This window comes from Perca fluviatilis, chromosome 13 (assembly GCF_010015445.1).
Source record: "Perca fluviatilis chromosome 13, GENO_Pfluv_1.0, whole genome shotgun sequence".
NCBI classification, from domain to species: Eukaryota; Metazoa; Chordata; class Actinopteri; order Perciformes; family Percidae; genus Perca; species Perca fluviatilis.
The window spans coordinates 38264924-38391982 of NC_053124.1; the positions used below are offsets into that span (position 1 = coordinate 38264924).

Consider the following 127059-nt stretch of genomic DNA (forward strand, 5'->3'; position numbering starts at 1 on the left):
TCCCTCCTGACTGCTCCACAGTTCCTCCTGTTCCTCTTTAATGTGTGGGGGGGGCTCTGGCTCCTGCTGGTCCACACTGGAGCTACACTCCTGCTGCTCAGGGGGAACCTCTTCTTTAACCACCAACAGCTGTTCAACATCTGCAGGAAACAGAATCAAATACAGACAACTGTTTAGTCACTACTTGGAGCTAACTATTTCAACTGTTTAGTCAGTACTTTAAGCTACTATTTCAACTGTATACTCTGGATGGTATTGCCCTGGCCTCCACAGCACTACTGGCAGAAATCTAGGAGTTATTTTTGATTCAACTGGAGGAAAAACTCCCTCTCAGAAAGAAACCTGGGACAGACCCAGGCTCTTGGTAAGCAGTGTCTGACGGGACAGACCCAGGCTCTGTCAGACACCTCCTACCAAGAGCCTGGGTCTGTCCCAGGTTTCTTACTGAGAGGGAGGTTTTCCTCACCACTGTCACACTGGATGCTTGCTCTTGAGGGAATTACTGGAATTGTTGAGTCTTTGTAAATTATAGAGTGTGGTCTAGAACTACTCTATCTGTAAAGTGTCTCGAGATAACTCTTGTTATGATTTGATAATATAAATAAAATTGAATTGAACTTAATGAATGCAAATGAAGAAGTATTTAGGCCTCATTGGTTCATTTTCTTTATAAAGGTGACCGGTTTGAGCAGATTTGGACGGCTGTCTAAGATTGCCAAACTGTTTTCAGTTCTTCCCGACTCCAATGCAGATGCAGAGAGAGTGTCACTACCCGATGTGAGTCGAGTGCAGATGTGAGTTACACATGCGTCACCTTGCGACAATGACGCGGCAAAGGCTGTTACTGGAATGGCGATTTGAGCTAACGTTAGCCATCAAACAATAATAGATGGCTACAACAGTTTTGAAATTATTTCCATCTTCTGTCATCCATTATGACGGTGAAGATGGCTGGCATCGAGCCACAGTGCTTCCAGTGGGAGCCCCCCCGCCCACCCCTGTCATCAAGGCATCAAAATGTGCAACAAACACAATACAATACACGTTTCATAAGCTGAAATGTGTTCTCTTGTGTACACAAACAAACAAACACACACACACACACACACACACACACACACACACACACACACACACACACACACACACACACACCTTTCCCTTAATACTCAAATATGTCCATTCGTTCCACAATGTCCCACCACCCTAACTGCACCCTTCTACCATTTCTTCTCCACACATTCAAGATGCAAAAATATTTGTTTCCTCTAACTGTTTGGAGCGAGAAGATGCGGTTACGTGTTATTTTAATGCTGCCTGCATCATTTTTTTGGGTTGCAGCAGCCAGGTGATACACAAGCAAAGCCTAAATAGACATAATGAGCACAAAGCTCTAACCTACACACACACACACACACACACACACACACACACACACACACACACACACACACACACACACACACACACACACTCCAAGCTTTTGATAAAACTTGAGAACCCTTCCTACAGCATTTCTTAAATGCAGTTTAGTTACCGTAAAGCTGAGAATAGAGCCGCTCTGCTGCGCAGATGTCAGTATAAACAGAGAGAGAACAGAGAGAGAGGAAGAAGTAAAGGGACCAAACCTGTAACCGAAGCTGAGGCTTTTATATTCAATAAGAACCTTTGTTTATCTAGAAAACAGCCCCGAAATCACCATCACCAAACACACCAGACTCCATGTAAATAATCAGGACTTTTAGCGTGTATAGAGCCAGCATATCTCCACATGTAAATCAGTGAATTAAGGGTTAATGTCAACCAAACCAGAGTGATGATTGTTGGAACAAGAAGGCTTTTGGTAGTTTTATTTAGTTTCTATCCACTTTGAATGCAGTGTGTTTTACGATGATAAAAGTCATGATTATTTACATGGAGTCTGGTGGGTTTGGCGAAGGCCTGTTAAAGAGCGAAGATTACAATAGATCTTATGAACAAATGCTTATTTCCATTCGTCCTATCGTCATATCGTTGCTGAGAGAAGAGATCCCAGGAAGGAGAGAAAGATCAACTGAAGGTTTAATGACCAAACCTGCTCTGTGTAGCCGAAGCTGAGGGTTGTAAACAGCGTCCAGTAGCTCCCGTTGTCGCTCGTTCTCCTCTTTTGAACGACAAAGTTCCTCCTCGTACTCTGCTATCGTTCTTTCAAACAGCCCAAATATCTCTTCAGCAGCCGCAGTTAGTCGCTGCTCCACCAACGCTCTCAGCATCTGGACTTTACACATTTTACCTCTTTCTCTACACAACAAAGACACTCTGCTAACTACACCTCCTTTGGAACGCCATCTTCTTCAAAGTGTGAAGTTAGCCGCAGTGAAGACTACAGCTTCCGGTGCAGATTAGTTGCTGAGCTTCAAAATAAAAGTCCGGAAGTGTTCCAGTTGCTGAGCTTCAAATTAAAAGTCCAGAAGATTGCAAGATAGATAGAAGATAGATAAATTATTAAAATACTTTCTTTGAAGAAAGACAAATATTTTATTGCATTTTCACAGCTCTGAGAAAACTTTTAAATATTATGGTAGTTAGTTTCCCTATTCCTTTAAAGGGTCTTTTTTTATTATCTGGACTCTATTTACCCAAATGTACAAATATTGTTGTTCCCATCATTACAGGTTGAAAAAAAACCAGAAGTTATTATTTATGTTTCAAACAGAAGATGAAAGTCTCGGAGTGTGAATCTAATCAGTCCCTCCAGGATTTTGCGGCCTTTTTTTTAGATTGTTGCGGCCCAAAATGCCTGATTTTGCGGGAGCTTTTGTAAAAAAAGTTCGATAAAAGTTGCGATGTCTTTTGCATGTTTGTTGCAATTAAGTTGCGAGAGACAGTGAAAGTTGCAAAAAAAGTTGCAATTTTTGTTGCATAGTTACTTAAAAATAAAAAATTAAACTTGTTTTGGGGAGAATAAAACTACTCTGGGCTGAGATTTACTAGTAACCAAAAAGGTTCCGGATGCTGCAAATGTTTGTATAACATGAAAATGGCCGGTGGATGTAAGAGGAAAAAGAATAATTTATTGAATAAATCAAACTTGATAAAATTAATCAAAATAAATATGTGTCAGTGGCGTGTTGATCTTTACATTGTTAGTTCATTTCCTATCCTGGCCTGGGACTCACATTCATATGGTTTGATAAAGACTTTAACTTATTATTGCACTTACAATAACGAGCGTAGCCGTCCTGAATTTAGGTCCTCCTCAGGGTATATACAGAAATCCTGGAGATAAATTCAGTACCTTTTAATACCATTTTTAATACCTTCGCAATATTTTTTAAAACCAAAACGCCATTGAGTTGCAGGTTCATACGGCAACAAGTTTTCTAACATTAAACAGCGTTTGAGATTTATAAAAATACACCCTCTAGGCCAATAAAACAAGGCTGGCTAACAGTGGTCTTTGGAATCGGCTTTGGCCGCGACTCTGGAAGACCTGGAGTTAATCTTTTCTTTGAGAAAAGAACAAAGAACGGCATTGAAGTCATTCTTAAAAAAGGAAGATGTGTTTGGAGTTTTGCCGACCCGATACGGCAAAAGTTTAATCTATCGACTAGCTCCGCTATCTTCTTCGTTGCTCTGCCTGGTTGTAGTGTGCAGAGGGAATTTGAAAGACAACCGTTTATCCCGCCCCTCAGATTGAGCTCTGCCAATGGTGTGGTCCCAGACCCTACACCTTGATGTGGGCTTGTCAGACTAAAATAGGCTATCAACCGATGCGGGATAGGATATAATATCACACAAACTTTACAAGATCAACTTAAATAGATATAATAAAACAAATGGACAACTCATAGTTTGCAAAAAAATTATTAAAAAAATAAATACCTCGTAAAATGGCGATTAATACCTTTAAATATCTTTTAATGGCCTTAACATTTACTAATTTCATTTACTACATTTTAATACTTTTTAAAACCCAGCAGACACCCTGCCTCCAGTACGTCTCATCTCCGGTTTTTCCTGCATCCACAGTGTGTGTGTCTGTTGTGTCGTGTTGTGTTGTGTTGGTGTGTGTTGGTGTGTGTTGGTGTGTTGTGTGTGTGTGTGTGTCTGTGTTGTGTGTGTGTGTGTGTCTGTGTTGTGTGTGTGTGCGCGTCAGTTGCGAGGGGAACTGAGAAGCAGCCCCGCCCACTGCAGAGAACCGACAGGATTGAAACAGCAGCAGCTTTCAGCGACTTAAGAGTACAAAATCATCACAGCGTACAATGATGTTAAAATGTGTACAGGTTGGCAGGACGGACTGAAATGTCTTTCGATGTACGTGTAGTTGGTAAAAACTAAACATAAACAAGGAAATGATTTTGGCGACGTACGTGTGTTACGTCAACCTGTTCTCACTCCTGCTTGGTCAGTGGCTCTCAGCGTCACATACTGACGTAAAGTCTGGCACGTGGGACTGCTGGGATTGGTTGAAGTCACGGGAAACTCCGGTTATTGGTCAACATTTGCGGAAAAGTTGTGGTGATTGGTCAAAATTGCGAGTCGCACCAAATTCACAGTGATTGGTTGAATTGGCGCGATCACTCAGGAGAAGTCAGAGAGGAGGTTGAAAAGATGGGATTTTTTTTATTTACCCCAAATAAGGCCAATTCAGCATGAATAATAATACAAAAAATAACAAAATTAAAGCCCCAAGAGCTATAGCATATAAATCCTCGCTGTATTAAATATGTGGAAAAGAAAGCTACAGGATTACTGTGGGGTATTTGTTTAATGACTAGGTAAACAGATGATTTGACATTTAACAGTGTGATAATTAACAGAATATATTGACACACTAAACACATATATATAGGCAATCTTTGCACTCAGTCTTTGTGAAATGAAATAGGTAGCGTATTGCCCCATCACACACTAATATTTCATCTGCAAAGTTAAACCAAGCCATTTTGGAGTGTTTTTTGCTCCTATCACATTATTACTGTGAGCTCATGTTTCACTATATCTGCAAGTTCTGCATCTCAAATTAACAAGCACAACCAAAGCCAGATGTATGAATAAAATGTCTTTTCAGCAGTATAACAAAGTTATAATGGCATAAACATAAGAAAAAAGGAAAAACTTAAGAATTTATTTAAAAATAGAAACAAAAATTGAATCAGATAATAACCCATTTTCCTAAAAGTGTGTGTGTGTGTGTGTGTGTGTGTGTGTGTGTGTGTGTGTGTGTGTATGTATGTATGTATGTATGTATGTATATATATATATATATATATGAACACATGTACATATTCAACATTTTCAGTTTCTGTATATTCAATACAGAAACTGAAAATATTCTTATAGAAATATGTCCATTATCCTCCGATTTGTCAATTGTAACCTGCTCGAAGATTTTGGTTCAGCATTTTCAGCAGGTAATACATTTTGATTACTGTTATTAATTTATTATCGTGTGCACAGTAATCACAAAGAAGCAGTCGTTGGCGGTTAAGAAACAGAAACATTCCTTCCATGTAGTTACTGTTATTCCGGGCTGATGTAATCCTATCAATAAGTTTTTAAAAAGCCACGATAAATAAAATACAAATTCCAATCAGCACTGTCATCAGTTTCAGGATCAGAAGAGTCTCCAGTCTGGTCTTCAGTCTCTGGTTGTAAAAGTGGATGTGAGTTCCTGGCTGGTTCTGGTCCTCCACAGTCCATCAGCTTCTGTTTCCATGTGTTCAGTTCGTCTCTGATGAAGCTGCGAGGACTGAGCTTCCTCTTCATCATCTTCACTCTTCACAGGGACAGGAGTGAATGGGAACTTGGTGATATCAGCCTCCTCCAGCCCTTGAAGCTGCTCTCCCTCCTGACTGCTCCACAGTTCCTCCTGTTCCTCTTTAATGTGTGGGGGGGGCTCTTGCTCCTCCTGGTCCACATTGGAGCTACACTCCTGCTGCTCAGGGGGAACCTCTTCTTTAACCACCAACAGATTTCAACACTCACACTGGGCAGCTATATATTTTCTCTCCCATATGAGTTCTTATGTGTTTCTATACATTTTCTTTCTGTGTAAAAGATTTCTTACAGATTGAGCTGAGGTTTTTCCTATGTATGAGTTAACATGTGTTTCTTAAGAATTGACTTGAGGCCAAATCTTTTATCACAAACTGAGCAGCTGAAAGGTTTGTCTCCTGTATGAGTTATCATGTGGGTCTTCAGATTATAATCATTTCCAAATCTTGTATCACAAAGTGAGCAGCTAAAAGGTTTTTCTCCTGTGTGAGTTATCATGTGTCTCTTCAGATGTTCCTTCTGGCCAAATCGTTTATCACACTCAGAGCAGCTGAAAGGTTTCTCTCCTGTGTGGATTCTCATGTGTATCTTAGAATTTCCCTTTAAATCAAATGGTTGGATGAATGCTTTCTTACAATGTAAATCATGTATCAGAGAGTTTAAAGCTGACTGAGGTTCTCTGGTCTCCTTCCAATCAGCACTGACAGTCTCAGGTTCAGAAGAGTCTCCAGTCTGGTCTTCAGTCTCTGGTTGTAAAAGTGGATGTGAGTTCCTGGGTGGTTCTGGTCCTCCACAGTCCTCTCCATCAGCTTCTGTTTCCATGTGTTGAGTTTGTCTCTGATGAAGCTGTGAGGACTGAGCTTCCTCTTCATCATCTTCACTCTTCACAGGGACAGGAGTGAATGGGAACTTGGTGATATCAGCCTCCTCCAGCCCTTGAAGCTGCTCTCCCTCCTGACTGCTCCACAGTTCCTCCTGTTCCTCTTTAATGTGTGGGGGGGGCTCTGGCTCCTGCTGGTCCACACTGGAGCTACACTCCTGCTGCTCAGGGGGAACCTCTTCTTTAACCACCAACAGCTGCTCAACATCTGCAGGAAACAGAATCAAATACAGACAACTGTTTAGTCAGTACTTTTAGCTAACTAGGGAGTCATCCCCCTGCTAGCTGTATTAGCGCTGTTGACCGTGTTAGCACGTTTAGCCACGTTAGATAGACACTGCCTCCCAGGCTCTATCATCTCCCCGGTTGCCATATCTTTATGGATGTATTACCTATTAGATCATCATAGACTAAAATGCTATCATTGCGGACTGGAGCATATGTAGGCATCACGCAGGTTAGAGCTGCCAATCTACCGACGACAGTCGACACCTTCCTGTAATAACATCTTACTGTTTAGTCAGTACTTTTAGATAACTGTTTCAACTGTTTAGTCAATCCTTTTAGCTACTATTTTAACTGTTTATACAGTACTTTTAGCAGCTAAAAGTGAGTTACTGGATGGTTCCGGTCCTCCACAGTCCTCTCCATCAGCTTCCATTTTCATGTGTTAAGTTTGTCTATGATGAAGCTGTGAGGACTGAGCTTTCTCTTCATCATCTTCATTCTTCACAGGGACAGGAGTGAATGGGAACTTGGTGATATCAGCCTCCTCCAGCCCTTGAAGCTGCTCTCCCTCCTGACTGCTCCACAGTTCCTCCTGTTCCTCTTTAATGTGTGGGGGGGGCTCTGGCTCCTGCTGGTCCACACTGGAGCTACACTCCTGCTGCTCAGGGGGAACCTCTTCTTTAACCACCAACAGCTGATTAACATCTGCAGGAAACAAAATCCAATACAGACAACTGTTTAGACAGTACTTTAGCTACTATTTCAACTGTTTAGTCAGTACTTTTAGATATATCAAATGTTTAGAAAATACTATTAGCAGCTGAATGTTTTCTTACATCTTGAATCATGTTTCAGAGAGTTTAAAGCTGAAAGTTGTTCTCTGGTCTCTTTCCAATCAGCACTGTAACCAGTCTCAGGATCAGAAGAGTCTCCATTCTGGTCTTCAGTCTCTGGTTGTAAAAGTGGATGTGAGTTCCTGGCTGGTTCTGGTACTCCACAGTCCTCTCCATCAGCTTCTGTGTTTATATGTAAAACACATTTATGTTTTTCTCCTGTGTGGATTATCATGTGTTTCTGTAAATCTCCACTCTGTGTATACGATTTCTTACAAACTGAGCAGCTAAAAGGCTTTTGTCCTGTGTGAGTTATCATGTGTTTCTTCAGGGTTCCACTTTCAGTGAAAGTTTTACCACACTCAGAGCAGCTAAATGGCTTCTCTCCTGTGTGGATTCTCATGTGTTTTTGTAAATTTCCACTCTGTGTAAAATCTTTCTTACAAACTGAGCAGCTAAAAGGTTTCTCTCCTGTATGAGTTCTCATGTGTGTCTTCAGAGTTGCCTTGAAGCCAAATCTTCTCCCACACTCAGAGCAGCTGAATGTTTTCTTACGTCTTGAATCATGTTTCAGAGAGTTTAAATCTGACTGAGGTTCTCTGGTCTCCTTCCAATCAGCACTGTCATCATTCTCAGGTTCAGAAGAGTCTCCAGTCTGCTCTTCAGTCTCTGGTTGTAAAAATGGATATGAGTTCCTTGCTGGTTCTGGTGCTTCACAGTCTTCTACATCAGCTCCTGTGTTTATATGACCAACACATTTATGTTTTTTGACATCAGAACTCCAGCCAAATCTTTTATCACAAACACTGCAGCTGAATTTTTTCTCTCCTGCGTGGACTACGGCCATGTGTGACCGTAAACTTCCACTCTGTGTAAAAGATTTCTTACAGACTGAGCAGCTGAAAGGTTTTTCTCTTGTGTGGACTCTCATGTGTTTATATAAATCTCCTCTCCGTTTAAAAGATTTTTTACAGACTGAGCAGCTAAAAGGTTTTTCTCCTGTGTGAGTTCTCATGTGTGACTGTAAACTTCCTCTCTGTGTAAAAGATTTTTTACAGACTAAGCAGTTAAAAGGTTTCTCTCCTGTGTGAATTCTGACATGTCTCTTCAGGTTTCCTTTTTCAGTAAAAGCTTTACCACACTCATAGCAGCTAAAAGGTTTTTCTCCTGTGTGAGTTATCATGTGATCTTCCAGATTAGACTTGCTGCCAAATTTCCCCTGACACTCAGAGCAGCTGAAAGGTTTTTCTACTGTGTGGACTGCCATGTGTTTCTGTAAATCTGCACTCTGTGTATAAGATTTATTACAAACAGAGCAGCTAAAAGGCTTCTCTACTGTGTGGATTCTTAGGTGTATTTGTAAATGTCCACTCTGTGTAAAAGACTTATTACAAACCGAGCAGCTAAAAGGCTTCTCTCCTGTGTGGATTCTCATGTGTTTTTTAAGAGTTGACTTGTGGGCAAATCTTTGCTTACAAAATGAGCAGCTATAAGGTTTTTCTCCTGTGTGAGTTATCATGTGATCTTCCAAATTTGACTTGCGGCAAAATTTCCTCTGACACTCAGAGCAGCTGAAAGGCTTCTCTCCTGTGTGAGTTATCATGTGTCTCTTCAGGAGTGGCTTACGATCAAAACTCCTCCCACACTCAGAGCAGCTGAATGATTTCTTACATCTTGAATCATGTTTCAGAGAGTTTAAAGCTGACTGAGGTTCTCTGGTCTCCTTCCAATCAGCACTGTCATCAGTCTCAGGATCAGAAGAGCCTCCAGTCTGGTCTTCAGTCTCTGGTTGTAAAAGTGGATGTGGATACAAGTTCCTGGCTGGTTCTGGTCCTCCATAGTCCTCTCCATCAGCTTCTGTTTCCATGTGTTGAGTTTGTCTCTGATGAAGCTGTGAGGACTGAGCTTCCTCTTCATCATCTTCACTCTTCACAGGGACAGGAGTGAATGGGAACTTGGTGATATCAGCCTCCTCCAGCCCTTGAAGCTGCTCTCCCTCTTGACTGCTCCACAGTTCCTCCTGTTCCTCTTTAATGTGTGGGGGGGGCTCTGGGTCCTGCTGGTCCACACTGGAGCTACACTCCTGCTGCTCAGGGGGAACCTCTTCTTTAACCACCAACAGCTGCTGCACATCTGGAGGAAACAGAATCAAATACAGACAACAGTTAAGTCAATACTACGTAACTATTTCAACCATTTAGTCTGTACTTTTAGCCAACTACTTAAACTGTTTAGACAGTACTTTGAGCTAACTATTTCAACTGTTTAGTCCCAATTGTATTTGTATAGTACATTTCAATGTGCTTTACATAAAACATTAAAACACAGAAATTAAGAAAGTTAATACAAAATTAAAAATAGTTAATACAAAATTAAAAGCAATTCATACAAAATTAAAAACAGTTAGTCAAAAACAGATTAAATACAGGAATAAAATTCCCAAAATAGTGCAGTGCAAAGAATTAAACAAAGGCCGTATCGAAAAGAAAGGTCTTCAGTCTTGATTTAAAAGAGCTGAGCGTAGGTGACGATCTACAGTTTACTGGAAGTTTGTTCCAGATACGTGGTGCATAGAAACTGAACGCTGCTTCCCCCTTTTTTGTTCGGATTCTTGGGATGGCAAGCAAACGTATCCCTGATGATCTTAGAGGCCTATGTGGTTCATAGTCAACAAGTAGATCCAAAAGGTAATTTGGCCCTACACCATTTAGCGACTTATAAACCAGCAGAAGAATTTTGAAATCTATTCTTTGGGGCATAGGAAGCCAGTGTAGAGACTTAGAGACATAATTGGAGTGATGTGATCCGCTTTCCTTGTGTTAGTGAGGACTCGAGCAGCTGCGTTCTGAATCAGCTGCAGCTGCCTCATTGATTTTTTTAGGGAGACCTGTAAGGACACCGTTAAAAATAAAGTCGTGGACACGCTTTTCGAAATCCTGTTGACACACAAGTCCTTTTACCCTTGATATATTTTTAAGGTGGTAAAAGGCTGACTTTGCTTTTGTCTTAATGTGGCTGCTAAAATTCAGGTCAGAGTCCATAAGTACACAAAGATTTCTGGCTTTTTTCTGTTGTTTTTAACATTATTGTTTGAAGCTGGGCACTGGTTCTTAATCATTCCTCTTTTGCTCAAAAAATGATCACCTGAGTTTTTCCTTCATTCAGTTTAAGAAAGTTGTGGCACATCCAATCATTAGTTTGTTCAATGTACCTAGCCAGTTTTTGTATTGACTGTAGTCTCCAGGCGACAGCGTTATGTAGATTTGTGTGTCATCAGCATAACTATGCTAACTTATGTTATTGATTTTCATTATCTGGGCCAGTGGAAGCATATAGATATTAAACAGAAGAGGCCCCAGGACAGAGCCTTGGGGAACTCCACACGTCATGTCTTTGTGCTCAGAAACATAATTACCTATGGACACAAAGTAGTTCCTATTTTTAAAATAGGATTGGAACCACTTTAGTACCGAGCCAGAGAGGCCAACCCAGTTTTCTAATCAATCCAAAAGTATGTTGTGGTCAACCGTATCGAATGCAGCACTGAGATTGAGTAATACTAGGACTGTAGTTTTACCACCATCTGTGTTCAAGTGGATTTCATTAAAAACTTTGACAATAGCTGTCTCTGTGTTGTGGTGAGGTCGAAATCCCGATTGGAAGGCATCAACAATATTGTTTAGGAATAGAAAAAGGTTGAGTTGTTGAAAAAACGCTTTTCAATAATTTTGCTTAAAGGGGTGACAGAATGCAAAAACGATTTTACCCTGTCATAGTTGAATAATGACAGTTCGGTGGGTAAATAGGACATACATAGAAGCTCAAAATCCCATTGACACCCCTTTACTATGAAAATCTCATATTTTGAAACTGCCGCTGAAAATGGGCAAATCTCAACAAAGCTAGTTGCTTAAGTAAGCATCTCAAAAACCGGAACCTTTGTCAGCCCGTGGGTGTATTCAGAGAACGGTCACGCCCCAACACTTACATAGGCTACACAACTGACCTGAGATCAGGTAGTCTTCTGAATCTAGGTCGCACAGATCTCTGCTATTCCATTACAAAATTCACTACTGAAACTTTTTTATGTGAGAAATCAACTATGTAAAGCTCAAATATGGGCCGTTTTACAAAAATGTATGTCTAATTGCAAATTTTGTCCGACTGTGTGTCGGAGTTCAGCGGTGGTGCTGCCTGGGTTGCTGCCTCGCCACCTGGCCTGCCTTCCTTCCTTCCTTCACAGACCCCGGCCTGCTGTGAGCTCAATTGAGCTCCGTTACGGCTGGCAACCCACAGCACTTCATATCCCCGCAAAGTCAGTTTTTTGCTAATGGACTACTACCAAACACCGCTGCTCTGAAAGAGCTCCAGGGCCTGCAGTTCCCCTCTTCCTAATGCCAGGTGTGTGTGAGTGAGAGCGCGGTCAGCGAGCTTGTTACACCAGCAAGCTGTTACCACAGGTTCCAGTTAATCTTATAATGTGTGTAATTATAATGTGTTGAGTTATTTAAACAAACGATTGGTGAATGAACGCCGCTTGTCCGTGAGTCTCATTGACAGAGCCTGCTGCTGGATGTAGCTCTATCAATGAGAGCTAGCTAGCCTCCTCTTAGAATTCCTCTGAAATTCACAAATATTCATTAACTTGAAATCGGACACCATTGTTAGCTTTATTAGACATTTCGTTAGATGTTGTATAAGTGGCGTGACGAAATTCGAACTGTAAATATACTCGAATTACACCGAAAATGAAGCTAACTATCCGTGATTTGTGGCCACATACAGCTATGATTGAAGGGACAGTCGCAGCTGACGAAACCCCTAGCTAATCTTCACAAATATTCATTAACTTGAAATCGGACACCGTTGTTAGCTATATAAGACATTTAGTTAGATGTTGTATAAGTGGCGTGACATGTGTGTAACATGTGGTAAGAGATTGCTGGAGTAACAAGCTCGCTGACCGCGCTCTCACTCTCACACACAGGCCATTTAGTTAGCAGGAAGAGGGGAGTTGCAGGCCCTGGAGCTCTGTCAGGGCTGCCAGCCGTAACGGAGCTCAATCGAGCTCACAGCAGGCCGGGGTCTGGGAAGGAAGGCAGGCCGGGCGGCGAGGCAGCAGCACCGCCACTGAACTCCAACACACAGTCTTACCAAATTTGCAATTAGCCATCAATTTTCGTAAAACGGCCCATATTTAAGCTTTATATAGTTGATTTCTCGAATAAAAAAGTCGCAGAAGTGAATTTGGTAAGGAAACATTGCAGTGTCTGGAATATGAGATTCTGTCGCGTCTCTAATGTGTGTGTATTGGGGATTCGCTTAACCAATCAGCGCACATCTCTAATGTGTGTGTATGGCGATTCGCTCAACCAATCAGCCTGCAGCTCATCTAAATATTCATGAGCATACCATATTCGGAAGAAAAGCTCTTGTTACAAATAGGGCCAAAAACACAGGGATGCGTAAGGGCCAATAAAATATCAACCAGGCCATTTTCAGCCCAACCAATGTTACATACCCCATTAGGAGACCATAAGGAACAGTGTGAAATACCCTATATAATCATTCTATCACCCCTTTAAAAATGGAAGGTTCGATATTGGCCTATAGTTGTCCATTAGTGACGTATCTAGATTGTTCTTTTTTAAGAGTGGCTTGATGACTGCTGTTTTTAGGGCCTGTGGGAAGATACCCGAGAAAAGAGACGTGTTTAGAATCTGTAGAAGATCAGAAGCCAAACAATCTGAAAGATTTTTGAAGAAGTCCGTCGGTAGAAAATCGAGGCAACAGGAGGAGAATGTTTTCTTACATCTTGAATCATGTTTCAGAGAGTTTAAAGCTGACTGAGGTTCTCTGGTCTCCTTCCAATCAGCACAGTCATCAGTCTCAGGATCAGAAGAGTCTCCAGTCTGGTCTTCAGTCTCTGGTTGTAAACGTGGATCAGAGTTCCTGACTAGTTCTGGTCCTCCACAGTCCTCTCCATCAGCTTCTGTTTCCATGTGTTGAGTTTGTCTTTGATGAAGCGGTGAGGACTGAGCTTCCTCTTCATTATCTTCACTCTTCACAGGGACAGGAGTGAATAGGAACTTGGTGATATCAGCCTCCTCCAGCCCTTGAAGCTGCTCTCCCTCCTGACTGCTCCACAGTTCCTCCTGTTCCTCTTTAATGTGTGGGGGGGCCTCTGGCTCCTGCTGGTCCACACTGGAGCTACACTCCTGCTGCTCAGGGGGAACCTCTTCTTTAACCACCGACAGCTGCTCAACATCTGCAGGAAACAAAATCAAATCAGCTACAGACAACTGTTTAGTCAGTACTTGTAGCTAACTATTTCAACTGTTAAGTCATCCCGCTACTAGAGTTTCCGCTAGATAAAAATGGTGCCGGTCATGTTACCTGTAAGGTTTTCATTTTACTGGACAAAATGGGAAAAGTTCAGGTCAAATATTTTCCACGTTTGTTGCGATTAATTACAATTGATAGGCAGGCTATATAACAAATAATATCATCAAGGGATGTAGATTCATAGTAATTTTATTGAAATATAGGCTACTTGCTACAGACAGGGCAAAATAATTAAATCAATGCACATTGTATAAGAAAATAAGCCTATTTTATATTTACAAGGCAGAGGAAAGAAAACAATACAAACTACAGTACAAACAAACTGGCTCATAAAATTATCAAGTGCTGACTTGAATCACAATAATTGTAAGCAAGTGTCTTTCTGCAACTCGCAATGTGTATAATAAGCCCTTGCCTGATGCCGCTAGGCCACATGACAAATTTGTTCTAGCGGAAACTGTGCTAGCAGGACTACTCCCTAGTTAGCTAAAAGTTTGACGCTGCTGCTCTGTTTAGATGCTGTTCTGCTTCTCTCGGCTGGCACACTGGAGACGGGTTTTATGCATGCTAACTTGGCCAGTTTGACCCACTCTGGATAGATTTCATCATAATCCCAATAAGCACCTCGCAGGCTGTCAAGCCAGGCGCCTGGGTAGATCACCTGGTAGAGCAGGCACCCATATATAGAGGTTTACACCTTCACAGCCCCGCTGTTAGCTAGCTGGAGATCTCTCAGGAGACTTACAGAGAAGAGGTGTTTATTTCCCGATTGCTAAAAATAAAAACACACATAATCATCATAAGATTAACTGGAACCTGTGGTTGTAAGCCTTTTCGGAGTTATAAAGCGTCACAAGAGTTTGCGGGCGTAAGGTAACAAGCTCCTTGGCCGGACTGAGAAAAACACACACACACACACACACACACACACACACACACACACACACACACACACACACACACACACACACACACACACACACACACACACACACACACACACACACACACACACACACACACACACACACACACACACACACACACAGGGCAGAGAGATACCCATCTCTCTTCGACAGTCCGGTAAATAAATTATAACATAACATGTAATATTTAAGTTTATAATGAATGTCTGTAAGAAATTAAGTTTCTTAAATTCTCCACATCTTATCAAGTAAACAAACAAAAACTGCAAAGCTCAAAAAGTTATATTTTTCCTTTGAACTGGTGGTGAGTTATTTCTTTCCCAGTGCTTTAAGAGTTTGTTCAAAGGCCCAGCCTGGCCTAAAATACTGCAGAATAAAGCCATTCAACTGGTTCATACTGCGTACTACTGATGAACAAATGCAGTCGAACGCATACTACATAATGCAGTCGTATGCAGTATGCAATCGTCAGCGATTTCGTAAGCGGCCACAGAGAACGGGGGGATGACGTGCAGGGGCCACGACGCTGAAGTTAGCTTCCGATTCAGCAGGAAACATAACTTCCATTGCTGAATGACTGATCCTCCATTTTTTTAACCTCTGTCTGTAATGAAAGCGTGTTAGTCATTAAGGTAAATTATTAATTATGTCTAAACCACACTTTTAGATTTGTGAAAGCTTTATTGTCTTTATGAGAAGGCAATACATTTCACAGTTTTTTTTCATATGTAGACCACATTAGACCAGGTCCACATCCAAAACCACTACACTAGACTTGTCAGATCTGGACTAGAATATCCCAGAGAGGCCAAAGATTCTTAAAGTGCCCATATCATGAAAAAAAAAAAAATCACTTTTTCTGGGATTTGGGGTGTTGTATTTTGTGTCTCTGGTGCTTCCACATGCATACAAACTTAAAAAAAAAAAAAACATCCATGCTGTTTTGAGTGAGATCCGGTTTCTGAATGTGTCCTGCCTTTAGTCTCCATGTAAGCTGGTCAAAATCTGCACAGCTTTCTACGTCACTAGCCAAAACGAGCTGGCTAACCGTAACCGTTAGCGTGCTACCTCGTTCTCAATAGCAAAGCACTGCTACAACACACACAAGTTCACCATAATCTCCAGAAGAACTACTTCCATGTGCTCCCTGGTTTAGAAGAAGTCTCCCAGCTGATCCTGCCTTGGAACTGACTGAAGTTGGAGAAACAGGCTTTCTTTTACTGTCTCTAGAGTTAGCTAGCTGACATGATCTACATCTGAACTACTGAGCATGTGTGAGTGCAATCAAAGACAGTACAGAAGAAGAAGAAGAAAAGAGGTCTCACTCTGTAGCTAAAACAGAAACCAGGTGAAAAGAGGATGTGCAGCAGTGAGAGAGAGCTGTGCAGTACAACAACAATATGGTGTTTTTAGATAATTAAACCATGTAAACCTATTCTGGTACAACCTTAAAATACAGTTATGAACCTGAAAATGAGTATAATATGGGCGCTTTAAAAACACAGTTTCAGATTTGTGAAAACTTTATTCTATTTGTGAAAATGCGATAAAGGAAGATTTCACTTATTCTAATGTGTCTGATGTGGTCTATATGAAAAAATAAATATACATGAAAAAAAGAAACTTTTTCCTGTGACTTTATTCTCTCCTGACAGGAGGGTGTCTCTAGTTTCTAGAAACTGTTATCTTCACAAAACACACACCCACACCCCCCACCCACACACCCACACACACACGACCTTGTGGTGCAACTTCCTCGTCTGTTCTGGCGGCTTTAACTGCCTTTCCTGTGTTCCTGCTTATCTGTGCGGTACACAATGCACTCTTGCGCCATAAAAGGCTTAAACTACTGTTAACGGCTCAAGCTGAACCTTCTATGAGTCAGTGACATTTCCTTGAACCACTTCCTCAATGACTGCACACAGCTTCTTTTGCAGCGTGCACAAATATAACTAACTGCTGATATTCTACAGTCTATATATGACAAAGAACAGGGAGATCCCCCTTTATTGCATTTTCACAAATAAAAATCAAGCTTTCATTAATCTGAAACTGTGTTTTTAAGAATCTTTAGCCTCTACCACTCTGAACTCACACATGTACTGACTTCACTTCAGTCTTACCCCCAACCCCTCTACCTATCTACTGTGCAATATTTAATATTTATTACTTTTGATAATTCTGTGCAATTTCATTAGCCTACTGTACAATATTATTATTGCACACTGGGTATCACACTGTATACAAACCATATTTATCTTTCTATTTATGTACGTATATAGCCTCTCAGAACTGTGCACCTTACCCCCTTTCCTTTGCACTACTTATTTTATTCCATGTTGTTACATTTCTCTTATGTACATGTTGACACTGCACATGTGTATAATGACAATAAAAGGCATTCTATTCTATTTGGGATAATCTAGTCTAGATTTGACAAGTTTAGGTATAGTGGTTTTGGATCTGGACCTGGTCTAATGTGGTCTACATATGTAAAAAACTGTGAAATCTGCCTTTATTTCATTAACATAAAGACAAAAAAGCTTTCACAAATCTAAAAGTGTGGCTTAGACATAATTAATAATTTACCTTAACGACTAACACGCTTTCAATACAGACAGAGATTTAAAAAAAGAGAGGATCAGTGTTTCATACTGCATACTACTGATGAACATATGCAGTAGGTACTACATTCATATACTACTGATGAACATGTGCAGTAGGTACTACATTCATATACTACTGATGAACATGTGCAGTAGCTGCTATATACTGCATACTACTGATGAACATGTGCAGTAAGTACTACATACTACTGATGAACATGTGCAGTAGGTACTACATATTGCGTACTACTGATGAACATGTGCAGTAAGTACTACATACTACTGATGAACATGTGAAGTAGGTACTACATACTGCATACTACTGATGAACATATGCAGTAGGTATTACATACTGCATACTACTGATGAACATGTGCAGTAGGTACTACATATTGCGTACTACTGATGAACATGTGCAGTAGGTACTACATACTGCATACTAATGATGAACATGAGCAGTAGGTACTACATACTGCATACTACTGATGAACATATGCAGTAGATACTACATACTGCAGTATGCAATAGTCAGCGATTTCAAAAATGCCGTGCAGCTAAGGGCCTTGGGTTGAACCGAGTAACTGCTGTACTGCTGCAGAGAAGCAGTCGAGGCTTTGAAGCGTCGACAGGCTGAACAAACATGCTGTCAGTTTAACCAGAGAGAGAGGAAGAAGTAAAGGGACCAAACCTGCTCTGTGTAGCCGAAGCTGAGGGTTGTAAACAGCGTCCAGTAGCTCCCGTTGTCGCTCGTTCTCCTCTTTTGAACGACAAAGTTCCTCCTCGTACTCTGCTATCGTTCTTTCAAACAGCCCAAATATCTCTTCAGCAGCCGCAGTTAGTCGCTGCTCCACCAACGCTCTCAGCATCTGGACTTTACACATTTTACCTCTTTCTCTACACAGCAAAGACACTCTGCTAACACTCCTTTCTGCTAGACGCCATATTGTTCAAAGTGTGAAGTTAGCCGCAGTGAAGACTACAGCTTCCGGTGCAGATTAGTTGCTGAGCTTCAAAATAAAAGTCCGGAAGTGTTCCAGGCTTCTTTAGATCCAAACTCAAAACCTACTTGTTTAGAATGGCTTTAACGTAGTAGTGGTGGGACAATTTCCCCCTTTCTATGTAACCTTTTCTGCTTTGACTGTTTTATTCTTTTTATTGTATGATATGTTGTTTTATTCTTGGTTCCTGATATAAAGCACTTCGGATACCTGCTGGATGCTGTAAAGTGCTATATTAATAAATGTTGATTGATTGTTGATTTAGAAAAACACAGCAAGATAAATTATTAAAATGCACATCTGAAGAAAGACAATTTTCAGAGCTCTGAGAAAACTATTACTGTACTTACACACCACCGCTGACTTGAGCTTCTAAAGATACCGGAAGTCATTCATTTTCAATGGAAGCTGGCTTCTCTCAGCTGCAAGGAGTGTCAAATCGGTCAGCGTCGCGTTTTGCGCGTCAATCAGAAAGTTGAACTTTGGTCAACTTTATGGTAATGAGCTATGACGCGGTTCAGCGGCAAGCAGCGGCAAACGCCAGCAACCAATTGGAATATAGACGTCCTTCGTGCTGGCTGATTCTGGGGAAACATACCATGTAAACTTTGGTTCCTACCAAAACATTAGTTCCGTGAAAATGGATGAAAAGCTCATAATCACCGTTGCTGGGTTCCCTATCATTTATGATATGACGTTGTTTGCGTATAGGGACTGTAATGGGAAAAATTACATTTAAGCATAATTCCTTATATTTTTATGTTTTATTTTTACTTTAATTCTCTCACAAATGCTGAAAGAGTCTATCTCATTTCATGTAGATTTTGATTCTAACTTTGTGAGACATCCAGTCTGGAACATTATGTGAGCACTGTTAGCCTGAACCGATAAAGGTACAAGGTCGCCCTAAAACTATCTCTAGTGTTCCCATGCCAGTTAAGATGTAACTGGGGGGTGAAAGTCATACAGGGAGGAGGAGGTGAGATGGCTCCGAGATTGCCTGTCAAAATTGTAGCGTCATAATAATCCAAGTGCATGTGTGCTGTCACTCTGAAGATGCATATAAGCCTGGTGTTCTTGTTCACTCATTTGAGAAACTGACTCCACACTGGGCTGCGGCCTTTTGTGAAATCATGTTGCTCCTATTTGCAAATATATCTTTTAATAAAATACAAAAACCCAACTTGGTTCTAGTCTCAGACTGTCTTATTTGTTTAATTTTACTAAAACTCTGAAAACTCTCCCCTTGCTGCAAAGGAAACTTCCACTACAGGACCAGTTAACGTTACCTGCCATCCCATGGTCTCTAAATAGTCTGCTCACGGTGAAGTCCTGCACGGATCAACAGCTGGTGGCTGCTCGCTCTGCCTGCATTCTGCTGCAGTTCAGCGGCTAACGAGCGAGCTAACTGCTAACAGACACCGCTGCGACCAACAAACAATACAAATTCTGTCCTTATATATGTAATTTATAAAAGGTTTCTAGTGTCAGTTCTCGGAGTGTTGTTTTGTTTTTGTTGTTTGTCTGAAGGTGAAGTTAATGTTCATGTTTTTATTTGACAGTTTATTGTCATATGAAATTTGACTAATCTGTCAACTACTTTTAACCTACCTTTGTTTTCCACTTCACCTCCTTCTTTTACATTTCAGACAGCAATCCAGTTTAGCATTTCAGCTTCCAGCATTCACATGCATTTTCTGCAGGAAATCCATTTACTATTTTCACTTACTTTCACGCAGCCGAATTAACTGGATTCCAGTTACATGAAAGTTTATTTTAGAATCTCTCTAAGCAGAACAGAAACTGTTCTCAAAATATGGAGACATTTTTCTCAACTCCAATCCATTATCCTCAGATTTGTCAATTGGAACCTGCTATAAGATTTTTGCTTCAGCAGTCACACTCATTTTCAGAAGGTTATGCATTTTCACAAACTTTCTATCTACACAAACTCCGTCAGAAACACTGTTGGCTCTCCATCAAAACAGTCACTTCATTCAGACAAGCTGTATCTCATGTCGCTTAAATTGCGTCCTCGACTGATCCACTTGCCTCCCTACTCTCCTCTTAGGCCTGGGAGACGTGAAGAAATCATGGGAGGAGAGAGGCAAAGGGAGAAAGAAGCGTGACATGAATACTTCAGCTGTTTGGGAGGAGTTAGCGACTCCTTCAGCTGCACGGCTTCCAGGAAGGCTGCTCTCTGTATCCTCGCCTATAGCTCTTCAATGATCCCTCCTCGCTCCTTGATTCTCCCTCTTCGATGCTCGCTCCTCAGGGCAGAAATAACGTTAGCCAACATATTCATTAAAAAAACTCACGATTGTAATTTCAGCATTCAAATAGTATTGTTTCTTTTACTATTCAAATTATATTCGACTTTCAGTATCCGTTCCAACAGCCCTAATAGAAAGGCCATTAGACTGTTTGGTCATTTGATGGGTACACAACAAAATGGCGATTGATGTTAGTTGTTGACTGGGAAGAGAAGTTCTCGGAGGGAATGAGGAAGAACAGACTACTAAACAACAGCCTTGTACCTGTAAAACATTTAAATGCTGATGGAAAAAGGAGACAAAAGCTTGGAAAAAGACGGTAGAAAGAAGGAAGTAAGGCAAGAATAGGTCGAAAATAGTAACAAATACTTCGAAAAAAACAGCAGAAAGAAGGAAGGCCACACTAGGGCGACAAAAGTGACAAGAACTTTGAAAAAAGCAGTCAAATTTCAAACTTGGTCACAAAAAGTTTGAAAAAAGAGACCAAAACTTCGAAAAAAAAGACAGTAGAAAAAAGTAAGGAAGAAAGGCAAGAATAGGCCAAAAAAAGACAGTAGAAGTAACTACAGCCTTGTAACTGAAAAACATTTAGCAAAAACTCTTACATACCCCCTGCAGTCCTCCGTGGTACCCCTAGGGGTACATGTAACCCCTGCAGTCCTCCAAAGTACCCCTAGGAGGACACGTACACTGCAGTCCTCCAGAGTACCCCTAGGGGGACACGTACACTGCAGTCCTCCAGAGTACCCCTAGGGGGACACGTACCCCCTGCAGTCCTCCAGAGTACCCCTAGGAGGACACGTACCCCCTGCAGTCCTCCAAAAGTACCCCTAGGGGGACACATAATCCTATTTGAGAAACACAGATTTAAAGGATCTTTACTTTTACATCTTCAATTACAATTATCAAAATGTTTTCAATCTGTCATTTTTCAATATGCAACCACACAACTCTACAGCAGAAAACACTTCTAAAATCAATCAATGGATCAAGTTACTATACCATTGTTTCCTTAATGAAATAATGTGTCCATGTATTCATTCTGTTACTGATATTTTAACTAGATATGTGATTCTAGCAGTATTACAGCTGTAACATTATTTATTTAAATGTTGTTTAAGTCTAAGGTATTTTAATGTGTTACCTCTCAGTTGAAGGTTAACCCTTGTGTTGTCCTCCTTCTGTTTGGTCTGTAAAGTATAAATTATCACCCCATTCTGTGTTACATCTTCTTAGCCAACTTCATTCCAACCTATTACCACTAGTGTTACACTTATTTCTGGAATTGATGGTCAATAAACCTCATTTATATTAACTGATACCTACTTTCTGAGTTAAATAAAAGCACACATTATGAATTATTTTTACTAACAATTAAAATCAGAGGATGTGGAGTGGATCACAGACTGGTATATGTCAACATTTAGTCAGGAAACTGTTTTGAAACCATTTTAATTTATTTTCAAATGCTATAAAGTTGAATAAAACCCCCACAATTCAAAGAGAGTAATGGTCCAATCCTTCATTTACATGCAAAAAGCGTTGGATGGAACCATTCATGTTATTTTTTAGGCAGTTTGGTTTTACACATACTGTACAATAGAGACAAAAATATAGGCACATATCAACATAATATACAAATATACAAATATACAAATAAGACATAATATAAAGACACATGGAGTGGTCTGTAAAGTGCAAAAGGTAATAGTCCAAAGTAGCGTGAAAGATGCGTATCTTGCACACTTTTAAGTAACCTATATTTCTGAAACAGAAACTTTGGTCAAATTTGACCCGAGGACAACAGGAGGGTTAAAGTGATGGTTCGGAGTAATTTACCCTAGGGTCCTTTGCACCATGACCTTGAGCCAAACACCCCCCCAGAAGCTTTTTTCACCTGGGTCTAACATTGGGCGAGTTAGCGTAGAGTAGCGTTAGCTGCTGAGTAGCTTAGCGCGGGGCTAATGGACCCACGTTTGTATCTCTTAAATGACCCCACTAATAATGCCCGAAATGATACCAAAGGTCTACACTAGTATATATAGGTTATGCACTCATAAAACGATGGATTGGAAAGTTTGTAAGTACACCATGGGTTTATGAACACTTGCCTGCTCTCTTCAGCTCTCTGTTGCTGCTGCTGCCTGCAGTTAGACGAGTGCTTAGGGCCGTCTATAAATTACTACACCGAAAAGAGATACAACAAAAATATGTATTAATTTAATGATTAAATAAGGTAATGTCTCCAAACTTACCTCAATTATTACTTGTCTCCTGCTAGTTATATTACAGCACTTACTTTAAAAAATAAGTTAAATTAAAAAATATTTTTGTTGCATCTCTTTTCGGTGTAGTAATTTATAGACGGCCCTAAGCACTCGTCTTACAGCAGCAACAACAGCAGAGAGCAGAAGCCAGCAGGCAAGTGTTATTTACATAAACTTCTGGTGTACTTACAAACTTTACAATCCATCGTTTTATGAGAGCATAACCTATATATACTAGTGTAGACCTTTATGACGTATCGTTAATATTAGGGGGTCATTTAAGAGATACAAACGTGGGTCCATTAGCCCCGCTTAAGCTATTCAGCGGCTAACGCTACTCTACGCTAACTCGCCCAATGTTAGACCCAGGTGAAAAAAGCTTCTGGGGGGGTGTTTGGCTCGAGGTCGTGGTGCAAAGGACCCTAGGGTGAAATTACTCCGAACCATCACTTTAAGAGGCAGTTACAGTAAACATAGAGCTTTTATTGTGAAAAGCGGAAGTGGATAAAGTGTAGTATTGCCTGTGTTGTGGTTGAATAAAGTGAGACGTGCAGTGCCGTCTCTGTTCCGGCATTGGAGACCCGTGTTTCTTTATTTTATAGTCAAACCTGAGTCTAGGCAACAGAAGAAACCCTCGGTTACATTAGTAAACAAACATCTGACCGGAAGTTGTTGGTACGACCCGTAATACCGTCCGTCCCCCGAACTAACGTTAACTGTTTGTGTGTCACGTCGTGGTGAGGACGGCGGAGTAAAAGGCGCTAGTGTTTAGAAGAAAGAAAGGTCCCAAACTGCTGGATGTCGTTTTAAAAGCTGAAACGAAGCTACACAGAGCAGGTTAGTTGTTCAAACGCGTTTAATGTAGAAGAGAGTCGGTGCTAAAGATATGGTTAGCCGCAGCTAGCTCCTGCTAAGCTAACGTGTTGTTGTTGTATATCCTGAAACAGGACGGGGAGAAGAGGAGCAGAGTCGCGAGGAACTTTAACATGAGCCACGGTCGTAACTGCAGTGTTCCAGGCTGTACAGGGGATGGAGACACCTCTCATAGTCTCCCCAAGGAACCAGACACTCGACGGGCATGGCTGATGTTTCTCTATAAGAAGATCCCTGTCAAGTTCGACTCTCAGTTATTCATTTGCTCGAAGCATTTCACCAAAGACAGCTTTGAAAACCTTGGACAGTTTAAAGCAGGATATGCTAAGCTGCTGTTCCTGAAAAGAGGGACTGTTCCGACCGTGTGGTCGTCACCACCGCAAGCTGTAAGTATGTTTTTGTCGCTAGCAGTTATTAGCAATGCTAACGTACGTTGCAGTCTAAGAAATAAAATAATTGATATCTCAAATATCCTATCAGAAGGCAACATACAGGTCTTAGCAATAACAGAGCTGCTCCTTGCATCTGGAATTCCCTCCCTGAACATCTGAGAAAACCCCAGTCTGTGGACACCTTTAAAAAAGAGCTTAAAACTGTTTTGTTCAGGCAGGCGTTCTTAAGTTGTCCTTAGGCTTTGCAGATATTATTATTATTATTTTTTTTTTTTTGCACTACACTGCTCTTTTAGCTATTTTTATGCGTATTTTATATATGTATTTTTGTTTTTATTGTAATGAGTTTTAATGTGGTTTCTGTAGCACTTTGAGATTCTTTTATGAAAAGTGCTTTACAAATAAAATGTATTATTATTTATTATTAGAGACTCATCTGGATTTTTCGTTTAAAGATGCTCAAATAAGCATTCAAGGATATATATATATATATATATATATATATATAGGAAAGACAGAAATGCAAATGGGGGTGGGGTGGCTATCTATGTCCAAAATCATATTCCTGTGAAAGTAAGGATAGACTTAATGTCAGCAGAAATGGAAGCATTATGGCTTCGAGCTCATATCCCCCATTTGAAGCCTTTATTAGTGGGCTGCTGTCATAGACCACCTAATGCAAATTCTGATTATCTAGATAAATTGTGTGATATGATAGATACAGTATGTGAGCATGCTAATTAAATATATCTCCTTGGAGATTTAAATATTGATTGGAAGTCTTTACATTGTCCAATTAAGAATAAGATTCAAACTATCACAGATGCATGTGGATTAACAAAAGTGATAACTAAACCAACACGAGTATGTTTAAAAATGGATGGATCCAAAACAGCAACTTATATAGATCATATATATGTATTCTAACCAAGCAGAACAATGCAGCAAAGGTATAGTATGTCTTTGCCAATTGGATGTAGTGATCACAACCTAGTGGCTGTAGTAAGGAAAACAAAGGTCCCAAAAGCCGGACCAGAAATTATTATTAAGAGAGCATATAAACACTTCAATGGGAACCATTTTATAGAAGATGTTCGAAATATTTGCTGGGATAGTGTGTTGAGGCAGGATGATCAAGATGACGCTGTTGAGGCTTTTAATAAGTTGTTTGTAGAGATGGTGGATAAGCATGTACCTGTGAAAAAGAGAACTGTTAGAAATGTGAGATCGTTTTGGATTGATGAAGAATTGAAGGATTGTATGGCACAGAGAGATCAAGCAAAGAAAATGGCAAATAACTCCAATTATGAATCGGATTGGCAAGTTTACCGCAAGCTAAGAAATTAGGTAACTAAGTTAAATTTAAAAAAAAAATGAAAAAGATGTATTATGAAATTTCTTGAATCAGAAGGACTATTTCTTACCAAGCCTGTGTATATTGCTAATCACCTCAACTATTTTAACAACAAAGTGCAAAAACTTAAGGAGAAAATGTGCCAAACAACTTACATACAACCATATACCTTGATTAGAGATCAAATTATGATAGGAAAACAATGTACTTTTGAATTTACTAAAGTTGATGTGAGATATGTGGAAAAGTTGCTTCTTATTTGTAAAGACAAACCATCTGGTGTGGATAATATGAATATAAAACTTTTGAAATTGGTGGCAAACTTGATTGCCATTCCAGTTAGCCATGTGTTGAATATGAGTTTTGGAAAAAAAATCTTTCCAGCAACATGGAAAACTGCTAAAATAATTCCTTTACCGAAGAATGAAACTGTACCATTTAGTGGCCCAAACAGTCGACCTATTAGCCTGCTGCTGGCTTTAAGTAAGATCATGGAGAAAATTGCTTATGAACAAATACAATGTTATTTTTCAGTAAATGATTTATATACAGATTATCAACATCTGTACAAAGTTGGATATTCAACAGGTACAGCTCTCACTCAAATGTCAGATGACTGGCACAGAGAGATAGAAAATGAGAAGTTAGTAGGGGCTGTGCTGTTGGATTGCACTGCGGCTTTTGATATCATTGATCACAATTTGTTATTAAAAAAATAAAACATGGTTTCGATTCAAGTGCAATACTTTGGCTAGAAAGCTATTTAGCAAACAGGACACAGACTGTGTACTTGCAATTTTTATTTTAATCTTGATCGTTATACCTATGTGAGATTAACATAAAAATTGCCCGGAGTTCTCCTTTTAATGGGAGTTTTTCAGAGGTAAAATCAGTAAGCTGTGGAATTCCACAAGGAAGCTGTTTGGGGCCATTACTCTATTCTATATTTACCAATGAATTACCTTTAACCTTAAGAGAATACAAAAATGTATGCTGAAGACTCAATATACAGTACGTGTCAGCATCTACAGCTGAAAGGCTTACTAGTGTCTTGAAGGAGGAATTGCAGTCAGCATTGGAATGGGTAACAAATAATCAATTAGTTCTTAATGTATCTAAAACCACAAGCATTGTATTTGGAACAAAAAAAGCAGTTGTTTAGTGAACCTAAATTACATTTATGTGTTGAAGGTAAGGCAGTTGAACAGGTACAAAGGACCAAGCTTCTTGGGGTTATAGTAGATAGTAAATTATCCTGGTCTCAACACATTGATGGGGTAGTGAAAAAAATGGGTAGAGGTCTCTCAGTTATAAGGAGATGTTCAAATTTTCTCAATAAAAAGGTAATGGGAAACGTCATTAAAACGATTGTCCTATCCCATTTGGACTACTGTTCAGGGGTTTGGTCAGGTGCTGCCATATCAACTCTATAGATTTGCAAAATTGCTCAGAATAAGGCTGCACACTGTTTACTAAGGTGCCCACTCAGATCTCAGAAGCGTTGATGCAATGGATGGCTGCTGATCCTGGTTAAGTGTAAGGAACAGATTGACTGCCTCGTTGCTCAACTTTACCAGAAATATTTTAGTGACTAAACAGCCAAGGGTGTTGTATCAGCAACTTGGTCTTAGTTCTGATAAACATGACTACAGCCCTAGGCATGCTACGGAGGGTAAATTCACATTACCTAAAGTAATACTTAATATAAACTGTAATATATAGAGCCATGATTAATTGGAATACAATGCCTAGTCATGTAATTCAAGAAAATAGAAAATCTCAATTCAAAGTATTACTTAAAGAACATCTCCTAGCTGTACTGGATAATACTTAATGAACGCTGTTAGTATCATTGAGGGTTCTCTGTGTGCATTTGCTTGGTCATATTATTAGTGAACAATGTTATAATCTCATGTCTACGGTTTGTGAATAATTTAAACTAGGTCCTGTGTTGTGTTGAATGTTGTTATGTCTTGTTATTATTTTCATTGTTTTTCTTTCAGTGATGTATTGAATGTTGTTTTTTGGTGGTTGTTTTTAATGTAATGATGCACGTCAATGTATAGCTGCACAAGTTGTGGGTGGACTCCAGGAAGAATAGCTGTGGCTACGGCCCCAGCTAATGGAGATCCTAATAAATCAAATCAAATCAAATCCTAGCTGTATCTAGCATAGGTAGAACGGGTGATGATTGACTTTATTGGCAATGGGGCTAACGTTATTTCATTTTCCTGACTGTTTTCATACGAATAAATAACCTGTGTTGTCATGTAAATCTACAGTTCACGATGCATGTTTGTCCAGATCTTTGTCAGGTTATTTTTGTTTCTGAAGCTGAGTAGAATCACGATAGTTTTGGTTGCTTAGCTGTAACGTTACGTAAGTCGATCCCATTTGCTTCGACAACAGAAGTGGAAACAACTAACATTATAATTTCTATTACTTTTCAAATGTAGTTGCAGTAGTAGTTTTCTTTTTAATATGAATCGATTTTGAATCGGTAGAGATTGAATCATGAATCGATTTTTTTGCACACCCCTAATAACTAGTCAATCTGTTGAACACAGTGTTGTGTGGATACAATAGATTTATTTGCACATTTTTTATTTCAGAGTACATCACAAGAACGACACAGGAAACACGCAGCATGCCAAACAGATGCTCCAAGTGTGGCATCTCGCGGGACACAACTGTCTTATATGACACTGAGACCTCACCTACGAAGCAAAGGTAACCCTTCTAATTCTTCTTACAAAACCGTCTTGACTGTTTTAATTCTGCACATCTTTCTGTTACTGTAGTCCTATTTACTATTTCATTATTTCATCCATGCGTGGCTCAGCGGATCCGTGCGCACTGTCCCCTGCCGTGGAAACGCTGGCCTCACTAACCTCTCCTCTTCTGGGTCGGGTCTCCCTCGCGCTGGACTCAGTTTCACTGAGCGTACTAACACTTACTATAACATCATCATCAATCAATATCAATAAATAAATTGCATTACATCAGTGAGTTCAAACTGCTTATTGTGTGTAATTTGGACTGACACTGAGATGCATGTTGTTCTGTAACTGGTGTGGCGCTGCCACTATTGATTTCCACTTTGACATTAGACACTTTTTTGAGTGAAAGAGACGTTATATTTAGCATATATTGTCACAGGTAACAAGCTAACCAAAGTGTTGTGCTAATGCTGGGAAAAGGCACATTGTATCTTAATAATTGTATCCATATGATGTATGACTTAGGTTAATATTTCACCAGGTCTGAGGGCTAGAGGGATGTGTTAAGTAGACCGCATAAAGTTATCCTACAACTGATTTTGATGCTGTACTGTATGGATGGTAGCTACAGGACATGATCTGAATTCATAAGATTTAACAATACAGTGTTAGGGACAGATCAGATGGCCAGAGACTGGAGACTCGACCTGGACTTCAAAAAACTGACTATCTCTGTTACGACTGGGTAGCATTTAGCAGAGCAGTGTTATCCAAGTATGTTTACCATAATGACTGGGTACTTTTATCAGTTATGTGAGTCATTTGCAACAAATTAACAAACTATTTATAGTATGAATAGAAGAATTCATCTGTATTATCACTGATTGGTCTGATAATTGCATTACCTTTTGTGTGGGAGGCTGGTGAACATTATTTGGTCAAAAGGTATGAATGGGTTTATATACAAAAGATCTGACTGAATAGTAAATTGTGTGTTGAAGATGCCTTTTCATTTACTATTGTATCACAGCAGTACATTGTCCTTAGGCACTAAGCAATCCATAAGACACCCCACTAAAATAGTCCCCCCTCCCCCTTTTGAAGGCATACAGGCAACAGTGCTGTGCCAGAGTGGGGCAGTAGGAACAACGGCTCCGCCAGTCTCTGGGCCATTATCTTCATCTCCTTTGAAGGGTCTGAGGCCAGCAAAGAGACCTCGCCTTGAATGTGAGGAGGAGGAGGAGCTGGAGGAGGTTTCCTATGCAGGCACTGATCCTCAGTCAGTTACAACAGAGACAGAATCATCTCAGCTTTCGTAAGTAAAGTTACAACTCTCCCAATGCAGCAGTGTTATTTACATACAGTACATTGTGACTGTTGTCAGATTGTGCAGTTGATTTTTGACTGAGATGGACAATGTTGTTTTTTCTTTATTATCTCTTGTAGTACATCACCAGTGTCCTCGTATGATGCAAAATACATAGTTTTTGAGCAATGCCTCCTCAGCCTGTTCGAGACCTGCCCTGTGTGCACAAGGGTCTGTAAATGTGTCACACGCAGAAGAGGGTCCTTCCTAGCTGTTGACCAACTATGCCCTCACTGCCAGTTCTTCAGACAGTGGAAGAGTCAGCCAGTTATTGGGAGCACACCTGTGGGCAACCTTCAGCGGTCTGCTGCCATTTACTTTTGTGGAGTTTCTTTTTCGAAGCTGAAAAAGGTACCGTGATCATTGTCCCCTGCAGAATGTGTTTGTCTAACCTTCACTTCACAACTAATTTACTTTTAATTCTTGTATAGATGTTTGAGGCAATGCAGCTGATAACACGTACTTATGCTGCCTTCAGAAGACATGCCAGGACATACCTGGAACCGTCTATAATCCACAGCGGACCGAACGGCAAACCCAAAAGCTTAAAATCCCTCAGTGAGGCAAACAGTGTCGTTCTTCGGGGGTGATATGCGAGCAGACTCACCAGGTACCAGGTTTTTCTTTCTGTTTGAATGTGTATGCATTATACCATAGATTTCAGGTGAGGTGTTATTGCTATTGACTAAACCCGTAAAATCTGTTCCATTCTAGGACATTCTGCAAAGTATGGGAGCTACACAATGATGGATGTGCAGACCAATGAAATCGCAGACATACAGCTGGTGCAGGTATTTGAAATCATTAGGACTAACGCAATAGATCACATGCATATGCAGTAGTACTGACAACAGTGTCATTAGAACCCCTTACGAGCCTTATCTGTCTTATCAATGTTATACATACAGTATGTGGTCAAAATGGTCAGAATAATGTGTCTACATAATCCCCAGTTTTGATACAGAATGGAAAAAGGTTAATGGATACCTATTGTATGTGTGTCTCTCTTTCTACACAGAGCAGCGAGGTGGGGGGGAACTCATACATGGAGGAGGAGGGTCTAATAAGAACTTTAGACCTCCTACATGGAAGTGGTGTGAAGTTGGACTGTATTCTCACCGATCGTCACCCTCAGTTCCCAAAGTCCCTGAGAGAACCTAAAATCACCAACCCCTACGACGTATGGCATGTAGCAAAAGGTAATGTGACCTTTTATTTATATACTGTTAAATACATTATAAAGTCATTGATTACTGAACACACTGGTTGCTCCTCTACATCAGGTTCTTCCTCTGATTCAGGCTCAAACATATACAGTATCAACACCTAATGTCTCCATGGTATCTCCACCTTGGACGTTTTAGTGACTGCTGTCGGTCATGTTGCGTCTCGCTCGTTGTAAACCAACCAATCAGCGCACAGCTCATCTAAATATTCATGAGCATACCATATAAGGGAGAAAACCTCTCATTTAATTCTAGGGCTATTTCACATTACCCTATTCAGAGACCTTAAGGAACAGTGTGAAATACCCTCTAGTATCATTCTATCACCCCTTTAACATGACGTCAGAGAGGAAGCTGTCAGCGGACCAGGGGACAGGTGGGACACGTTTAAATCTTAAATATATAGAAATATATACAAGCTGTTTCATGGCTGGTAAAAGTTAATATTTCACTGATACAATGTTTGTCTTTTGCAACAAAACTGAAAATCTTTGAGCAACAAAACTGAACGGATGTTGTGTCAAAAAACTGCCAGAAAAATATTGACAAAAGTTGAAAAAGAGACAAAAACGGCAAAATAAGTGACAAAAACTGTATGTGTGTGAGGCTGTGTTAGGCTGAGGGAAATTAGTTTTGGACTTGGCCCGTTCCGTATACAAAGACAATAGAAAATACAGAAAATAAGCATCTCTCAACACATACTCTTATGCAACACAAAACATGCTCTCATGTTGATATCTCTGAGATAAAGCAGCACATTGGTGACTTAGGCTCGTCAGTCCAGCCGAGCCTCAGGAGCTGAGCTGTTGTTTTTGAGTGAGTTGGAGATGATCATTCATGCTTTCATTTCCTCTCATTTAGATTACTGTAAGAGTCTTTTTACCTGTTTGAGAAAGAAGGAGCTTCGCCGTCTCCAGGCTGTTCAGAACTCTGCTGCACGGCTTTTAACTCCCATTAACAAAAGAGCACACATCGCGCCTGTTTTAGTAGCACTTCACTGGTTACCAGTCCAGTATACAATTCACTTTAAAATCCTGGTCCTTACGTTTAGAGCCCTGCACGGTCAAGTTCCTCCCTCCATCTCTGACTTGATCCAGCTTCATACTGCCACCCGTAGTCTGAGGTCGTTAGGTCAGAGGCTCAGTTTACTTCAATCATTTCAAGCAGTGGCTCCTAGGCTGTAGAATGACAGTGCCTCCCTCCCTACGTTGTGTAAATTCTGTTGACTCTTTTAAAAAGCAATTGAAGACTCAGCTATTCAAGCAGGCTTTTAGTTAGTCGAGGGCTTTTATGGTTGTTTGTTTTGTTTCCTATTTGTATTTAAATGTTTTTGTATTTTAATTTGTTGTTACATTTTATTGTGAAGCACTTTGCGATTTTTATCTGTGAAAGTTGCTATAGGGATAAGCTTTACTTACTTACTTATATACATTAGACAGGTACCTATATAGTAATACTCTCATATACATTAGACAGGTCCCTTTATAGTAATGCTCTCATATACATTAGACAGGTACCTATATAATAATACTCTCATATACATTAGACAGGTCCCTTTATAGTAATGCTCTCATATATATTAGACAGGTCCCTATATAGTAATGCTCTCATATACTTTAGACAGGTCCCTATATAATAATACTCTCATATACATTAGACAGGTACCTATATAATAATACTCTCATATACATTAGACAGGTACCTATATAGTAATACTCTCATATACATTAGACAGGTCCCTATATAGTAATACTCTCATATACATTAGACAGGTCCCTATATAGTAATACTTATATACATTAACAGTACCTATATAATAATATTATAATTAATTTATATCTCATATACATTAGACAGGTCCCTATATAGTAATGCTCTCATATATATTTAGACAGGTCCCTATATAATAATACTCTCATATACATTAGACAGGTACCTATATAATAATACTCTCATATACATTAGACAGGTACCTATATAGTAATACTCTCATATACATTAGACAGGTCTCTATATAGTAATACTCTCATATACATTAGACAGGTCCCTATATAGTAATACTCTCATATACATTAGACAGGTACCTATATAATAATACTCTCATATACATTAGACAGGTCCCTATAAGGTAATACTCTCATATACATTAGACAGGTCCCTATAAGGTAATACTCTCATATACATTAGACAGGTCCCTATAAGGTAATACTCTCATATACATTAGACAGGTCCCTATAAGGTAATACTCTCATATACATTAGACAGGTCCCTATAAGGTAATACTCTCATATACATTAGACGGGTCCCTATATAGTAAGCACATTAACTCCTTTCATTGGCAGTTTTTAATTGAACAACCCTGTACGTAGTGCACAAAATGACACAATGCACTGACCAATAGCCTACATATTGCACAACCCCAATAGCCTACGTATTGCACAAATGATTTCCACATAACCTATGCAGTACACAATGCTCCTGTTCCTTTGGCTTGCTGATTTCTGGTTCTCTGTTGACTGGGGCCGGCGCCTGCTTGGGGAAGGAGTGGGCTTAGTTTACCCAAACGTGCATCTTGCCCACAATCAAAAGTTTAGAAAATGTATTCAGCCAATGGAAAAAAATGGCACAGAAAATACAAGTAGCGTTTCTAACTTGTGATTGGGTGGCCACCCCATCTTCTGGGTGTGTTTAGGCCATAGAGCTCAACAGTGTGGTTTTGGAAGTAAAAACTCTGTTTATTTTCTCCAAAAGGGTTTAGATCATCAGCCATAATGTCTTCTCCCTCCGAGGTAGGCTGACCCCGAGCTACGTGGTTGTGAAACGAAAGTTTCTGCTCCGGTAGAAGTTTTATAAATCTGTATGAAATCAACCTGGTTTTAAGAAAAACATGTTTTATCCACAATCTTATGGAGAAAAACTACACTACCCACGATCCTGATTGGTCCAACACGCTGTTACCATAGAAGCGTTTAACGTACCCACAAAACTGCGAATGTCTAGAGCGAGCTTCTACCATTGAAGTCTCTGATAGTTTCTGTAATCAGTCTTGTACCTTTTGCCTTTTTTGCTGTTTTCAAAATGTTTATTTGTGCCGTATTAAATGTGTTATGCTCACTATTCATCTCGTAGCTGGTTGGCTCGTTTCCAGACTTAAAATTCTTTATATCAGCAGTTTTCGAAAGGTCCTTGAAACAATTGAACGGGGAAAAACACTCCAGGAACCAGAGCCGTTGTGAGCTCTGAAGCAGACCCGTCTGTTGCTTTGTGTCCACTGTCTCTGTCTTCCACCTCCGATGTGGAGCAGGATACAACCGCTTCCCTAAACTTTGACTTAGCCAGATACCCAAACGGGCATCTCTCCGTCTGTAGACGGTCTAGATAAGATACTGCCACATGATCAGAGCAACAACGTAAGCCTAATGCACGCTGAAGCGCCATGAATAGCCGCGAAGCACCGTGAGGCAGAGCTGTTTTCATTTAGACGCCCATGTTCTCCAATCTGTCCGGTCATACCGGCTGCAATCAGACGCAGAGCGGCCGCGCCGCACGCTGCAGCAATCGTTTCAGCGTCCCCTTCACTTCTTCTGCGAATTTGTCAAGCCAGGCAAGTAACCCCATACAGGAAGGCCACACTGCAGCCGGATACAAAAATGAGTAAGAGTGGGGTTTTATTTAATTTTTTTATTTTTAACCTTTATTTATACTCAAAGGGCATTGAGGTTTCCCTCATTCTCAATGATGACGAGTTTACATCAAGAGTCGTACACAAAAAACGGTTGCGATGACAAATAAACATGAGCAAAGCTAAAACCTGTTGCAATTTTAAAGAGCGGAGATTAAAAACCACATGTAGCAGATAGGAGAACGTCTAACTTCAGAGTTTGTTACAGAGCGTTCCGTGTTCAAGGGGCATTGAAGAAAAAGGCAGTTTTACTAGGGGTGGGAATCACCAGAGGTCTCACGATACAATAACACGATACTTACGTCACGATAGGATATTATTGCGATTTCAAACATATTGCAGTATTCTGCGATATATTGCAATTCATTCGGGGACTGCAGATGGAAACTAGCATTAGCTAACTCTGGTACAAAACATCTTTTTGTAAGATTAATGTATTTTGTACATACATGACAAATAAACTAATTGAATAAATAAATAAAAAAATTTACTTTTTTCCAACTTCAAATGATGATCAAATGATGTCCCCAAAAGGAAACTTTGTAAACATGTTTTATCTAAAAAAGTACTTTTCTCTGTTTGTTCATCTCACTTCAATTGTATTGCTGCAAAATCAGATTGTCAAGCGGACAAACTGACCAACACATATATAATGATAGATCGATACTTGGCGTCTGTGTATCGATACAGTATTGCCACAGAAAATATTGCGATACTATGCTGCATCGATTTTTTTTCCCCCCACCCCTAAGTTTTACCAAGATCCACGCGCAAGGAACCCTAACCGGCAACTTCCACTGCATGCGGAACGTCTGCGGAACGTTGACTGAGTCATTATGTTTCCATTAAAGTCAATGTGTGTATTTCCACTAGGGGTGGTACGGTTCACAAAACCCACGGTTCGGTTCGTATCACGGTTTTAGGGTCACGGTTTTCGGTTCTGTACGGTTCTTGTTATTTTTTTCTTTTAATCTTTAACACTCCAGAATATACTTCAGCATATGATATAAAGCTAAAATTAGCATATTGAATGCATGTTGCACAAAACATGCACACAGTGGCAGTTCTATATATTGTTTTATTTCATCATAGGTACCATGAAATCCAAAATGTTCCCACACACCAGACTATAAACGACGCTGGCCCATCCTCCAGCTCTGGGCAGCCTCTCTCCCACTGGACATTTCTGCAGGTGATGTGACCTGCAGCGGCGGCACCCCACTCATAGACAGTATATATAGACACTCCACTTGAGGAGCGGTCGGCTCGGCGTCTCTCAAAATCTGACGAAAATCTTTTAAACTGACCTTTGTCGATCTGAAATGAAGACAGATTCAGCAACTGCACGGCCTATTTCTCGCTTAAAATGTTTTCAGAAACCCGTTTCGGTGAACTATTTCAGTACAATATGAGATCGTATTCTGAACGAGCCGCCATGACAGTCTGTTTTGAAATTCGGGACCAGCCAGACCCATGTGACGCGATCGTCCAAACAGCTGCCATGGGTTGCGTTTGTCACGCCCATCCCGCTCGTCATTTCCAGTAAGTGCACTACGGCAGTAAGTGGTTAGTGGGTGGACTGACGAACCGTGCGGCACGCACACGCTCCGAACCGAGACTAGCGAACCGAGACTAGCGAACCGAGCGGTTCGGGTGTTTTTTCATGAACCGTACCACCCCTAATTTCCACAAAACTTCTGCGTCCGACTCCGTCCCAGTTCCGTCAGTCCGCAGCCCTCCGGAGCAGATGCGCAGAGCTTCTATTTTTGACGGACGACAGAGAGCTCTGCAGCAATTCAGCGTATAAGTATATAAGTAAGATAGTGCGGGACAGGAAGTCGAGCACAGAAACAAAATAAATATCCGGTTAATTTTCAAAATAAAATACACCGTGCTCACGGCGGATCATTTTTCCCTGCACTACACCTTGAAAACACGGCACAGAGCTGTTTCCCCTCTGCTCCTCTGGATGGAAACTGGTGGTGGTTTTGTGGTTCTATTCTACGTGAATTCACGAGAACTTGTGGGTCCTCGTGACTACAGCTGTCAGTCATGGCCGCAGCCGTTCCGCAACTAATCCGGACCTGGTGGGTATTGACGGACGGCCGTTACGCATGCTGTGGAAATCCACGGTGAGAGTGAGCCAATTGTTGGATCCATTTTGATATAAACCGAGATTCCAATGGAGGAGATATAGAGAGGAAGATTACCACTAATGGCTTTAAAAACAAACCAGTGCCAGTGGTAACTGCGCCTCAAGCAAAGAGAGGACCAGCCAACCTTACTATAGAGAACGTAGTGGTGTGTATGATAACTATCACCGCGAGTTAAGGACTAGTTTAAGGTCAGAGACCTGATCCGTTCCACCGGTACGATCCGTTCTGCACATGCACAAGATGTTGACGTATGCGCAGATGATAATACTGCTTTACGACCTGCCCGATCTGTTCCACGCTAGCCTCCACTGGGAAGCTAACATTAGTTTAGCTAACAGCTAGCCTCCACCGGGAAGCTAACGTTAGTTTAGCTAACCGCTAGCTGACGGCTAGATTCAGTCCAACTTAATGGGAAAAGCAGGCTACAGCTAAATTAAGACTTTACAGTAATGAAGACAAGTATCGACTGATTGTATTTTAAATGAGCACAAGTAAAGTAGAGCTGACGTAACAGCTGTTATATATGTTAACGTTTATTTTTTAAGTTTTATTTTGAGGGTCTTTTAAAGTTATTACATGTCTCAGCTAGCGGTTAGCCGAATTAGCTGTTAGCTAAACTAACATTAGCTTCGCTGTGGAGGCTGTCGACCGGAAGCGTGGAACAGATCGGACAGTGTCGTAGATCCTCGTACAACAGCGCATGTGCGAACATCTTGCACATGCGCAGAACAGATCTGTCAGGCGGTACGGATTAGGTACTGACAGTGTCCTGTAATAAGTTAAAGGAAAGCTTTCAGTGGCGCTTAGGTGCACATGACGTCCTATGCTCATTTGCATATTAGTGACATCATCATGCAAATATTTGCATGCAATTTAGTGGTTTAGTGGTAGTCAGTTGCAGCGAGGGACAGATTACTAAAGCAAAATTTGGAGGAAGCAGCATGTCACTAAAATGAGAATAGCTGGTCCACCTTAAAGCCAGTCCACCTTAAGTTAGTGAGCCTGTGTTGAAGTGGCGCTAACCCGATCACCAGCAGCTAGCAGGCAAGATACGGGAACTTGGCTCGGGTCTTTAGGAGTTTTAGCATTGATTAACCGACAGAAACTGTAAACAGACTGTGCTGCTAAGTTCACAGTTATAACTTTACTGCTACTTCATACTCATCAACAAAAACCTCTCTCTCTCCAACGCGCACTCGTAAACGCGACGGTTGGAGCAGCCGCTGTGTGCGCATCATGCATAGTTTTAAGTGTGTGTGTGTGTGTTAAGGGTGTCACAATACCAAAAATTCAGTAGTCTGTGCCAATACCAGTGAAATCACACGATTCTCTATGCCGATTTCGATACCACAGTAAAAAAAAAAAAAGGATTTTCTAAGATTTCATGTACTTGAACTTGAAACATCAAGTTCTTTAAACATATTCGAAAAATGTCTTAAGACATATACAATATGTGCAATAGAGCATAGAACAACATAATGAAGTGCAATTAATGGTCATAGTGCAACAATTAGTGTTCCCTGACACATTCCAGACTTCCAGGCGTCTTTTCTAAAGGTACTGTGACCAGAGATGTTACTAACCACAGGTAAATATTGGAGATGTATTTGAAAGATGGAGACAGCTTAGAGCACAAAAAGAGCAGAGTTGGTTAATTTCCTCCTGAACTGGTAGCTAAGCATTAGCTTCAGGCTAATTTATCACGGCTACAAACATTGTGTACTCTGAATTATACATTGAATTATATAGCTAGAGAACCCAAGTTGGGTACTTGCAAAAAACCATTGAGACACAGCCAGTAAAGTAGTGGTGTCAACAATAATCGATTCGGCGATGCATCGCAATGCGGGGCATGCACAATTCAGCATCGATGTGGCAAAGTGCCATAATCGATTATGTCACTGTTTATTTTCTGGCCTTGAGTGGAAAACAAAGTTGTGAAATTACTTCTGTATCAAATATACATGAGAGTGATATTACACACATAGCAGCCAATAAAATCTGTTGTTCCATATCCTCTCAAGGATCACTGTCCCATTGACGGGACACTGCGTCGCTGTAACCTCGATAAAACTGTGCTGAAATAAAGTGAAATCATTTGAAGTAAACCATCTGTTGACTAGCATGTACGTTAGTAGTTATTGTCTGGGTCATGACGACCTAGGTGTACTTAAGAATAGGAAGAAGAGAGTACTGTTAGAAGTAAAAATATCACCAGTTCAGATCCATGAAGACGTCCAGGAGAGCCTCCTGACGCAGCTCGGGTGACGTTCCCGGAGGGAATGAGGAGGAACAGTTAGACCCTGCCACAACGGGTCAGCAGACCTCTAATGTTAGACTCAGCAGCAGTGGGTCAGCGGACCGCTAACATTAGACCCTAACAAGGCTTAAAACTTTTCATGGATCACTGTACCGTGAACGGCACACTTTGTGGCTGTGGTGTCACTGTAACGTCGCTGTAACCTCCACTCATTAGCGTTTTTATAACTTTAAAGCATTAAATCTTCAAAATATACAGCCATGCGACACACCAATTGAAAGCTTAGCCTCTAATGATTAATTTAAGCATACAAAGCATAAGATGATTTATAGCAGTTACACAACTGTTACAAAGTAACAGAAAATAAACAATTCAGCCGTAATCTGAGCAGCTGTCGCGAGTGCATCCATACCTGTTTTCATTGTCCTTTCAGCAACAAAGTGGTATTTTGCCCAAAACTTTTTCTGGCCGAATCACAAGGGAAAAACGCGAAACAGTTTTCCATTTCCGCACTTGTTATCGCCGCTAGCTTCTCTGCCCAGCTTGCTACATGCTCGTGGGCGTCATCGTATTCCCTAGCTTCTAAGGTTTCCATAGACTCCTCATCTGAGCCAATCCGTTCAGGTTTGCCTCGGATATGCCCAATGAAAGAGGACAAGCCGATGACAACGTGTCAGGGACCACGTTGAGACGATCGACATTTGCTCGGACTAGTTAGATTTAAATGCTACCAGACCCGTCTATCTTTTTAGCCAATGAGCATACAATTCAATTCATATGCAATATGATGCTGACATTTTAACCCTGTGTTTGCAGGAGCGCAGAATATCACAGCCTATGGAATTTGTAATGACTTATTTCTGTATATTTATGTATATAGTTATTTCAAGTATGTGTGTGATTGATGTGGGTGTGTTTGTGTATTTGAGAAGTGTTTTATTATGTACTTTATTGGCTTTTTTCATTGCACTTTTCAAATTGAAATAAGAAAAAAAAACAAAAATTTTTTTAAAAAAAAAAAAAAAAAAAAAATATTTTTTTTTTTTTTTGCATCTTTCTATAATAACCTGAGACAGAAAAAAAAAAAAAAAAAAAAAAAAAAAAAATTAAAAAAAAGTTTTGTTGCTATGGCATGGGTGTATCTGTATATCACCAGATGTGTTTACAGTATTTTATTTTAATCATTTTACAGATGTATGACTTGGACAGAAATAAAAGACCTCCATTCTAGCCTCTGTGTCAGTAAGATCTAGAATCACCCTGACACTTGTAACAAAAATTTCCAATGATGTCAGGCACACCTGTAGGACGTTTAGACCAAAAAGCATGACATTTCAGCCAAATCTTAACAGGATATCTGACTGCTTGTATTGCCTCATGACTGATGAAAAATTTGCCTTGTTGTGTGCAGTAGAATTTTGATGCATCGCAATGCATCGTAGAATCGAATCGTTACCTGGTGAATCGTAATCAAATCAAATTGTGAGGGCAGAGCCAATGCACACCCCTACAGTAAACTGATCCCGACTGGTCCTGGCTAACGCCGCCATGCTAACCCTGCTAACTGCTAGCTAATGTTACCGGAGAACGAGGAAAGCGGCCACGTTTTTTACAATGTGTAGCCTGTTCAGCGGCTGTAGCCGACAACAGTGAGTTATTTGGACCCAAGAGAGGGGGGCTGTAAATCAGAAAGAGATGACCGTGAGTTTGCAGTGAACATGCCGGTTTTTAGGTTGGGTAAAATCTATCTACGTTGACTCTTGTTCACATTTTTTCGAAAGATCTCTCCATGGACCGGAAGTAGAGGGCGTGACTTCGGCCACTTGTTCGTGACCTCCTACATCTGAATGTATTGTCTGGAACACTCTGAAGCGTATACTGCTTGTTCCGGAAGAGGCCACAGCACGTGTGTGTGTGTGTGTGTGTGTGTGTGTGTGTGTGTGTGTGTGTGTGTGTGTGTGTGTGTGTGTGTGTGTGTGTGTGTGACACTGTGTCTGAGTACGTGAACTATCATGCGGCACCTGTGTGCCGAAGACAACAAGTGGATGCCCGTCCCGTGCGTCGGTTCCCTGGATGTACAATAATATCTGCTCATTGTCCAAATGCTCTCCCGTTTGTTTTTATGGCGTAGGCGGTGCACAAAAACAGTTAGGCGCTGCGCCTAAGCTGTATAATAGCAGGGAAAACCCTGCATTTAGCTAATAAGCATTCAGCCCACCTATTTCTTTTACCTGCCCACCCTAATATAGCAGGCTAGAACCGGCCCTGGTGTTGAATCTACTCCGAAGCAGCAATGCAAAATGTGTGAATGCAGCCTAAAGCAGCCTTTAGAAACTGTGGGCTTCGTCTTAGAGCTGCACTTCCTTCGGAAGAACAACAGAAGCTTCTTAACCCTTTAGGCGCCGGGTTTTATTTTTAAAAATACTAGGTTTTGACACCTAAATTTCAGAAGGCTCTGGCTTGAAAATGGTTTGAGATAGAGACAAAGTGTAAATGAAACAAATATTCAGAATGACCTAACATTTATGTAGGGAGTAAATTTTGATATTTTGAAAGAGAGTTCAATTTATTTCATGAGATTTACCCCCCTCCATCCATTTGTTATGTTGTCCACATATCAAAAAAAAAAAAAAAAAAAAAAAAAAAACAACAAACAAAAAAAAAAAAAAAAAAAACACCAAAAAAAAACTCATATAAGTTGTTTAGGTTTTTTTGGGGGTTTTTGGACAGGGGAGGGGCTCACGGCAGCACCTGCTGCTCATTGAGCCCAGTAATTGTAGAGTGAACCGTGCTTTCACGAGTCTCCAAACACCACAAAAGTTTCCAATAACACCAGAAAAAGTCGCTAGTCGCTTTTGACAAAAAAAGTCAAGTTTGGATGGGATTTCGTCGGACATTTTGCATTGAAGCATGACGTATTTCTGAGCTAAGGTCTAAGTAGTGGAGTGGTGTGTGTCTCCTCTTTGCTCTGACGGCAGGCTGGGGTGCTGCACGAGGCTACTGAGAGACTGACCGCTTGTGAGGGCTTTTGGACGGGGGAGGAGCTCACGGCAGCACCTGCACAGTAATTGTAGAGAGAAACGTGCTTTCACGAGTCTCCAAACACCTCAAAAGTCTCCAATAACCCCAGAAAAAGTCGCCAGTCGCTTTTGACAAAAAAGTCAGGTTTGGATCGGAACGTTTTGCATTGAAGCATGATGTATTTCTGAGCTAAAGTCTAAGTACAGGATGTCTGCCAACTAGTGGAGGGGAGTATGAATGACATATGACACTCTATTCAGAGAAAACAGCTGTTTGATTCAGTACCGTGTCATGTCGCAATTTTGCGACTTTGGCGCTTAAAAGGTTAACTACTAACAAAAACTCAGATATATTTAGTCTATAGTCACTGAAAACAAACAAAATCAATATATCCTTAAATTTATATAAGCTTAAATTTTTATATATATAAATAAGTCTTCTTAAAATTGTTGCTGAATAATTTTAAGTGTTGGATATTGCCACGTTTAATGGAATTGTAGGTGTTAAATTGTACAAATATTCACACTGTGTTTCAGCTTTACCTCAAGATGTTCTGGAAGTGATTGTTGGTGAAGAGGAGCAGCAGGAGTGTAGCTCCAGTGTAGACCAGCAGGAGCCAGAGCCCCCCACACACATTAAAGAAGAACAGGAGGAACTGTGGAGCAGTCAGGAGGGAGAGCATCTTCAAGGGCTGGAGGAGGCTGATATCACCAAGTTCACATTCACTCCTGTTCCTGTGAAGAGTGAAGATGATGACGAGGAAGGTCAGTCCTCACAGCTTCATCAAAGACAAACTCAACAGATGGAAACGGAAGGTAATTGTGACAGGTTTGAGAAGTCATGTGGGTGTGTGTTGATGTGATCCCACAGCAAACATTAACGCTTATAGAAAAATAATCAGTGCAACTTTCTTCTGTTATCTGACCCAGTGGAAGCATGTAGATGTTAAACAGAAGAGGCCCCAGAATGGAGCCTTGCGGAACTCCGCATTTCATATTTGTCTGCACAGATGTTTATCTATAGACACAATATAGTCCCTGTTATTTAAGTAGGTTTCAAACCAGACCAGGAAATTAAATAAGAATAAGATAAGCCTCAGGTATAATTGTCAGTCTTTACAGCACTCGAGCTGAAAGTTAGAATGCAGAAAAATGAAATACGAGTTTTTTTACCACTTAAAGAGATTTGAAAAGAGACTCTGTACTGTTGACGCTGTATCTCTCTGTCTGTGTTAACGTCTCTCTCTCTGTGTTTCCCTGTTTCTTGCAGAACTTGAACAGCTGTCTGTGGTTAAAGAAGAGATCCCCCCTGAGCAGCAGGAGTGTAGCTCCAGTGTGGACCAGCAGGAGCCAGAGCCCCCCCCACACATTAAAGAGGAACAGGAGGAACTGTGGAGCAGTCAGGAGGGAGAGCAGCTTCAAGGGCTGGAGGAGGCTGATATCACCAAGTTCCCATTCACTCCTGTCCCTGTGAAGAGTGAAGATGATGAAGAGGAAGCTCAGTCCTCACAGCTTCATCAAAGACAAACTCGACACATGGAAACAAAAGCTGATGGAGAGGACTGTGGAAGACCAGAACCAGCCAGGAACTCACATCCACTTTTACAACCAGAGACTGAAGACCAGACTGGAGACTCTTCTGAACCTGAGACTGATGACAGTGCTGATTGGAAGGAGACCAGAGAACCTCAGTCAGCTTTAAACTCTCTGAAACATGATTCAAGATGTAAGAAACCATTCAGCTGCTCTGAATGTGGGAGAAGATTTTCCACCAAGACACACCTGAAGAGACACATGAGAACTCACACAGGAGAAAAACCTTTCAGCTGCTCTGAGTGTGGTAGAGCTTTCTCTGAAAATGGAACCCTGAAGAGACACATGTTGAGTCACACAGGTGAAAAACCTTTCAGCTGCTCAGTCTGTAAGAAATATTTTACACGTAGTGGAAGTTTAAACAAACACATGAGAATACACACAGGAGAAAAACCTTTCAGCTGCTCAGTCTGTAAGAAATCTTTTACACAGAGTGGAGATTTACGGACACACATGAAAACTCACACCGGTGAAAAACCTTTCAGCTGCTCAGTCTGTAAGAAATCCCCCCCACCCCCCACCTCTCCCCCACACCTACCCACCCTCACCAAAAAAAAACCTTTTAACTTCTTATTTTTTTGATTTTTACAGCGAGAGGAGGTTTATGGTCACACATGACAGTCCACACAGGAGAGAAAAGATTCAGCTGCAGTGTTTGTAAAAAAAGATTTGCCTGGCGTTCTCTTGTCAAAACACATAAATGTGTTGGTCCGATGGAAACAGAAGCTGATGGAGAGGACTGTGGAGGATCAGAAAGCTATCTTTAGTTTAACCAAGGGAGATGTGATGGAGGTAGCATAGGGAAGTTAGCCTAGCAAGGTGTTTCCTTTCAGGGAGATGAGTTTTCTCTTTAGAGCAAAGCTGAGATGGACATATTATGATCTGTATGAAACTATAAAAACTCACTTGTGCATTGCTATGCTCCAAGGTAATATGACCAGTGACACCAAAATGATTAAGGTCTTTTGACATGTATAGTGTCTCCTATGCCACTAATTAGGCCATGGTAAAGCTAATACAGTAAAGAAATATAATTGTTTGATTTGACTGGTGTGGTACACCAGGACATGCTGAGTACCCTCCAGGATGAAATAAAGATCATTTGAAGTACCCCATCTGTTGACTAGCATGTGCATTAGTAGTTATTGTCTTGGTCACAATGACCTAGGTGTACTTAAGAAAAGGAAGATGAGAGGACTGTTAGAAGTAAAAATATCACCAGTTCAGGTCCATCTAAAGATGTAACATGAGGTAACTGTGAATGTGTCCAACTGACACTGCCGCCCGAAACGCTGTATAAGAAGAGAGTCATATGAAACTTAGATTCAGTTGTCTATTGGACTGACTATCACCGGTGGTCAGTTGATGTGTCTGAGGCAGCTTGGTTTGTTTGATAAAATGTAACAAATAAATCTGCATGGAGTGAATATCAACAGTCTCTGGAGTCATCATGGTGTCCTCGCATAGAAATAAAATGGATAGAAAGGCCATTGGACTGTTTGCCGTGGTCATTTGGTGGGTACACAACAAAATGGTGATTGTTGTTAGTTGTCCAGTGACAATATGTGGGGCTGTAAACTACCTGCCATAAATCATTCTGTGACTACACAGGAAAAATTTAACATAAGCAACGCCACTAATAAAAACGACCTAAAAATAGCGTTCTTTTCACTATTAGTCTCGTTTGCTGTTACAGCTCATTTAAGATCATATTATGAAAAATGACAGTTACAGAAACACTAAAAAGTTACTTATAGTCACTTTAATTACCTACTGCACCACTTTGTGCTCAACAGCACAGTTGCATTATTTCACCACAAGAGGGCCCTAATATGTCAGTCAACAGCCTTTCCAACAGTTTTTGACTGACCAACCAGTATTTCTTTATAACAATCACAATCCAGGTGATAAGATACAGTTCCGCAACATTTTTCTGTTTCCTGCAGCTGTTGGTGGTTAAAGAAGACGTTCCCCCCGAGCAGCAGGAGTGTAGCTCCAGTGTGGACCAGCAGGAGCCAGAGCCCCCCCACACACATTAAAGAGGAACAGGAGGAACTGTGGAGCAGTCAGGAGGGAGAGCAGCTTCAAGGGCTGGAGGAGGCTGATATCATCAAGTTCCCATTCACTCCTGTCCCTGTAAAGAGTGAAGATGATGAAGAGGAAGCTCAGTCCTCACAGCTTCATCAGAGACAAACTCAACACATGGAAACAAACTGATGGAGAGGACTGTGGAGGACCAGAACCAGCCAGGAACTCACATCCACATCCACTTTTACAACCAGAGACTGAAGACCAGACTGGAGACTCTTCTGATCCTGAGACTGATGATAGTGCTGATTGGAAGGAGACCAGAGAACCTCAGTCAGCTTTAAACTCTCTGAAACATGATTTAAGATGTAAGAAAACATTCAGCTGCTCTGAGTGTGGGAACAGATTTGCCACCAAGCCACACCTGAAGAGACACATGAGAACTCACACAGGAGAAAAACCTTTCAGCTGCTCTTAGTGTGATAAAGCTTTCGCTGAAAGTGGAACCCTGAAGAGACACATGAGTCACACAGGAGAAAAACCTTTCAGCTGCTCAATCTGTAAGAAATCTTTTACAGAGAGAGGAAGTTTACGGTCACACATGGTAGTCCACACAGGAGAGAAAAGATTCAGCTGCAGTGTTTGTAACAAAAGATTTGCCTGGCGTTCTCATGTCGAAAGACATAAATGTGTTGGTCCAGTGGTGTCGCTGTAATCTCCACTCATTAGCGTTTTTATAACTTTAAAGCATTAAATCTTCAAAAGATACAGCCATGCAACCCACCAATTGAAAGCTCTCATGATTCAATTAAGCCCACACACAAAGCATAAGATGATTTATAGCAGTTACACAACTGTTACAAAGTAACAGAAAATAAAACAATTCAGCCGTAAACTGCACAGCTGGTGTCTAGAGTCGAGAGTGCATGCATATCTTTTTTCCTTGTCCTTTCAGCCAAAAAGGGGTATTTTGCCCAAAACTTGTTTTTCATAAATCCCCAAGTGTCCAAGGAAATGTAATATCCAAGCCGTTGTATCCAAAACGATCTGTTCACCTCACAATGTTGAAGTTTCTGGCCGAATCACAACGGAGAAACGCGAAACAGTTTTTGATTTCTGCACTTCTATCGTCGCTCGCGTCTCTCCCCAAGTTTCTACATGCTCATTGTGGGCGTCACTGTACTCTCTAGGGCCTAAGGTTTCCATAGATACCTGGTATGAGCCAATCCGTCCAGGTTTGCCTGTGATATCCCCAATGGAAGCAGAGGATGCCTCTGACACCATGTCAGGCCCACGTGCAGACGATCGACATTTGCTCAGACCATTTACCGGGGATTTCCACTGGATGTGTAACGGCTGCGGACCGGCTCCGCTGCGTGTCTGCTGCGTGCTCCGCCGTCCGTCAATACCCACCGGGTCCGGATTTGTTGCGGAACGGCTGCGGCCGTGACTGACAGCTGTAGTCACGAGGACCCACAAGTTCTCGCGAATTCAGGTAGAACAGAACCACAAAACCAACAACAGTTAGTTTCCATCCAGAGGACTAGAGGGGAAACGACTCTGAGCTGTGTTTTCAAGGTGTAGTTCAGGGAAATATGATCCGCCGTGATATTTATTTTGTTTCTGTGCTCGACTTCCTGTCCCGCACTGTCTGCCGTGTGCTGAATTGCTGCGGAGCTCTCCGTCGTCCGTCAAAAATAGAAGCTCTGCGTATCTGCTGCGGACTGACGGAACTGGGACGGAGTCGGGACGCAGACGTTCCGCAGTCTGTGGAAATACACAGATTGACTTTAATGGAAACCTAATGACTCCGTCGACGTTCCGGAGACGTTCCGCATCCAGCGGAAATTGCCGGTTAGATTTAAATGCTACAAGACCCGTCTACCTTTTTAGCGAATGAGCAGACAATTCGATTGATACCCAATTTGACCCTGTCAGTAAGGCCTAGAATCACCCTGACACTTGTAACAAAAAATTTAGAGTCAGGCACATCCCAGAGTGTCTGTGTGAGTGTGTATATGGGAGCTGTACCACTTTTAATTTGGGTATGACGACCAAAAAGCATGAATTTTCAAGCATTTCTTAAGAGTACAAGGCAGATGTGATGGAGGTATCATAGGGAAGTTAGCCTAGCAAGGTGTTTCCTGTCAGAGAGCGGAGGAGTTTTCTCTTTGAAGCAAAGCTGAGATGGACATATTATGATCTGTATAAAACTATAAAAACTCACTTGTGCATTGCTATGTTCCAAGGTAATATGATCAGTGACACCAAAATGTGTAGTGTCTCATATGCCACTAATTAGGCCATGGTAAAGCTAATAAAGTAAAGAAATATAATCGTTTGATATCACCGGTGTGGTACACCAGGACATGCTGAGTACACTCCAGGATGAAATAAAGTGAAATTATTTGAAGTAAACCATCTGTTGACTAGCATGTACGTTAGTAGTTATTGTCTGGGTCACAACGACCTAGGTATACCTAAGAAAAGGAAGATGAGAGTACTGTTAGAAGTAAAAATATCACCAGTTCAGATCCATCTAAAGATGTAACGAACATAAGGTAAATGACACCGCCCAAAACGCTTACAAGAAGAGAGTCATATGAAACTTAGATTCAGTTGTCTATTGGACTGACTATCGCCGGTGGTCAGTTGATGCTCGGTTTGAATGTTAAAATGTAACAAATAAATCAGCATGGAGTGAATATCAACAGTCTCTGGAGTCTTCATGGTGTCCTCGCATAGAAATAAAATGGATAGAAAGGTTTGCCATGGTCATTTGATGGGTACACAACAAAATGGTGATTGTTGTTAGTTTTCCAGTGACCATATGTGGGGCTGTAAACTGTGTCGAAGCTCGCTGGGAGGAGAGCCTCCTGACGCAGCTCGGGTGACGTTCCCGGAGGGAATGAGGAGGAACAGTTAGACCCAGTGACAACGGGGCAGCAGACCGCTAATATTAGACCCAGCGGCAGTGGGTCAGCAGACCGCTAACATTAGAAGCTGTACAGGGATCCACCTCCCCTACACTTTGGCCGGGATCGTCTTGGCTTGCCTATGCTCAGCATTATCGAGTGCACATCCTCTTCTACCTGTGAAGATTCAGTTATCACATCTGTGAATATGTGCTTGTTAAATGCCCGCTCTGTGGCGAACAAGGCGCATGTTCTGAATGACCTGTTTGTAAGTCAAAACTTTTTATTTCTGACAGAAAACTGGCAATGTAATTCAGAGTTTATTCATCTAAATGAGCTGTGTTCTGTTGACTGCTCGTTTATCGGATCCCCGCGTCTGTCTGGCCGCGGTGGAGGACTTGCCATAGTATGGAGAAATCTATCCTTGTCAGCTGGTGAGCGTGGAAACTTTCTCCTCTTTTGAACTGCAAATCACTAGATTTGGTCAGATAAAGCTGTTCTATTGCATTCTTATTTATCGCCCCCCTTGTCCTGCTGGGCAGTTTTTGTCTGAGTTCACAGACTTTATGTCATCTGTTATTAAATTTGAAAAGTTATTAATAGTTGGGGATTTAAACCTGCACACTGATTGACTCACACAATCTAAAGCAGCATGTTCACGGGCCCACACATGCTGGTGGTCATACATTAGACCTTGTTTTCATACTAGGTCTGGAGGTTAATTCTATATGCTGTGAGGACATGTTGATTAGTGACCACAAGTGTATCTTTTTTAATCTCTCAACCATTGCTGATCCCCCCTGCCGGAAACGTTTGACATGTCGCCGCATTATTACTCTAACAACTGTTGAGCAATTTATCTCCTGGTTTGGCTGTGATTTTAATTCTATGGGTAATAATGATGTTGAGCTCTTAATGCAATCTTTTAATGACCTCTGCTCTCCTGTGTTGGACGAAGTGGCTCCTTTAAAGTTAAAATCTAAGCCTATTTGTAACGCCTCGCCTTGGATGACGGACGATGTGCGTTGTCTAAGGAGGAGGTGCCGTAGGACTGAACGCCTGTGGAAATCCACTGGGCTTGAAGTACACCGTATGCATCTTAAGGAGCTTATGCAGGATTTTAATAATTTAGTTAAGAATTCCAGGTCGGCCTATTTTTCTAATTTAATCTCTTCTTCCAAGAGAAACCCCAAGGTTTTATTTGCTACTATAAATAATATTGTCTCTCCTCCTGCCATTGTGACAACAATATGCTCGCAAGATGACAGTAATAGGCTGCTATCATTTTTTATTGATAAGGTAGAGTCTATTAGATCAAATATTCAGCCTAGGCCACACCTTCAAGTAGACTGCCTTTCTTCACCTAGGGCTATTACCATTGAATCTTTCCAACCAATCAGCCTCCAGGAGTTGCTAAACCTGACCAAGAAAATGAAAATGTCCTTTTGTCAACTGGATATAATGCCACCCTCATTATTTTCAAAAGTACTTCCTGCCATTGGCCTTAGTATAGTCGCTATGGTCAACTCCTCATTGGCCACAGGCTGTGTCCTGTCCTATTTTAAACATGCCACTATCCAACATATATTAAAGAAGCCTAATTTGGACCCAACAGTGTTAAAAAACTATCGCCCCATTTCAAAGCTGCCATTGTTGTCCAAAATTCTCGAAAAGGCTGTGGCTAATCAACTTACAGCTGTTTTAGAGAATTTGGAGATATATGAAAAATTTCAGTCAGGCTATAGGAAGGGACATTCCACTGAGACGGCCGTGGTGAGAGTCCATAATGACCTTCAGATGGCCTCAGATGTAGGTCTATGCTCACTGTTAGCACTTTTAGACCTCAGTTCTGCCTTCGATACAGTCGACCACCATATCATGATTAGGAGATTACATGAATGGGTGGGCATATCAGGTGTGGCCTTGGACTGGTTTGCATCCTATCTCTCAGATAGAACTTTTGATGTCTCTATTGAGGATTGCCATTCTGCATCATCTCCCCTGTCTTGTGGTGTTCCACAGGGTTCAGTGTTGGGCCCAATATTATTCATTTTATATATGTTGCCTCTAGGCCAGATTATTCGCAATTTTAACATTTCTTATCATTTCTATGCAGATGACATACAGCTCCATTTTACTTTTAGGCAAAATGATACAGCCAAGCTTACTAGATTGCATAGACGCCATAAACAACTGGATGGCTGAAAGCTTTTTGCAGCTGAACCCAGATAAGACTGAGGTTTTAATCATAGCGCCAGACAGTGCTATTCTTCTGATCAAGCAGAACATTGGGCCTTTGTCATCTGCGATCCGGCCCAGTCAAAGGAACCTTGGGGTGACATTTGACAAATCCCTATCTTTTGTAACTCACATCAAATCATTGACCAAATCCAGTTTTTTTCACTTACGCAATATTAGCAAATTAAGGGCTGTGGTCTCTCAGTTAGAACTGGAGATGCTCATCCATGCCTTCATTTCCTCCCGTATTGACTATTGCAATTCACTTTTCTCCTCACTCAATAAATCTGTCCTTCACCACCTGCAATCCATTCAAAACACTGCTGCTAGGCTTCTTACTAGATCAAACAGGCGCACCCATATCACCCCTTTACTCTACTCCCTTCACTGGCTTCCTGTAACCTACAGGATCCAATTCAAAATTCTCACCATAACCTATAGGGCTCTACATGGTCAGACCCCTGATTATCTTGCCAACATAATTCACTTACACACCCCTTCCCAGTCTCTCAGGTCTGTCAATCAAAATCTGCTATCCACGCCACACACTCGTCTGAAGACATGTGGGGATAGAGCCTTTGAGGCTATGGCACCCAGACTCTGGAACGCTCTACCTACCAGCATTAGGTTTGCTGAGAATGTGGACTGTTTTAAGGGACAAGTGAAGACTCACTTGTTCAGGCTAGCTTTTGGGTAGCCTATTTCTTTTATTTATTTGATAATTGTTTCTGTTGTATTTTGTATTTTATTCTATTGACTATTTTTACCATGTTTTTATTGTCTATGCACGTTGTAAAGCACTTTGTGACCTTGTCTGTGAAAAGCGCTGTATAAATAAAATGTACTTACTTACTTACCCAGCAGCAGTGGGTCAGCAGACCACTAACATTAGACCCAGCGGCAGTGGGTCATAAGACCGCTAACGTTAGAAACATTTAGCGTCCATGTAAAGTCTAAAGATACTATTACACAGGCTCTGTATTCTGCAGACCACTCTACCTCTGTCTCCTTTTAAAGACTATACCCCAACATAGGGTCTACTGCACAGCCAACTCCAGACTATACCCCAACATAGGGTCTACTGCACAGCCAACTCCAGACTATATCCCAACATAGGGCCTACTGCACAGCCAACTCCAAAAAGCAGCGATGATAAAAGTAGACATATCTAAATATCTGTGTGAATGCGTGAATGTAAACTAAAATGTAGTGCAGCCAATGTAAATTATACATTATTAGTAATACATGCATAATCAAAATGTCTGTTAAAACAAGCTTGACGCACCAGGATCAGTTTTCTAGATTAGTTTCTAGTTTATTTTAAAACAACCACAAGTAGATTCAATGTTCATGAACCGCATAACAGCCAAAAAAAGGCCACAAAGTAACTGACTATGCAAATATCTTTCTTTTTCGACAGTATGTGACAAATTCTAAAAAGTTACAGACTATTAGTTTCTTTATAATAGGCATACATAAATCACAATCATACTAGGCTAAATATAGGCAGCCATCTGGGCCTGTACGGTGGCAGGAAAAAGACGCAGAGATGTAAGACGTTTTGATGATTTTGGTACACCAAATGTAGATTTGCGCTCTGGAGTTCAGCTGATAAACTCTGCCATGAGACCCTGAATATCCAGATCATCCAAAATGAGACTCTTCACCGGAGACAAAGTACCGGCGCGCTGTAACAGCTCAGCGGGCTCTCTCTGTCACTTTCTGGACGTTTTCTGTGTTTTCTGTGCAGCGGGGCTGCTGCTGTCTCTGCAGCTGTCTCTGCAGACTGAAATATGAGACCTGCTGTCTCGTCTCCACTTTATGTGTATGTGGTTTGCTCAACCAATCAGCGTGCAGCTCATCTAAATATTCATGAGCATACCATATTTGGAAGAAAAGCTCTCATTCCAAATAGGGCCAAAACACAGGGATGCATTAGGGCCCATAGAATGGCATTCGGGCCATTTTCAGCCCAACCAATGTTACATAGCCTATTAGGAGACCTTAAGGAACAGTGTGAAATACCCTATATAATCATTCTATCACCCCTTTAAAACCGGTTATTACTGTCATATTCACCCTGTCAGGTCTCGGTGCTGCTGATTCGCATGACTCCATGAACAGAAGCATTGTGTGGAAGCGTCGCTGTACGTTAAGAAACTTAGAAAGTCGCTGTGGTCTCCGCACACGCTTCATATATGGTCCTACCCACAGAGAGCTACATGTGAGCGGGCAGATCAAGATTCAAAATGCTTTATTATTCCCGCGACGGGGAAATATACCCCAAAACTGGAAGTGCAATAACAATATGTATATATTGCCTCCTCATCATGTTTATTTATCTTGATTGTTATATTTTACTATTTAAATATTATATTTCTGTTTGTCTGTGATTGATTTAACTGTCATTATTGAGAGGTGCTAAACAATGACAATAAAGATCTATTCTATTCTAAGTGAACGTGAACACAGATTTTGATCCTTTTGCCCGTAGTCATCAAAGGAAATATTGGAGCCGTTCTTCAACAAGCCACATACCTCCAGAACATTCTGACACTAAAATAAATTATTCAAATATAACTTTTCATCCATCCATATGACGTTCACTACACGTACTACAAACGAGGCCACACCCCTTTAGGAGACAGGAAGTGTGCACCGTTTCATACCATTGGCCCTGCTTGAAATAGGCTATCTTTAGTTTAGAGGATCTTTGCTTTTACATCTTTAATAACAATTATCAAAGTCTTGTCAATCAGTTGTTTCTCAATATGCAACCCCACAACTCTATAGCAGAAAACACAGTCAAAATCAATCAATGGATCAAGTTACTATTCCATCATTTCCTTAATGAAATAATGTGTTCATGTATCCATTCTCTTACTGATGGATAACCCCGACCACCCTCTCCACCCCCCACTGGTCCAACAGAGGAGCACCTTCTCTAAGAGGCTCCGACAGCTTCGATGTCGCACGGACCGCTCCGAGAAATCATTCCTGCTCCAGGCAATCAAAGTTTTTAACACTTCATCACTGAGTGTGAGATAAGACTCATGGACATCACAACTGCACTAATTGCACCTTGCACAATAGGTTTATCTACAGCTTATCAATACTATTTAAACAGTTGTAAATTTTTGTTCTCAACTTGTATATATTTAAAATGATTTGTTCTTGTATTCTATCCTATTATTATTTCATAGATAGATAGAGATACTTTATTACTTTTTGTATCCTATTATTTCATGTATATTCTGTATGTAATATTCTGTATGTATATTCTGTATGTATGCTGCATGTCTGATATTTTGCTGCTGCAACACTGGAATTTCCCGTTTTTTGGGGATCAATAAAAATCATTCTATCTATATATCTATTTATCTATTTTAACTAGATATCTGATTCTAGCAGTGTTACAGCTGTAACATTATTTATTTAAATGTTGTTTAAGTGTAAGGTATTTTAATGTGTTACCTCTCAGTTGAAGGTTAACCCTTGTGTTGTCCTCCTTCTGTTTGGTCTGTAAAGTATAAATTATCACCCCATTCTGTGTTACATCTTCTTAGCCAACTTCATTCCAACCTATTACCACTAGTGGTACACTTATTTCTGGAATTCATGGTCAATAAACCTCATTAATATTAACTTATACCTACTTTCTGAGTTAAAAAAAAAAGCACAATTTATGAATTATTTTGACTAACAATTAAAATCAGAGGATGTGGAGTGGATCCCAGACTGGTATATGTCAACGTTTAGTCAGGAAACTGTTTTGAAACCATTTCAATTTCTTTTCAAAGTCTATAAAGTTGAATAAAACCTCCACAATTCAATGAGAGTAATGATCCAATCCTTCATTTTACTTACAAAAAGCGTTGTATGGAACCATCCATGTTATTTTTGGTTTGGTTTTACACATTCTGTACAATAGAGACAACAATATACATATAGGCACATAGCAACATAATATACAAATATACAAATAATATCAAAACAAGTACACATGGAGTGGGATGTAAAGTGCAAAAGGTAATAGTGCAAAGTAGTGTGCAAGATGCACACTAACTAAGTAACCTATATTTCTGAAACAGAAACTTTGAAAATGGTTCAAATTTGACCCGAGGACAACAGGAGGGTTAAGAGGATAAATCATAGAGCTTTTATTGTGAAAAGCGGAAGTGGATAAGTAGTATTGCCTGTGTTGTGGTTGAATAAAGTGAGACGTGCAGTGCCGTCTCTGTTCCGGCATTGGAGACCCGTGTTTCTTTATTTTATAGTCAAACCTGAGTCTAGGCAACAGAAGAAACCCTCGGTTACATTAGTAAACAAACACAAAGAATTTCTAATATAGGAAGAAGTTCCCTCGTTACTTCCGGCTTCTGAACTGGTTGCAGTTCCACCAGAGTTCCATATAGGGGGCGCTCACAGGCCAGTGCAGAATGAATGGGACTCTATGGAGCTATACCCCTCAAAACCCACTTTTCTCAGGATATAATTTTTTGTCTAGTAATTTGAATGTTGCATTTGAAAGGGGAGGCAAATAAAATACACACTGCTGGGTGTTAGATTTTTTTAAAGTCGTTTTTTTTTGTTCTAAAAAGCCTTTTAAAATGTTAATGACGTCATACACATATACGGCCAGAGATACTGCTTTACGGCAAGCTCTGAGTCGCTTCCTTTTTTTCTCTCGAGGCATCAACAACACAGCTGATAGGTTAGTCTCTCTGTTAATACAACACAGCTGATAGGTTAGTCTCTCTGTTAATACAACACAGCTGATAGGTTAGACTCTCCCTGTTAATACCATTGGTTAATACATGTGCTAGAAAGAAGTTTGCTAATGTTTTAAAGACCACGCCGAAATATTCACTCTGACATTCAGGCTCTGCTTCAGATGCCGTCAAGCGGGATCTCTGATCGTAATCACTCCTTCACTGACCAATCAGCATTCATTAGCAGAATGCTAGCGTGTTATGGGCTACAACGACTCAACCTGTAAGAAATCAAAAGGACATAAGTACTCGTTCATTCAACTTTCGACCTATAATCCATGTTGAACTTGCAAAAACTACAATCAAATCTGAGGTTTCTCAACGACAATCAGGCGAAAGAGACTTTGTCTCTTTCGCCTGATTGTCGTTGAGAACAAGTCCCATTCATTTAGCCGTCTAGCTCCATAGAGTCCCATTCATTTAGCTGTCTAGCTCCATAGAGTCCCATTCATTTAGCATCTAGCTCCATAGAGTCCCATTCATTTAGCATCTAGCTCCATAGAGTCCCATTCATTTAGCATCTAGCTCCATAGAGTCCCATTCATTTAGCCGTCTAGCTCCATAGAGTCCCATTCATTTAGCCGTCTAGCTCCATAGAGTCCCATTCATTTAGCATCTAGCTCCATAGAGTCCCATTCATTTAGCATCTAGCTCCATAGAGTCCCATTCATTTAGCCGTCTAGCTCCATAGAGTCCCATTCATTTAGCTGTCTAGCTCCATAGAGTCCCATTCATTTAGCCGTCTAGCTCCATAGAGTCCCATTCATTTAGCCGTCTAGCTCCATAGACTCCCATTCATTTAGCCGTCTAGCTCCATAGACTCCCATTCATTTAGCATCTGGCTCCATAGAGTCCCATTCATTTAGCACTGGACCGCGATCACCCCCAGTGGAACTCTGGTGGAACTGCAACCAAATTTGGTACAATGGGTCTGAATAGGGAGTGGAACGGCCATAGATATAGAACTAACGGCTTTCCGTAGACCGGCTTTGACAAACATCTGACCGGAAGTTGTTGGTACGACACGTAATACCGTCCGTCCCCGGAACTAACGTTAACTGTTTGTGTGTCACGTCGTGGTGAGGACGGCGGAGTAAAACGCGCCGGTGTTTAGTTTCTTAAGAAGAAAGAAAGGTCACAAACTGCTGGATGTGGTTTTAAAAGCTACACGAAGCTACTCAGAGCAGGTTGGTTTTCTTTCTCCGACCGGAAACGCGTTTAATGTAGAAGAGAGTCGGTGCTAAAGATAAGGTTTGCAGCTAGCTCCTGCTAAGCTAACGTGTTGTTGTATTTCCTGCGCGCTGCTCCACGGGAATCACAAAGAAGAAAGTTTGGAAGTTTTTCAAGGATACTAAACAATGAGCCACGGTCGTAACTGCAGTGTTCCAGGCTGTACAGGGGATGGAGACTCTCATAGTCTCCCCAAGGAACCAGACACTCGACGGGCATGGCTGATGTTTCTCTATAAGAAGATCCCTGTCAAGTTCGACTCTCAGTTATTCATTTGCTCGAAGCATTTCACCAAAGACAGCTTTGAAAACCTTGGACAGTTTAAAGCAGGATATGCTAAGCTGCTGTTCCTGAAAAGAGGGACTGTTCCGACCGTGTGGTCGTCACCACCGCAAACTGTAAGTATGGTTTATGTCGCTAGCGCTTATTAGCAATGCTAACGTATCCTAGCTGTATCTAGCATAGGTAGAACATGTGATGACTGACTTTATTGGCAATGGGGCTAACGTTATTTCATTTTCCTGACTGTGTTTCATTCGAATAAATAACCTTGTCAAATAACCTGTGTTGGTCAAGTTACTTGGAAATAGTAATTAGTTACTGATTACTTCTCCAAGAAAGTAATCCAGTTACTTTACTGATTACTTATTTTCAAAAGTAATTAGTTACTGTACTAGTTACTTTACTAAGTTACTTTTCAAAAACATGCTTCGGAACGATTCAGAGTCAACAGTGGAAATTGGCAGCATGTCCTCGACAACATAGCCAGCGGCGAGCTGCTTCAGTTCAGCGGCACTAAGTCCTGTCGTCGCTTTGAGTCTGTTGCACCCGTTTAGCAGGAGGGGGGGGGGCCCTCGGAGGTTCGCCCGGTAGAGCTGGATGTAGCCGCAGCGGTCATGCCAGTTGGGGGTTCAGGTTTTTTTTTCCAGTTAGCTCCACATCCCTGTGCCGGCTTGCTAGGTGCTCGCTCTGATTTGAAGTGGAATTTTTCGCTGTAGATAAAAGTTTTCTTCCCACGCAGAGTGTACAGCGGACGCTGATGTTTCTGTCACCTTTAACCGAGTCAAACTCAAAGTACTGTCGGTACTTCCGAGCATTAAACGCTGCATGGTCCTGCTCTGTCCCGCGCCCCATGTTGTCTCTTGTTCAACACTACACATGTCGGTGTTTACCGCTGACGTCGCGGCGCTCGTACGTCATCGTCACTCACGACACAGTCTCACGAAACAAAATCACGGTTAAGTTAACGCAGTAACGCAGCCTGCTTACGGGGAAGTAACAGTAATCTAATTACTGTTTTTGCAATTGTAATCCCTTACTTTACTCGTTACTTGAAAAAGTAATCGGATTACAGTAACAGATTACGTTACTGCCCATCAGTGGTTGTCATGTAAATCTACAGTTCACATGCATGTTTCTTTGTCAGTGTTTTTTTCTTCTTTTTCAGCAAGATAGCTAACTGAAGCTGAGTAGAATCATACGTGCCCCATATTTTGCCGTCAATACTGCCGACGTTGTCTTTGCTGTAATCAGATCAGTATATATTTATGTTTAACATGGTATTTCATCTTATTAATGGGAAACATCCATGTGTCCAGACAAGGCTAGCAGCAGCACGTTTGTGGTGTGTAAAGACATAGAAAACGCCACGCAGCTGACAAGCAACAGCGTTCCCAAGTTTTATGTGAACTTACATGAGGTTTATTATTTTCGAGTCAATTGATTTCACCTACCAATCATATGAGAGGAACGCGGCTCTAACTAACGCTGGGCCTGGTCCCCGATTTCTGGCGTTTGACTATTTTAGAAAATTAAATACATTAAAAAGTCCACATGGCATTTGTTTTGATGCGCTGAATAGAGGACGAGAGGAAAAGGGTGGAGACAGGAAGCCGTTCAGCACTTGGTGCCTCAAACTGAGGGAGCCGGGGGCTTCAGCAGCGCATGTTGAAGGAAGAGACCGTACGGCAGCAGCGGTAAGACAGGGCGTGCTAGTCATTAGATGCTAGTCACAAAGCCTCGGTCCGTGTACTCTGTCATACGAGTACGTTACCGGCAACGACCGCTACCGTTAAGACTGTTCCTTTACTGACCGACCGTGATACAAACAATATGTGTGTGCACGTTCATAGCAGAACATGATTTGTCATTAATGATGGCCACTGTGTAAAAGCTATCTGAAGCCCAAACTACCTTAACAAAGCTGTCTGTCTGGACTCAACATGGCAGGTATTTAAACATAACGGTCTTGTCCCAGAGTCTAGACGTCTAGCTATATGAAAAGATAAACAATGCAACATATTTAATAAATGTAAATAAAACAGCTAATATCAACATGGACAAAATCATGAATGTACTAATTAGCTTTTTTGATGATGACCTGGCCAAAGTAACAACACATCTAGAAAGTTTAGTTTTCACAATGATTCATTGTAGGATTATTATGTTATTGCAATATGTAAATCTACATTGACTCTTAATTTAACATATGGTTGGAAGACGTAAAAATGTATCGAACTTTTTAGTTTTGAAAAATTATGTTTATTATTGTGTAATGTCAGAAGGACTTTAAATGTTTTGCCAGTCAAATTCACTTTAATGAGTTAAAAAAAAAAGTTTCAGGATTCTTTTTCACTTTAAGCCCTGCGTGTCTGACGCAGCGTAACGTTAGCCTACCGTTAGCCACAGTAGTAACTGGATAAAACACAGCTAAATGCTGACAGCTAAACGGTGTAGTGTGACTGTATTTCACCTGCGGGACGTCAAACAGTCTGCTGCTAAAGCTATGAGCTAAAAGACTAGGGCTGGGTATCGTTCAGAATCTTTCGATCCGGTGCCAATTTCGATACCTCAGTTTCGATACCGATTCCTAACGATACTTTTTTCGATACCATATGTTTTAAAATCCATTTCAACATCAACAAAAATACATTAAACACAAAGCTTTTATTTCCACCTTAATTGTGAATCAAAACAGTTATCAAAATTAAAAAAAATCTGGTAAAACTGCTCACTCAGAGTAACATTAATAAAAGTGACAGCCTGTCAGTCAGTCATCAGGGCAGAGAAACCACCGTTGTGGCTGCTTGTAAGAGGAAGTGGAACGTCAACAGCACCGCCACCGCTTTCGGCTCGCCATCAATATCATATCGCAGCAAACGCTGTCTCCATGAAGTTTTAAAAAACTGTTACCACACTAGAAACCAACCGTGACTCTCTGTGACTTCAACAAGACTGCAGACAGTTTCGCTTGGGTTTGTTTTTTGGTGTGTTTTTGTGTGTGTGTGTGTGTGTGTGTGTGTGTGTGTGTGTGTGTGTGTGTGTGTGTGTGTGTGTGTGTGTGTGTGTGTGTGTGTGTGTGTGTGTGTGTGTGTGTCGGTCGGTCGGAGCTCCGCTCTGTGTCAGTATGCAGAGAGGACAGATAAGCTTGCGCTTACACGCTAAGATGCTTTTGGAACCGAAATTTGGCACCGAAAGATAAAGAATTTTTCGATACTCATAGGATTGGAATATTTTTTTCGATACCATAAAAGTATCGACGTTCGGTACCCAGCCCTATAAAAGACCCAAACTAGCACTGGTCACTGCTGTTGTCGGAGAAACAACACAGCCGGGACAAAACGTTGCGTTTACTGGTAAACTGGTAAACATGGTGACCGGCTTATGATGACCGACTGCTACCTGTTGTGGAGTTTTCCTCCCGTTACTCTGTCCTCTGTGACTGTCTACATCTAGAAACTAAGCTGCGCGGTGCAGGGAACAGCTCTGATTGGCTCATGGAGACATGTGATCAGACAGTGGTTTATGGAGCGCTAGATTGGCTTTTCAACAACTCTGATAAGGAGCGTTTTATGAACGGAATGACGCATTTTAAATATCGCTCGATCACGCAAATTTGATCGTGGGAAGCCAAAATCGTGATCGTGATTAAAATTCAATTAATTGTGCAGTCCTAATTCACATTTCTACTAATTTCCACTGTATTACTAATAAATACTTTGATAATAGATGCAGAAATGACTGTTTCAAATTCAGTGTCACTTTTGAAGATGCAACATATAAGGTAAACTGACAGCCCCATCGCTGTCATGACAGTAAAAAAAAAAAATATATATATATTTATTTATTTTGTTTATTATTGTATTTGTATATTTTTTAGCCTGTTGTATTTTCATCATGACCGTTTTTAATTGCTCTTTAATGTTTCATGTAAAGCACTTTGAATTGCCTTGTTGCTGAAAGCTGCTGTAGAAATCAAGTTGCCTTGCCTTAGAACATCAGCCTGTCAGTCAGTCATCAGGGCACAGAAACCACTCCTTGTGCCTGCTGCTCGTCTCCGAGGAAGTGTAACGTCAACAGCACCGCGACTGCTTTCGCCTCGCCATTAATATCATATTGCAGCAAATGCTGTCTGCGTGAAGTTATGAAAAACTGTAACCACACTTGAAACAACATTATCGGCATTTTCGTGACTCACCGTGACTTCAACAAAACTGCAGAGCCGACGTAGTTTGTGTCGTCTGCAGCTCTGCGTGTGTGTGTTTGTGTCGGAGCTCTCTGTCAATTTTCAGAGAGGACAGATAAGCTTGTACCGAAATTTCAACGTTTAACTTGTAAAAAAAAATTTGCTGGTCGCACATGTGCGACTGGATGTAAAATTCAGTCGCACACTCGCAAATTTTGGTCGCAAAATGCGACCATTTGGTCACAGTCTGGAGCCCTGCTTATCATTGCACTTACAATAACGAGCGTAGCTGTCAGGTCCTCCTGTACATCTCATCTCCGTTTTTTCCTGCATCCACCATGTTTGTGTGTGCGCGCGTCAGTCGCGGGGAGAACTGAGCAGCCCCGCCCGCTGCAGAGACCCGACAGGATTTAAACTGCAGCCGCTTCAGCGACTTTAGAGTGAAAAAACGTTACAGCGTACACTGATGTTAAAATGTTTACAGGACGGCCTGAAATGTTTTGCATGGTCTTTTGCTGGACGTTTTGTTGGTAACTTGTCCACACCTCTTCTTTTCACACTGTCTGAGGTCTAGGGCTGCTCCCTCTTAGTCGATTAGTCGACTAATCGGTCATTTTGGTCCTCTTAGATTTCTTCAGTCAATTAGTCATGTTTTATGCTTTTTTCATGCTGAATGACTTATTTCCAAGAAACGTACGAGCACGTCTCTGGTAAACACAAGAATTAAAGTGGTGCCTTAACATGACTCTTTGTGGAGAAACTAAGATTTACAGATCTGTCGATTAAATCAACTAATCCATTAGTCGATATGATTGAATGAGTGTTAGTTGACTAAGAATTTCTTCAATCGCACACAGCCCTACGGTGGTCACATACGGGCACCTGGCGGGCACGAGGCTACATTGTGCATGCGCCGAACCGTGCGGCACACACACGCTCCGAACCGAGACTAGCGGACCGAACGGTTCAGATGTTATTTCATGAACCGTACCACCCCTAATATCTACTGATCTGATTACAGCAAAGACAATGTCGGCAGTATTGACGGCAAAATAGGCTCCAGAATATTTCCTTCTGTATTGACAGGTGACACATTAGAAAATAAATTTTTATTTATTTTTTATTACATTTATATATCTGCATTTATATCAAAACCTCGAGACTTTCAAACATCAACATGTCATTTATTAATATGTATTCGTGTCTAAACGACATATAAACATCTTTTCCTATTCTATGTTGCCTGGAAATGCTTCCAACACGCTAACAGGCACGCATTTTCGACGCAGGCAGTGTGTAAGCTCTAACCTGTTAACATGGGAGCCGAAATATAAACGGCCACGCCACGCAGCTAACACGCTCACGTGACGCATCCGGCCTAAGGTAACGTAACCCCATTTGTTCAGGTCCTATCTCCTGAACAATCCCCTAACCCTAACGTTTTAGGGTTTTAACCCTAACTTTAACCACTCGAGGTGAATTAACCACTCGAGGTGAATTAACCACTCGAGGTGAATTAACCACTCGAGGTGAATTAACCACTCGAGGTGAATTAACCACTCGAGGTGAATTAACCACTCGAGGTGAAATGCCTAACCCCAACCAATCAAGCTGCTTCGTAGGGCGGGTCTTGGCGTGGCCATTCGTGAGTGGGATTCGTAATTTTGCTTCCGGGATCAATTACTCTATAGCGAAATGATATTAAATCACAAATGACACATCTTTCCTACCGTAGTAGGCTTAACAACGAGCTACAAACTCATCTTCTTCAAAACGAGCCGTCCTCCAACCTGGAGAAATAACAGTGGTCTCTACGAGCTGCCGGCGGCGCTTAGGGACTAAAACACCATCACAAAAATATTTATTAATTTAATGATTAAATAAGGTAGTGTCTCCAAAACGTTTTTTTTTTTTAAAGTAAGTGCTGTAGTACAAATAGCAGGAGACAAGTTATAATTGAGGTAAGTAATATCAATATATCAAAAATATAATTTCGCTATAGTGATTGATCCGGGAAGTTTGAATCTGTGAATATCTTTCTAACTTTACAGATCTTTATTCTGTGCGCACGGTTTAGTTTTTTCTCTCAGCTGACCCCAGGGGGGCTCCGTAGAATCAAGATCGTTTGGTTGTTAAGCTGTAACGTTACAAGTCGACCCCATTGGCTTCGACAACAGAAGTGGAAACAACTAACAACTAGGGCTGTCAAACAATTAATTTGTTTTTAATCGCGATTAATCGCTGAATTTCTATAGTTAATTGTGATTAATCACATGTTTTATCACATGATTAAATTTGTAGTATTTTGCATTTCAGAACTGTTTTTAAGTACATATTATTCTTACCAGTGTATCTTGATTGGGAATCAAATGAATGCAAAGAAAGTGACTTTATGAACTTGACTTTAAGATTTGTATTTGTTTATTATTTAACCCTTGTGTTGTCCTTCGGGTCCCAGTGACCCGAAGGACAACACAAGGATTATGTACTTCCCTTTACAAGAAACAGGGTTTAGAGAGCAATTCTCAACAAAGTAAAGTAAGTAAGTAAAGTTTATTTCTAGAACACATTTAAACACAGTTTAAGCTGACCAAAATGCTGTACAAACAAGAACTAAGGTGCTGTATTAACCCTTGTTTAGAGAGCAATTCTCAACAAAGTAAAGGGAAGTACATAATCCTTGTGTTGTCCTTTGGGTCACTGGGACCCGAAGGACAACACAAGGGTTATTTACTGTAAACAAAAGAAAAATGTGTGAATCTGTCATTATTGCACAATTCCTCCAAGTACCTAACTAAAAAAACTAAAAATCTCTATCCTTACCAGAGTCAATATCGTGTTTAGTAACTTCTAAATAATTCTGACTACTCCCTGACGTCCAGTGATCACCGGTTCATGAGACAGCGTCTGCAGCAGTTCCAGTGTGGCTGCTTTCTCCGTGGAGTTCAGGCTGGGTGTGGGTGGGGCTGCTGGGCCCCTCGACGGCAATGAGACGGGTCAGAACATGCCAACCGTAGTACGTCTTTAAGACCCGAGTCTTCTACGATGCTGACAGGTCCCATTTTGCAAGAGATGTAGTAATTATTTTGGATTTGGTTTCATCCACAGGTCGGTGAGTAGCACTCTCTCCAAAACAGTGCTTTGCCTGAGCCCACTAGCATCAGCCTGAGTCCCGTTAACTGGACTATGCTTAGATCGTAGGTGGTAGCTCCAGCTTGACGTGCTTCGTGATATTTTAATTCGGCTTTACACAATGTGCATGTGGCTTTCGACTTGTCTACGAGCCATCTGGGAGTTTTGGAAAATAAAAAGCTCCATTCAGAATCGTGTTGCTGCTGCATTTCTCCATCATGCTGCAGCCTGCAGCAGGAGGATGTGTTAGGAGGAAGTATGGCAGCTTGATAAGTAAAGGTGCAGCAAAGGGTCAAAATAGTAGCCTGTTAGGCATGATGCGAAGCCGAGTGAAGTGTAAAATAAATTAATAAATGGCGGCATGCAATTAATGCCATTCCAAAAAAAAAAAAAGTATGCTGACAGCACTACTAACAACGTTATCATTTCAAATGATAACTAGTCAATCTGTTGAAAACAGTGTTGTGTAGATACAATAGATTTATTTGCACGTTTTGTTTTTTAATTTCAGAGTACATCACAAGAACGACACAGGAAACACGCAGCATGCCAAACAGATGCTCCAAGCGTGGCTTCTCGTGGGACACAACTGTCTTATATGACACTGAGACCTCACCTACGAAGCAAAGGTAACCCTTCTAATTCTTCTTACAAAACCAGACCTCTCATGGTGTTTGTGTTCTCCAAACATGTGTAGCATTATGACTGGGTAGCATTTAGCAGAGCAGTGTTATCCAAGTATGTTTACCATGATGACTGGGTACTTTATTATTGTGAGCCATTCACAACAAATTAACAAACTATTTATAGTATGAATAGAACTATTCATCTGTATTATCACTGATTGGTCTGATAATTGCATTACCTTTTGTGGGGGAGGCTGGTGAACATTATTTGGTCAATAGTAGGGATGGGCATCGTTTGGATATTAACGATTCTGATTCCGATTCTTTGAGTGGTGGAGTTGAAACGGGTCACATGCTTATTTCACAAATAAGAGGAAAGTTTTATTTTGATTCAAAGGTGGGTTGCAGTTTGACGGGGCTTTTTCAATGTAAAATAAAGCCACACTAGAGCGCTGCTTACTGAGCTCCACGGCTGCAACACAACAAGCGCCTGGCTGCTACAGAAACCCAAACTTGCGCATGTTAAATTTGGAACCCATGATCAGATTTGAAACCAAATCCTCCAAACAATTCCGATGGAATCGTAATTTTTGAAACTATTCCAAGTAGGAATCGGTTCTCGATGCCCAACCCTAGTCAATAGGTATGAATGGGTTTATAACAAAAGATCTGACTGAATAGTAAATTGTGTGTTGAAGATGCATTTTCATTTACTTGTGCTATTGTATCACAGCAGTACATTGTCCTTAGGCACTAAGCAATCCATAAGACACCCCACTAAAATAGTCCCTCCCCCTCCCCCCCTCCCCTTTTAGGCATACAGGCAACGTGCTGTGCGGCCAGAGTGGGGCGGTCAGGAACCAACGGCTCCGCCAGTCTCTGGGCCATTATCTTCATCTCCTTTGAAGGGTCTGAGGCCAGCAAAGAGACCTGGGCTTGAATGTGAGGAGGAGGAGGAGCTGGAGGAGGTTTCCCTGCAGGCGCTGATCCTCAGTCAGTTACAACGGAGACAGAAATCATCTCAGCTTTTGTAAGTAAAGTTACAACTCTCCCAATGCAGCAGTGTTATTTACATACAGTACATTGTGACTGTTGTCAGATTGTGCAGTTGATTTTTGACTGAGATGGACAATGTTGTTTTTTCTTTATTATCTCTTGTAGTACATCACCAGTGTCCTCGTATGATGCAAAATACATAGTTTTTGAGCAATGCCTCCTCAGCCTGTTCGAGACCTGCCCTGTGTGCATAAGGGTCTGTAAGGTCCTGCCACGCAGAAGAGGGTCCTTCCTAGCTGTTGACCAGCTATGCCCTCACTGCCAGTTCTTCAGACAGTGGAAGAGTCAGCCAGTTATTGGGAGCACACCTGTGGGCAACCTTCAGCGGTCTGCTGCCATTTACTTTTGTGGAGTTTCTTTTTCGAAGCTGAAAAAGGTACCGTGATCATTGTCCCCTGCAGAATGTGTTTGTCTAACCTTCACTTCACAACTAATTCACTTTTAATTCTTGTATAGATGTTTGAGGCAATGCAGCTGATAACACGTACTTATGCTGCCTTCAGAAGACATGCCAGGACATACCTGGAACCGTCTATAATCCACAGCCGGACCGAACGGCAAACCCAAAAGCTTAAAATCCTCAGTGAGGCAAACAGTGTCGTTCTCGGGGGTGATATGCGAGCAGACTCACCAGGTACCAGGTTTTTCTTTCTGTTTGAATGTGTATGCATTATACCATAGATTTCAGGTGAGGTGTTATTGCTATTGACTAAACCCGTAAAATCTGTTCCATTCTAGGACATTCTGCAAAGTATGGGAGCTACACAATGATGGATGTGCAGACCAATGAAATCGCAGACATACAGCTGGTGCAGGTATTTGAAATCATTAGGACTAACGCAATAGATCACATGCATATGCAGTAGTACTGACAACAGTGTCATTAGAACCCCTTACGAGCCTTATCTGTCTTATCAATGTTATACATACAGTATGGTCAAAATGGTCAGAAAAATTTGTATACATAATCCCCAGTTTTGATACAGAATGGAAAAAGGTTAATGGATACCTATTGTATGTGTGTCTCTCTTTCTACACAGAGCAGCGAGGTGGGGGGGAGCTACATGGAGAAGGAGGGTCTAATAAGAACTTTAGACTTCCTACATGGAAGTGGTGTGAAGTTGGACTGTATTCTCACCGATCGTCACCCTCAGTTCCCAAAGTCCCTGAGAGAACCTAAAATCACCAACCCCTACGACGTATGGCATGTAGCAAAAGGTAATGTGACCTTTTATTTATATATTGTTAAATACATTATAAAGTCATTGTTTACTGAACACACTAGTTGCTCCTCTACATCAGATTCTTCCTCTGATTCAGGCTCAAACATATTCAATTCAATTGTATTTATAGTATCAAATCATAAGAAGAGTTATATTGAGACACTTTATATATATATATATATATATATATATATATATATATATATATATTTTTTTGATTAACTGACTTTACAAACATCAAATCATAAAAAAGTCTCCACGTGGGCTTCAGTTCTGTATTTTGCAGCTCAGGTTTAGAAGTTTTTTATAGTAACCTAGAATTTATCCTCTGATGTTCCTGTTTACATGCAGCCGTGTAAAACAGGATGTTTTTTTTAAGTTTCCCAGCGGTGGAGGACGTGTTGGAGCGTGTGAACACAGCCCTGGTGGAGATGCACGTTCTGAATGTGTTGTATAAGTCTCAGTGTTTCCTTTTTGATTTTTTTTTAGCAGTGGAGGCAGATCTGTCCGAACAGCAGGCCTAATACCATATCATTGGGAACATTTACTTAATTTATACCTAGTCCTAGGTCAGGGGTCATGAGGGCCAGAATACAATCAGCATCATCATCAAGAATGAAGAGGTGAACATAAAGATTGCGTCATTCACATGCATATTAAGTAGCCACGTTGGTTTGTTTTGGTCTTATAATACATCCATAAATGCTCAAGCAGAGGATTGTTAGTTTAGCCAGCAGTTAAGTTTACAATAATTTGTCCAAATTTCAAGATTTGAGGCAAACTAAGATAAACAATTAGACTACAAACTGACAGCTTTCGTTTTAGCTTGTTTGTCAAAATTCGCTATTCAGAGTAGAGAAGAGCTGTGTTTGTGTGAACAGCGCGGTGGACGAGAGTGGACTGCGCCCAGACAGATCAGATGAAATATATTGCTTGCATCCTACATGTGTAAGCCTGTAGACAGGTGAGTGGGTATTGATACGTTTTATTGTAGCCTACTTACAGTAACGAGCGTAGCGGTATCTTTCCCAGTCAAGTGCATGTGCTGCGTGTTGTAACACATCTCTGCTGTGTGTGTGTGTGCGTGCGCAGCCCGGGCATCGCTGTTCACAATCCCGTCTATCTTCCAAAATGTAACGCTTGTATCCAAACAAATTGTCCTTGAAGCTGCAGGCCATCCAATTATAACGACCTCATCCACATTGTTGAAATCATTTAGATATTGAGCCGTTACATTGAAAATATTTTAGACAGGAGCCTATGATTTACTGTAGCCAGCCTAACAACACACTACCTGAACGCCTTTTTCTAGTCTTCAGGCAAAAAGTCACGTCGTGAGATCTAACAGTTAGCTAGCTAGCCTGTTAATGTTTTTTGTAATGTTAGCCTTAGTTATTTATTTCTTACCTTGATTTTAGTGTCTGCATTTCAAAGCCATCTCCTGTGGTGACTTTTTTGGTGGAGCTGGTCGTTTAATAGTCGACTGGGAAGAAAGCGAACGTTTTGACAATAAACTCCATCAACACAACAGTATGTGGAGTTAAACTGGACGGGCCCAATAACCTCTGAATAGTTCTACTTGTTGTTAAACTGGACGGGTCCAATAACCTCTGAATAGTTCTACTTGTTGTTAAACTGGACGGGCCCAATAACCTCTGAATAGTTCTACTTGTTGTTAAACTGGACGGGTCCAGGAACCTCTGAATAGTTCTACTTGTTGTTAAACTGGACGGGCCCAATAACCTCTGAATAGTTCTACTGGTTGTTAAACTGGACGGGCCCAATAACCTCTCAATAGTTCTACTGGTTGTTAAACTGGACGGGCCCAATAACCTCTGAATAGTTCTACTTGTTGTTAAACTGGACGGGCCCAATAACCTCTGAATAGTTCTACTTGTTGTTAAACTGGACGGGTCCAGGAACCTCTGAATAGTTCTACTTGTTGTTAAACTGGACGGGTCCAATAACCTCTGAATAGTTCTACTTGTTGTTAAACTGTGACCGGGTCCAATAACCTCTGAATAGTTCTACTTGTTGTTAAACTGGGCCGGACCCAGTAACCTCTCAATAGTTCTACTGGTTGTTGAAACTGGGCCGGGCCCAATAACCTCTGAATAGTTCTACTTGTTGTTAAACTGGACGGGTCCAGGAACCTCTGAATAGTTCTACTTGTTGTTAAACTGGACGGGCCCAATAACCTCTGAATAGTTCTACTGGTTGTTAAACTGGACGGGCCCAATAACCTCTCAATAGTTCTACTTGTTAAACTGGACGGGCCCAATAACCTCTGAATAGTTCTACTTGTTGTTAAACTGGACGGGTCCAATAACCTCTGAATAGTTCTACTTGTTGTTAAACTGGACGGGTCCAATAACCTCTGAATAGTTCTACTTGTTGTTAAACTGGACGGGTCCAGGAACCTCTGAATAGTTCTACTTGTTGTTAAACTGGACGGGCCCAATAACCTCTGAATAGTTCTACTGGTTGTTAAACTGGACGGGCCCAATAACCTCTCAATAGTTCTACTTGTTAAACTGGACGGGTCCAATAACCTCTGAATAGTTCTACTTGTTGTTAAACTGGACGGGTCCAGGAACCTCTGAATAGTTCTACTTGTTGTTAAACTGGACGGGTCCAGGAACCTCTGAATAGTTCTACTTGTTGTTAACTGGACGAGGCCCTACCTCGAATAGTTCTACTTGTTGTTAAACTGGACGGGTCCAGTAACCTCTGAATAGTTCTACTTGTTGTTAAACTGGACGGGTCCAATAACCTCTGAATAGTTCTACTTGTTGTTAAACTGGACGGGGTCCAATAACCTCTGAATAGTTCTACTTGTTGTTAAACTGGCCGGGTCCAGGAACCTCTGAATAGTTCTACTTGTTGTTAAACTGGACGGGCCCAATAACCTCTGAATAGTTCTACTGGTTGTTAAACTGGACGGGCCCAATAACCTCTGAATAGTTCTACTTGTTAAACTGGACGGGTCCAATAACCTCTGAATAGTTCTACTGGTTGTTAAGCTGGACGGGCCCAATAACCTCTGAATAGTTCTACTTGTTAAACTGGACGGGCCCAATAACCTCTGAATAGTTCTACTTGTTGTTAAACTGGACGGGCCCAATAACCTCTGAATAGTTCTACTTGTTAAACTGGACGGGTCCAATAACCTCTGAATAGTTCTACTGGTTGTTAAACTGGACGGGCCCAATAACCTCTGAATAGTTCTACTTGTTGTTAAACTGGACGGGCCCAATAACCTCTGAATAGTTCTACTTGTTAAACTGGACGGGTCCAATAACCTCTGAATAGTTCTACTGGTTGTTAAGCTGGACGGGCCCAATAACCTCTGAATAGTTCTACTTGTTAAACTGGACGGGCCCAATAACCTCTGAATAGTTCTACTTGTTGTTAAACTGGACGGGCCCAATAACCTCTCAATAGTTCTACTTGTTAAACTGGACGGGTCCAATAACCTCTGAATAGTTGTACTGGTTGTTAAACTGGACGGGCCCAATAACCTCTGAATAGTTCTACTGGTTGTTAAACTGGATGGGCCCAATAACCTCTCAATAGTTCTACTTGTTAAACTGGACGGGCCCAATAACCTCTCAATAGTTCTACTTGTTAAACTGGACGGGTCCAATAACTTCTGAATAGTTCTACTGGTTGTTAAACTGGACGGGCCCAATAACCTCTGAATAGTTCTACTTGTTAAACTGGACGGGTCCAATAACCTCTGAATAGTTCTACTGGTTGTTAAACTGGACGGGTCCAATAACCTCTGAATAGTTCTACTTGTACTATAATAGTACTACTAATTGCAATGTGAGCGGCAGCCAACAGGGGGTGCATTATGTCGGCAGGATCATTTAAAAGACAAGCGCAACTATTGTGCGTCTGCCCTATTTCTGATAGCGTGGCGGAAGAAATTTTTCCGTGGCGGGCCGCCACTATAAAATCAACATAGAGGAAACACTGCATCTCCAAAGAATGCTTCTAAATCCTGAATATTACCGACGTATCACGCACATCTTAACCCTTGTGTTGTCTTCCCTTCCACCATGAACTTGTTGTCCATCCAGGTAAAAGTGAAATTTAATTTCTAGTGTTTTCTTGAGCATTTATGACTCTTTTTCTTTTCTTTTTTTTTTTATGCCTTTGACACTTTTTAAACGTTTTGCTTTAAATTCATGGTCAATAAACCTAATTTAAATGACATTATACCTAGTTTTTGAGTTAAATAGGCAGAAATTATGAATTATTTTGACTAATAGTTAAGATCAAAGGATGTTGAGTGAATCACAGACTGGTTTATGTCAAACAGTATCATATCAGTTTGATATCAAACTGGTTAGAACATTTTTACACCAGCCCAAACCTAGCATGAAACTGAGCAGAGCCTCTACCTCTCTAAATGGGGCAGCGAGTTATCTTACCTTCCAGCTCGGAGCTTTTCTCAGACGGACCGGCACAGCTTTTACAGCCGGAGCACAGTGGAGGCATGAGGTATTTTAGGGGTATCATTAAGATTTATATTAATAAATGTCTGTCTGTGTTTCAGATTTACCTCCAGACGTTCTGGAAGTGATTATTGGTGAAGAGGAGCAGCAGGAGTTGGTGGTTAAAGAAGAGGTTCCTCCTGAGCAGCAGGAGTGTAGCTCCAGTGTGGACCAGCAGGAGCCAGAGCCCCCCCAACACATTAAAGAGGAACAGGAGGAACTGTGGAGCAGTCAGGAGGGAGAGCAGCTTCAAGGGCTGGAGGAGGCTGATATCATCAAGTTCCCATTCACTCCTGTCCCTGTGAAGAGTGAAGATGATGAAGAGGAAGCTCAGTCCTCACAGCTTCATCAGAGACAAACTCAAGACATGGAAACAGAAGGTAATTGTGACGTTTTGAAGGAGAGCGGAGAACCTCTGTCAGGTTTGATAAGTCATGTTACTCTGTGTTGATTTGATCACACAGCAAACGTTAACGCTTATAGACAAATAATCAGTGCAACTTCTGTTATCTGAGCCAGTGGAAGCATGTAGATGTTAAACAGAAGAGGCACTCCGCATTTCATATTTGTCCGCTGTAGGAAAAAAAGCGACCGATTCTACTCTGGCTCAGAAGGCCAGAGTCTTTTAAGAACCACCGGTCACTTTCCCCTTTACTTATTGTGTTCGTTGAAAGGCAGACCAAGAAATGAATACTCAGGATTCGTTCAGTTAAACTATAACAATCTTTAGTAAAATGATATTGCAAACAGATCTTTCATATGCATATGGATCAGCCGCTCCTTCGAGACTTTCTCTCCCTAACCACCAACAAAGTCTTTCCGGGTCTGACCCCGGACCTTCCTTTTCCCTTTTCTTTTATTCATCTTCAGGTTCCTCCTTCCGCCATTGCGTGTGGGCTGCCACTTGGTTGGATATCACTCAGACTTTCTGTCTCCGAGAAGATAGAGCAGTTGCGCGCTAGAGATTGTCTGTTCCTTTAAGAGATTTTATTAGGTGCATTCTGTTCCAATTGTTTATTAAACAAATGAGGAGCACTTTTGCTCCACTAAATTTGAACCCGTCTTATCTTACACATGCCAGACAGGAGGAGACAGCGAAGCCATCCCAGGCTACAGGACATTCTTATTCTGAACCCAATATATTTCTACACCGCTCAGATGTTTATCTATAGACCCAAAGTAGTCCCTGTTCTTTAAGGTCAGGTTTGGATTCAAACCAGACCAGAAAATTAAATAAGAATTAAAAAACGTGTTGGGCTGAAAATTAGAATGCAGAAACGTAAAGAGATTTGAAAAGAGACTGTACTGTTGATGCTGTCTCTCTGTGTCTGTGTTAACGTCTCTCTCTGTGGGTTTCCCTGTTTCCTGCAGATGTTGAGCAGCTGTTGGTGGTTAAAGAAGAGGTTCCCCCTGAGCAGCAGGAGTGTAGCTCCAGTGTAGACCAGCAGGAGCCAGAGCCCCTCCCACACATTAAAGAGGAACAGGAGGAACTGTGGAGCAGTCAGGAGGGAGAGCAGCTTCAAGGGCTGGAGGAGGCTGATATCATCAAGTTCCCATTCACTCCTGTCCCTGTGAAGAGTGAAGATGATGATGAGGAAGCTCAGTCCTCACAGCTTCATCAGAGACAAACTCAACACATGGAAACAGAAGCTTATGGAGAGGACTGTGGTGGACCGGAACCAGCCAGAAACTCACATCCACTTTTACAACCAAAGACTGAAGACCAGAATGGAGACTCTACTGAACCTGAGACTGATGACACTGCTGATTGGAAGAAGACCAGAGAAGCTCAGTCAGATTTAAACTCTCTGAAACATGATTCAACGTGTAAGAAAACATTCAGCTGCTTTGAGTGTGGTAAAAGATTTGATCGCAAGTCAAATCTCAAGAAACACATGAGAATCCACACAGGAGAAAAGCATTTCAGCTGCTCTCAGTGTGATAAAACTTTCACCGAAAGTGGAAAACTGAAGAACCACATAAGAATACATACAGGAGAAAAACCTTTCAGCTGCTCTGAGTGTGGTAGATCTTTCACTGAACGTGGACACCTGAACAGACACATGAGAATCCACACAGGAGAAAAACCTTTCAGTTGCTCAGTTTGTAAGAATTTTTTTACACAGAGTGGAAATGTATCCACTCTGTGTATAAACATCTTGAAACATGATTCAAGATGTAAGAAAAGATTCAGCTGCTCTGAATGTGGGAACAGATTTGCCACCAAGCCACACCTGAAGAGACACATGAGAACTCACACAGGAGAAAAACCTTTCAGCTGCTCTGAGTGTGATAAAGCTTTCGCTGAAAGTGGAACCCTGAAGAGACACATGATGAGTCACACAGGAGAAAAACCTTTCAGCTGCTCTGAGTGTGGTAGAGCTTTCTCTGAAAGTGGAACCCTGAAGAGACACATGATGAGTCACACAGGTGAAAAACCTTTCAGCTGCTCAGTCTGTAACAAATCTTTTACAGATAGAGGAAGTTTACGGTCACACATGGCAGTCCACACAGGAGAGAAAAGATTCAGCTGCAGTGTTTGTAACAAAAGATTTGCCTGGCGTTCTCGTGTCAAAGCACATAAATGTGTTGGTCAGATGGAGACAAAAGCTGATGGAGAGGAGTGTGGAGCATCAGAAAGCTATCTTTAGTTTAAACAAGGGAGATGTGATGGAGGTAGCATAGGGAAGTTAGCCTAGCAAGGTGTTTCCTGTCAGGGAGAGGAGGAGTTTTCTCTTTGGAGCAAAGCTGAGATGGACATATTATGATCTGTATGAAACCATAAAAACTCACTTGTGCATTGCTATGTTCCAAGATAATATGATCAGTGACACCAAAATGATTACGGTCTTTTGACACGTATAGTGTCTCCTATGCCACTAATTAGGCCATGGTAAAGCTAACGAAGTAAAGAAATATAATGGTTTGATATCACCGGTGTGGTACACCAGGACATGCTGAGTACCCTCCAGGATGAAATAAAGTGAAATCATTTGAAGTAAACCATCTGTTGACTAGCATGTACGTTAGTAGTTATTGTCTGGGTCACAACGACCTAGGTGTACTTAAGAAAAGGAAGATGAGAGGACTGTTAGAAGTAAAGATATCACCAGTTCAGGTCCATCTAAAGATGTAACATGAGGTAACTGTGGGCGTGAATGTGTCCAACTGACACCGCCCAAAACGCTGTATAAGAAGAGAGTCATATGAAACTTAGATTCAGTTGTCTATTCGACTGACTATTGCCGGTGGTCAGTTGATGTGTCTGAGGAAGCTCGGTTTGTTTGTTAAAATGTAACAAATAAATCTGCATGGAGTGAATATCAACAGTCTCTGGAGTCATCATGGTGTCCTCGCATAGAAATAAAATGGATAGAAAGGCTATTGGACTGTTTGCCATGGTCATTTGATGGGTACACAACAAAATGGTGATTGTTAGTTGTCCAGTGACAATATGTGGGGCTGTAAACTACCTGCCATAAATCATTCTGTGACATCGCGGGAAAAATTTAACCTAAGCAACGCCACTAATAAAAACTACCTAAAAATAGCGTTCTTTTCACTGTTAGTCTCGTTTGCTGTTACAGCTCATTTAAGATCATATTATGAAAAATGACAGTTACAGAAACACTAAAAAGTTACTTATAGTCACTTTAATTACCTACTGCGCCACTTTGTGCTCAACAGCACAGTTGCATTATTTCACCACAAGAGGGCCCTAATATGTCAGTCAACAGCCTTTCCAACAGTTTTTGACTGACCAACCAGTATTTCTTTATAACAATCACAATCCAGGTGATAAGATACAGTTCCGCAACATTTTTCTGTTTCCTGCAGATGTTGAGCAGCTGTTGGTGGTTAAAGAAGAGGTTCCCCCTGAGCAGCAGGAGTGTAGCTCCAGTGTGGACCAGCAGGAGCCAGAGCCCCCCCCCCACACATTAAAGAGGAACAGGAGGAACTGTGGAGCAGTCAGGAGGGAGAGCAGCTTCAAGGGCTGGAGGAGGCTGATATCACCAAGTTCCCATTCACTCCTGTCCCTGTGAAGAGTGAAGATGATGAAGAGGAAGCTCAGTCCTCACAGCTTCATCAGAGACAAACTCAACACATGGAAACAGAAGCTGATGGAGAGGACTGTGGTGGACCAGAACCAGCCAGGAACTCACATCCACTTTTACAACCAGAGACTGAAGACCAGACTGGAGACTCTTCTGATCCTGAGACTGATGACAGTGCTGATTGGAAGGAGACCAGAGAACCTCAGTCAGCTTTAAACTCTCTGAAACATGATTCAAGATGTAAGAAAATATTCAGCTGCTCTGAATGTGGGAACAGATTTGCCACCAAGCCACACCTGAAGAGACACATGAGAACTCACACAGGAGAAAAACCTTTCAGCTGCTCTGAGTGTGATAAAGCTTTCGCTGAAAGTGGAACCCTGAAGAGACACATGATGAGTCACACAGGAGAAAAACCTTTCAGCTGCTCAATCTGTAAGAAATCTTTTACAGCGAGAGGAAGTTTACGGTCACACATGGCAGTCCACACAGGAGAGAAAAGATTCAGCTGCAGTGTTTGTAACAAAAGATTTGCCTGGCGTTCTCATGTCAAAAGACATAAATGTGTTGATCCGATGGAAACAGAAGCTGATGGAGAGGACTGTGGAGGACCAGAAAGCTATCTTTAGTTTAAAACTTTTCATGGATCACTGTACCGTGGACGGCACACTTTTTGGCTGTGGTGTCACTGTAATGTCGCTGTAACCTCCACTCATTAGCGTTTTTATAACTTTAAAGCATTAAATCTTCAAAATATACAGCCATGCGACACACCAATTGAAAGCTTAGCCTCTCATGATTCAATTAAGCCCACACAGAAAGCATAAGATGATTTATAGCAGTTACACAACTGTTACAAAGTAAGGCCGGTTACACACTGCAAGCGTCTCGCGAGCGTGGCGTTTCTGTTGCGTCTCACCCGGTGTCAGCTGCGTGGATGTTTCTGTGTCCTACACACCAGAAGCGTGTCTGACGCGGCGCTGCTCCTGCTGCTAGGTACAGGGAGGGCTGATCTCGGGACATAGCGCCGACAGATTCAAACTCTTAGAAATGGGTAAGTGGGTTGTCTGTGTAGCTGTAAAGAGCCTATACAGCCTATCTGATGTTGGACCGTCACTCACACTACGTTGTTATCGTAGCCTATCCTACCCTTTATATATCGTAGCCTATCCTACCCTTTATATATCGTAGCCTATCCTACCCTTCATATATCGTAGCCTATCCTACCCTTTATATATCGTAGCCTACTGATTTGACATTTGACAACGTCGGCAGTATTGACTGCAAAATATGTTACAGAATATTTCGTTCTCTATGACCGATGCAACATTTGAAAATATTGTCTCTGAAATTTTTTATTACATTTATATCTACATTGATGTCAAACATCAAGATGTCATTTATTAATGCATTCGTGTCTAAATGACATATAAACATATTTTCCTATTCTATTTTGCCTGGAAACGCTTCCAACACGCTCGCGTCTAACGTGAAAAATAGGCGTCGGTTCTATTTCTAGCAGGCACGCGTCTCATGCCGGTATGTAAGCTCTAACCTGTTGGGAGCTGAAATATAAACGGACACGCCACGCGGCTGACACGCTTGCGCGACCCGTGGAGTGTGTAACCGGCCTAACAGAAAATAAAACAATTCAGCTGTAAACTGCCCAGCTGGTGTCTACAGTCGAGAGGGCATGCATACCCTTTTTCCTTGTCCTTTCAGCCAAAAAGGGGTATTTTGCCCAAAACTTGTTTTTCATAAATCCCCAAGAGTCCAAGGAAATGTAATATCCAAGCCGTTATATCCAAAACGATCTGTTCGCCTCACAATGTTGAAGTTTCTGGCCGAATCACAACGGAAAAAACGCAAAACAGTTTTTCATTTCCACATTTCTATCACCGCTCACTTCTCTCCCCAGGTTTCTACATCCTCGATGTGGGCGTCACTGTACTCTCTAGGGCCTAAGGTTTCCATAGATACCTGGTATGAGCGAATCCGTCCAGGTTTGCCTGTGATATCCCCAATGGAAAGCGAGGATGCCTCTGACACCATGTCAGGCCCACGTGCAGACGATCGACATTTGCTCAGACCAGTTAGATATAAATGCTACAAGACCCGTCTACCTTTTTAGCGAATGAGCAGACAATTCGATTGATACCCAATTTGACCCTGTCAGTAAGGCCTCAGAATCACCCTGACACTTGTAACAAAAAATTGAGGGCTAGATTTACTAACACTAGCGCAGTTTGCGCTGCGTCCGTTTATGTGAGTTCGGTAATAGCACACGCTATGCTTCCACAGTTTGCGTAGTATTTATCAACCCTGACACCCATCAGGCAATCAGCGTCTTTCTCCGCCCACCATACCGTAAATTGCGCTGTAGCAAAGCGGTACTTGTGCTATGATACGGCTGGGTGCAGACTGAGATATTCCCACTGCTGATGCTATGACTGTTTGAAATGATCCTGATGCCAATATTTGTAATGTAGCGAGGAGTTTAACAACTGCTGGAATGGGATGTGAACGCTGAGTGGGAGATTCAATTTCATCTTTGATTTCTTCCAGTAACTCTAATATTGCATGGCTGCTTGGTCTGTAACGCTAAATGATGTTGTGTTCACTGACAAAGTGTGATTCTTGTGTTTAAAAATATTTTCAGCCTCGCCTATGTCTTCGTCTTGCTCAAATTACTGGTGCCATTTCACCAGCGGCATAAAGGTCTACGAGGAAACTCGACTGCGGCTGGTTTAGACCTGCTTTTAAGAGGCGGAGAATTTCCCCGCAGAATAGAGGCGCGCTCTTACTGACAGTCTTTGTAAATACCACGAATTATATAATTAGGGGCGCACTGGCTTATCCTCCCACCTTTTTGGGAGGAACTCCCACTTTCCCCACGACCCTCCCACGAACGCATATTGAAAGCGCAACTTGTCTCTTCTCGCTCATGTGGCAGACAATCTGCCATTTTACCCAAGTGCGCCCTGTTTGTAAATAGCCCGCATCGGTTACGTCCGTCTTTGCGACCAATTAACGCCTGGAAACAGGCGCAAACGGCTTGATAAATCTAGCCCTGAGTGTTTCCTTTCCAATGATGTCAGGCACACCCCAGAGTGTCAAAGTATATGGGAGCTGTACCACTTTTAATTTGGGTATGACAACCAAAAAGCATGAAATTTCAAGCGTTTCTTAAGAGTACAAGGCAGATGTGATGGAGGTAGCATAGGGAAGTTAGCCTAGCAAGGTGTTTCCTGTCAGAGAGCGGAGGAGTTTTCTCTTTGAAGCAAAGCTGAGATGGACATATTATGATCTGTATAAAACTATAAAAACTCACTTGTGCATTGCTATGTTCCAAGGTAATATGATGCGTGATACCAAAATGTGTATTGTCTCCTATGCCACTAATTAGGCCATGGTAAAGCTAATAAACTAAAGAAATATAATGGTTTAATATGACCGGTGTAGTACACAAAGACATGCTGAGTACCCTCCAGGATGAAATAAAGTGAAATCATTTGAAGTACACCATGCGTTGACTAGCATGTACATTAGTAGTTATTGGCTGGGTCACGACGACCTAGGTGTACCTAAGAATAGGAAGAAGAGAGTACTGTTAGAAGTAAAGATATCACCAGTTCAGATCCATGAAGACATCCAGGAGAGCCAGGAGAGCCTCCTGACGCAGCTCAGGTGACGTTGCCGGAGGGAATAAGGAGGAACAGTTAGACCCAGCGCCAACGGGTCAGCAGACCTATAATTTTAGACCCATTGGCAGTGGGTCAGCAGACCGCTAACATTAGACCCAGCAGCAGTGGGTTGCTGCATCGTGACTGGAGAAGGAATCTTGCGCACCCGCCCAAGAAGCGTGGTAAACGGAGGAGGCGAGGGACTAGAGCGGGCCTCCAGGTTAAACATCGCCGCTTATGGAAACATCACCATGCTGGAAACTGGATGGACTGTCTGCTCTTGGATCGTAACCTTATATCTCTCTACCAACCAGGCGTTGCCTGGTCACGGAGCCCCGCCAGATCATCCTACCTGCGGGCAGTGTTTCCGGATGCGCCCGGTGGATTGCTGAACAGGGATCCACCTCCCCTACACTTTGGCCGGGATCGTCTTGGCTTGCCTACGCTCAGCATTATCGAGTGCACATCCTCTTCTACCTGTGAAGATTCAGTTATCACATCTGTGAATATGTGCTTGTTAAATGCCCGCTCTGTGGCGAACAAGGCGTATGTTCTGAATGACCTGTTTGTAAGTCAAAACTTGGACGTTTTATTTCTGACAGAAAACTGGCAACGTAATTCGGAGTTTATTCATCTAAAGGAGCTGTGTCCTGTTGACTGCTCGTTTATCGGATCCCCGCGTCTGTCTGGCTGCGGTGGAGGACTTGCCATAGTATGGAGAAATATCTATCCCTTTCAGCTGGTGAGCGTGGAAACCTTCTCCTCTTTTGAATTGCAAATCACTAGAGTTGGTCGGATATTTATCGCCCCCCTGGTCCTGCTGGGCAGTTTTTATCGGAGTTCGCAGACTTTATGTCATCTGTTATTAAATTTGAAAAGTTATTAATGGTTGGGGATTTTAACCTGCACGCTGATGTTGCCGATAATCATGCTGCAAAAGATTTTCTTAGTATTACTGACTCACACAATCTAAAGCAGCATGTTTACGGGCACACATGCTGGTGGTCATACATTAGACCTTGTTTTCATACTAGGTCTGGAGGTTAATTCTATATGCTGTGAGGATATGTTTATTAGTGACCACAAGTGTATCTTTTTTTAATCTCTCTACCATTGCTGATCCCCCCCTGCCGGAAACGTTTGACATGTCGGTGCATCATTACTCAAACAACTGTTGAGCAGTTTATCTCCTGGTTTGGCTGTGATTTTAATTCTATGGGTAATAATGATGTTGAGCTCTTAATGCAATCTTTTAATGACCTCTGCTCTATTGTGTTGGATGAAGTGGCTCCTTTAAAGTTTAAATCTAAGCCCATCTGTAACTCCTCGCCTTGGATGACGGACGATGTGCGTTGTCTAAGGAGGAGGTGCCGTAGGACTGAACGCCTGTCGAAATCCACTGGGCTTGAAGTACACCGTATGTATCTTAAGGAGCTCATGCAGGATTTTAATAATTTAGTTAAGAATTCCAGGTCGGCCTATTTTTCTAATTTAATCTCTTCTTCCAAGAGAAACCCCAAGGTTTTATTTGCTACTATAAATAATATTGTCTCTCCTCCTGCCATTGTGACAACAATATGCTCGCAAGATGACAGTAATAGGCTGCTGTCATTTTTTATTGATAAGGTAGAGTCTATTAGATCAAATATTCAGCCTGGGCCACACCTTCAAGTAGACTGCCTTTCTTCACCTAGGCCTATTACCATTGAATCTTTCCAACCAATCAGCCTCCAGGAGTTGCTAAACCTGACCAAGAAAATGAAAATGTCCTTTTGTCAACTGGATATAATGCCACCCTCATTATTTTCAAAAGCACTTCCTGCCATTGGCCTTAGTATAGTGGCTATTGTCAACTCCTCATTGGCCACAGGTTGTGCCCAGTCCTATTTTAAACATGCCACTATCCAACCTATATTAAAGAAGCCTAATTTGGACCCAACAGTGTTAAAAAACTATCGCCCCATTTCAAAGCTGCCATTGTTGTCCAAAATTCTCGAAAAGGCTGTGGCTAATCAACTTACAGCTGTTTTAGAGAATTTGGAGATATATGACAAATTTCAGTCAGGCTATAGGAAGGGACATTCCACTGAGACGGCCCTGGTGAGAGTCCATAATGACCTTGAGATGGCCTCAGATGTAGGTCTATGCTCACTGTTAGTACTTTTAGACCTCAGTTCTGCCTTCGATACAGTCGACCACCATATCATGATTAAGAGATTACATGAATGGGTGGGCATATCAGGTGTGGCCTTGGACTGGTTTGCATCCTATCTCTCAGATAGAACTTTTGATGTCTCTATTGGGGATTGCCATTCTGCATCATCTCCCCTGTGTTAACCTTTCCTGATTGCTTCTTTTCCCGACCGTAGTCAGGAAACCAGGGGAGACTCGTTACCTCCAGGGCCGACGTTACAAGGTAAATAACGTCGGGGTTAAAATCCCGTTACTGGTGAGCGAAAGAATGAGCTTGGCTTTTAGTCTGGAGTTTTATTTTGAACTCATACACTGTGTACAAAACTCAGCTAACTTATTTAACCAACTCTGCTCCGGTCGCATTTCTCGTCTGCCTTCTTCCTCTCTCTTTTTTTTCACACATGCACGGAGCTCTCTTAAAGGAGCCGCAGCACCATTTTACAACACTACCCCCACTCTGGATGGATATTACAACTTAATTCCACTCCAGTAAAATAACAACTTTCTGTAACAGGTATACAGCCCTCGTTTGCAATAAGTCCACCTCAGAGGGTCAGTATAGGCCTAATCAGTATTTCACAGTCCATTACTACGGGGCAATAGTCACTGGTGGCGTTTCTCAATGGACAGAGGCAATCCTTCTTGCGGCGTAAGCATGTTGTGGTAGGGCATGCATATTACACAAGTCACAAGGTAACCTAAATAATATAGGCGACCGAAGCATCTAAATAATAAAAAAAATAACTGGATGGACCCAATAACTCCAAGGGTTTTTTTTTTAGCATGAACACATGTAAAAAAAAACAACTGTTAGCTACAAACAATATAAACATTTCACCCTCTTAAAACTTTTTTTTAAACTGAAAAGTTATCCTGACTTTTGAATTGTCCATGAGTCCAATGAACTTAGTGAGACACCCACTCTCCAAACCTGGCTGGGGGTCTTTGTTGACGACTTGGCCTTTGAGAACGACGAACCTGTTGAGGTGGTTCCATTCCGCCACCCCCACTATCCTGAGGGTCCTCAGCGGAATGACGGGTGGGGGACAGTGGGGTTACCGCAGCCTGTGTGTCCCCTGCTTGGTTCAGGATGCTACAAGAAGTCTCCTCCACGTTCGTCCTGGAGAACAGTCCGACGAGGTCTGGGTCTGCAGTATCTGTGTCCAAGGCTGGGGGTGACACCTCCACAGGTGTCCAGCCTTGAGCAAGCTCCTTTGCCCAAGAGTTGTCCAGTGAGTCACGGCTGCAATAAGGTTTCAACTGGTCATGATGAACCACTTTCGCTTTGGTCTTTGGCCCTTTTTGAATGCGATAGACTAGGTCATCCAGCTGCCCTAGGATGAAGAATGGCCCCTCATATGATGGGAGGAACTTCCTGACTTTATTTTTTACTTTCCTTGTACCCTTGATGAGATACCACACAGTATCTCCGACTTGATATTGCGTGCGGCAACAGTTCTTGTCATACTGTCTCTTTGCACGTTCCGCAGACTCGCCGAGCGCATCCCTGGCGATCTGATGTGCCAGCTCCAACCGTTCACGCAGGTGCTGGACATACTCGGGGGCCGTAGGGACAGTGTCAGAGTCAGGGGGCAGGCCGGTTACCAGGTCCACCGGTTCGCTGACTTCCCTGCCGAACATCATGTAGTTGGGGCTGAGACCAGTAGCACTGTGCCTTGTTGCTCTGTAGGCCATGACTGCATAAGGAATCATGAGGTCCCAGTCCCAGTGACAGCGCTCAGCTGTTGTGGCGAGGATCTTCTGCAAGGTGGAATTGAACCGTTCCACCTGGCCATCAGACTGTGGTAGGAACGGTGTAGTACATGTCTTTTCAACGCCAAACAGTGTGCACATTTTCTGGAATACTTGGGATTCGAAATTCCGACCTTGGTCGCTGTGCAATGTCTGCGGTGCTCCATAACGGCACACCCACTCCGAGGCAAGTACTCCAGCTACACTTTCGGCCTTATCATTTGGCAGGGGAAACGCCTCTACCCATTTTGTGAAGTAATCCTGTATCACAAGCACATAGCTGTTGTGACGCTCTGTCTCATTCAGTGGCCCCATAATATCCAAATCGACCCGCTCCATGGGGGCTCCTACCCTGATGGTTCCCATAGGGGCCTGCGGTGTCTTGCGGGGTCTGGCTTTGGACGCAGAGCTGGTGCAGGTCCGACACCAGAGAGTGACATCCTCCCTCATCCGGTACCAGTAGAATCGAGTTTGAAGCCGTGCTACGGTACGCTCAACACCAAAATGTCCACCAATTGGTCCATCATGCATCTGCCTCATGACATCAGGTTGGAAGACACGTGGTAGCACAATTTGTGGATAAAACTGGGTGTCATCCAGACAATAGAACCGCCTGACAAGGATTCCATTTTGGATGTAGAGCCGCCTCCACTGGCTCCAATATGTCTTTGTGGCTGGACTGCATGGTGAGACTGCAACCCATGTGGGCCGCTCTCCACCAGCCTCCATCCAAGCCCTGATAGGTGCAATGTCAGAATCAGCTTCCTGTGCCTGCTGCAGCTCCTCCGGGGACCAACCACAGAAAAATGCAGCCTCACTGGTCTTAGCCACATTAATCTTCTCTTTGGGTTTGAAATTTACCCCCACTGGACTCTCCATTGTCGGGGCTAACGAACTTACTACCCCACTGGACTCTCCATTGTCCGGGCTAACGAGGCCCTCTACCCCCACTGGACTCTGACTCGCCTGGCTGATGACAGAGTCCAACTCACATTGCACCGCTTGGTGGCAGACAGTCTTTGGATAAAGGGGGGGCCCTGGCAGCTTACATGGGCAGGATTGGCGACACGGCTGCCTGGAGAGGCTGTCGGCGTTGTTGTGCAAGCGGCCTGGACGATGGATGATCTCAAAGTCGTATTCACCCAGTCTCTCCAACCATCTGGCAAGCTGACCTTCAGGCTCCTTCATCTTTGTCAGCCAACGGAGACTGCTATGGTCCGTACGCACCGTAAAAGGACGCCCCAGGAGGTACTGTCGAAAATGTGATGTGAACTCCACTACGGCTAACAGTTCGCGCCTTGTGGTACAGTAGTTCTGTTCAGTTTTGGACAATTTGCGGCTCCCGTACGCCAGCACACGTTCCCTGCCCTGCTGAGCTTGGGACAGGACAGCACCAATGCCAACGTCACTTGCATCAGTGTCCAGTATCATGTGTCCCTGGTCTAAAGGATAGCCCAGAACTGGCGCGGTGGTTAGCAGATGCTTGAGTCTGTCAAATGCCTCTTGACACTCCGTCGTCCACTGGAACCGAGCATATTTCTTGGTCAGGGCGTGGAGGGGCTCAGCTACCGTGGCAAAATCCTTCACGAATCGTCGGTAGTATGATGCCAGGCCGATGAATTGACGGACCTCCTGGACTGATGTGGGTGTAGGCCACTCCTGAACCTTCTGTACTTTGGTGGGGTCTGTGACCACCCCCTGTTCTGAAACTATGTGACCCAGATAGGCCACTTCACGGCGGAAGAGGCAGCATTTTGCCGGCTTCAACTTCAGGTTGGCTTGCTGCAACCTTTCAAAAACTTGGTCAAGACGCTGAAGCATCTCCGACACATCCCGACCCAGTACAATTATGTCGTCCAAGTACACAAGGCACGTCTCCCACTGCAGGCCAGCCAACACATGGTCCATCAGCCGTTGGAATGTAGCTGGAGCGTTACATAATCCAAACGGCATGACATTCCATTCAAACAGTCCGTTCCTGGTGCAGAATGCAGCTGCTCGGCGGGCTCGGGGGGTCAGATCAACTTGCCAGTATCCAGAGGCAAGGTCCAGCGTACTGAACCATTTGGCAGTGGAGAGGGTGTCCAGTGTGTCCTGGATACGGGGCAGCGGATAAGCATCCTTTATTGTGCAGTCGTTAAGTGCTCTGTAGTCCACACAGAGACGGTAAGTTCCATCCTTTTTACGCACCATCACGATGGGTGAAGCCCAGCTGCTGTTGCTACAACGGGCCCACCCAGCTTCCAGGCTCTGCTCCACTTGTTGGTCAGCATCCTGCTGCTTTTCCCATGCCATTCGACGTGGTGGCTGCTTGACAGCAGCTCCTGGCCGTGTCATGATGTCATGCTGCACCAGGCTTGTGCGGCCAAGATCGCTAGGTCCAGTTGAGAATACACCGCTGTAGGTGCACAGCAGCTGGGCTAGCTGGAGCCGCTCCTCTCGGTCGAGCTCTGCTGCACTCTGGTTGTAGAGCTCGTGCAGGTGCTGGAGAACAGTAGGGTGCTCTGACTGCCTGGCCTTGGCTGTGATGTTGGCCGGCTAAAGGGCTTCTGCAGGTTGAAGAAAACCCGCAATAACTCCCCGTTTTATGGTTACAGCTGTATTCCCAGGATTACAGCATCACTTCCCCTTGTAGGTGTTCTTTAATATGGGTGTTACCTCTTATAACATACTCCAATCCAGCCTCGACCACCACAGTCCGGGCGACTCTCACCGCGTGCGTCCTTGGTCTGCTCATGGCGTGGAAATATGGCACCTCTTCCCCAAACAGTACGATGCGGCTATTTCCAAAATCAAGGCGTGCTTGGGCCTGAACGAGGAATGGATGGCCGAGGAGGGCCTCTTCACCAGCAATGTCAGCCACCAGGAAAAGCACGCTCACCTGTCGGTTGTTGATCTGGACGGGAATGTACGCCTCCCCAATGACAGGAACATCACCAGGCCCAACCCCCAGCAGCGTCTTTACAGTCGATGGCTGAAGTGATGGTCGAGCATTTGAGTGGATGGCGTTATAATGGTGCAGGGGCAAAACACTCCTCCGCGCCCCACTATCCAGAACAGCACAGATCTCCAGTTCCTGAATTGTCAGATGAATGCTCATTTCCTGACTATGCGCTTTAACGTGGAGCACAGTGGGATCTGGGCTCTCATGGGAGGCTGCTGGAGGCTGACCTCTGGTGGTCCTCCTTGGTGAAGGGCAATTACTCTTCATGTGACCGATGCCTGAGCAGTTGTGACAGCGAATTTCTTCCCATTTAATGTCCTTATAGTTTTTACGCGGGGCTGGTGTGCGTTGAAATCCACAGTGTGCGTTGTTGTTAGTCACAACGGCACCTGTCCCCCCATGTTCAGCTCCTTCCCTGACCATAGCAGTGCGTGGTTTCTGCTCTACCAGGCTGTGTAGCCCTGAATGCATGAGGCTGGTGACATGTGATGCTGCTCGCCTGGTGGTCTCATAGAGACGGGAAATGTCGTAAGCTTGAGCTAGTGTGTGGGGCCGCTTCTCTAACAACTTCTGCACAATCTCTCTATCCCCTATTGCATGAGTGAAAATTTCAACACCGATGGCATCCTGCTCTTTCTCGGTCCTGTCGCTGTAAGCCACTGACACTTTGCCGTATATGTCATCTCGTAACTCATGGAGAGCCTCGTCTGGCATGCGAACGCGCTGTCTCAGTTCAATAGCCACTGCAGCAGCATGCTCTGAAGAGGGGCCATAAGCAGTTTCGACTTCCTCCACCAGGCGGCTGTAGTCCCACTGATGTGACCGTGGATTCCTGTGGACGATTGCCCCTGCTGCACCAACCAGGCAAAACTTTAATTGGATTCTTTTCAGTCCAGTTATTTGCCTTGGCACAGCTCTCAAATCGGTGTAGGAACTCCTTCCACGGTGTGGTGCCATCATACTGGCCAGGACGCAGAGTGGGGACTCTTTCTCTGTAATCGTAGTCATCCTCACTCTCAGATGAAGGCTGACGTGTAGGATGGGGCCGACAAACACGTGATTTACGCTGTTTCACCGTTGGGGAGAGGGGGCCAATCCGTATTCCTGGATTATCATTTTGCTGCAATGTATCACCAGGGTCAATGTCTTTGAGTGCATTACAGCCAGGTGTGTGCCACTGTGAGCCTGAAAGGTTTGGGGGATGACAGGAGACAGGAGTGCTATGAATGAACCTCCCTGGGTGAGCAGAGCCAAAGGGGTTTGTACTGGGCATTGCAACAGTGGCTGCTAATGGCACTGCCGGCTGCCTACAAACTTCATCCGTATGCCGCGATGTGAGCATGGGTCTCTGCAGCGCCGTCTGTCCCACAGTCTCTTAACACATCATTTTTGAATGGATTAGTGTCTGATAACTTCAATGGCTGAATGGGGAAATAGCTTATTTCACTTGCATTCTGTGTTAATGTATCAGTCTCTTCCTCAAGAAAGAATGGGTTATTTTGTCTTCTATTTTTGGTTGAATATTCGGTTTTTATTTCCACTTCATCCACGGCAGTCAGTGACATGGAAGGGTTGGAGTGGCTGGTCATTTCCCTGAACATGTGTTTACTTTCAGCCGCAAGACGCTGACTGGAGGCTGCCATCTTGGCTATCTTCTCATCAGTGTAAGAGAAGCAGGCACGGTTATGCTAACTCCTCCGGTTTATCTCACCGGTTATTTTCAGTGTATGCTCACTACTGCTGCTCTTGTTGTACTTTTATCAGTCCCTTCGTGGTCGCCAGTGTTAACCTTTCCTGATTGCTTCTTTTCCCGACCGTAGTCAGGAAACCAGGGGAGACTCGTTACCTCCAGGGCCGACGTTACAAGGTAAATAACGTCGGGGTTAAAATCCCGTTACTGGTGAGCGAAAGAATGAGCTTGGCTTTTAGTCTGGAGTTTTATTTTGAACTCATACACTGTGTACAAAACTCAGCTAACTTATTTAACCAACTCTGCTCCGGTCGCATTTCTCGTCTGCCTTCTTCCTCTCTCTTTTTTTTCACACATGCACGGAGCTCTCTTAAAGGAGCCGCAGCACCATTTTACAACACCTGTCTTGTGGTGTTCCACAGGGTTCAGTGTTGGGCCCAATATTATTCATTTTATATATGTTGCCTCTAGGCCAGATTAATCGCAATTTTAACATTTCTTATCATTTTTATGCAGATGACATACAGCTCGATTTTACTTTTAGGCAAAATGATACAGCCAAGCTTACTAGGCTCCTAGATTGCATAGACGCCATAAACAACTGGATGGCTGAAAGCTTTTTGCAGCTGAAACCAGATAAGACCTAGGTTTTAATCATAGCACCAGACAGTGCTATTCTTCTGATCAAGCAGAACATTGGGCCTTTGTCATCTGTGGTCCGGCCCAGTCAAAGGAACCATTGAAATTCACATCAAATCATTGACCAAATCCTGTTTTTTTCACTTACGCAATATTAGCAAATTAAGGGCTGTGGTCTCTCAGTTAGAACTCGAGATGCATCCATGCCTTCATTTCCTCCTGTATTGACCATAGCAATTCACTTTTCTCCTCACTCAATAAATCTGTCCTTCACCGCCTGCAATCCATTCAAAATGCTGCTGCTAGGCTTCTTACTAGATCAAACAGGCGCACACATATCACCCCTTTACTCCCTTCATCCCAGTGTTGTAATGTAACGGAGTACAAATACTTCGTTACTGTACTTACGTAGAAATTTCACGTATCTGTACTTCGCTATTTAAATTTATGTCAACTTTCACTTTTACTCCACTACATTTCCTAGATAAAATGTATACTTTTACTCCGTTATATTTCCACTAAGCATCTTCGTCACTCGTTACTAAAAAATAAAATTCGAAGAAATGTGTGCGACTGCAATAAGGGAGGTTTGGCGAATCACTGCTGCTCCTGCATTCCGCACGCCGCGCGCTCTATTTCAGCGCTTGTTTGTTGCTAAAGGAGGAGGACGCACAACTGGAACCGCCATGGAAGCACGAGCACCTACTGGAGGACCTCCCGTTACCGTAGACGACCACCCCGACGATAGCGGTGAACAGGGTAGTGGTGAAGATAACGTCATACACCCTTGGCAATATTTGCAAGAAATGTTTCTGTACATTGATGTCAGCTCTAAAAATATGCTGTTTGTTCTTTGAACTTAAGAGAATTGTGCCTGAAAAGTCCTAGAAAAGAATGTGATTTTGATTTGATGAGTGAGATTAAGAAGATATGGGAACCCTGAATATGCTTTATGCTTTACTATAAGAAAGCTACAATAAAGTTCACAATAAAAGTTCTAACCGCTTGCTTTTAAAAAAAATATATATATCAGATACTTTAAGACTTTTACTTAAGTAATATTCTAAAAGGTAACTTTCTCATCTACCAAAGTTTTTCTAGTACTTTATACAACACTGCTCCCTTCACTGGCTTCCTGTAACCTACAGGATCCAATTGAAAATTCTCACCATAACCTATAGGGCTCTACATGGTCAGGCCCCAGATTATCTTGCCAACATAATTCACTTACACACCCCTTTCCAGTCTCTCAGGTCTGTCAATCAAAATCTGCTATCCACGCCACACACTCGTCTGAAGTTCTGACGCTCTACCTACCAGCATTAGGTTTGCTGAGAATGTGGACTGTTTTAAGGGACAAGTGAAGACTTGTTCACTTGTTCAGGCTAGCTTTTGGGTAACCTATGTCTTTTATTTATTTGATAATTGTTTCTGTTGTATTTTGTATTTTATTCTACTGACTATTTTTACCACAGGCTCTGTATTCTGCAGACCACTCTACCTCTGTCTCCTTTTAAAAACTCACTCGCCCCTCCTCTCCATGAAGTACAGCTGAGCTGACGGTGCATACAAACTATATCCCAACATAGGGTCTACTGCACAGCCAACTCCAGACTATACCCCAACATAGGGTCTACTACACAGCCAACTCCAAAAACCACCGATGATAAAAGTAGACATATCTAAATATCTGTGTGAATGCGTGCATATAAACTAAAATATAGTGCAGCCAATGTAAATTATACATTATTAGCAATACATAATAATAATCTGTTAAAACAAGCTTGACGCACCAGGATCGGTTTTCTAGATGACAATGTATGTTTATTTTAAAACGACCACAAGTAGATTAAATGTTCATAAACCGCATAACAGCCAAAAAAAAATTCCACAAAGTAACTGACTATGCAAAATCTTTCTTTTCCGACAGTATGTGACAAATTCTAAGTTACAGACTATTTGTTTCTTTATAATAGGCATACATAAATCACAATCATACTAGGCTAAATATAGGCAGCCATCTGGGCCTGCACGGCGGCAGGAAAAAGACACAGAGATGTAAGACACCGTGTCTCTACCTTACGATGGTTTTGGTACACCAAACGTAGATTTGCGCTCTGGAGTTCAGCTTATAAACTCTGCCGCGAGACCCTGAATATCAAGATTATCCAAAATGAGACGCTTCACCGGAGACAAAGTACCGGCGCGCTGTAACAGCTCAGCGGGCTCTCTCTGTCACTTTCTGGACGTTTTCTGTGTTGGACACTGTGTGGAAACTGGGGGGCTCGGTGGATAAACGCACTTGTTTTGGGAGAATAACTGAGGCTCCGTGGGGCTCCATGGAGCTACGCAGGACTCCGCTGGCAAGTAGTCCAGTAATTCAGAAACTGTGACTTTCTCCTGGGTATGGAGCACAGCAGGGCTGCTGCTGTCTCGTCAGACTATGTGGAGCTCCTGAAGTCCGACACGTCCTTACCAAATTTGCAAATAGCCATCAATTTTTGTAAATCGGCTCATATTTGAGCTTTACATAGTTGATTTCTCTCATAAAAAAGTCTCAAGTGAATTTAGTAATGAAATAGCAGATGAACAATGTATAACATTGTAGTGTCTGAAATATGAGACCTGCTGTCTCATCTCCACCGTTTGTGTATGTGGTTCGCTCAACCAATCAGCGTGCAGCTCATGTTAAATATTCATGAGCATACCATATTTGGAAGATATAATATAGGGCCAAAACACAGGGATGCATTAGGGGCCATAGAATAGCATTCGGGCCATTTTCAGCCCAACCAATGTTACATACCCTACTAGTAGACCTTAAGGAACAGTGTGAAATACCCTATATAATCATTCTATCACCCCTTTAAGACCAGTTATTACTGCCATATTCACCCCGTCAGGTCTCGGTGCTGCTGATTCGCATGACTCCATGAACAGAAGCATTGTGTGGAAGCGTCGCTGTATGTTATGAAACTTAGAAAGTTGCTGTGATCCCCGCGCACGCTTCATATATGGTCCTACCCACAGAGAGCTACATGTGAGCGGGCAGATCAAGATTCAAAATGCTTTATTATTCCCACAACGGGGAAATTCACACTGTTCCTGCATCAAGGGATAGGGGGAAAAGTGCAATATACTCTAAAGATAAACAAACAATAAATAAATATATGTAAAAAGAATAAATAGTAAAATGTATTTTACAGTATTGATTCAATAAGCACTTTAAACGTAAATCTTTGTAATTTCTGTACTGTATTTATGGTCTTTTTGTATTGTATTTATGCTCTATCTTTTTATTGCCATTAAGGCAGGTATGAGCACTGAAATTTCTATGGATGAAATAAACTTGACTTGACTTGTCATCGCAGTTTTAAAGCTTCACCACCAGGGGAGTGCTGTAGCACCTGCATCGCCACCACCACTTCCCACGCCTATGGGTCCCCTCTATAAAGACTTATGTGCAATAAACCCCAAAACTGGAAGTGCAATAACAATATGTATATATTGCCACCTCATCGTGTTTATTTATCTTGACTGTTATATTTTACTATTTAAATTTTATATTTCTGTTAGTCTGTGATTTAACTGTCATTATTGAAAGGTGCTAAACTTTGTTTCATTGTTGAAAACAATGACAATAAAGATCTATTCTATTCTAAGTGAACGTGAACACAGATTTTGATCCTTTTGCCCGTAGTCATCAAAGTAAATATTGGAGCCATTCTTCAACAAGCCACATATCTCCATAACATTCTGACACTAAAATAAATCATTCAAATATAACTTTTAAGGACCCTTTAGGACAGGAAGCGTGCACCGTTTCATACCATTGGCGCTGCTTGAAATAGGCTATCTTTAGTCAAGAGGATCTTTGCTTTTACATCTTTAATTACAATTATCAAAGTGTTGTCGATCTGTCGTTTCTCAATATGCAACCACACAACTCTATAGCAGAAAACACAGTCAAAATCAATCAATGGATCAATTTACTATTTCATCATTTCCTTAATGAAATAATTAGTTTATGTATTCATTCTGTTACTGATGGATAACCCCGCACAATAGGTTTTATCTACAGCTTTATCAATACTAGTTAAACAGCTGTACATTTTTATTCTCAACTTGTATATATTTTAAATCATTTGTTCTTGTATTCTATGCTATTATTATTTCATCGATAGATAGATAGAGATACTTTTTTTTAAGATAATTTTTGGGGCATTTTAGGCCTTAAATTCAACAGGGCAGAGAGAAGGAGAAGGGGAATGACATGCAACAAAGAGCCGCAGGTCAGAGTTGAACCCGCGGCCGCTGCATCGAGGAGTAAACCTCTATAAACGTGCGCCTGCTCTACCAACTGAGCTAACCCTGCCACAGAGATTCTTTATTAGTTTTGTTATCCTATAATTTTATATATATTCTGTATGTGTGCTGTCTGTCTGATATTTTGCTGCTGCAACACTGGAATTTCCCTTTTTTTTTGGGATCAATCAAAATCCATCTATCTATCTATGTATCTATCTCTCTATCCATCTATTTTAACTAGATATCTGATTCTAGCAGTGTTACAGCTGTAACATTATTTATTTAAATGTTGTTTAAGTGTAAGGTATTTTGATGTGTTACCTCTCAGTTGAAGGTTAACCCTTGTGTTGTCCTCCTTCTGTTTGGTCTGTAAAGTATAAATTATCACCCCATTCTGTGTTACATCTTCTTAGCCAACTTCATTCCAACCAATTACCACTAGTGTTAATAGGTAGTCGTTGTGTCGTAGTAGTCATTTTTTTCAAATGCTATGAAATTGAATAAAACAACAACAATTCAATTAAAGTAATCATTAATTTTACCTGCGATGCATGGTGCATCTGTGTTATTTTTGAGCAATTTGGTTGTAAGAAACCCATATTTCTGATATAAAAAAACGTTTGACTCAAATTTGACCTAAGGACAAAACAATGAATGAATTATTTTGACTAACAATTAAAATCAGAGGATGTGGAGTGGCTCACAGACTGGTATACAGTATGTCAAGGTTTAGTCAGGAAACTGTTTTGAAACCATTTCAATTTCTTTTCAAAGTCTATAAAGTTGAATAAAACCCCCAAAATTCAATGAGAGTATTGATCCAGTCCTTCATTTTACTTGCAAAAAAGCGTTGGATGGAACCATTCATGTTATTTTTGAGGCAATTTTACACATACTGTACAAAAGAGAAAACAATGTACATATAGGCAGATATCAACATAATATACAAAAATACAAACATACAAATAAGACACAATATCAAGACACATGGAGTAGGAAGTAAAGTGCAAAAGGTAATAGTGCAAAGTGGTGTGCAAGATGCATCTTGCACACTAGATTTTATTGTGAAAAGCGGAAGTGGATAAAGTGTAGTATTGCCTGTGTAGTGGTTGAATAAAGTGAGACGTGCAGTGCCGTCTCTGTTCCGGCATTGGACGCCCGTGTTTCTTTATTTTATAGTCAAACCTGAGTCTAGGCAACAGAAGAAACCCTCGGTTACATTAGTAAACAAACATCTGACCGGAAGTTGTTGGTACGACCCGTAATACCGTCCGTCCCCCGAACTAACGTTAACTGTTTGTTTGTCACATCGTTGTGAGGACGGCGGAGTAAAAGGCGCTAGTGTTTAGTTTCTTAAGAAGAAAGAAAGGTCCCAACTTGCTGTATGTGGTTTTAAAAGCTACACGGAGCAGGTTGGTTTTCTTTCTCCGACCGGAAACGCGTTTAATGTCGCAGGGAGTCTGTGCTAAAGCTAAGGTTAGCCGCAGCTAGCTCCTGCTAAGCTAACGTGTTGTTGTTGTTATTGTATTTTCCTGAAACAGGACGGGGAAACGAAGCTATTAGTTGATAGTTTGAACCCGGTGGCTGTACCTTATGTGGCTCTGGTCTCTACCTTTGTCACGGCCCAAAATGTACATTACAGACCAGCTCACACAGGACGAGGTGGCCTAGGTCTCACACACTAGTGTAGCTGCGCGCTGCTCTGTGTACTTCCACGGGAATCACATAGAAGAAAGTTTGGAAGTTTTTCAAGGATACTAAACAATGAGCCACGGTCGTAAATGCAGTGTTCCAGGCTGTACAGGGGATGGAGACACCTCTCATAGTCTCCCCAAGGAACCAGACACTCGACGGGCATGGCTGATGTTTCTCTATAAGAAGATCCCTGTCAAGTTCGACACTAAATTATTAATTTGCTCGAAGCATTTCACCAAAGACAGCTTTGAAAACCTTGGACAGTTTAAAGCAGGATATGCTAAGCTGCTGTTGCTGAAAAAAGGGACTGTTCCGACCGTGTGCTCGTCACAACCACAAGCTGTAAGTATGGTTTTGTCGCTAGCAGTTATTAGCAATGCTAACATATCCTAGCATAGGTAGAACATGTGATGATTGACTTTATTGGCAATGGGGCTAACGTTATTTCATTTTCCTGACTGTGTTTTCATACGAAAAAATAACCTGTGATGTCATGTAAATCTACGATTCACATGCATGTTTGTCCAGATCTTTGTCAGTTTTTTTTTTTTTTTTTTTAGCAAGATAGCTAGCTGTAGCCCCCCCTGGGGTCAGCTGAGAAAGCAAAAAAAACTAAACTGTGTGCACAGAATAAAAGTCCTTTCCCTTGTTTTTATAAACATGAGCAAAGTTAAAGTTGGGCTCCCATGGTAACAGGTTCGAGCTTACACACTTCCTGCTTGACACGCACGTCTCAGGTGGAAACGCCTGCCTGCTAGAAATAGAACCGCCTCCTATTTTTCACGCAACACGCCAGCGTGTTGGAAGCGTTTCCAGGCAAAATAGAATAGGAAAAGATCTTTTTATGTCGTTTAGACACAAATGCATATTAATAAATGACATGTTGTTGTTTGAAAGTCTTGAGGTTTTGATATAAATGCAGATATAAATGTAATATTAAAAATGTATTTTCTAATATGTGACCGGTCAATCCAGAAGGAAATATTCTGGAGCCTATTTTGCCGTCAATACTGCCGACGTTGTCTTTGCTGTAATCAAATCAGTATATATTTATGTTTAACATGATATTTCATAGAGGTCGACCGATAGTGGATTTTGCCGATAACCAATTAATCGACCGATAGTATTTAGAATTGATACTGGATAAAAACAAACATGACACTCCAAGTAAAACAGTGCTGAACTTTATTATAAAAATAAAAAAAAATGCATTGAACCATGAAAACATGCTAAATGAAATAAATATATAAATAAATATTGAAGTCAATAAAAGACATTCATTCAAACTGAAACAAAAAGTAATAAATAACAAATAAAAACAGTTAAACTGTCGGTTTAGAACGGTAACAGACGATCTCTGACCTGGAGGGATCTATCTTTCCCACTATATACTCTCTGTTCTCGCTTGGATGCCCATATAAGGCGTAATGTGTGACGGACCTGCCTTCCCATTGGTTGAAAACATAAACAAAGGCATCATGGGAGATTCCCTTGTCGGTAGCACCTACTGTCTATGGGTAGCACGGAGTTAGCGGCAGAAATGACCGAAAACGTGATGAATTATGGACATCAAGTGGATAAATCTTGGATGTAACAGTTTGGATTTAATGCTCAACAACCCCGAAAAAAGGCACAAGTTCCAGGCTGGATAGAAAATCACCCGTAAAGGCTAGAAAGACACCAAAGACACCTCCGTGACGGCTAACTCGTTAGCTTTTAGCTGCAGCAATCAGTAAGTCTCTACGTTTAACTGTTATTAAATCATCTAAATATGAATCAGAGGTGCCGTTTGGGATTGTGGGCGATCCATTTGGGCCGGACTCATCTCAGCCTCGAAAGCAAACAAACATACTGTTGTGCTGTTCTTTCTCTACTAATGCAGCATCTATTCAACAAATTAATAACTTTATAATGATATGACAAAATGTACTGTATACATACCTTTTTGCTGTCGATGCTTTAAACGCGCATCTGATGTCAGCCTTCTCCGCACAGCATGCTCTCCGTGCAGCGCGCAGTAACACGTGTCGAAAATAAACAACACGAGGCATCAGTGATGGTTTTTATTTTGCCTCTAGAGGCCGCTATTGTAATGTATGATGCCAGCAGACCCTGTACAGCTCTCTGTACTGTGTAACGAATGACAGCCGCTCCAGCAACGGACTCAACCAGAAAAAACTATCGGTATGGAATTTTTGCCGATAACGATAGTTCCACCAATCAACTATCGGTGCCGATTAATCGGCAAAACCGATGAATCGGTCGACCTCTAGTATTTCATCTTATTAATGGGAAACCTCCATGTGTCCAGACAAGGCTAGCAGCAGCAGCGCCGTGTCAGACACCTTTCTGGTGGGGAAAGACATAGAAAACACCACGCAACTGTCAAGCAACAGCGGCGTGCGGCCATTTTTTTTTTGGGAACTTACATGCAGTTTATTATTTTCGAGTTAATTGATTTGACCTACCAATCATATGAGAGGAACGCAGCTCTAACGCTGGGCCTGGTCCCCGATTTCTGGCGTTTGACTATTTTAGAAAAATAAATAAATTAAAAAGTCCACATAGCATTTGTTTTGATGCGCTGGATTTAACCAATCATCAAACTTCCACCTACCAATGAAACTAGTTCTAGCCAATCAGATGCAAAGTAGGGCGGGTCTTTGCTGAAATGTCAGAGTGCGGTGCCGGTGTGGATCCGTGGTAACGCGGCAAAAAAAAAATTGAGGCAAAGTTTATCAAACTTGGAGCATGTAGATACAGCTTTAGTTGAGAAAGGAGTTAAAACAAATGGCGCTGGGCATGAATAGAGGAAAAGGGTGGAGACAGGAAGCCGTTCAGCACTTGGTGTCTCAAACTGAGGGATCCTGGTGCTTGCTTCTGCAGCGCATGTTGAAGGAAGAGACCGTACGGCAGCAGCGGTAAGACAGGGCGTGCTAGTCATTAGATGCTAGTCACAAAGCTTTGGTCGTGTACTCTGTCATACGAGTACGTTACCGGCAACGACCGCTACCGTTAAGACTGTTCCTTTACTGACCGACCGAGATACAAACAATATGTGTGTGCACGTTCATAGCAGAACATGATTTGTCATTACTGATGGCCACTGTGTAAAAGCTATCTGAAGCCCAAACTACCTTAACAAAGCTGTCTGTCTGGACTCAGCATGGCAGGTATTTAAACATAACGGTCTTGTCCCAGAGTCTAGACGTCTAGCTATATGAAAAGATAAACAATGCGACGTTTTTAATAAATGTAAATAAAACAGCTAATATCAACATGGACAAAATCATGAATGTACTAATTAGCTTTTTTGATGATGACCTGGCCAAAGTAACAACACATCTAGAAAGTTTAGTTTTCACAATGATTCATTGTAGGATTATTATGTTATTGCAATATGTAAATCTACATTGACTCTTAATTTAACATATGGTTGGAAGAAGAAAAAATTTATCGAACTTTTTGGCAAAAAAAGGAGAATGTGTATCGCCATCTACAGGAACTTATGGGCCTTTTAGCACATGAAAAATGTTACAGAATATCAATTGAAATAACTTGCATTTATCAAACTGCCAACTTCAGTGTAGCTCTTACAAAAATGTGTCCTTTAAAATAAAAGAGAGGAACTCTCAAAGCTCCGTCTTTTGAATAAGTCAGAAAACGTTAAACATAAAAACAGTTTACATTGGGCGCCCAGATAGCTCAGCTGGTAGAGCGGGCGCCCATGTATAGAGGCTTACTCCTCGACGCAGCGGGCCTGGGTTCGACTCCGACCTGCGGCCCTTTGCTGCATGTCATTCCCCCCCCTCTCTCCCCTTTCACGTCTTCAGCTGTCCTGTCAATTAAAGGCCTAAAATCCCCCAAAAAATAATCAAAAAAAAAACAACTTTACATTGTTGGTTAATTTCCTATCCTGGGCTGGGACACACATTCATACGGTTTGATAAAGTACTTATTGGACTTATTATTGCACTTACAATAACGAGCGTAGTTGTGCGTGCGTGCGTGCGTGCGAGTCGCGTGGAGAACTGAGCAGCCCCCGCCCGCTGCAGAGACCCGACAGGATTTAAACTGCAGCGACTTTAGAGTGAAAAAAACGTTACAGCGTACACTGATGTTAAAATGTATACAAGGTGGCAGAACGAAAAAATAATCGCAGATTAATCGTAAAAAATAATCATTTGGGACAGCCCTTAAATGTCTACAGGTTGGCAGGACGGCCTGAAATGTTTTGCATGGTCTTTTGCTGGACGTTTTGTTGGTAACTTGTCCACACCTCTTCTTTCGCGCGAAAGGGAAACGCTCTGTCTGAGGTCACCTACGGGCACCTGGCGGGCACGAGGCCACATTGTGCATGCGTCGAACCGTGCGGCACACACACGCTCCGAACCGAGACAAGCGGACCGAACGGTTCAGATGTTTTTTCATGAACCGTACCACCCCTAATATATATACTGATCTGATTACAGCAAAGACAATAGGCTCCAGAATATTTCCTTCTGTATTGACAGGTGACACATTAGAAAATAATTTTTTTTTATTTATTTTTTATTACATTTATATATCTGCATTGATATCAAAACCTCGAGACTTTCAAACATCATCATGTAATTTATTAATATGTATTCGTGTCTAAACGACATATAAACATCTTTTCCTATTCTATGTTGCCTGGAAACGCTTCCAACACGCTGGCGTGTCGCGTGAAAAATAGGCGTCGGTTCTATTTCTAACAGGCACGCATTTTCGGCGCGGCTCAACGCAGGCAGTGTGTAAGCTCTAACCTGTTAACATGGGAGCCGAAATATAAACCGACACGCCACGCAGCTAACACGCTCGCGCGACGCATCCGGCCTAAGGTAACGTAACCCCATTTGTTCAGGTCCTATCTCCTGAACAATCCCCTAACCCTAACCTTAACCAATCAAGCTGCTTCGTAGGGCGGGTCTGGGCGTGGCCATAGTGGGATTCCTAATTTTTCTTCCAAGATCAATTACTCTATAGCGAAATGATATTAAATCACAACTACTGTAGTAGGGTTAACAACGAGCTACAAACTCATCTTCTTCAAAACGAGCCGTCCTCCAACCTGGAGAAATAACAGTGGTCTCTACGAGCTGCTGGCAGCGCTTAGGGACTACAACACCATCACAAAAATATTTATTAATTTAATGATTAAATAAGGTAGTGTCTCCAAAACGTTTTTTTTTTTAAAGTAAGTGCTGTAGTACAACTAGCAGGAGACAAGTTATAATTGAGGTAAGTAATATCAATATATCAAAAGTATAATTTCGCTACAGAGTCATTGATCCCGGAAGTTTGAATCTGTGAATATCTTTCTAACTTTGCTCACGTTTATTTTGATTATGAATCCGTGCATACAGTTTATAAAACCGAGGGAACAGATCTTTATTCTGTGCGCACGGTTTAGTTTTTTCTCTCAGCTGACCCCAGGGGGGCTCCGTAGAATCAAGATCGTTTGGTTGCTAAGCTGTAACGTTACATAGGTCGACCCCGTTTGCTTCGACAACAGCAGTGGAAACAACTTAACGACTAGGGCTGTCAAACAATTAATTTGTTTTTAATCGCGATTAATCGCTGAATTTCTATAGTTAATTGCGATTAATCACATGTTTTATAACATTATTGAAATTGTATTATTTTGCATTTCACAACAGTTTTTAAGTCCATATTAACAATGGAAAGCAGTTGTTACCAGTGTATCTTGATTGGAATCAGATGAATGCAAAGAAAGTGACTTTATGAACTTGACTTTAAGATTTGTAATTTTTGTATTATTTATTTATTTACTGTAAACAAAAGAAAAATGTGTGAATCTGTCATTATTGCACAATTCCTCCAAGTACCTAACTAAAAAAACAAAAAATCTCTATCCTTACCAGAATCAATATCGTGTTTAGTAACTTCTAAATAATTCTGACTACTCCCTGACGTCCAGTGATCACCGGTTCATGAGACAGCGTCTGCAGCAGTTCCAGTGTGGCTGCTTTCTCCGTGGAGTTCAGGCTGGGGGGGGGGGGGGGGGGCGGGGGGCCCCGCCGCGGCAATGTGGGGGGGGGGGGGGGGGGGGGGGAAAGATCGGGTCAGAACATGCCAACCGTAGTACGTCTTTAAGACCCGAGTCTTCTACGATGCTGACAGGTCTGCAGTTAGTTGCCACCCATTTTGCAAGAGCTGTAGTAATTATTTTGGATTTGGTTTCATCCACAGGTCGGTGAGTAGCACTCTCTCCAAAACAGTGCTTTGCCTGAGCCCACTAGCATCAGCCTGAGTCCCGTTAACTGGACTATGCTTAGATCGTAGGTGGTAGCTCCAGCTTGACGTGCTTCGGTGATATTTTAATTCGGCTTTACACAATGTGCACGTGGCTTTCGACTTGTCTACGAGCCGTCTGGGAGTTTTGGAAAATAAAAAGCAGAATCGTGTTGCTGCTGCATTTATTTGCACGTTTTGTTTTTTAATTTCAGAGTACATCACAAGAACGACACAGGAAACACGCAGCATGCCAAACCGATGCTCCAAGTGTGGCTTCTCGTGGGACACAACTGTCTCTTATGACACTGAGACCTCACCTACGAAGCAAAGGTAACCCTTCTAATTCTTCTTACAGAACCAGACCTCTCATGGTGTTTGTGTTCTCCAAACGTGTAGCATTATGACTGGGTAGCATTTAGCAGAGCAGTGTTATCCAAGTATGGTTACCATGATGACTGAGTACTTTTTTTGTATTATTGTGAGCCATTCATAACAAATTAACAAACTATTTATAGTATAAATAGAACTATCCATCTGTGTTATCACTGATTGGTCTGATAATTGCATTACCTTTTGTGGGGGAGGCTGGTGAACATTATTTGGTCAATAGTAGGGATGGGCATCGTTTGGATATTAACGATTCTGATTCCGATTCTTTGAGTGGTGGAGTTGAAACGGGTCACATGCTTATTTCAAATATAAGAGGAGAGTTTTATTTTGATTCAAAGGTGGGTTGCAGTTTGACGGGGCTTTTTCAATGTAAAATAAAGCCACACTTGAGCGCTGCTTACTGGGCTCCACGGCTGCAACACAACAAGCGCCTGGCTGCTACAGAAACCATAACTTGCGCATGTTAAATTTGGAACCCATGATCAGATTTGAAACCAAATCCTCCAAACAATTCCGATGGAATCGTAATTTTTGAAACTATTCCAAGTAGGAATCGGTTCTCGATGCCCAACCCTAGTCAATAGGTATGAATGGGTTTATAACAAAAGATCTGACTGAATAGTAAATTGTGTGTTGAAGATGCATTTTCATTTACTTGTGCTATTGTATCACAGCAGTACATTGTCCTTAGGCACTAAGCAATCCATAAGACACCCCACTAAAATAGTTACCCCCTTCCCCTTTTGAAGGCATACAGGCAACAGTGCTGTGCCAGAGTGGGGCAGTAGGAACAACGGCTCCGCCAGTCTCTGGGCCATTATCTTCATCTCCTTTGAAGGGTCTGAGGCCAGCAAAGAGACCTCGCCTTGAATGTGAGGAGGAGGAGGAGCTGGAGGAGGTTTCCTATGCAGGCACTGATCCTCAGTCAGTTACAACGGAGACAGAATCATCTCAGCTTTTGTAAGCAAAGTTACAACTCTCCCAATGCAGCAGTGTTATTTACATACAGTACATTGTGACTGTTGTCAGATTGTGCAGTTGATTTTTGACTGAGATGGACAATGTTGTTTTTTCTTTATTATCTCTTGTAGTACATCACCAGTGTCCTCGTATGATGATACAAAATACATAGTTTTTGAGCAATGCCTCCTCAGCCTGTTCGAGACCTGCCCTGTGTCCGTAAGGGTCTGTAATGTCCTGCCACGCAGAAGAGGGTCCTTCCTAGCTGTTGACCAACTATGCCAGTTCTTCAGACAGTGGAAGAGTCAGCCAGTTATTGGGAGCACACCTGTGGGCAACCTTCAGCGGTCTGCTGCCATTTACTTTTGTGGAGTTTCTTTTTCCAAGATGAAAAAGGTACCGTGATCATTGTCCCCTGCAGAATGTGTTTGTCTAACCTTCACTTCACAACTAATTTACTTTTAATTCTTGTATAGATGTTTGAGGCAATGCAGCTGATAACACGTACTTATGCTGCCTTCAGAAGACATGCCAGGACATACCTGGAACCGTCTATAATCCACAGCCGGACCGAACGGCAAACCCAAAAGCTTAAAATCCTCAGTGAGGCAAACAGTGTCGTTCTCGGGGGTGATATGCGAGTAGACTCACCAGGTACCAGGTTTTTCTTTCTGTTTGAATGTGTATGCATTATACCATAGATTTCAGGTGAGGTGTTGCCTTAGAGTGAACTCTCATGTTTATTGACTTAAAATATAAAAACTGTTCCATTCTAGGACATTGTGCAAAGTATGTGAGCTACACGATGATGGATGTGCAGACCAACGAAATCGCAGACATACAGCTGGTGCAGGTATTTGCAATAGATCACATGCATATGCAGTAGTACTGACAACAGTGTCATTAGAACCCCTTATAAGCCTTATCGGTCTTATCAATGTTAAAAATACAATATGTGGTCAAAATGGTCAGAATAATGTGTGTACATAATCCCCAGTTTTGATACAGAATGGAAAAAGGTTAATGGATACCTATTGTATGTGTGTCTCTCTTTCTACACAGAGCAGCGAGGTGGGGGGGAACTCATACATGGAGGAGGAGGGTCTAATAAGAACTTTGGACCTCCTACATGGAAGTGGTGTGAAGTTGGACTGTAGTCTCACCGATCGTCACCCTCAGATCCCAAAGTCCCTGAGAGAACCTAAAATCACCAACCCCTACGACGTATGGCATGTAGCAAAAGGTAATGTGACCTTTTATTTATATATTGTTAAATACATTATAAAGTCATTGTTTACTGAACACACTGGTTGCTCCTCTACATCAGATTCTTCCTCTGATTCAGGCTCAAACATATACAGTATCAACACCTAATGTCTCCATGGTATCTCCACCTTGGATGTTTCAGTGACTGCTGTCGGTCATTTTTTGTCTCGCTCGTTGTAAACCAACCAATCAGCGCGCAGCTCATCTAAATATTCATGAGCATACCATATAAGGGAGAAAACCTCTTGTTTCATTCTAGGGCTATTTCACAGGGTAGCATTAGCAACAGCAGCCGGGCCATTTTCAGCCCAACCAATGTTACATACCCTATTAGGCATTGTTGTGATTGTTGCGGGCAGAAATCCTTGATTATGCGGCATGTTTTCTTAAAAATGTGATGGAATATGTGGGATATTTATGCAATTTTATGCGATGAAATTGCGGGAACTTACAAAAACTGCGGTTTGATGAAAAAGAGAAAAAAAAAGTGATTTGATGACATAATTACGTCACTTCATTACATTCCCATGGCAACAGGGGAAAATGGCTGCTCTTGTGTGAAGTAAACACAACATTTTTCTTTCTTTCTTTCTGCTAAGATATATGGGACTTTTTTACAACGAAAATGCAGGGAGTATGAAGTCATGCAAGCCCCACATATTTTACGCGGAAATCGGCAATTTATGCGGCGAAAGTGCGACGTATTTGAAAAAATGCGGACTTTGGCTGATTATGCATTCAATTATGCGATCGCATAATCGCGTTTTTCTGGAGGGACTGATTAGGAGACCTTAAGGAACAGTGTGAAATGCCCTATATAATCATTCTATCACCCCTTTAACTAGGGATGGGCATTGTTTGGATTTTAACGATTCTGATTCCAATTCCGATTCTTCCTTTCGATTCCGGTTCTCAGCGATTCTCGATTCCGATTCTTTGAGGGTGGAGTTGAAACGGGTCACGTGCTTATATCACAAATAAGAGGAAAGTTTTATTTTGATTCAAAGGTGGTTTGCAGTTTTACAGCTTTTTCTACGTAAAATAAAGCCACACTAGAGCACCGCTTACTGTGCTCCATGGCAGCAACACAACAAGCACTTGGCCGCTACGGAAACCAAAACTTGCGCATGTTAAATTGGGAAGTGATGATCGGATTTGAAACCAAACCCTCCAAACGATTCCAATACAGAAACGATTCCGATGGAATCGTAATTTTTGAATCGATTCCGATTAAGAATCTGTTCTCGATGCCCAACCCTACCTTTAACAGAGAGGAAGCTGTCAGCGGACCAGGGGACAGGTGGGACACGTTTATATAACTTTATTTTAGGCGTTTTCAATATACAGGAATGAGCATACGTACATATACAAACAAACTCTGGACATAGTCCCACATTAGTGCCCTGCCCATACACCCTCCCATGGGACCAAGAGTGCAAAACAAAACAAGATCCAATTCTACAGCGGCATATCAATGGGCTAGTCAGACAGTTACTAAAGAGAGCGCGTAGATAACATGAGCTGTTAGAGATTCAACTCCTTCACATATTCAGTCTCTAGGATGGGCAGTCAAGTGGGTTCTTATCTTTCTTTAATATTAATGATATAGTTGCTTGGGTGAGGGTCGGTGGTAAACAGCCAGTCTCCAGCGATTCGTCACTGATTTAAGTATAGGCACTAGTCTGGAAGAGAATATTTTATAGTACTCGACTGGAAACCCATCAGGTCCTGGGGCCCGCCCACTATGCATGGAGTTAATTGCGGCTTGGATCTCACTAATGGTGAGAGGTTGATCAAGGGAGAGTCGGATGTCTGGGCTAAGACTGGGGGCGTCAAGAGAGTCCAAAAAGGATTGCATTTTAGTTGTATTTGTATCCGCATCTGACAGATATAGATTTGAGTAATAGTTTTTGAATTGGCTGTTTATAAGTTTTCGGTCCCCTGTGGTTACACCTGGACCAACGTTAATCTCTGTAATTTGGGAGTTGCTAGCGGTCTGTCGGAGTTGATGTGTTAGCATTCGACCTGCTTTCTCAATGTGCTCGTAGAATTTTTGCTTGGTTCTCAGCAAATTTCTTACTGCCTGATGAGTAGAGAGGTTATTAAATTCCATTTGTAATAAGCTACGCCCTTTATGTAATTCTGGTGTGGGTGATGGTGCACATTTTTCATCAATGTCCGTTATAGACCGCTCAATGTCTAAGAGGAGTTTGTTGCGTTCTCTGTTCTTATGTGCCACGTATGAAATTATCTGACCCCTAATGTAGGCTTTATGCGATTCCCACAAAGTGTGACGGGATATGTCTGGACGGTCATTTAGTTCAAGAAAAAGGTCTATTTGTTCAGCAAAAAAAAAAATTATTCGGTGCATAATAATAGAGATGGGTCAAGTTGCCATGTTCGTAGTGGTAGGATGTTTTCTGGAAAGTGAATGTCTAACTGTACAGGAGAGTGATCTGACACTACAATACTATGGTATTGTGAATTGGTAACATGTGGAAGGAGATTATTATTATTAATAAGAAAATAGTCTATCCTTGAGTAGCTTTCATGAGAAGAAAGAGAATTGTTTCGTGTCTGGATTTGGTTTCCTCCATGGATCTACAAGACTATAGGAGTGTATGAAAGAATCAAGGACACCTCCAGATTTGGACAGTTGGCTATCCGGTTTTGGATTGGATCTATCCAATTGTGGATGTAGTATGCAGTTCAGGTCTCCAGCTATAATTATCTGATGGGAGTTAACATGAGGTAAGGATGCAATTACTTTAGTGAAAAACTGAGGGTCATCCCAATTTGGACCGTAAATAATAAGCAGGATAGTTGGAGAGTTGTAAAGCCTGCCAATTAATGACAAATCTGCCATTGGGGTCTTGAATTGTCCTGGTATTATCGAATCAGACTCCCTTCCTAAAGAGGATTGCCACACCCCTTGAGTTGTGGTTAAAGTTAGAATGATAGACCTGGCCGATCCAATTATTTCTTAGTCTCGTGATGATTGACTTCCAGGTGTGTTTCTGCAAGAACATAATGTGTGGGCCAAATGATCTCCGATGACAAAAAATCTTGTTATGTTTAACTGCGTTGCCCATGCCGCTAATGTTCCAGGAGATGAAAGAGACAAAGCCAGGCGCTCTATGCATCTGTCTCTGTGATGTCATGTTATATCGGGTTTGTAAAGATATGTTGTGTCCTCAAGCCCTTGAAAAAAGTAGTTGGATCTAATAATACAAACATACAGTGCAAACAAACTTAAAATACAACTCTGAAAAGCACTTAACAAAAAACTCTTGGTACCCTTCCTTGAGGGCTATTAGCCCACCCATGTAAGTTGCTCCATCACCTGTTGAGCATACCATCGAACAAGAACGCTTGGTGTCTATCTTCTAAACCATACATGAACTATGCATGAAGAGAACAGTGTAGGGAAATATCTGAGAAAAATCTAAGATTGAGAATTCCAAGTTGGTTACCTTACGTATCTGCCATACACAAACAAGAACTGTAGGAATAAGTGAAAATCTAATTAGGTAAATAGGTGTGTGTGTGTGTGTGTGTGTGTCAAAAAAGTGACAATTGCTGAAAAGGACAAAATGTTGGGGGGGAAAAAAGCCAAAAACATTGGAAAAATCTAAAAATATCCATGCAACAGAAACAGCTGACATCTTCCCTAGGGCATTATTAATCCTGCACACAAAGCTCATTAACTGACATAACAAACATCAAATCACAACAAAGTCTCCACGTGGGCTTCAGTTCTGTATTTTGCAGCTCAGGTTTAGAAGTTTTTTGTCAAAGTAACATAGAATTTATCCTCTGATTTTACATGCAGCCGTGTAAAACAGGATGTCTTTTTAAAGTTTCCCAGCGGTGGAGGATGTGTTGGAGCGTGTGAACACAGCGTCCCTCTTTCATTCTGCAGTAAAAACCCTGATGGAGACGCACGTTCTGAATGTGCTGTGTACATCTCCAAAGATGCTTCTCAACCCTGAATATTACCAACGTATCACACAGATCTTAATCCTTGTGTTTTCTTCCCTTCCACCATGAACTTGTTTTCCATCCAGGTAAAATGTGAAATAGAATTTTTGGTGCTTTTTTCAGTATTTTTTTTTTTATGCTTTTGACACTTTTTAAAACCGTTTTTTGTCACTTCTTTCAACGTTTTGTTTTAAATTCATGGTAAAAAAAATCTAATTTAAATGACATACCTAATTTTTGAGTTAAATAGGCAGAAATTATGAATTATTTTGACTAATAGTGATCAAAGGATGTTGTGTGTATCACAGACTGTTTTATGTCAAATTTTAGTCACCGTACTGTTTTATATCAAACAGTATCATATCAGTTTGATATCAAACTGGTTAGAACATTGATCTTCAACAGGGGGTCCTCAAAGTTAGTGCAGGGGGGCCACCAAATTATGTAAAAAATTATTTTCAAAAGTTAAAATGAGTCTGAAAATATACATTAATATGAATGCAACATTTTTATAGCAAAGATGAATTGGTGTTTTTGTGAAAAGAATATGATTTACACATTGAAGATGAGCTTACTGTAATGGTAGCCATACTGTTAAGCTTAAGGAGTCACTGTCCGGATGTATGTTTAACATTAAAACATGAAGCATGAATAATTTCTCTTTCTTTTCATCAATTCTGCCCCATTTAATATGCAACTCAATTGTATACAATATAGTCTCTGTTTCAGCTAAACCTAGCATGAAACTTAGCAGAGCCTCATCCTCTCTAAATGGGGCAGCAAGTTATCTTACCTTCCAGCTCAGAGATTTTCTCAGACGGACCGGCACAGCTTTTACAGCCAGAGCACAGTGGAGGCATGAGGTGTTTTAAGGGTATCATTAAGTTTTATATTAATAAATGTCTGTCTGTGATTCAGATTTACCTCCAGACGTTCTGGAAGTGATTATTGGCGAAGAGGAGCAGCAGGAGTTGGTGGTTAAAGAAGAGGTTCCACCTGAGCAGCAGGAGTGTAGCTCCAGTGTGGACCAGCAGGAGCCAGAGCCCCTCCCACACATTAAAGAGGAACAGGAGGAACTGTGGAGCAGTCAGGAGGGAGAGCAGCTTCAAGGGCTGGAGGAGGCTGATATCACCAAGTTCCCATTCACTCCTGTCCCTGTGAAGAGTGAAGATGATGAAGAGGAAGCTCAGTCCTCACAGCTTCATCAGAGACAAACTCAACACATGGAAACAGAAGGTAATTGTGACGTTTTGAAGGAGAGCGGAGAACCTCCGTCAGGTTTGAGAAGTCATGTGACTGTGTGTTGATGTGATCACACAGCAAACGTTAACGCTTTTAGACAAACAATCAGTGCAACTGTCTTATGTTTTCTGAGCCAGTGGAAGCATGTAGATGTTAAACAGAAGAGGCCCCTGAATGGAGCCTTTGGGAACTCCGCATTTCATATTTGTCCGCTCAGATGTTTATCTATAGACACAAAGTAGTCCTTGTTCTTTCAGTAGGATTCAAACCAGACCTGAAAATTAAATAAGAACAAAATTAGCCTCAGGTATAATTGTCAGTCTTTACAGCACTCGGGCTGAAAATGTAAATGCAGAAACATGAAATACCAGTTTTCTTTACCATGTAAAGAGATTTGAAAAGAGACTGTACAGTTGATACTGTCTCTCTGTGTCGTGTTAACGTCTCTCTCTCTGTGGGTTTCCCTGTTTCCTGCAGATGTGCAGCAGCTGTTGGTGGTTAAAGAAGAGGTTCCCCCTGAGCAGCAGGAGTGTAGCTCCAGTGTAGACCAGCAGGACCCAGAGCCCCCCCCACACATTAAAGAGGAACAGGAGGAACTGTGGAGCAGTCAGGAGGGAGAGCAGCTTCAAGGGCTGGAGGAGGCTGATATCACCAAGTTCCCATTCACTCCTGTCCCTGTGAAGAGTGAAGATGATGAAGAGGAAGCTCAGTCCTCACAGCTTCATCAGAGACCAACTCAGCACATGGAAACAGAAGCTGATGGAGAGGACTGTGGAGGACCAGAACCAGCCAGGAACTCACATCTACTTTTACAACCAGAGACTGAAGACCGGACTGGAGACTCTTCTGAACCTGAGACTGATGACAGTGCTGATTGGAAGGAGACCAGAGAACCTCAGTCAGCTTTAAACTCTCTGAAACATGATTCAAGATGTAAGAAAACATTCAGCTGCTCTGAGTGTGGGAGAAGATTAGGCACCAAGGCACACCTGAAGAGACACATGATGACTCACACAGGAGAAAAACCTTTCAGTTGCTCTGAGTGTGGTAAAGCTTTCTCTGATAGTGGAACCCTGAAGAGACACATGAGAACTCACACAGGTGAAAAACCTTTCAGCTGCTCAGTCTGTAAGAAATCGTATACACAGAGTGGATATTTACGGTCACACATGATAATTCACACAGGAGAAAAACCTTTCAGCTGCTCAGTCTGTAAGAAATCTTTTACACAGAGTGGACATTTACGGTCACACATGATAACTCACACAGGAGAAAAACCTTTCAGCTGCTCAGTCTGCAAGAAATCCTTTGCACTGAGAGGAAGTTTACGGTCACACATGGTAGTCCACACAGGAGAGAAAAAATTCAGCTGCAGGTTTTGTAACAAAAGATTTTCCTGGCGTTCTGATGTCAAAACACATAAATGTGTTGGTCCGATGGAAACAGAAGCTGATGGAGAGGACTGTTGAGGACCAGAACCAGCCAGGAACTCGCATCCACATCCACTTTTACAACTAGAGACTGAAGACCAGACTGAAGACTCTTCTTAATGTGAGACTGATGACATTGCTGATTGGAAGTAGACCAGAGAACCTCAGTCAGCTTTAAACTCTTCTAAAAGCTTCTAAAAATACTGAATAAACAGTTTAAGTAGCTCAGTTTGTTTGTTAAAATGTAACAAATTATTCTGCATGGAATGCATATCAACAGTGTCTGGAGTCTTCATGGTGTCCTCACATAGAAATAAAATGGATAGAAAGGCCATTGGACTGAGTGCCGTGGTCATTTGATGGGTACACAACAAAATGGCGATTGTTAGTTGTCCAGTGACGATACGCGTCAGTGGGGCTGTAAACTGTGTCGAAGCTCGCTGGGAGGAGAGCTGCCTGACACAGCTCGGGAGACGTTCTCAGAGGGAATGAGGAGGAACAGTTAGACCTAGCAGCAGTGGGTCAGCAGACTGCTAACTTTAAACTCAGTCACTGGGTTATTAAATAGAATAGAATGCCTTTATTTTCGTCATACACGTTTACAACAAGATTGAAAGCAACTCCTTTTTCACTGTCAACATGTACGGAGGAGAAATGTAACCTATAATAAAATAAGTAGTGCATAAGAAGGGGCGGGGGGTAAGGTGCACAATTCTGAGACGCTATATACATACAATATATATTAAAAAAATATAAAAAATAATATAAAGGTAGATATGGTTTTATGTAAAGTGTGATATGCAGTGTGAAGTAATGATATTGCACAGTAATGAAATTGCACAGAATTGTCAATATTATATATGGGTATATGGGTAGAATACAGTCTGGGGGTTGGGGATTAGACTGAAGTCAGCGCATGTGTGAGATCAGAGTGGTTATGGCTTTTGGGAAGAAACTGTTGTTGAATCCGTTAGTCCTTGTTCTGATGCACCTGTAGCGCCTCCCTGAGGCCAAGTATGGGAAGTGTAGGAAGTGTAGGAATTAGGAAGTGTAGCCGCTGTTGAGCCTTTTTGATGACCACTGTGATGTTGACTGTCCAGAAGATGTCAGCGGAGATAAGTACGCAGAGAAAACGGAAGGTTTGGACACTCTCCTCACACTCGTCGTTGATGTATAGGGGGGCTAGGTCGGTGCTGTTATTCCTGAAGTCGACAATGATTTCCTTGGTTTTCATGGTGTTCAGAGACAGGTTGTTCTTGAAAAGTATGTAGTTAATGATTAACGAATGAGGAACGAATGGTTAGTTAATGAGTAGTTACTGATTGACTGTGATTCAAGCACTAATGATTAGTTACTCATAAACTGTATGTGTAGTATTACTGTATTAATGAATCATTAGAGAATCTGTTCATGGGATTTATAGTAATAAAAAGAATAGACATGATACAGGATGATTCTCATAATATATTTTAATAATGATATTCACAAAACCTTTACATTGACAAACAAGGTATATTCTGCATTGACATTGTTGAAGGCTTAAAAGCAATTGTATGCTGCTGCAGGGCATGCTTTAATCCTGCCACCATGGGTTCTGTGTGCTCTTTAGCAGTAATTAAAGACCAAAGAAGGATTGATCCTTAGTTAGCTAATACTTATTAATGAACGATTACCTAACCATTATTTACCATTAAGTTAATTAATTAAAATGTCCTTGGAGAGACTGCGTTTTTTTACAGTGTGTTCAGGGGACAGGCAGCTACTGGATAGCAGAGGTGTATAAAGTACTAGAGACCCATACTTGAGTAAAAGTACAAGTGCTCTATCAAAAAAGTGACTTGAGTAGAAGTAGAAGTGCTCTTTAAACATCACACTTAAGTGGAAGTACTAAAGTATTCAACTTTTTTTGTACTTAAGTATTGCAAGTAGTTTATTTTTTTTAATTGACTACTCAAGTACTAAAAGTACAAGTATTGGGTTATGTAGTTATTAAAGAAAGCAGTCATTTTGAATATCATATTGTTGAAGTTCAACTTTTTACTTGGTATTAAGACGGAGCATTATACAGTCACAAGCTGTACATGGCTGGATATGAAGGAAGTTTCTGAAATAAACCCCAAAAGGTACATTAATGTCACAGCTGTTATAACTACTATTATCTGCTACAACAGTGGGTTATTAATCACTTATTAAAAAATACTGAAATAAAATGTGTGATGTAGTGAAATTAGCAAGCTAGCAAAATACAGATAAACTAGCAGCTTCACATCACAGGGTAAAACGGTTAACATTCAGTACTCAGTAACAGCGACTTTGAGTTCGTGAAAAGCGCCATATAAATTCGATTTATTATTATTAGGGCTGTCAATCGATTAAAAAAAATTAACTAATTAATTGCACAATTTGCTGTAGTTAATCGCGATTAATCGCGTTTTTAAATTGAGAAGCTTGTAGTAATGGATATTTAAATGCTAAATCACTTAACTTTGCAAATATGAAGAGAAAACAAACAAGGAAAGGTTCTGCTAAGTTCAGAATGTTTAATATCTTTCAGAACAACAGCAGCAACAATTTGGCTTATTTAGTCCTGCTGAAGGCTGCTGAAACGGCTAGAAACTGTCCGACTTGAGAGCAGATTTTTGTCACCACCCCCAATATTAGCCACATACCTAATATACCATATTCTGAATAATATACAAATATATATATACAAATATATATATATATATATATATATATATATATATATATATATATATATATATATATATTACAATCTAGGCAGTACTTAATATCATAAATATTATAATATACATAGTGTTTAATCTGAATGACTAAGCAAAACACATATATCAAAACACAGAAATGCACATCAATATCAATATCAATGTTACACATTTAAACCAGTAACCCAAAACCACAAAGGTGTATGTTGGCCTAAAGGGAAAACATTGAGTGTAGTTTTAGATCGCGACGCTGTGCACAGCAATCCATTACCAATGTTAAGCGATTGACTACATTTCCCTTCCAGCACCGCAACCAGGAAGTAGCTTGTGTGACAGTGAGACGCACCAATTTCAAACATTTACTGGAATATAGTCACGGATACTATCGAGTCGACAGCGTTAAACATCAGACTGCAAATAAGGTTTTATCAGCGTGACCAACGTAACAGTTATCAAGCAAACAAATCGCGCACGTACATATCGGCAGCACAGCAGTAGAGCAACAGACAAGCTAACTTAAACCGCAGCTCAGTGTAGAGAAACAGCAGCTTACCGGTGGCGCATCTCTCCTGACGAGACAACATGTCGGAACTAGTACTCGGTCCCGTTATAGCCCGTGCTCATTCATTTCTGGATTCTAACACATCATCTTTTTTCTCTTTTGGGATCTTACTGGTCCATGTTTCAACTCTTGACTGGCCCGTACTTCAATCAGGTAAATCCCTCCTAGAGTAGCGCCGCCTGCTCTTATGGAGACGTATTACGTTTCTCAGCCGCCACATGAAGTAAACAAACACAGCTGCGTTAATTTCGTTAATTTTTTTTAACGAGTTAAATATTAATATATATTAATTATAGCCCTAATTATTATTATTACTCATTTCAGACTGAAACAACTCAGGAATAGCTTAATCTGCTGCAACAATAGCTAAATAGAAAGAGTACAAACTTACATGTCTCTGACTTCTGAACAGGCGACCATAATGAAAAGAAACACGAGGCGATCTCAGGATTTCTTACGTAACTAACGTAGCTGTAACTACACACACTGTAACCTCCACAGTCTCGTAGTGTGAGGAATTCACAACAGTAACGAGTAACGATGCAGCACATACAAAATGTATCGGAGTAAAAGTATTTCATTCATTGAAAATATTTACTCAAGTAAAAGTGGAAGTAGGAGAAAAAAATAATACTCCAGTAGAGTACAGATACAGCTTTTTAGTATTAAAGTACAGTACTGAAGTTGTTCTACTTCGTTACTATACTGCTCTACTGGATAGTGAGGAGATGTTTGCTGTATGTGACGAAAAATGTTGTAGCCTAAAAAACGCATCACATCATTTAGAGCACCTTTAATTTATTTGATCTGCTGCACTTTGGATCAATAGACTGAGATTAAAAACGATGTCTAATGGATGGTTGTTAGGTTTAAGTTATGCTTCAGACAAACAACAAAATCAGATGAAATTATACTGCAAGACCAAAACTTGTATCTTCTGTTTGACACATTAAAGGAAAGGAAAACAAACTATTATCATCTTTAATTTGGTTCATTGTTTTCTCAGAGCTCTGAAAGTTTAATAAAGTATTTGTCTTTCTTCAAAAGTGTGTTTTAATCATGTATCTTGCTGTGTGTTTTTCTACAGAAGCCTAAAACACTTCCGGACTTTTATTTTGAAGCTCAGCAACTAATCTGCACCGGAAGCTGTAGTCTTCACTGCGGCTAACTTCACACTTTGAACAAGATGGCGTCTAGCAGAAAGGAGTGTTAGCAGAGTGTCTTTGTTGTGTAGAGAAAGAGGTAAAATGTGTAAAGTCCAGATGCTGAGAGCGTTGGTGGAGCAGCGACTAACTGCGGCTGCTGAAGAGATATTTGGGCTGTTTGAAAGAACGATAGCAGAGTACGAGGAGGAACTTTGTCGTTCAAAAGAGGAGAACGAGCGACAACGGGAGCTACTGGACGCTGTTTACAACCCTCAGCTTCGGCTACACAGAGCAGGTTTGGTCCCTTTACTTCTTCCTCTCTCTCTGGTTATACTGACATCTGCGCAGCAGAGCGGCTCTATTCTCGGTAACTAAATAGAGTTTAAGAAATACTGTAGGCAGGGTTCTCAAGTTTTATCAAAAGCTTGGTGTGTGTGTGTGTGTGTGTGTGTGTGTGTGTGTGTGTGTGTGTGTGTGTGTGTGTGTGTGTGTGTGTGTGTGTGTGTGTGTGTGTGTGTGTGAGAGAGTGTGTGAGTGTGTGTGTGTGTGCGTGTGTGTGCGTGCGTGTGTGTAGGTTGGAGCTTTGTGCTCATTATGTCTATTTAGGCTTTGCAAGTAAGTAAGTAAGTAAAATTTATTTATAGAGCGCATTTCACAGATATAAATCACAAAGCGCTTTACAAGGTACATACACATATAAGTGGGAAGAAAATACAGCATGACATGAGGAGAGACGAGGAGAAAAAGGCAACTCCCAGACTATGCCCCTGAATAGGGGTACAGTGTGGGAACAGGAAAAAACACCTCAGCACATAAGCACAAAAGCAATACATTTGCACTGCTGCACATAACACAACATAACAATATAACATGACACGCAGTGGGGTGGGATGATGAGTGCATCGGGATGGGGGTCATGGAGTAGAGGTAGTCCAGGACAGGCAAACAGACATCTGGTCCTGCAGCCAAACAAAGGCGCTGGCCCCAGACCTGCCCGCCTGACTGGGGAAGAAGCGGTGAAGGCGCTGGATAGGGGCTGGGGTGTGGTTGCAAATCTGTGTTTTTTTTTTTTGTCGTCTGTTTAGTTCAAAAAGCTACGTCTGGCCCCCGTAATCTGGTTTACTCAGTCCGCACGATTGTCATCGGTCACAGCCGGTTGCCATGGAGTCAGCCCTGAAACAGGACCCAGTACGAGTCAACAATCAACAGGTGTCAGTGGGAGTCGGGTGGGGAAATGAAGAGTGTGCCTCGCTGTAGTGCTCCAGGGGGAGTGAGTATCCAACACCGGCCTTGGCCAAGGCCAGCGCTGGTTCAGGAGCCGAAAAGATAAGGTTGGAATTTGTTTTGTCTTGGGTCTAGGAAGCCGGCAGTTAGTCACTCCCGACTTCTCTGAAATGTCCCCTCTGGTCTCCGTAACGATCAAATTTCCTTGCCAAAACTGTGAGTTTCCCCAAGATGTTGTCCAGCTTGTCCAGAGCTGACTGTCTCTCCAAGATGGTATCCAATTTTGGGCCCATGATAATCACAGTATCCAATTTGTGGCTCATGGAGTTCAGAGTCACAATTTGAGTTCCGACAGCTCTGCCCACAGCTTCAACCATGACGGGCAGCCTGGTCATTTGCTCTGTTCCCGTCTTCACTTTAATTTCTCGATAAACCAGGGCAATGCCTGAGCCAATCAGCAAAAGACCTGTTATCATGGTTCCGAATAGGTAGATATCTTCAATGTCCTCCACGGAAAGAACCGCGCAACACGACCATCCACCGCCCGCTGTCCATCGTGGTAGCCGGCTGCGAACGCCCGGCAGGGCAGTCAGGCGTTCCCGAACCCGAGCTTCTCGTCGAGAATATGGTGTCAATTGCGCCGAGAGACCAGTTAATCAAATCCATAATTCGTAGTTTAGGAGCAGTGCAGAGAGAGAGACTCTAAAAGTACAAGAAACAGCAGACAGCACGAGACAAGATAGCAAGCAGGGTAGGCCTGGGAGGGAGAGGGAGAAAAGCGACCGCCTTCGTTGAGAGCAGAAAGAAGAGCTTTGCTTGTGTATCACCTGGCCGATGTGAGTCGAGTGCTGATTGTGAGTTGCGCATGCTCAGATTTGCGTCTGTGTCATACTCTTCTTCGAGTCCTTTGCAATTTCAGATGTTGTTCTGCCAATATCTAACGCAGGTCACAGCTGATGGGGTCGGTTCGGCCAGGTCCTGAGGGCTGCACTGGGGGACGTTTTCACACTCCAGTAGGTGGGACATTGGCTGTGTGTCAAACCGCATACTTCCGTCAGACCACTTCCTGCCGTAGTGCCCACTTTCAGTGGTTAGTATCGTCCCAAAAGGAACACGTATGTTAAAACACTTACCGTGTCAAGGTGCAAGGTACTTTATCCCCCATTTTGGCTTTTATCGCCCGCCGGGAGCGCGGCGCGTAGCTCGAGCGGAGCTTCGGTCCCCTACAGGTTGTCTAGTACAGCTGCAGCTAAACGTTACATTATTGGAAGACTGACAGGGCTTTCCAAAGTAACAAGGGTCTTGTTTATCTACATAAATAGGTGTATTTGTCTGTTACAACTAAACGTTACATAGTGGAAGACTCGACAGGGTTTCCATAGTAACAAGGGCCCCGTTTATCTACATAAATAGGTGTATTTGTCTGTTACATTAAGGCGACGTGTAAATTGTTTAGCGCCGTTTATGGGTGTGGATTATTCGACAGTGTTTTTCAAAGTTCCATATTGACATGCTCCGTAAGCTATGCCTAGTATCTACGTTAGTCATGTAGGTTAGTGAACAATATCTTTTCCTCGTTTTGCTAACCCGTCCCTCCCTGCCCTCTAACGTGATTTCTGTTTTAATTTAATTTAGTTTAATATGGCTGTTCAATTAAACGCTTTGTTCACCTGTCTGTCGTTATACAGGGGATACACAAAATATCAGGCCGTTTTTCACCTGATATTTTGTGTATCCCTCCCCTACCATGCAAAGGGTCTTTCCTGCCATCATGTGTGTTATTTTCTGACTTTATCAAGTCACAATAAATAACTTGAGATAATATGGACATGTCTGCTGTTTTCTAGCCAATGTTACATAGGGGATACACAAAATATCAGGCCATTTTTCACCTGATTATAATGTGTATCCCCTCCCCTACCATGCAAAGGGTCTTTCCTGCCATCACGTGTGTTATTTTCTGACTTTATCAAGTCACAATAAATAACTTGAGATAATATGGACATGTCTGCTGTTTTCTAGCCAATGTTACATAGGGGATACACAAAATATCAGGCCATTTTTCACCTGATATTATGTGTATCCCCTCTCCTAACAAGCAAAGATCTGTCCTGTCATCATGTATGTTAGTGTGTTTTTGGTTTGTTTTTTATTCAGTTCAAAAGCTGTTTAAAAAAAATCAATACAGTAAATAGGCCTTTACCGAACAAGCGCTAACTGACTTGTAAAAAAAATAAAATTACACAAAATCTTAGAAAAAGGACTAGGCTTTACGAAAATTGTAATGAAGAACATTACCTAAAACAAGTGCCTGTTTAGGCCCTCAAATATACAATTAACAAATGAACAACTACAAAATGCACTAATTACACTGGAGGGAGAGGGAGAGACAGAGAATTGGGTTCATGTCACACATGCGGAACAAATGAATGATCCCTCTGTTGGTGGGCTTTTAACGCACAAATGGTGGAACCAACGGCAGCAAAGGTCACATTGAATCTGGAAAAAAAAGAAAATGTCTTCAATGAGAAGTTACACATTTTCATTCTTGTGTTACAGATCTAATGTTAATATAGCTGTATTTCATAAGGAGCTGAAAAAAAACAGAATTGTCAAGAACTATAGTATCACCATTTTCAGCAAAAATGGCAGTAACAGAACATAACTGATATCATATTATAAAATTGCATCTTTTTACGGTTATTGGTTTTGTTACCCAATTACAGTCCGGAAGCTATGCTCCACCTCCCCCAAAAAGTGACACGTCTCTGTCAGGTCATCTGATGAACAGAAAGACAGAAAAACAGCAAGCCTGATTATTTTGTCATGTATCCACATTATTATAATATTTAGGTTAATTTAGAATGATTCTGACAAGTGCATATTGTATTTTGACAGCAACTGTAAAAGTGATTATTTCATTTAACAACACATCTCATAAAAGCATAATACTTACCACTCTCTAGGAGGAGAGTGATGGCGATTTGCAGCCTGTATTGGTTAATGTCCTGTGGATTTGCAGGAAAATCTACTTCTTGTTTTTTAAAAGTAGCTCTGCAAACTAAAGACAAATTGACATTAGGGGGTTCCAAATTACAACCTGTTAGTAGCAAAAAACATATATGTATATATAAAGCCTTACAGAGACAAATCAGTTGTCAGTGAAAAACATTTTTGTTTAAGTCATTGGTTGTCTTAAAAAAATTTTTCTCTAACATTTATAACTGGACATCAGTGGTATTATATATTATATGAGAGGGAGGACACTCGCCGCTGGTTAGTAACATACTTTCAGGGCAAAGACCCCACAAGAGGTGGAGTCGGACTGTTTGGGATGCTGGACTGTCTCACATCTCCACCTTGAGACATTGCATCCCTTTTTTCGCGATGAATGCCCTAAAGACAATAATATTAAAAAAGATTATAATCATTAATGTTGGCAGTTGCGGCATAAAAATTATAATATATACAGTATATTTCATATATTTATGTCCACTGTCATTTTTCATGTAAAGTGGACATAAGACAAAAAATGTAAATTTTTAGCAATCCTTACCTTGTTGTTTCCAAACATCTTTGGATGTCTTTTTGGACTCTCCCAGCAGATCCAAGAATATTGACTTCTTGGATCCTGGGTAAATGTCCTTCATAGTTAAGAAACAAGCATTATAAAAAAAACGCAATACATTTTTTCTTGACATGAAAGTTTTGCAGATTTATTGTTTTTTTTTTTTTTTTTTTCGCCTTGTTTCCAGGTCGTGATGTGGTCATTTATAATGCCCACAACAATGTTGTACTTCTGGGGTTTCATCTAAAATTGAATACAAAAATGTTGGAATGAAGATAAGTGCAACTTTATGCAGGATTGCATCCATTTATTCTTATTCGTCTTTTCAATACTGCTCTCAACTGCTCTCTTATCAGCTGACTGTGTGTTAACCTTTCTTAATGAAAAAAAATACAAGTACTTATATTTTAAGTTATTCCAAAAATGTTATACTTTATATCATGGCCATTTTAAGTAATCTGAAGAGTTCATTAGAGTACATCCATGAGATATATGATACCAATTACAGACCTTGAGTTTTCCAGATGGCTGTCATGGCAAATGAGTCTATAAATGCTGCCATGGCTGTGTTTTCACGATTATGGTTATGCACCAATACAGCCAGATGTGCATTTATTGACTGTGAACAAATATTAAACATATTATATTGTTTTTCATAAATAGGTGTTGATAGCTCTATAGTTGACAAATTAGCATCTACATTTAATTTCCAAAAATGTTTAAATAACATCATCTCACCTCACTTTCCAACTCCATGTTGGGACCAGTCCTCTTGATGTCCCAATAAAATAACTTATAGGCCCCTATTTTGGAGAGCAGGACATGGGCATCGCTTCCTGCCCAAGCATCCTGTACATCTGTCAAAAACAATGTAAAAAGAAATAATTACAATAATCTACAACACCTTCTAAAAAAAGTTGTGACGCTGTGTAAAATGAAAATAGAAACAGAATGTGAGTATTCACCTCGAAACCCGATATTTAATTAAGTAAAATTATTTAATTTTCTGTGCTCTTTGGAATATGATGCCAGCAACATGTTGAAAAAAAAGTTGGGCCACACTGCCAACAAAAGACTGGAAAAAATGCTTAAAGGAGTGGTGAAATGTCACACATTTAATCATACATTAGCAAGAATGGTAAAACATTTCACATTTAAAAATATAAAAAAGTGGTGTTCTCAGTTACCAGAGTCTTGGTTAAAGAGGAGGTGATGAAGAGAGGTAAACATGACCTGGCCCCAACTTTTTGGAGACGTGTTGGTCACAGAAACAGGACAGACAAGAAAATGATTTGTTTGTATACTGAAAATTGAAATATAATATGTACATTTCTCAGCAACAGCTTGATTGTATTGAGGTGCTGCCGATGTTGCGGCCAGTGGAGCTGCTGGCTGCTGGGGGGCTGCAGCTGCTGCAACTGCTGGAGCTGCTGGAGCTGCTGGAGCTGCTGGAGCTGCTGGCTCCTGTTTGGCTACGGCTGGTGTAGCAGCTCGATGCCTTCCAGTTGAGGCTGGTGGAGCTGTGGCCTGCTGTGGAGCTGAGGTGTGCTGGGGGGCTGTGGCCTGCTGGGGGGCTGTTGTAGCACCCACTGGAGTGTTACGTTTAGTTTTATCCCCCCAGTGTGGCACTCGGGGGGGTTTCCCTAATGTTGTGTTTGAGCTGGTCAATGTTTATTTTGTGCAGGAGTGCTCCATTCTCATCCTGCAGATCAGCACTTTTATGTTCCACTGCCATAATTATGAATGGCCCTACAAAATTTGCTCCAATTTCCCCCTTCTTGTTGGCTCCTAATGTTTTGCCTCAAAACACTGTCCCCGACTTGGAAGACTGGGCTTTTCTCACTGGCTTTTCCTTTGTTTTTTGTTTTTTCGTGTCCCTTGGCCAGGTTTTGTTGAACAAGGTCCATTAACTGTTGTTGTTCTTGTATGTCTTGGGCCACAACTTCCTGCCCCACAACGTCCTCCACAGTGCTGTCCAGCTATAACCAAAATGACATTTCCATTAAACCCTTACATAAGGGTGTGTTATGCATTTCTGTCATATACACAAATAGAGAGAGAGAGATAGAAAAAAGGATTGAAAAATAAAAATATATGAGAAAACAACCATGTAATGCTCAGGGACTTCCGATGGATATCGAGCCTCTCTGCCGAACATCAGGTAGTAGGGAGAACATTTTGTTGTTGTTTGTTTTTTTGTTCGGAGACCGAACATTACAGCATCCAGATAATCGTCCCAAGTATCTGGATGCTGACCCACCAGTTTGCTCAGGGCTCTGACAATGAAGACAAACATTATATTTATGACATAATCATCATATTTATGACTGTGATCTTCTTCTTTTTTATTGTATTTATATATTTCTCTGTATGCCATTTCAGTGTAAATATTAAATTGAAAAGTATAAGGCTGTTATGACACATAAGTATAAAATCTTAATGTAGTAAAACAAAGAGCTCACCTCTGAATTGTGCCATTCATCCGCTCAACCAAACCATTAATTTGCGGATGATAAGGTGAGCACAGGCTCCTTTTGATGTTTAAAATCTCACAAACTGTCTTGTTGATCTGCAAACATAAGCCAAAATCATAACATACATTTTGTTACAGTAATAGTTGGTATATCAACAACATGTACACAATTTTTGGCTAGGAGTGACTTACTTACGGAATTGACAAATTCTTTTCCCTGGTCAGTTAAAATCCTTTTGGGGGCTTCAAACTGATGGACAAATTTTAGGATGCAAGAAGTCACCTCCTTGGCGGACTTCGATTTCAGAGGGTAAGCCTGTGGCCATTTAGTAAAATAGTCGATCATGACACAAATATATTGATGTCCATTTTTTGTTGTGGACAATTTTCCGACCAGGTCCATCCCTACCAATTCAAATGGTTGAGTGACCTGAAAGTATTGACAAACAAAAGATTTCACGTTGAAATTTTTATTTAAGACATCATTTCTACAACTTTTATTTTATCAAGCAATATGAAGAGAAGAGCAGGTGGAACCAAAAGCAGAAGACAGAATGCACAAGATCTGAAGAATAAACATTATTCACCAAAAAATGATTAATATAAATGGGTTACTACAAGAAAATATACAGCCATAACTACTCTTGGCTGAGGACAGATCAAAAGAAGTTCTGCTGCTTTACAGTTAAAAAATTATTACTTGTAAACTAATGGCATGTTACCCAACTTGTACAAGCAATTGTCTGACGTCACACAACAATAATGTCACCCGGTGGCAGCTTTTTATAGTCATCCAAGTTTTTCTTTTTTTGTTCTCATGGATGTTGGTGTGTGGAAATTCCAAGTCCGAAATATCAAACTACTGAATTGTCTGTAAAGCAGCATTAATCAACTAGTAATACTATCATGAAAACACCAAGTAATGGAAGATTTATGTTGATGTTTTTTATTTAATATTTTTAATTCAATGTTTTTAGAATTCTTTGACATACAAACTTTTTGGAATAACTACCTAACCTTTATTGGGGTGTACTCTGTTTGCTTTTTTATTGTTATGGTAGCCGCCTGGCATGCAGAGCATTGGGAAACCTGGAAATTATAAACACATACTTTAAACAATACGAAAACGTTTTTATAAATCATTTTAAGTATATAGAAAAATAAGACCCATGAAATGACAAGCTTTGTTATAGAATAATAACATACAGTTAATATTGCTGACTTACCCAGTTGTTGATATCAACTGACATCCCAGGCCAGTAAAATCTGCAGGATATGCTCTCCCGGGTTTTGGTCTGGCCACAGTGTGCCCCTATGGGGCTGGCGTGAAAGTCACGAAAAATGTTGTCTGCTTCACCAGCACCACAGACCACTTTTGTTTTCACAGATTTTGCAGTCCCTTTATAGCGGGTGTAGTAAAGCTCGTCCCCTAAATGTCGACAAAAAACATGCTTGCTTACAAACTTACATCAAACCTAATACACCTGTACCTGGTAATCACCATGGTAATAATACAAGCTTGAAGAATTATTTGCACATCATTTATAAATCGATCTTTTTAAGAAAGACCTATAGAAAGAAATGTACACAGGCTTTTCTTTGTAACCTAAAAAGTTTTTGCAATAAACTTGATTAAGACACAATGCTTTAAGCTTTACAGTAGCCTAATAATGGGGAAATTGATTTGAGTAGGCTATGGCCTCTGCCGCTGTAATTACATTATAACGGCCCGTGCTCGTTAACTGGCGGAGTAGCTAAATTATCAAAGAAAGTTTCAAACTCAAAATAAATTTAAATCAACCTACCTTCAACATCATAAAGGCCAGCTTTTCTGCGAAGGAGCAACTTTTCGGTTTTTGACAAGTTTGCTGGATACTGGCGTTTCACTTTATAATTAACTATATTTTGGTATTCTTCAGAATCCATTTTGAGCGACGTTGAATACTGACAGTAGTTTCTTGACTGGTAATAACCTTAGCCTCCGACCTCAGACGTCATGTAACGTGACCATGGGAAATTGTTATTTTTGGCTTTGATGTCGTTCTTGTTGTCCTGGGGTAGCCTAATTATGACCCCAAATTATGATAATGAATATAGATTAAAAAATGTAGGCATCGAGTTCAGTCACAATGGTAATAAAATACACATAAATAAAACAAACGACTTTTGACATTTGTTTTGGGTGTAGGACACAAATTGTCCACTGGTGTCACTAGTGTGCTTTTGAGTGATGTCTATTTAGGTAGGAACCTTTAAGCAGGTAACATGGGGTGCTGTTCATCGGAGGAGCAGCACCCCATTAACATTATGTTTTTGGGCATTTTAGGCCTGTTTTTGACAGGACAGCTGAAGACATGAAAGGGGAGAGAGAGGGGGGAATGACCTGCAGCGAAGGGCCGCGGCTGTATGGCCGCCCGCTCTACCAACTGAGCTAGTTGCCGAGCACAAATAGTTTTGACTGCATCAAATTGCAACACACCGCAACGCTAATGTGGATGTGTAAATGTTTGTTGGTGGAGCTTAATGGACATATGTTTTATTGCACGTTCATTCAAAAGCATTGTAATCAATAAATGTCCATCAAAACGCAACGATGACTATTGGAATCTATGATTTCAACAGTAGGCTACTGAGCGTTGTAAGGTAGAAGAGAACGTGTCAGCTAGTTTACTATCCATAGACAGTTTGTTAGAAGTCTGTATATCCCTCAGTGGCTTTAAAGTACTAGGCTTAGCCATTATAAGACCCTTTGCATGGTAGGGGAGGGGATACACATTATATCAGGTGAAAAATGGCCTGATATTTTGTGTATCCCCTATGTAACTTTGGCTAGAAAACAGCAGACATGTCCATATTATCTCAAGTTATTTATTGTGACTTGATAAAGTCAGAAAATAACACACATGATGGCAGGAAAGACCCTTTGCATGGTAGAGGAGGGGATACACAAAATATCAGGTGAAAAACGGCCTGATATTTTGTGTATCCCCTCTGTAACTTATATGGCAGACAGGTGAACAAAGCGTTTAATTGAACAGCCATATTAAACTAAATTAAATTAAAACAGAAATCACGTTAGAGGGCAGGGAGGGACGGGTTAGCAAAGACGAGGAAAAGATATTGTTCACTAACCTACATGACTATAACGGATACTAGGCATAGCTACGGAGCATGTCAATATGGAACTTTGAAAAACACTGTCGAATAATCCACAATAATAAACGGCGCCTTAAACAATTCACACATCGCCTTAATGTAACAGACAAATACACCTATTTATGTAGATAAATGAGACCCTTGTTACTATGGAAACCCTGTCGAGTCTTCCACTATGTAACGTTTAGTTGTAACAGACAAATACACGTATTTATGTAGATAAACCAGACCCTTGTTACTTTGGAAAGCCCTGTCAGTCTTCCACTATGTAACGTTTAGCTGCAGCTGTACTAGACAACCTGTAGGGGACCGAAGCTCCGCTCCGACTGCACGCGCGCTCCCGCGGCCAGGCGATACAAATCCTGGCGGGGATAAGTACCTTGGCACGACACCGGAAATGACGAGTGTTCGGCTCGGATCGCCGCCTCTGAAAATCTGAGAACGGATTCTGAACAAGCCGCCATTATGCTCTGTTGTGAAATCCGGGAGAAGCCAGACCCATGTGAGGCGTTCGTCCAATCAGCTGCCGGTCGGCGTACCTGGTCCCTCCCCTTTCCGCTTCATAGTCAAAATGGCGCCCGTTTAATGTGCGTAGGGTCCATCGTTCCACACTGAACTTTTTGACCGTTTTTAGGGGCTCATCCGTGTATTTTCAGTGCTCTGACTTTTTGCATTATCTACACTATCGACTACACTATATACTTATAACTAAGTGTTTGAAGTGTGCAAGTAGGCGGTTTGAGACACAGTCATTGCCTCCACAGCTGCATGTGTCTTCTGTCTGGTGGTTCCATGCTTTCGTAAGTGGTTTGCACCTCCCCTGTTCCACTCGTAGTCTGTTGAGGGTCTTCCAGGTTAGCCATGGGAGGTCTTCCCACTGGCGAGGCATTCAGTCAGGGTGGTTCCTCTCTCCATCCAGTCCTGGGCTCGCGTGTTTAGCTGGTTCCATTCATCTTTCCAGATGTTGGGCCTTGCTATTTCTTTGGTTGTCTGGAGAGGTGGGACTCTCTGCAGGAAACCGGCTCTGGATTTCAGCTGGGGTGGAGGTGCTGTGTGTCCGTGCAGGAGGTGCCTGGAGTCAAACTCATGTGCTCTCCGCTTTATATTTATGTAATTATTCTCATTACAAACAATAACAGAAGATGGAAATCATTTCAAAACTGTTATCTATGATTGTTAGATTGCTAACGTTAGCTCAAAACGCCTTTCCAGTGACAGCCTTTGTTGTGTTTGATTGCTAACTTGTAGCCAGCAGTGAACAGACTTCGTTGTGTAGGTCCATTTTTATTGTATTGACATTACAGAAGTCTCTCGTTAGCAGGTTCTTGTAGACTACTTCAGACATTACAGAAGTCTCTCGTTAGCAGGTTCTTGTAGACTACTTCAGACATTACAGAAGTCTCTCGTTAGCAGGTTCTTGTAGACTACTTCAGACATTACAGAAGTCTCTCATTAGCAGGTTCTTGTAGACTACTTCAGACATTACAGAAGTCTCTCATTAGCAGGTTCTTGTAGACTACTTCAGACATTACAGAAGTCTCTCATTAGCTTAAATTAAAAATTTCTTAGCAGGTTCTTGGAGGCTACTTCAGCCTCTAATCTAACGTGTAGATGTCACCACGTTATTGTCGCAAAGTACACGTGCAACTCACATCTGCACTCGACTCACATCGGGTAGTGACACTCTCTCTGCATCTGTATTGGAGTCGGGAAGAACTGAAAACAGTTTGGCAATCTTAGACAGCCGTCCAAA

The 127059-nt window shown here is 41.6% G+C and overlaps 2 protein-coding genes and 1 pseudogene across 2 annotated transcripts in view; 2 read left to right on the forward strand and 1 right to left on the reverse strand.

Moving 5' to 3' along the window:
• Positions 1-9437, reverse strand: part of LOC120571001 (zinc finger protein 665-like) — an 18815-nt gene extending 9378 nt beyond the window's left edge. The window contains exons 1-3 of the mRNA XM_039819685.1: positions 7705-9437; positions 7529-7573; positions 6078-6848 (exon numbers count right to left, since the gene is read on the reverse strand). Coding sequence (XP_039675619.1) covers positions 6078-6848; positions 7529-7573; positions 7705-9304 — 2416 coding nt within the window. The 5' untranslated portion in view covers positions 9305-9437. The remainder of the gene's footprint in view (positions 1-6077; positions 6849-7528; positions 7574-7704) is intronic.
• Positions 9438-30404: 20967 nt separating this feature from the next.
• Positions 30405-47153, forward strand: LOC120571042 (annotated as a pseudogene).
• A 26360-nt stretch (positions 47154-73513) lies between these two features.
• Positions 73514-75832, forward strand: LOC120571056 (gastrula zinc finger protein XlCGF8.2DB-like; the record flags this gene model as incomplete). Its single annotated transcript, XM_039819758.1, has 2 exons — positions 73514-74375; positions 75783-75832. Coding segments are annotated over exons 1-2 (843 nt in total), but the record flags the coding sequence as incomplete, so codon positions are not given.
• Positions 75833-127059: the final 51227 nt, after the last annotated feature.